Source organism: Toxotes jaculatrix, chromosome 15 (genome assembly GCF_017976425.1).
Source record: "Toxotes jaculatrix isolate fToxJac2 chromosome 15, fToxJac2.pri, whole genome shotgun sequence".
NCBI lineage: Eukaryota > Metazoa > Chordata > Actinopteri > Toxotidae > Toxotes > Toxotes jaculatrix.
Genome location: NC_054408.1, coordinates 2,375,189 through 2,497,084, shown reverse-complemented (window position 1 = coordinate 2,497,084; position 121,896 = coordinate 2,375,189). Strand labels below are relative to the sequence as shown.

The following is a 121,896-nucleotide window of genomic DNA, read 5'->3' as shown; positions in this document are numbered from 1 at the left end:
CCAGAGTTGACAAACATCTATCAAAGGTGAATGGTGGTTTAAAAAAAAAGTGTGTAATGCAAGGATTTGTGCCACTTACAAATTCACCTCTAAACAGTAATTTCATTTCATTTCAATAAAGCAAGCGGCTTTATTTCTAAACACTGAAAATGTCTTTATATAAACTGCTATGATGTGTTTTCTACCCCAACACTGCACAAAAGAACAGGAAACCCACCTGTGCAAAGCCGTCTGGACACTGCTGACCTTTGAGGGGACGGACAGTCCAAAATATATGAAGCTATAGCAGATTATTCACTGTGCTGCACTACTTTTATTTATACGTCTTTGGAATAACCTGTGTCAAGCTAAGTTAATGAGCTAACGAGATTGTGCCAGTGATCCTGTAATTGCCGATGTTCAGGATTGGTCTGTTTCTTCAGTCTCTTTGATCGAGCTGGGATTCACGCTACTAAAACTTCAACATTTCAACAATCTTCCCTTTACTTTAGCTTCTTTTTACCTATTTAACTTCTCTGCTCATGAGCTGATTGTTTCACTAACATCTCACTTGCAGAGAGGAGTCGTGTCCAGGTTGGATGAGCCTTGCACCAATTTGTCATTCATTTTGTGTGTTTTTTCTGAGGCTGGTTTTGTGCTGAACCGAACGTTCCAGCTTTGACTGGAAACAGACTGAACATGTTGCTGAGGCGACGTCTGTCAGACGCGGCGCTGAACGTTGGGCTGTATGAACGATGTTACATTCACTCACTGAAGTGCTTTTGATGCAACCACTTAGCTTTGTAAAAAACAAACAACACAGTCAGTGACTCTTTGAACTGAACTGAATGAAATGAATCCGCAGAGTGAGTCGTGATTTGTGTTTTTATTTTCCCTTTAATCACATATGTGAAGATACACTCACTGAACTCTTTATCAGGGCGGGTAGTTCCTCTCTGGTATCTCTCTAAGCACATCTAGAAGAAGACCAACCACCTGACTGCAAATTTTACGAGTGAGCCTGATTTGTACATTATCAAAACGACCTGCGAGTGCGACAGTCCACCCTGCAGATGTGTCCTTGAGCAAGACACTAAATCCCTGCCAGCTCCAGGGGTGCTGCTGCCTCCCTGACCCTGACCTCTGACCCCTCTGGAAGGGGCCCAAGAGAGAAAAGGCAATTCTGCCACAGCGATGAATAATGGATCACACTTTTATTATACCTCCACACTGCCTACCAATCTCTACTGGTCGGCCTGTCACTCTGAACCAGCTCCTACTGGACAATAATAAAAGGTCAGAGGTCAGCTGTGCACCTCAGATGTCTACATTCACACGCATCCTGGGGATAGAAAGACAGTCTCACAACAAAGAGGACAATTTGGCTTTGTGGTATTTCCTTGAAAAGTTTGGTGCTTGGTGCATTTTGAATGATTGCTGCACATTGAATGTACTTTTGCTCTTGTTCGCCAATCTTTAGTCAGTGTTATGTTTTATAGTTTAGATTTCATGCGAAAAAAAATCTTTGTTCATCTGATTTCATGGATGTGAGTGTGTTTTTCTCACCAGATGACACAGTTTTTGTGTAAACATTTTATCAGCATTAGTGAGACAGTGTGGGTGGTTTTTTCTATATTAGAATTATTTTATTTTTATTATTTCAATGACAGATTATTTTAGTTTGCTCTAGATAACATCAGAAAATAGTCACAAATATCATAATAATTCAGTTTACTTTCAGTTTTGGGAATGAGATGCATCAACCATCGAAAACATGATCAACTAATCATCAAAATAGTTGTCTATTAATTTTCTGTCCTTTAACTTATTGATTAATCGACCAACTGAGCATAAACACAGCAAAAATGACTTTGGACTGGCCCGGGTAATAAACAGAATCGTGTCCATTCAGTGTCCACACTCCCTGAGATTTACTCTTCTAACCCACCCCCGGAGCTCCCACCGCCTGGTCTGTGGTCCTTAAAAAGTAATAGGTAGGCTCTATCGGTACCTGGACTCGACACTCCACCTATCAGAGGCTCCGGCTGCTTCCAAATCTCCCAGCGGCCAAGCGCATTGGCCGCTCTGCGCGTCAATCATGATTTCGGGCAGCGTGTGGGAGGAGCTGGGTGGAAGAGATGAAGGGAGGGTGGCGGGTTAGAGGCGGTGCGCCTGTCAATTGTGTTCCTTGTTCTCGTCAAAACTCGGCTGTTGTTGCTCTGGGTACTACAAGGGCGACCGTGGTAGCCGTGTTTAGTCCGAGCATCGCGCTCCGCGGTGACAGAGGAGCGGATCTCCTGTTCACCTGACGCCAGACGCAGCGTAAGTTCGCTCCTGTCTGCACTTTGACATCGATGTGTTTTGGGGAGAGGGAGGAAGGAGTGTAGGGTTTCGGGTAGCCCTGAAGTCAACGCTGGATTTTTTTTCCCCCAAACATTTTCTTTCCACCAGCACCACCTCGCCTTCATCGTTTCTCCTCACGCACTCAGACTATAAGCGGTTCTTTTTTTTTTTATTGATGTCTTGACCGCCTCGAAAACGAGCAGAACCGGGAACGCTGAGGACTTGTTGCGCGTCTCCGGGGAGCGCACCAGTCCAGTCGACACTGTACCTGCGTGCGATGCTTTGATTTGAACAGCGAGCCGTCTGAGCGGAGCCGGAATGGACTGTGGAGATCAGCTCAGACTAACAGCCTGAAGTCAGCGCGGCCCGGTGCTCGCTGACTATGAGAATCTGACCGTAATTAACCAAATTGGGCTGATTAGGTTCCTTCAGGGCGCCAGAGCTGCTGCTGCTCGGCTGATGCTTTAGGAACCGGTTTCTCCTTTAAATGGGACCCACGCACAGCCAAGGCAAACTTTATTCGGGTCAGATCCGACGACTTCATTAATTTTCTTTTTACATTTTTGTTGTTGTTGTTTGCAAATCGAGCTCCGCTTCTCATCGACATGTCTGAGCGTGATGGATATGGAGACGGGCTGTGCAGCGACGGAGCGCCGGACTGCATCCCGCCGAGAGCGTCCCGCGGCCGGCGGAGCGGTGTCATCCTCCCCGGTGGCGGCCAGGACACCGACACCATCCTGCTGGAGTCGGTGAAGGCAGCGCCTCGTCGGAGCAGCATCATAAAGGTAAAGAAATCCCAACCTGCCTCGCTGCTGCTGCTGCTGCTGTTGTTGTTGTTGTTGTTTGCTTGTTGTTTTAGCTGACCTCCCCCCACCCCCCACCCCTCCGCCCCTCTCCGGGGAATATAACCCTGTGGAGAGAGAACTAAAAAGCTTACTGGAACCATTTTGTGTGATATGGTCCAATACTGGTGTAAAACTGTACCTTTGGAGACGTACTGCCAAAATATTCACGCTAACGTTGTTGGCGAGTGTTTCAACAAGTGAAGCATCTCTAAGGGAAAATCGCAAATAAGTGAAGCCGGAGTAAAAAGTAAAGAAATAATCAGAAATGTTCGCCTTTCTTTGCGCTGACCCGCAACACGTCTGCTCTCATGTTGATGTTGCCTGGTTGTCAGAGCAGTCTGCACCTGCCCTGCGTGCTCCAGCACCACACGGTGCAGATGCATGACAGCAGCGCGCCTGGTGCCACCTCAGCTGATCACCCCTCATTCTTAGCGCAGCTCATGTGCGTAGTTTCAAATGCCACAGCCTCCGTCTGTGTCCTTTGACAGGGTTTTAACTCAGCCATACCACATTCTCAGACGACAGGACACAGCTGAGCAAGGTGGAAGAAAGTTTAGTTTTTTTCCGAGCCACTGCTTCTGTGTGACAGTAAACGCTGCTGCATGTTGAGTCACACAGTACAAACATGCAAAGGATGAGTTTCCCTTATAAGAATGAACATCATGGAAATAAAGTCTCTATACTTTAACATTTACAACATAACTAGGTTGGGTTTAGGCAGGACAGACCCCTCACCTACTGACCCACCAGCCAACGTCATGGTGACATCATGCTTTTCCACCGTCACCTGTGCTCAGGTTGCAGGTCACTGGAACCTGGTCCATGAGGGAGCGGGGTGGGGAAGCGAGGAGGATCAGGTTTTGGGATCATTGCCTTTCATGTCTAAGATATCCGCTCAGCAGGAGCCTCTCCACCTCAGGTGATGTGTCACCTTTCCTGCCAGCGCTGGTGGAATGTAGCTCAGTGCATTCACTGCAGTGATGTGATGAAGTACAAAATCAAAGTGCTCGTACTTTACTCGAGTGTTTTCATATCACGCTACTTTATACTGACACTCCTCTACAGTTCAGAGCAAACCGCTGTACTTTTTACTGCACTATATTTCACAGCTTTAGTTAATTTTCAGATTAAACTTTGAACTTAAAAAACATAATAAGCTTATAAAATACAGCACAATGTTTACAATGTACAAAATATTTATCAGAAAATCAAAGATTAGAGGAAAATCTAAGAACTGGAAACAGATTTGTGCATCAGAACGATGTTTCTTCCTCTGTTCTCTCCCATTAGTCATCTGGGTACGACCGTGGTAGCCGTGTCCTGGTCTCAGTTATCCTGAGACCATTTGGAGGGGTGCGACCCCTAGGTTGTGAACCACTGGACTAAATAACGTAGCTGTAGTAGTTCTGCAACTAATGAAGATGTTTAATTTGATTAATCTGCTGGTTATTTTCTTCACTGATCAGTTATTTGTCAGAAAATAGTGAAAAATGCATAAGGTGACGTCTGCACATTTCTTCCTTTGTCCGATCAACAGTCCAAAACCCAAAGGTATTAAATTTACTTCGAGAAGCTGCAACAATCAAATGTTGGCATTTTGGCTTATAAATTACTCTGTTGACCGATTAGTTTAGAGATGAATCGACTAATCGTTGTTGCACTAAACTGCATATAAAGTAGTTGAAAGTAGTTGCACCTTGAACTACAGCAGAAAACTTAAACATAAGTACTTTTATGTTTTAAGTACATTTTGCTGATAGAAGCTTCTGTACTTTTATTTAAGAAGAATTGAACTTTTATTTTTAGCACTTTTACTTCGTCGCCCACTGAGGTTCATTCGATTTCTGTGATGTTAAAGCAGTCGAAGGAGGAGCAGCCTGACGCTTTAGTTGCCGCTCAGGTTTATTATCTTCTCAGCTCGTTTCACATCTGAGGCTCAATATCAAGCTCCAGATTTCGTGTCAGTGGTCAGGTCACGGGGGAGGGGGTGATTTTTGCCAGTGTCCCCTTTACTGTATGCCCCGTACCGGGGGCCTGGAGTCGGCCCCAGCGAGCCCCATCTGGAGGACCCAGCTGAACAGAGAGTCCTTTGACTGCTGCCGGGGAGGAAGTGGATGAAAGGATGGACAGATGAGAGGAGTGATGTCGGTGACAGGCACGGTCAGCTGTGACAGCCAGGCCTCGGTATCAAACCTTCACACCTAAATGTGCCAGAGTGTGGATGACTGCAGCTCTGTGATCACTGAATGAATAATCAACGTTTTTAAGACATTTTGTGGATCAAACATTTAAACAATGATCAAACAATGATCGGCAGATTAATCAATAATGAAAATTAATTAAAGTCAAACTGAAATTTGAATTCTTTTGAGTGTAAATAACTGTTCTGATAATGCAGCCATTGTGCATAAATTTCTATATTTCAATACAAGGGGGCCAGTATACTGCACCTGATCTGCATGTCGGATGGTTGGATAGCTTCAGATTTTCAAACAAGGCCTACGAATGCTGGACATGTAGAGAGATTCGGAGCTGCGCCTCCCCCTCGTTAGATCAAGAGCAGAAGGATAATGGTTAAATAAATAAATTAGTCCTTAACCACATTCTTTGAAAACGTAAACAAAGTTTTTTCAACTTTCTGGTTTAATCTCCGCTGCAAGTTCCTGTTGTCACAGACATGTCCGAGGTAGCATCTAGGGCTTATGGGTAATGGTGTTTGTTAAAGGCCGTTAATAAACAACAAATAACCACGTTTATGTGAACGTATGAAGTGAGCCACACGACACACTGCTGAGAAAGCCTGTGGTCCGAGGCTGGAATTTTAGTTATTAGAGTTGTGACAAATGCGAGTGAGATTTTCTGACTTCTGGCGTCGTCCACTGAAACTGAAGTTAAAAACAATCTTTTTGTGTGTGTGTGTGTGTCTGTGCACATACAGATATTGCACCGGTCAAATTAAAAACTGAAATTAATTTTCAGTCAGAAGCAAAAATTCACACCCCTAGGAGAAAACTAATGTCTGGGCGGGGGTTTGCTATCACAGCAGAAAAATAAATAAAACTTCAATTTCTTGCCTCCGGTAAATTAAAATATTCTTAATTTCACTTTCACTTTATAAAATCCAAACCCTGGTAACAGTGTGGAAGCACACACACACACACACACCTACTCATTTTAGGGGAGTTTCTGTGAGGTTACAAGTTGAAATGAAGGGAAAGGGCGACGTTGACTACAGCTCATGTTACTACAACAACACGCTCTCACACGTGCCTTTGACATTACCTTCTGCACGCACACACACACACACACACACACACACACACACCCCTATTTGTACACCTCACCCCAACAAAACGCACACACATGCAGGCAATTAAGACAGTGCTTGTTCAGTCTGCAGGCTCTGACCTGTTGCATGGAGGCAATAATTGCACATTTAGCAAGAGCCTGTACGTACAGGAGGTACTGGTACTTCACATCCTGTGCTTCATCACCACCATCATCATCATCATTGATGATTAGGGGGCGGGTGGGGGGGTTCAGACTGAAGGCAGTGTTTCAAATGACTATTGACATTTGGAAAGTTGATCAAGCAACTACAAAGATGCAAAACGACCACAGAGAGATACCACGCCACGTCAGTTGTTGTTGTTTTGTGTCTGTTTCAGTCTCTGGGTCTTGTGCTTTTGTGGCAGTGGTTGGGGGTCTGTTACATGTCTGTTACATGTCTGTTACATGTCTGTGCCGAAGGGCCCATTGTCTCATAATCTGATGTGTGTTGAAATACCAACAACAGCAGCAGATAACATTTTACTGACAGCGCTGAATGGAATGTGGAACAGTTTCGCACAGTCACCAGAACCTGACGACACACACACACAGACACATGCAGACACAGACAGACACACACAGACACACACAGACACACACAGACACATGCAGACACAGACAGACACACACAGACGCACACAGACACACACAGACACATGCAGACACAGACAGACACACACAGACGCACACAGACACACACAGACACATGCAGACACAGACAGACACACACTGACACAGACAGACACACACAGACACACACAGACACACACAGACACATGCAGACACATGCAGACACACGTAGACACACACAGACACACACAGGCAGTACTGGACATGATACAGAAAGTTAACCAGCAAATATTCTGATAACTGATCATTTTTTTCAGTCATTTTTAAGAATTAAAGTTTCTCTGGCTGCAGCTTCTCAAATGTGACTTTTTGTTTTTTTGGTTTATTTTATGATTATTTCATGTAGAAGAAGCCAGACAGAGCTGTGGTTAACTGGAACATAAAACTGACCCAGGATCTGACTGACTTATAAACCACTGAGTGCATTAACAGGGCTTTGTACCGCAGTGATCCTTTGCAGTCGTGGTTAACTTTATTACACGACCTTGTATCTGAATCTGAAATTAAATAAGTTTCAGTGCATTTGGACATTTTTTTTGTACTGAGGATTCATCTGGGAGAGTTTCATGTCCATCCAAGCCTTGAAAATGCTCCAGCAGCCAGTCACCTCTTGACCCTTTATGCCAGAAATAACTCTTCCTACTTCTCTAGTTTAATAAGAAAACAATTATATGTGCTTTCACTCTAGAGTGAAAAGGCCTTCTGGTGATCCTTAAGGACACCGGGGCACATAGAAAAGTCGAGCCACAGCAGAGAAAAGCAAGGCATTAAAATGCAAAGGCTGCCCTATCATAACTTTAAACTTTCATTTTCTCTGTAGCTATTAAAAATTAAGTTGTGAAATTGGGTGAAACCCATAGTATCTTTCTAATAGAGTATTGTATTTGCTGTTGTAGACTTTCTCCCGTTTTAATGCAGTAACTCCCAGAAATACACCAAAACTAAATTAAAAATCTGTAACTGTTTCCTCCCCCTTCGTTCAGGATCGTTTCACTCATTCATGCATTGTTATTCAGGCCGTAGCCGCTTCTGTATGGATGAGCTGGAGCGGCTGCCAGAGCGCTGCTTCATCATGTATTAAGAGTGAGTTAAAGGGACGTTAATCTCAATCAAGTTAAACACATTAGGCTCAGGCTGTTATATTAATTTTCCCCCAGCAAACCATCAGCAATTAGCTTACAGCATTACTGCGTAACAGGCCAGAAGGCAAACACGCCGCCTCACCGTAGACATGCCAGTCAGGCCCGGGAGAGTGGTGTGGGATTAACAGTCGAGTCCGCACACGTGAATGAAAACACACACACACACACGGACAGACACACAGGTTTCCAGGATGAAGCTCAGGGGAATGGCTGGACGTCTCTCTGACAGGCCTGTGCGTTGCCTGACTGCTCTCTGTTCGAGTGCTGAAGGACACTGTCTCTCTCTCTCTCTCTCTCTCTCGCTGTTGCGTTTGGAGCGTGGAGCCTTGATGTCTCAGTGTTGGACCGCCAGACGTGTTTAGGACAACTGCGGGGTTTCCACTGGTCGTTCAGGTTGTTGGATACTAAAGATCTTTGTCAAGTGAAGAGGGAATCAATGCGTCATCTGGTGTTATCTAAATCCTTTTCATCAGCCGCCTGACAGAAATATAGTAGCTAGGACTAAGCAGGAATCTAGACCTAAAGCAGCATTGTGTTAAAACAATGCACTGAAATTCGATCCAGAAAGTTGGATTAACAGATGAGCGTGTTTAAAGGCTGATCAGGCACCAAAACATGGCAGCAACTATTTTATCTTTCATCGCAGTGATCGTAGAAACACAGCTTTCATGTTGTGAGTCTGCAGGAACGTGAGCTTGCACTTATTTGTCCAATGCAGAGACAGAAGTTTCCTTTGTCTCAGATATTTATTAATCATCATCATTTTTAATGATCAGTATAAATGTATTTATATTTGTTTATCATTTTGTATTAAGAGTCAAATACAACTTAAATAACACTGTTAACATAACTATATGTGTCTCCCCAAAGACACAACACATGTCCAGTGATTACAATACAAACAGCAACAAACAAGCTCAACTTTAAATGCACAAAACATCAACACCAAGAACTCAGAATAACTCCGCTCCCTCACTGGAAGCAGTTCTTTGTGGCTTGCTTCTCTAAAGCCATTGAAAAAGTCAGTAAAAAGTCAGGGGATCGCCACAGTCTTCATGGCAGTTCATCCAGTATTTGCTGAGATGTTTCAATCTGGGCCGACTGTGCTGGAAGCCTGGATAAAAAGTATTTTACAGCTGCGGGTGGTTTTCAGCTGTGTAGTAAAACATCACCACGAGCTGAGAATCAGCTTAACAAACCACAGAGGTTTCAAAATTAAACGTGCCTCCATTCTGTTATTGAAAGTCATGGAATTTCATAACAAGGCCACAGTAGGAGCCCTGTTTATGTTTGATATGAGTGGCTGGGTTTATTTTTGTCCCCTCTCAGACACAGAGCCGTGTGGGTTTCTTATCGCCCTCTGCCTCCTTCTCCTCTCCCATCTTCTTGCTCTGCGTCTGAAACTCTGCATTGTGTTTTCTTCTGTCTTTCTCTTTTCCACTCTGTTTTCCTGCTTTTCTGTCATTCAGCTCCACTTCGACGTTTTCCAATCGGTGTTCCTCCACATTATTGTTCTCACTTTGTTCCATTCGCTCTAATTCTCCGTCCCCCTCTTGCTGAGCCCAGAAGTGAACAATGATTTGTTTACAGCATCCTCGTGGAAACCGTTCAAGAGTAATGACAATGTGTCCCCTGTCATTTCGTGTTTGTGGTTGTGTGTTTGCAGTGCACAGCAATAAGGGCCACTGAGGGCCCTCTGTCTCCCAGTATCATTCTGCTACTGGTGCCACATCTCCCCGGGAGCACACACCACCTCATCACAGCTGCTGGTCAGGGGCGTATGTGTGTGACTGCGCAGGAGACAAAGCACGCGTACGTTTGTTAGTCTAATAATTTTTCAGCAGGTTAGTCTCTTGGCCTGGAAGAGCTTCGTTAATAGAGGTAAACAGGAGACACCTGACAATATAATAAAATCCTGCAGGCTGGAAAATGACTGAAGCACTGACATATCAACACTTTCCAGACGACACAGCAGCACGGGAGGCTTTACAAGGGGAGCATTCATTGGGGGCTGTGCAGTGCATTGCATCAGTGTCCGCAGCACACAGAGTGAGCCCCTCTCAGACGTGTGCCTCATTACGTAAATGTGCTGGAGGTTTGACATGTTGCTCTCATGTTTGAGTCACTTTTCCATTAAAGCTGCAGTGACTTTCGTACTAGACTGGATCCATTGTAAAGCCTTAACACGTTTCACAGCACTGATCCGTGCTGTGGGTAAGAGCACAGAAAGGGTTTATTGATCCACTGCCTCTCGCGCAAAATAAAATTGATAATCGACTGTTATTCGTAATAGAAAATGTGGCCTTTTATCTATATATTCAAAAAGTTCACAGCAGGGTCTGAAAACTGCAGCTTCGCCCTGCATGTGTGAAACAAACTACCTCAAACTGCTCGTTCAGTGCTTTACGTTTTCCCGTCATGAACGTATTTCTGAGTGGACTACCAGTAACGACCAGTAACTACCAGTAATACGTACACACAAACTACAGTCTTAGGTGTCTCAGGTTTTAGGTGTCTAAAACCTGAGACACATTTCACACTGTTGATACAGATTTTTTTTTTTTCAAAAGAGTTCAGGACAGATGATATTTTTTATTTTATTTTTATTTTTGGAAATTAGGTTTGAAAAGGTTGGAGGGGGTCACCTTATATTCAAGGACAAGACAATAATGTGTTGACAACATCAGATGCTTTTTACGTTTCTACAGAGAATGTTGTAATTTACGAAGCAGTCCTGTATCATTTTTTCAATTTTAGTTGGACTTTACCGGTTTTACCAGATGAGAACAAGGTCATCTGTCACCATGTAGAAAAGCTAGAAATAAAGAGAGACACTCACTTAATACGTGTGAGAGTGTCCGTTATTAGAGTTAATGCGAATGATGTGGGATTTAAACTGTGACCTTCACTCCAGAAGGCAGCAAGGTCTCCAGAGCTGGAATTAAAACACCAGAGAATAAAGAGGATTTTAGATTTGAATGACTGCAAACACAAACCAGTTTAAAGTTGAGTGGCTGCCCGGCCGACTGTGGCAAGGACGGGGCAGAGAACGAGAGTCGTTGATATCTGCAGATCACTTCCTGTTGTAACCCCTCTTCCTCCCTCTCACCCGGAGCACACACACTTTAAACACATCTCTCAGTTGCACAGCTGTCGCTCCTCTTTATCGCTTCAGTCCATTTTGGTTTCCTCTCTGAAAAAGTGAGAGATTTGATGACATTTCTGCAAGGAGAGTGGGTAGCATCTCTAGAGCAGAGGGTGAACGCTGAACGTGTTTCGACAGGTCGGAGAAAGTGAAGCGCGGGCGACTAAACGTGAGAGGAAGCACCGATAAAAGGAGGCGGGAGAAGGAAAACAGAGAGAGTCAGGCAGGCAGATGCAGTGTTTGTGTGTAAGCTCAGCCGTGCATGGCTTCAACCTCAGGGTGGATAGATCGGGGAAAACTCTAGAGACTGCACGTCAGGTTGTTTTGCTCTTTTGGGCTGCAGCCTGGAGAGCAACACACACACACACACACACACACACACACACACACACACACACACACACACACACACACACACACACACAGATCCTGAATGATTTAACAGAGGCTGTTTTCACACAGGTTTTGCTTGTTTGAATCCCCCTCCTCATAACCCTGGTGGTCTGCTTTCACACCTCTGTGGTATGTTTTTGTATGAAGAGCTGAAATGAAACCAGAACTTTCAGGTTCTTGGTCCTGGAGTAAGAAACCCTCATTCAAAATCCCACTGATGTTTCTGACTTTGCTAAAAATCCAGCCTTGGAACAGAGACTCTCTTGATGTTGTGTGACTTGCTTTATATGTTTAGATAAGTACGGTAGTTTTATGAAAAAGATCTGTTACAGTTTTTTCAGTATTTATGTTTTGAAGCCTTTAACGAACATATGTCCCATAAGCCCCAGATGCTGGCGGACTAATGTTGGAGGGAACGTAACGATCCCATGTTTACAGCTTGCGATGGTTCACGTCACTGTCAGTTTTCTTGTTCTGCAGCTTCTCTGTCATTATTGGAGATTCCAGCTGTTTTCATCAGTAAACACTGACAAAACAAAGCAGAAAGACACAAACATCACAGATACATTTCATCAAAGAACGTTGTGCCGCAGAGCAAACAAATCTGTAATTAAAGGTTCATCTGCACGTCCTTCCAAAGTAGGTGGTGCTGGAGACTGGAGGACTGGTTGCCAGTTAGCCAGCTAGTTGCTAGTCAGTCAAAGTAGCTCAGTTTCTTTCTGTTTTCTGTGCTGTGCTGATAATTCCTCCTCTTCCTCAGGGTCCTTCATCATTTCATTCAAGTAAAGGATAAAACCTGAGAAGCTGCACTTTCCATGATCGTACTAGATTATTCCTCATTTCAGATTCATACAAATGTCAGACGCGTTGGGAACTGAGAAGCTGTTTATTCTTATTTTTGGTTTAATGGCGGCGGTCACATAAAATAACACTAGCTCCAAGCTATTTAGCTCGAGGCTCAGCTGTTGCTGTCTTCCCCTGCAATTTAATGCTGTCGCATTCATTTACAATGGCAAATAAACACGTACGTCACAGGTGCCTGGTTACTAAATGTTAATCCACCAATCAGAGTCAAGACCTTTCAGTGGCCATCATGTAATGAAAACTTATTGAAAAGGAAAGCTACAGCTTTCTGCCTGTCAGTTCTCAGTTTATTCAAAAATCTATTTGTACCATCGACTCTTGTCTCATTGTCTGCAAACCTCTTCTCTCTTTGGTGGAGCAGTTTATGCTCAGACAGAGGAAATTAAATAAAAGTGGATGGTGCAACACAGCTAATAAGGTACGGCAGCTTCTTATATTTTAGACTTTTGGACCAAACATCAGAACCTCAGCTCTGTTAAGACGATTTGCTATAACTGATCAGTTGTTTTGTCTATAAAACAGTGAAAAATACCCATCACATTTTCCTGGAGCCTTTGGTGATGTTGTTTAATGTGTTGTTTTGTCTGCGCAACAGTCAAAACCCAAATATATCCGATTTACTAGGATGTAAGTCCAAAACAGGCAGTGAATTCTCACATTTCAGAACCTGGAACCAATATTTGGCATTTTTGCTTGAAAAATGACTTAATCATTTGATTATCAGAGTAGTTGCAGGTTAATTTTCCGTCGTTGGACTGATCATTGCAGTTTTAGAATGGAATAAAATCATTTGCTCTTGTTGTGAAATTTAACCGGTGGGCCTTTGTGTGACTGTGGCTGGTTGAAGTGAGAAGTTAGTGTGTCTTCTATGATCCCACTGGAGACAAAAATGTTGTGTGTTATCACACTGGGCGGTGAGGCATTTTATCTCTCCTGTTTTATTCTGCCAGCAGAGCATGAATGTCACTAATGATGTTATCATGACGTGCAGTCGGGAATTTTCTTCTTACGGACTAAAGTTCAGCAAGTCTGATCTCAGACCAGCTCTTTCCAGTGGACTCAGGTGAACCACGACTGGATTCAGACTAAACTACCAAGTTTCAAAAACATCCAAGTTTTTCCTGAAGCTCCTTCTTGCTCTTATCTTTGTTTCCTGCAGCAGCGCTACATCATGACACAGTTATGAGTGGGTCCACTCCAGCTGACATGTTGCTGTATAAAGCCACTGGGTGTGTCCTCATTTACCAGAAAGTTGAGCCTGGGTGTGTGTGTGTGTGTCTGTGCGTGTGTGTGTGTGTATCTGTACCTACTGTGTTTACTTGTGTTTGTTGTTACAGTCAACGAGAATAAACAGACTAAAGGTAGTGACGAGCTTGTGCGTGTCTGTGTGTGTGCGTGAGTTTGAGTGGGGTTCTTCATGTTGTCAGTGAGTCACTAAACATGTGCGTAAGTGTTTCTAAGTGTGTGTTTGTTAGACAGTGAGTGTGTGTGTGTCTGTGTGTGTGCGCGCGAAGGGCATGTTTCAGCTCTTTTAGACAGCAGGAATGCTGTGCGGCTGCCAGAGTCCGCTGCTGTGACTTCACCGGGACCAGCGGAGATCCCTGGCACCGCACGCACACCTGTTGCTATGACAACCACATACAGGACCCACCGTCACACCCCACCCACCCCCACCTCCGCCCGCAATTCAAACCCATAATGAGAAAGGCTGCTGCACAAGAATTATGAAAAATAGAAAAATTACTTTTAGAAAATACCTATGAAATTGAATGTTATACTGCAGTACGGTTAAAAAAATACAAATAATATTTGCCTTTGTGGAGAAGAAACACAAATTAAAATTCTTAATGACTTATTCTTAACTACTGCTCACGTCCAATCCAATGTTTGTACAACCAAGAATCAGTTTTGATTGCAGAAAGTCCTCACTTTCCCAAAATGTCCTCACTCTGTAAGGTCTATAACTGCAGGTGGTCCTCACAAAGATAGAGGTACATACACACACATGCACAGCCAGGTGAGAAGCGTGTTGAGTGTTTGGTTGTCATCCTTAGAAGCAGCCGTCAGTGGTCGCTAACAGGATTACTGCACTAATCATCTTTCTCTATGTCCTCTAGGGACAAATCGCTTTCTCGTCCATCCAGCGTCCGCCCCTCCTCTGTCTGCTTTTGTCTTCAACACAAAGCCTCTTTAAGTTCACTCATTTACTGGCAGGTTTACAGCAGATCACCAGCCTTTTTACCTCTGTTTATTTCTGGTTAACATTCAGTCTTAAAGGCGTCCTGTCGAGTTTTCAGTGTTACTCATCAAAACTCAGTGTGTGAAGCCGAGAGGTCTAACACACGTGATAAACACGTTTCCTTCCTCATTAAACATCTCAGAGTTGATTTTTTTCAACAGTTTGAAAGCTGCGTTGTTTAGATTCATGTTAGATCAAGTCATGGATTAAGATGTTTCCTGACTTGTAAATAATAAAGGAATTTATTGGAGGTTACCTGTGTGGAAAGGGTGATCACAGTGAACTGATCTGACTTAGGTTTTTTTCTGTTGTTTTTTTTAAAGCATCCTCATTTAGCTTTTGGAGCCTAAAATTTTTGCACAGTGCTGTAGATGAGGAATAAAAGGTAAAATGAAAGCAATACGCTGACTTAAAATACAAAGTGTTTGCTTTGAAACAGAAACTGTTCTGTTTGCTGCTCTAGTCAACTGGAAAAAAACCCCACCAAAATCACTTTACTGCTCATTATGATAAAGATTAGATGTTGCTTTGTCTATACGTAATGTCTACATCTTTGCTGACTTTTCAGGAAACAGATATACAGCATATTATTCTCCTTCTTATTACTTATAATTACTTATAATCTATTGAAATGCATTAGTTCTAAAAATACAGCAGCAGTTACTCAGATCAGTTTCTGTACCAGTGGATAAAGACGCCCTCAAAACCACAGAGCCTTCCTGAAGACATCAGTCAGTATATTCTGACAGAAAATACCGTTGTGGACGTTTCCATCTCTTCCTGTGGGTGGCAGGTGATGTGAAAACATTTGGCTCCAAACTGTGAAGTAACAGTAGAACAAGAAGTTTTACCAAAACAAGTGAAGACTTCATATCTGCTGTGATGGATTACTTATTATGTGGAAGTTGCATAATGTGGGTGGCAGTAAAACAAGACCTGATATCTTCACGTGAGCATATAGAGACAATGGTGAAATAAATTTGCATTTCTGTTGCATGAGGAAGACACACACTCTCTCTCTCTCTCTCTCTCTCTCTCTATATATATATATATATATATATAGATAGATAGATAGATAGATAGATAGATAAGATTCTTCACAGTTCATTAACATCTCAAGCAAATTTTTCAACATTTTATCCCTGAAAATCTGACATTTGTTCTTGGTTGTGGTTTTACTTTTCAGTTTCTGATACATTTCATTTGACATTTTGTAGAAATCAGCTCTCTCTCTCTCACTCTCTTTCTCTCTCTCTCTTTCTCTCTCTGGCTCACTCTCTCTCACGCTCTTTCTCTTTCAGTCTTTCTCTTATTTCATCCGTGTGGTCCGTCTCTCCGTCAGCGGCTTTATCCAGTCTTGCAGAACGAATTGTTGGAGAGCGACAGAAGAGAGGAACAATGATAATGACATGGAGGGTGGTGGATTCAGAGTGTGCGAGACACAAGTGGAGAAGGACAGTCAGGTGCTTTTGAAGGCACAAATTGCTGTGAATCATCATGTGGAGGTAGCAAATATAAAAAGGCAAGAGCAGAAAAAATGGAGAAAAAGGTAGACTGGAAATAGACAAACAAAAGAAGCAATACAGCACTTGTGCATCCTCCCACAGCAATATATTGACACTATATTGCTGTCTTCCAGTATTTAATAACATTGTGCACCTTGTTCGTGGCTGTTTTTAACTTAAATAACATTTTCTTTTTGCTATCTTTCTTTTTTTCCAGTGTTTCTGTTTTCCAGATTTGATTCACCTTGTTTTTCTCCATCTGAAGTCCATTAAACAGCTTATAAACTCCTCATCCCTCGTGTTATTATAGTTTCAAGCTGTGCCTGTAATCATTTCCTAGTTGCTACCTGGTGTACTGTATTTACTTTCAGTCTCATTTGAATCTCCACATTATGCACTATAAATTGCACTCTGTCTACAGTGGGAAATAGTAGTAACGTACTGCTAACAAATAATTCTTCACCTTTGTGAGAATGTGTGAAATTTACAGAAATGACAGAAAATAATGATGAATCATAATTTTCTGAAATCTTAATTTACCGAAAGTTTGATTGACAGCTTTAACACAAGCCCAAACAAAACACACCAACTGGGTAAATACACCAGAGTTTGTTTTAACCGAACCAAACAGGTTTGGTGCGACAGCGCCCTGAACCTCTAATTGGTCCTCACAAAGATGGAGTTAGACAATATTACCCGACACACTGATTTTTATCACGCGAAAAGCCATTGTATTGACGTCCCTGAAGGTTGCGCGGCTCAACTCCAGCCTTAGCTTCACGGTAACCGAAGCCTGATTAACCCTCAACGAAAAACAAGACTTCAATGCCACTAATGACAATCTGAAAAATACAGATCAGCCTCGTCCCCGAAGCCTCAAGTGAAGTCTTAACCCTGTGGGAACCAGCTTTTTGTCCCCAGATGGGAGCTGAGTCCTCACATTGTGACTGTGAACAGATATTAGAAGATATTAGAATTCAGTACCTATTTATTTATCTGATATGGTGACACGTGACATAGGACCAAAAGAACTGGAGGTCAGCCCTCAGCCTAGTGAGGCTGTGGGACGTTCTGCTGTTCTCTGTCTGCCTTCATCCACCTCTTATGACATCCCGTACAAGGATTCGCCATTTCCGCCCAAGCTTATGTTGCATGATTTATAATTTCTATATAAAACCTCCAACCAAAACCTCCACTGAATTCCTTATGAAAGCTTTCCACATGTTATGCAGCTGGGTGACATCACATACAGTATGTGGAAAATTCACACACAGCCAAGATCTTTTTATTTTTTCATTTGTTTTAGAACAGTATGGAGAGAGCTGCAACAGAGGGGAGAGTATCACAAACAAGTCAAAGTTCATTTTACATACAAGTTTTACCCAGAATGCTTCAGTGTCGGGGGTCATGTGAACAGATGTAATATTAGTTTTTCTTTACCTAATGAAATTCCTGAGATTTTTCCTTTGTGAAAGTTTAAACAACATCAGTGAGAGTAGCTGGTCAGACGCTCTTTGGAGGTCTGATCCATTTAGTGTCTGATTTCTGAGTGCGAAAGATTAAAGTTATCCTGATGGACTCAGGCAGTAAGAAGGAAAGAGAGTAAATATCCGTTCCCCTGGAGGACGAGATGAATGAATGTGTTTAAAAATAGCAGAGAAAACACAGAAGTTCCACCTGCTTCTTTTCCTCAACAATAACAAGAGCTGTGTCCTGTCAATGAAGCGTTATATTGGATAGTTTCCAGTAGTGAGAGGAGGGTCAGAGGTCAGTTTACACAAATCACAAAAGGCAAGGCAAACTTTTTTTTCACACATAAGGCAGTTTCCTAGTTCTTTACACACACTTTAACCTGCAGTAACTTGATTTTTGGCCACGTGGGGGGAACAGAAACACCACATTTTCCTGTTGTCACTTTCTAAGTTGCATATTTCCACATCCAGCAACAACATTATCATTCATTAGTCATGTTTGTGTCCATCTGATGAATGAAGTCCAGTGTTCCCTCTCTTTTAGCTCTGTTTTTGGTCTCCACCAGCTCCTCAGGGAAATATCAGTCTCTTTAGCTGCTAAATGCTCCTCTATGTTCACCAGCCAGTTTCTAACTGAGACCAGTGAGAGTGAACCAGAACAGCTGTTATAAGTTTTGATCCAGACAGATCAACAATGATCACGAATCAGCTGATGATTCTCTGTAGCTTCGTCACGATGAGCGACTCCTGTCATGTTGTCATTTGATACAAACAAAAAATATATTTATCACAGCAGCTTTAAACCTTGAGAATAATTAAGAACAGAAAAATGGGGTTTGTAAGTGTGCTGGTCAGAGTTTGGGCGCTCCACGCCATGGAAATATTCTTTTTCTTCAAAATGTTTGGGATTCTCTGTGAAATCAGCCGCCGCCTCAGCTCATTTGAAAAACTCGAGAGCAACATCTCTTTTTAAAAAGAATGCCTCAGTTGTCCTGGACAATCCACACATCTCGCTCTGAAGACTTTTAATTAGGACTGTTTCTCTGGTGGAAGATAGTCTTAATGAGGACAGTGCACACTGAGGGAACCATGGGATATTGTTTGTGAAGGAGGACTTTGGTGTTGAGTTTTTCAGATCTTATCTTTGATGCCACACATTTCCAGTTATCTTTGTAAAGCTGCAACTAACGATTAATGTCATGATTGATTAGTTGATTATTCTCCTGATTAATTGTTCAGTCTGTGAAAAAAAGACCATCAGATATGTCTCGAAGTCCAAGTTCACATCTTTAAATGCCTTATTTTGCTGAGCCAAGTGTAGGAAACCCAAAGAGATTCAGTTTATAAAGATGTAAACAGAGAAAAGAAGGAATTCCTCACGTTGTAGAAGCTGAAATAATTAAATTCATGGACAGATAATGAGAAAATGGGGCCCTGTGCAGGTAAAAGGCCCCTCTGTCCCTCTGAAAGACATGGGTTGTGGTCATTTTGCATCTTAGACTCTGGACCAGATGTTCCCTGACCTCTTGGTCCCCAGAGCCTGTCCCCAGTAGGCCTGTTGGGTAAATCATCCATGAGTAAATATTTGGCCATTTTTTGCTTGTTAAATAACTCGATTAACAATTAATAAATGATCAGAATTATTGCAGATTAACTTTCTGTTCGCTGAAGACCTTCGTTTATTCATAGCAGAAGTTTCAGTGACAGAACTTCAGCACATAAAATGAAAACTATGCACATTTATTATTTTTTTTAATCTGTGCATGATCTGGGTAAACTGACCTTTTACCAGCTGAGTCGAGTCTGATCTGGATCCAAAAACAGGATTAAAGAGACTTATTAGGGCACTTTGTCTGAACAGTATGACTGGTTCAGTCCAGTCGCAGCGTTCAGGCCCGTGTCCTCACTGCTGCACATATCGTTCTGTGAATTTAGATGGTGAGGTCATTTTGCCCCCACACACGCTGGGTGGAGTGGACACATATCACAGAAGCCATAAAAGCCTCCTCATTAAGACCATCCAGACACTCCTCTTCGTCTCTGCCACACTCTGTTGTATCACTTGAGCTTAAATGGTAAAGTCAAACCTCTCTCTCTCCATCAGCGTCTCTCTCCTCTAGCAGCCATTTCCTGAACGTCACCCGTGACCTGTAACCTTGAATGAGGACATCTTTGGTTGGTTTCCTTGGCTACAGAGAAGGAAAAAAAAAAAAATCCTGGCTTCTCTGACTTCTCCATCTGGCTCTCTTTTTCATACACACACCCATTTTTAAACTCTTGGCAGATTTTTGGAGGGTCTCAGCTGAGCATACAGCTCTCAGGGTGTAAGCTGTTGGATGCAGGAAGCTGAGGATTGCAATGCACCATAAGTGCGCTGCCATCTTCCTGTTTTCATGCTCATTTTCTTCTTGTGCATAAAAAACACTGGAAATTTTTAGTCGGAAAAATTGGTGAATCGATAAAAGCAAAAGTAATGAAAACAAAGTAAAAATGTTTTTTGCTAAATTGAAGTGACAGAGATGAAAGCGTCAGATCTGTGTGAAGCGATGAGGAAACTTTAACGATAAGTGGCTTCAGCCTGACCTGAAATGGAAGAACTTTGTCTTTGGAATAATGCAGCCGGAGTTAACGGAACATGCATGGATGTGTTGGAGGCTGTAACAGTCCTGACTTTAAAAGCACATTTACTTTTTTTTTTGCAATCTGGAAATTTTAAAATGACTTAAGCATTTGAATAGAAGCTCGACTTGTGTAGCGGTACAAGCTAAAACTGCTGATCCATAACCACAAAGAGCGGCTCAAGGCTCCTGCTGCCCCTACAGATATAATTTTCTTGCCTCTTTATCACTGAGATAGACTTGAGACATTTTTGCAGTGATGGACAGAGCCGCCGTTAAGCCGGCGTGTTTGTTAATGAGCAGGGAACCCGGCTGGTGCACAGACAGCCAGGGGTAAACAGATCTTTGCAAAGCAGTGATTCCACTTGAGGATACGAAGACACATGGGACACGTCCATAGCTGGCACACGCTGACATGCACACACACACACACACACACAAACACACACACACACACACAAATGTGAGGATCCCACGTCTGTGCAGCAAACGCCGGCTTTCGGCCTCTATTCACATTTAAACAAGGGCTAATTAAAATAATTACCACTTTTATAGCATGAAAAGATGTTCTCTCCCTCTCTCTGCTGTTTTTGTGTAACTGCTGCAGGAATAGAGGCGTCATTAAGAGTCTTTTCGCTCCTGAAACAGTACGAACATCTTTTCCTTTCTTCCTCTCTTCTTCATCTGCCAGCTTTTCATTTCTCCCATTAAGTCATAATTGCTAACATCGCCTGTGTGGCCACATCTTTCTCTTTTGTCATACAAATTGTCTGTCATTATTTTTTCACAGTTAGAACTAGATTTGCAGTATACTCTATATATATATATATATAGTATACTGTATACTGTAGAAAAATACACTTTAATTGTACACACACATCAATTCATCTGTAGTTTTAGTTAAAGCTGGAGGATCCAGGACTGGTTGTAGCTGTCACACACACACACACACACACACACACACACACACACACACACACACACACACACACACACACAGACACACACACACACAGCCTCCAGGCTTCGTACCAGGCAGCAGATCCAGTGTGTTTGACGGCGTGCAGAATGTATTTCCTGTGCATTTCATCTTGCCTCCAGTCTCCTCATCACTCTGTGTGTGTTGTTCAGCTCACATGGTTATTGATGACTGTTGGAGACGGCAACTAAACCAACAATGCGCAGAAAGATGGAACACTGCTGTTACAGCTCACTGTACTGTAGGCAGTGCATGTGTGTGTCTGTGTGACAGATTGATAGACGTAGGGATTCATCCATCAGTGAAATCCACCTGACAACGAGTCAGACACAGCTGGAAATGCTGCTCTGGGAACATGGAATGATTTCAGATACAAACTGTTCTCGCCACACACCACTTCATTGTAATGGGCTCTGTCATTAGAGCTTCTATATTAGTGAGCCTTCATGCTATGTTGGTCCTTTGGTGTGACAGAAGGCTAAACAAGGCAGCAGCCCGTGACTTTTCAATCCTATTAGTCTCCTTTCTGCTCTGACACTTTGACCTGAGGAGTACTAAGCACTTTATTTATGATTTGTCATGGTACTGCAGAGAAAATGTGCTGCAACTAACTCTGACAGGATTACGTCCAGACCGGGTTAAGTTGTCCATTCAATTCGTATACCTGCTTATTCCAATGGGAATCGTTTCTATTTGGGGAATACACCGGGCAGCTAAGACATGCTGTGGGTAAAGCATGGTTATCATTCCACCAAAAAACACCCAGAGTTTTCAAACAGCACGTTTCAGCAGACTGTCACCTGGATTTTCTTTTGTTGCCACATGTGAAAGAATCTATTTCTACACATTAACGAGATGCTCTCGCTGCAAGCACAGCCCAGAAAACACCTCTGGTTATAGAAAATAAAGAGATGATGGAGAGAGAGAGAGAGAGAGAGAGAGAGAGAGAGAGAGCACACAAGGCAGGCAGCTGTTAAACACCAGAGCACCTCCAAGTAATTAATTTTTAAATATCAGATTTTAATTTTAATAATTTTCTTATCAACACACATAAACTGTGAGGCAGTGCTGGAGGGTGCGTGAGGATAAAGGGACAGGCGCATGCCAATGCTGTGAAAACAGCTGGAGGTTAGTTTAGTTAGTTAAACTTCAGCCTGTTGATTTAACCCACTCACAGTCAGCCAGCGTCAGCTGTGGCACACACCGAATGGAGGCAGTGAGTTATGGTACATGGTGTTTGAAATTCATAATCCTTATCAGGAATCATAGCTTGGTTAAATCTGAACACACAGTATATGTGTGACACGAGACACTAACTGGGATAAATTTAAGCATTGATGACACACAGAGTTAAGGTCAGAATTCATAGATTAAACACAACTGCTCGTGACACACTGTCACCAATTAGTAGTAATTAGCTGACTCGTGCGTGACCGTTGCACCTTCGCGCTTAAGGGCAGTGCACTCAGGCTGCATCACCTTCTGTCATGTGTCACCTGCGGTGCAGCACACACCTGATGCAGCAGAGGCCGGGAGTGAGTGTGAACGTGGCCTTCATGTGTCAGTGATGGGAAAAGTGCAAACTGACCATCAGCTAAAAAAAAAATACCTTAGCTGATGTTGCTGCTCTTGGAGGACTTGTCTCAGTGTCTCTGTCTCTTCATGATGCTGAGACCAGGTCTCTGTGGGGGTCAGTAAAAGTAAAAAATGAAATGAAAGTGATTTTTTTTTTTCTGTGACAGTTGTCGGTTCCAGACAGTTTGATTGGGCCACTTTTTGTCAGTCAAGTCCAACGACACTGATTATAGCTGATAATTCACTGACACAGCTTAAAGGCTCCATGTGCTGCCTGTGTTCCTGTACAGTTTTTCAGGGGTCACAGGTCGGCGTCACATCGTGGATGACGTCTCAGAGCGGTTGTGTGGGCTCACATAGAAAATGACAGGTGTGGATTTTTAAATGAGCGCCTTTTAGACTCAGACGAACCCGTAACTCATCCTGTTCTTTTGTCTGCCTTACCCATTAAAGGTCCACCTACAACCTATTCTTTCTCTCTTTCTTTCTTTTTCTCTCCGTCAGACGACAGGCAGCCGGGCTTCCCCTCGCTCTCTCCCTCCCTGTCTCTCCAGCCTATCGTAAACATTTCGGTCACAGTTAGTTGCCGCGCTGGCTGATTTATTTAGTGCAGCTCGTTGTCTGCCTGCACACAAATCTGTCCCCTCCATCTCTGTCTCTGCCTGTCACTTAAAGCGCCGTCCAGCACAATTGTACACACACACACACACACACACACACACACACTTCACTGTCTCTTGTCTTCCATTTTCTCTCCATCTCTCTTCCTGTCCCACTGCCATTGTGTCCCACCTTTGTCTTTTAGCCCTGGTGCTTTATCTTATCAGGAGCCTCTGTTTGATTCCACCTCTCTCTGTTCTCCCTCCTGTTCTCATGTCCATCATACTTTCCTCTCAGCCGTTTGCACTCAGAGTGATGAATGGTTTGATTTTACAATGTGTTTGATATTCATACGTGTTTGATTTTCTGCCTGTTTCCAATGATAAATCAGTGGTGTTTGCGATGAAGTTGCAGAGTGGGAGGAGTTAATTCAAGCTTCCAGGGTTGTAAAGGTGAAAGTTCAAAAGGGACGTGCTGTAGGTTCAGAAGTTCGGAAGTAAGACGCCTGCAGTTTGCCATTTTTTATTATCATTTTTACCAGCGGTTTGGTTTAAAAGAGATAATCCACCTCGTCCATGGTGACCACAGCTCCTCTCTTCTCTAAAAGAAATACTAACTTCTGCCAACTACGCCACGAAAATGACCAGAACTGTATTTAACAAACAGCCAATCAAACAAAAGACAGTCAGCTCCACCCGGCATCATATTCGGTGACACCAGAGTTGGGTTCTGATTGCTGGTTCCAATTTGGATCTGGTTCCTGCTCAGCAAATTCCCCAGATAAGCTCTGATGCTAATGATTCTGTTATTTATCTCTTATTATTTATCAGCAGAGACCAAGCTTCAGGTTTCTCCGGTTGAAATTAGCCACGTCAGCGGCCGTAGGTTATATCAGCTGTAGATAATGAATGCTGATGGTGTAAGGTGTTCTCTGAAACTTCAGTCGGTTGGTTGATGTTCTCTCTCCAAGCTGCTGATTGGACTCTGCCAAAGATCGTTTGTGACTGAAAAGACACATCACTCTGTAGCATCTCTCCGCGACCGCCAGTGAACTGTGCTGTTGTAGTTCAGCAGAGTGGAGACTCTTCTGATGATCGCAGCTCATTAAACACAAGTTCAGCTTTTTATGCAGATCAGATCAATATTAGTAGCTCGTTAAGCACAGAGTCGTGAATCAGGAGCTCCGGTGTTTGGGTCAAGTGGTGAATGAGGTGTAAAGGTCGGAAAGTTCGAGGCTGTTATTTCACAAAAATCAATATCAACCAATAATCAACATTTCATAGCTTCTGCTGCTCAGCTCAGGTTGGAGCTATGGGTTGTGAGAATGAATTAGGCTACCTTCATTAACCTTGATATTAATTAATTCAGTAGTTAAAGGCTGTGGTGTTTCTGGCTTCCTGTCCATCAACAGACGATCACAGATCTGAATCTTTGACCTGTAGCAGTTTGTACCTTTGGTTACCTGCAAATGATGAAAAAGAGGGTCGACATTCAGCAAGTCTGCAAGTTCGACGTCTCTTCTCGCGGCTGCGCTGCTTTTTTTGAAAGCAGAAATGATCAAATTGTTTACCTTGGTGACGTGTTAAACTGAGGTGCACGTCAGATGCACTGCATCAGGTGCCTGCCAGCCGCTCTGTTTTGTCACACCAGCTCAGAGAAGCTCTCCAGCCTGCAAAGCACAAAAAGCACCGAAATTTCCCCCAGTACAGAGCCGTTTTTAGAAGTCGGCCACTAATGCTGGCGACAAAGGAAGCTGTGGCTGCTTTGAAATTTAAATCTTCACTGTGAAGCAGTGACAAGCAAGAGTGGATGAGAAAACGGTGAGACAGGAGAGCGACTGTCTCCACGTCCTTTGCCTTGTCTAACATCTCATTCTTCGCTGTCTGTCTCTCCGTCACTGTGCGTCCCCCTCCTTGCTTCAGGATATCTTGTCTAGACGTCTTATTAAAGTCAATAACATGGAGCGACCAAGAGAGACTGTGTAACAGAGATGGCTCCAGGCGACTGTTCCCTCTATGAGTCTGTTACCTTGCTGCCGTTTGTGCCTCTGCGCATGGAAATGTGTGGGTTTTTGTGCATGCTTGTGCTTATTTATAAATATATATGTGCATGTGTGTTTATTTTATTTTATCTTTTGTCATTTGTTTTGAGAAACTACCTTTCCTTACTGAGAGAAGTCGGGTCTTATCTGAGTTTGTATTAGGAGCTACTTTGGTCTTGAGCATGTCAGTGAAGCGTGAAACTGGGGTGAATGCAAATATTCTTATTGCACACCTGACAGCCACATGAGGCCGATAGAGTGTGTGTGTGTGTGTGTTTGTGCTTGAATGTGTTCTCGCCCCATGTAATTGAAATTCGTGACGGCATGACCCACAGCATTGTCGTACTAAACCATTAGCTGTGCAGCAGTGCTCATCAGCCTCATATTCTCTTCACCAGCTGCAGTTTACCTCTGCCATGTTGAAACTCCGGCTTTCAATAAACCACAAGAAAAACGTCTGTCAGTGTTTTTATTTTTTACTTTCTTCTCCTAACTGGAGAGGCAACCTGAGAAGGCATCACAGCAGCTGAGTTTATCTAACGGGTGTACAAACTGCTCCACAGCAGAGACATGGCTTGTAATTAATTGTAATACAGGTTCAAATACTGTGAGTGTCTGGAATAAACTTTATTTGTTGGGTTAGCGACCCAGCTGGGTGAGCTACCAGTTAGTCGAAGCCTCCTATTTAAGGAATGCATGGGAGAGTAGGCGATGATGATGTGATAATGAGGATGATCAGTGATGATGATGATTATTTCATGTCTATTTTTCGTGTTTCATTTTCTTTCTTTTCACCTGGAAGTTGGATCCTTACAGGAAGGAAACCAGTGTATCGTTAATATTTGAAACGTTCCCCACGAGAGCACGACGCTTAAAATTCAATTCATTCGACTCACGCCCTGTTTTCTGGCGTGAGCGTGGACTGTACCATTGTCCACAGTCTGCAAGACTTTATACCATCATCATGCTGACGTCTGTGACTGTGTGGACACATTCATTTGAACACAACACAACACATAGTAACATCACACTTATACCACAGGTACACCATATGGAGTGGATGATCTGATTACATTTTGGTTGCTTTGCTGCATAACTTTGCATATTATTGAGGTAAAACTGTTTTTTTTTTTAACTGCTGTTAGCTTTCTTAATGACAAACTGTAAGTGCTGTGAGCATATGTGTTCTTCTGTTGTGGAGAACATGGTGGGGCATAAAGAGTCCATGTACCTGTTGTTTTGGGCATGTTGGCAGTGGAAGGATGGCAGGAAGTGGGGAAAAGAAAGAGACTGTTAAGAACATGCAACAAAGGTCATTTGCTGGACTCAAGCATTTGTTTGTCACTCTCTAAGATGCTTAGACATTGACGTGTTCCTGGGGGTCGAAGCTGCTCCTGTGGAGGAGTGTGGTGACAAACTGTTCAGACTAAAGATTTTTCAGAATGAATGCATTTGGTGGCTGAGGAGTCAAGAGCACCACATCTGTGTGTCTGTGTGTCACCACAGTGGTACTTATTTCCATGGTTACAGTGATTCAGGATGGCCTATGAAAGTGTGCCTCCTGCAGACATCGTTGTGTGCTCTCATTACTTCCCTATGTGTGTCCTCTCCAGCTGCGAGAGGAGGAAAGAGGGACATCGAGAGCGAGACGACAGTGCAGAGCTTGTGGGTGAAGAGACGCATGTATGGGAGTGAAAATACAGCGAAAAGTGGAGCACGAGGGAGCGAAGAAAGCGGGAGAGATGGAAAGATTGCTGTAGGGCCTCCCATTAGAGACACTCAACATGACAATGGAGACACTGATGAAACTACAGCAGGGACACAGACTGATGCTGGGAGATGAAGAAAGACAAAATGTAACAGGGGACAGCTGAGCTATGATACTGAGGAGGGATGGGAAAAGACTACGCTTTTTTGATTTTTAATGGGTCAATCTGAAATCATTTTAGTGATTTCTCAATATTTTTTTCACAGCCACATGATTCAGACCGACATTGTCAGAGATGCTCAGAATCTCAGGGCTGGAAATCGTTGAGAATTTTATGATTTTTGGATCATTAAAAAAAACCTCACTTCTCTCTGCTTTGTTACTGTTTCAGTAACAGACTGTGTGTTGGATCAAGATCACTTGCAGCTGTTTCATAATGCAGTGGGCTAAAAACATCTGTATCCTTGCTGTTATTAGCGCTCATCACGCTGAAGTAGGAGCCGGAGAATAACGCTGCTAAAAGCTGCATATTATTATATCCTGGGAGATTATTAAATCCTACATGCACCCAAACCATTGCCTCCAACGAAGATCTGGTCTGGTTGAATCCGTTTTTCCTCTTCGGTGGCACTGAAATTAGCAGCTGCACATGACTGCACTGTGTGCTCACGGCTACCACCATTCTGCTTGATTGTCATGGTGTATGTCCTGAGGATTTTATCATGTTATTCACTCATTCATTCATATTCATTAGACTCTGTGGTCATCAGTGCCAGACATTCAGAAACATTATTCATCCTCTCACCTGTTTAAAACTGTTGTTAACAGTAGTTATTGTTAACAGGTGAGTCCTAAGTATTTCCACACACTTCCTCTCAGGTGCTTTGGTGTCATGATTATCCAAACAGCACAGCTTTGCTCACTAATGTCCTCCACCTCCATCTTTATTTAGTATCTCATTTACTTGCAGTAGGTGGAGCTCACGTGTGCGCTGCGCTTGTTAAACTGTAAATTCTGAATTCAAATAGGTCACCTCAGTTCAGATATTCTTCGTCAAACACATAATGTGGAAGAAAGTTGCATCCAGATTATTCTCACTTTCGGTTTCATCTGTTCGCCTTCAGAATCTGGTTCGACGAATCGTCGAGGCTCAGACGTCGACATTTGAACGTGCAAACTAAAAATATTGACTCTTGAATCATTATGGTGATATGAAAACTGTCAAACAGAGACTGGTGGTCTCCATGGACAGAGTTATGTGAACACTTCTAACCCCCTGACACACACACACACACACACACACACACTCTGAAAGATGCATGCTGTTAGATAATGACACCTGGCTACGTTCCTGACATTAAGTCAGCTTATTACAGAGGCTGTTCCTCTGTGTGTGTGTGTGAGTGTGTGTGTGTGTGAGTGTGAGTGTGTGTGTGTGCGCGCTTATATGACAAATATGTATTCAACACATTCTGAGCGTGTGGAGGAGGCCATATAGGATTTCCTGTGAGACTGGGCTGTGTTAAAGGAGCTGGAATATTATGGTCTATAAATAGCATTATCTGTGACTGTGTGTGTCTGTTTGTGTGTGTTGGCGTGTCTGTGTGTGTGTGTGTGTGTGTCTGTGTGTGTGTGAGAAAGAGCAGAATGTCAGTACAGAAAGTATGTGTTGCATATGGATGGATGTGTGTGTGTGAGAGACAAAATATGTGATACTTGCTGCTAATGAGTTTGAGGCTGACAGCAGGTCGTTGCAGTGACAAATAGCACTGATGGCTTAAATGTAGGACGCTGTGTGTGTGTGTGTGTGTGTGCGTGTTTGGTTTCACATGTTTGTGTTGTGTTACTGAACTGTTATCAGCTGTAATAGGACCCTAGTTTGAGAGAGCAGGAAGTTCTGGAAATTTGTCTCAGCTTTAAATTGTTCAGCCTCTATCTGTGAAGTGTGTGTCGTGTGGCATTGTGGGTATTGTGGTCTTTTTTTTCTAGTTTCTCTGTGGAAGTGAATTGAAAACGATGGTGGTGCAGACAAGTATCAGATCTCCAGACCGAAAGTCAGTGAGGAAACCAAGTCGCCTGTTTTTGTTGTTCTTTTGTGCCTCTTGTGTGTCTTTGTGATAATGTTGTTCCTCTTTGCACTTGTGTCTTTGTGCGATTTTATTTCTTTGTTTCTTTGTTTTTGTGCCTGTTTGTAGTTGTTCTGCATCAGTTTGTTCTGTTTGTCTAGTCTTTGGTAGCCTGTGGTAAGTTTTTTTTGGGGGGGGTCGCCCTCTGCGACCTCTGCGACCTCTGTGCCCGGTTCGATAATCCATCCATGCTGCAATCTGCAAATAAAGACTTGAGAGTGTTAGAGGAGGAAGTTGTGAGATTTTTTTTGCGGCCTCAGGGGATCGTGCCACCAGATTTGAGTGATCACAAGTTCTTTCTTTGCTTTCTGTTTTCAAATTTCCCTTGCATGCAAACTGAAGTAAATCAGAGTGAAGTCAATTGGATTTGACACAGAGGCAAAGCGTGATTCTGTTACTTCTTAGTGTGGTTTGTTGGCTTTTCCCTTATTTATTTGTTGGCATGACGATATTCAATTCATGCTCCATCTCTGAATCATCAGAAGTTTCTTTCATCTGTTTCTCAACAGCAGAACCTTTTTTTTTTAACATTTTCAGAGACAAAGAAAATAATCTTCAGGTTTTTTTTTAAAATCTTGGATAATGATGTGAAGAGCTGTCAGTGCTGCTCCTCCTCCTTTAGCTTAGAATATGGACAGAAAAATCCCAGTTTCATGGAGGATCACAGCTCAAACATCCTTGTATCCAACATAATTAAATACAGTCGGACAAAAAAAACTGAAACCGATACTAAAATAATGGGAATAATATTTTCTTCATATTTAGAATAGTTTGTTTTGTAAAGTCCAGTGACATTAACACTTTATAAAACCTGGAACAGGCTTGTTGCTGGTTTTTCAGGCCTGTTCGGTCACACTTTTCAAGTGTGAAACACAAATTCAAACAAAAAACAAATCTGCGAAGAATTACGTTTATAAATCACTAAGTTGTTCTCCCAATTTCATCGTGCTGACAAATAAAATCTCTGGATCATGTTCAGTGGCAACATTAAATGAAGTGGTACATGTATTAATGGCTGCGGGCTCAGCCGGAGGAGATCGGACAAACTAAACTAGTCAGTGTGAACTCAGTGTGAGCAGGATCTTTACCTACATAACCATAAAACACTGTAATAATACTTATTGTTCTGTAAGACTAGATGATCTGATAGAAAACAAACACATCATCTGTGAACATTTTAACACACATGATACGACATTAGTTTATTTTTCCTCATGATAATAGAAGTGTAGTGAGGTTAGCAGTGTGTTTCTGTCAAAATGTGTTTGCTCTTGCAAATTAGTTGCATATAAATGTCATTTCTTGGAGACAGGGTTGCAGAGAAAACAGTGGAGGGTAAACTCAGAGCGCAGGACTGTTTTCAGGTGCAGCTGTAGCCACACAGAGATGAGATTTAGGCTTCGCTGGTATTTTCAAACATGTTTTACTTTGTTTAAATGCTTCAAGGATGAGGACGAACTGACGTATGCATCAGTTTAACCTTTCAGCTTCCAATAAAGAGCAGCACTCAGCTGCTTCCCTAAGCTTTTCAATGGGAGGTATCTGCTGTTGCCTTCCACACTGATGATAAGAAAGTCCCAGAGAGGGTTCATGGATCAGAGGCGAGCGAGGACTCGCTACGCTGTAAATATGAACATGACCTTTGTTTTGATGTGTCCTCTTGAGACATTTGAGCCTGAAATTGTTTGTCTCATGTTGTCGATTCCTCAGAATCCTTCATGATTTGTTACTGAGCATCTTCAGAATCAAGGTTTGCTCTCAGAAACAGTTCTGCTGTAACGAACCTGTCGACATCATGCAGACGGATTTTCATTTAACCTTACGCTCATTAACTACTCGTGTTATTAATTAACTTCCATTGTCTGTGTGTGGGAATTAGACTAACCAAACAGCATTCCCATGTTGCTCTCCAAAGCACACACACACACACACACACACACACACAGACATCCGGTGGGCTGAGGCTGAACTGATGGGGTCACATGTGTGTGTCTGTACAGTATGTGCAGTGTGTGTGTGTGTGTGTGTGTGTGTGTGTTTCTTGCTGTATTGTGGAAACTACTTAAATGAATGAAGTGGATGTTTAGGGATGATGTTTACACAGCAGCTGTTTATTTTTAATGTTCCTGCGTTTTGCTCCCTGTGTTTATGTGTTAGTGCACGTTTGTGTGTTTGTGTGTTTACATCTGCTTTACACGGGTCCGACCTTGTATCCTGCATTTGTCTCTCATGTGTATTTGTTCTAACAATTGTGTGTCTGTGTGTGCGTATGTGTAGTGACTTCAGTCTGTTACATAAGAAGATTGTATTATGTAATGTGTTTTTTTTTTTCAAGGAGACCCAACAAACAGTAACGTTTCATATTGTGTGTGTGTGTGTGTGTGTGTGTGTGTGTGTGTGTGTGTGTGTGTGTGTGTGTGTGTGTGTGTGCGTGCGTGCGTGCGTGTGCGTGTGTGTGTGTGTGTGCGTGCGTGCGTGTGCGTGTGTGTGAGTATAGCATTGACTGTAGCTGGCAAGCCCCTGGCATTCACCTACAACCCCTGGGTGTTTTTTCCATTGCTTCCGTATCCCAGTTTGCTCCCAAGCTCACACGGTCGTACCTACACACACACACACACACACACACACACACACACACACACACACACACACACACACACACACACACACACACTTCATCCTGCAGTTAGCACACACTGTGAGCAGGGTGAGGCTCTCACAGCTGGACACTACTTCTGTGTTTCTCTGCTCTTCTCACTCTTACTTTCACTCTTTTCTTTCCGTAAATTTTCGGTGAACTGTGTGGGTTTACGAAGCTGTTTGTCAAGCTCAACCGCTCAGAGTGACTGATGGAAATGTGCCGCACACACACACAATAAGAAGTCACCAGACGTACTAGTTCCTCTTTTCATTCATATTTGCATCCTGACTCACTGAAAACTATTTTTAACTGTTGACCAGGTTTCACTAAATGTCCAACGTCTGCAGCAACAGATGCAAAGTTTTCATCAGTGTCATTTCACCAAATTTTGTTTGTATTCTTAATACATTTTTTTGCAAACAATAATAAACCAATGTTCCACAGCGAGCATACTTATTATGATTATTGTTATTACTATTATAAAGCTGCAGCTTCTGCTTAAATATCAGATAGCATTTTCCTTTTCTTCAGCCTTTTCTTTATTGTCTATGTTTTTGTTTTTGTTTCCAGCTTCTTAAATGTTAAGATTTTATGTTTTTATTTCTCAATGCTCTTATGATACGACGGTAAATTGAAAATCCCTTGGGTTTTTGAATGATGACCAATGTAACAAGACATTTGAAGATGTCACCCTTGGGTTGGGTAGATTAGGGTAAAGAGGGCATTTTGTAGACAAAATGATCCATTGACTAATCAAGAAAATAATCATCACATTAATCGATAATGAACATAATTGTTAGTTGCAGCCTCGTTTCCACCCAACATGAGGCTCCAACACAGACAATGGTAAATTCTGTCCTCAGCCGTTACAAATCCACATTAATTCATCATCATCTTTACTACAAAACAGATATCGAGAGCATTACATTCTCAGGATTATAGTTATAATGTCTTTAAATGTCAGAGAAGCTGATGGGGCTGCTGAGGTTATAGGGGACGATCTGTTTATTAACTTCTTTCAGTCAGTTTGAGATAATTTTATCACACATCCCATTTTCTGTTTGGTGACGTTGAGAAACCTGAGTACGAGTTATAAGGTCACTCTTGTTTGCAGTAGCTCCATGTCAGAGTGAAGGTAACGTAGTCTGTAATTATGATTTGCTGACATAAAAACCCTTCCTGTGGCCCCTGCAGTCGCGCAGTAATGAATCCGTTTAATGTGACACCGCAGATTACCTGCTGAGACGACACGACCTGCCGCGGCCGCCGCTGACCGGCCTGTCCGCATCACTCGGTTACGACGGCATCTCTGGCCTGAGTGTGTGTCTGTGTGTCACTGTGTGTGTGTTTCAGGATTTCATGACACACTTCCAAACCCACCGCTCCACTAACCTCCAGCCCATCTCCTCTCGCCTCAGCCACTCTGCTTCCCTCAGTCTTTTTCTGTCGCCACCCCCCTCCCCCGTCCCTCCCGCCCTGCTGTCCTAAATTCTATTCAGGCAATAATAGACTGACATTTATCATAATCTGTTTCTTGCTGGCTGTATCGCTCCCTTCCGCTCTCTTGTCTCAGTTTTACCACCACCTCCTCCCTCCTCACTCTTCTCTGTCCCCTTTCTCATCCCACGGTCCATCCGTCCATCCGTCCCTCCTCATGTTGCTGTGACTCCTCACTTGTCAGATGCTGTGGTGGTTTGAGGTGCGGATCCCTGCAGCTTCTATCTGGGGAGATTAACTGAAAAGATGATTAACTCAGATCTGCTTGATTAGCATTGCCTCCCTTTAATGAAATCCAGTCGAGCACAAATTGCACTGTCATGCTTTAAGTCCTAAGAGGGAAGGCCTCCGCGGTGTTATAACTCAAACCAAACCCTTCTGGGTTAGGTTGTTAAAAACTGTAAAACTCAGTTAACTTTTTGTACCTTAATGCTTCATGTTCCAGCTGCACTTGTTTGTGTTATATTCGAAGGCTTGATTTCTGTTTCAGTACACTGTGGATAAATGACCTTCACCTGAAGAATGTACCTGCATTTCACTTAAAACCTGAAAACATTTCAGGGGAATGCTGTAGCTTTTCAGATGAACTGAAACCTCAGTAAGGCTCTAATGAAGAAGCCAGACCGAGCACCTCCACATAAAACCTACATTCATCAGTATTTTTTTTAGCGAAATGACTCATTAATGTGTGATATCAGAGAGAATTCACATCCAACTCTGCAGCTCTGCTGAGTTTTCTTTTTTTCCATTGTTTTGGTTTTGTTGCTGGCTCAGTCTCATCTGCTCTTATTTTCTGCAAACCAGCTCTGATCCACTGTACTTTAGCACCAAATGCAGAAAGTTGTTATTTCTGGCAGAAGTTGGAGACCAAAGCTTGGATCAGTAGGAGACGGTCTGCACGCGTCTTTACACAGCATGCAGCTCAGCCCAACAGATAATCACATCCAAAATGCACCAAAGCAACCAAAACACTGGAACCACATCCCAGGATCAAGTCTGGTACCAGAACATCAACGACATTTGTCTCCCAACAGTAAAACTCACTGACAGAAAACACACTAACAACAGGCAGCTTTACAATATGGATCTCTATTACAGCTTTTATTTTTGTAAACATTCATTATACACACATGTATCTGCAGATACAACAGCACTAGTCAAACCTGTCTTCCACATTTGGCCTCATATTCTCATCCACATCTCACCTCATTTCCTCTCTTCAGTTCACCTGGATAAAATCTTTTTTGCGTCTCTGATCTGTCCCAATCTGTCCCGATCTGTCCTGGCTGTTCAGACATCCAGCTTTCAAAGGAAGAGACTTCTGATCACAAACTTTCCACCTTCATGAGGAGAAGAATTCCTCTGTGGGGCTGAGGACTGTGTTTGTCTGGGCCCGTGTTTACTCAGAGAAACCTATATGGCATGAAATTGAAAAACACCATCACCTGTGTAGGAGCTCTTCTAAAATGGGAACCAGCTGTGGCTGGTCTTCTCTGTTTTTGTCTCTTTTTAGATGTGTCTGACTCTGTGAAGAGTTCAGAAGACGTGGACTCAGGGCTGCATGATTCAGCAAGAGCTGGTTCTTGCTGACGCTGAGTTCTTCTGCTGTAAATTGCACTTTTATTTGATTAATTTCCAATGAAGCAAAGCTGCTGAATCCTTCTCACTTCTCTGTGGTGTTTGTGTGGGTTACATTCACAGTCATACTGGTGAAACCTTTTGAGAAGAGATCCGAGCTCCGGTCCAGGCTGTAATTTGCCTGTGGCTCATTGTGTTCTCTAATGTTTTCCAAGCATGAGCAAAGACTTCAACATCTGACTTCTCGTACCCATAAAACCTGGTGTTTTACTGTATGGTCCGGTCCTGTCCTGTCCTGTCCTGTTCGTGCGTGGTTCTGATCACCTTCTTCTTGTTATTAACCACAGAGAAGTTTTCTTGCAACAAGAACAAAGTCTACAGTTTCAGGCATTTCTGTGTGGTTATTAGATGCTGCCTGGCAGTGATTAAAGGAAAAGACAGAACAAATCATGGGTCTCAGAGTTCAGAAAAAACGGCTGCAAACATGCTCAGCGTCAGGCTGCTCTTACAGTTCATCAGCAGAGAAATCTGAGCAGATTAATCTCTGAACAGAAAAACTGCACACAGCAACAGCTCGGTGAATTTTTAATCATTAAGTTGTAAAATGTTTATTAAAGAAACATAATCTGAGTTAAAACAAATCAAACCAAGAAATAAAGAGAAATAAATTACAGTTATATTTATTTCTTTTTTTCTGAATGTATTGACTGATTTATTTAGCTGAAGAGAACAGAATTAATTGGGTTTTCTTTGTGTTTCCCTGCTGTCCAGTTCAAATAAATCTTCCATGATTTTATTGTGCGTTTACTTTCACAACGGTACATGTCGCTTGTTCTGGTTATTTTACAAACTGTACTAATTATATTTTTTTTTCTTGTCAAGTGTTAGGAGCGTAGGAGTGTGACTGAGCGTAGGAGTGTGATTTTCAGATTCACAATCAAGGCTTGAGCTTTTGTTGACAGCTGGCAGATACGACCTTATGAATCATTATGAATGTACAATGCAATGACAATGGCTTCTGTCTCTGCTTAGGTAACAACCTGACACTTCAGCCAATCACAGCACACACACTTCAAGTCCTTTCATTCCTAAACAAAACAAAAAAAAATTAAAAAAACAAACACCTGTAATTTTTAGCATCACAAATCACTGAAAGTCATTTTTCCTTCACTTCAGGCGTCTCAGCTTCAAACTCACACACGTTTTAAGAATGAAATATGGGTTTGGTTTGACTGTGTTTCCTCCTCAGGCCTTAATCCCAGCCCTTACTGCTGTTACTCTTATTTATCTGTCCAGCTGCTCCCTGTTCTATCTCAAGGCCATTTCCGTTTTTCCCCTTCTATCTCTGTAATAGTAATGGTCATCGTCCCCTCTCCTCACCCTCCCATGCTTTTTCTCACTTGTGTTTTTGTGGTGATAATTCAGTTGCAGTGTTAAACAGCAAAAACAAACTTTGGGTTGGGAATTTGTTGTTTAAACACGATTTTGGTCCTAGAAGTTGGGCTTTTGAAGATGTTTCAGTAGTAATCATTTTTAAAGTGATGTTCTCCGTCTCTGTATTTTCTTCTCGTCCTCACAGATGTTGTGCAGTCCTGTCATTTAACGTCAGCTTTACTGACTCCATACATCGTTTCTGTCTCTTTCCATCTGTCTCACTCGGGCACTGACATAAAGAGTAAAAACTTTTTCACAGTTGTCTCCTTTGCAATAAAAAAAACCCCATGACACTCTTGACTTGTGGGATTCATGAAGTTTTATTTGAATCTTGATCCTAAACTCAACAAAAGTCAGCCTGTATTGGCTGTAAATACCTGAAGCACGTGCTGTAGGATGCAGCTGCATCAGGCACTGTACAGAGGGCAGCTGGCTCGGTGTGTGACCTTGTGGATTCATGTGACCATAAATCCCTGAGCTGTTTGTGTCAGTGCCCTGCTGAACCACGCTCTGCACACCTGGCACCATGATTAGCGCGGCTCTGCGATTTCAGTGAGATGTTGTTTTGGTGTTTGTGTTCAGATTTTCGTGCCATTTACTTTTACTTCTGGTTGTGATTCACCCACACGGAGTCAGACCACTACTGATGATCATTTTCTCCATTGATTGATCTGCTGATTATTTTCCACATTAATCGTCTGATCTATAAAATGTTGCTTCCGTGAAGCGTGTGTACAGTTGTCTTTAGGCCTGTTCACACCAGTGTATTAAACGACAAAATCTTTTTTTGTGTTCAACTTCAGGAAAATGTCACGCAAATTTATACTGTTGAACAAGATCAGTTGATAGTTTGAGGAAATGGAAAGTCAGAGTCCAAAATGGAGGAAGCACTTTCATTTAACCCTCCTGGTTTGTTTTCAGTTATTTGCGGTAACCAATGGTACAAACATGTCTTAGGAATAAACCGTGTAGTGGCAAAGATAAGGAGCTTTCATCCATCTCTAAATAACATGACAGTAAACCCTGAGAATAAGATGCCAGGACAGGAGAGAGACTGGTCCTGACAGAGCAGCGTCTCCGAGCTGCTAACAAAACATATTTCAGTAAAATACGAATGTCACTGTGACACTTTCAGTCTCACGTCTTTAGTCTCACGTCTTTAGAAAAGTTTCACATCCAAAAAGTACCGTAGTTTAGTGTATTAAATCACATGTAATAAAGTAATATTCCTTATATGAGGAACTCACACAGCTGAGCTCCACTGTAATGCGCCTAAGTCAAAAGCCATGCTCAGATTTCATACACATAAATGCAAGTGTTCAGACATAAACAAGGCAGGTTTGTACTACAGAGGTTTGAACTACAGGCTCGTGGGAATATTTTGTCTGATCCTGTGTGTTTTTAAATGAAATGCACACACAGCTGCACGTAGCCATGACTTTCCAAACTCCGGGAACCCACGTGAAAATGACGTGAGAGCAGAGGTGGACACGCAGATGTGACGAGGAGATTTCGGGCAGCGGGAGTGAAGCGCTGTGTCCTGACAGGGTCTCTGCTGCAGCATCCGAGCTCTGACTGTTTTTACACAAATTATCAGAGCTCAGATACACGTTTGTTTGCGGAAACCCTTTCAGGCTCAAGCGCTCACACAGGAAATGGGTGTGACGCTGGGTTGTACAGAGACAGACACACACTCATTTACAGTGGCACGCACACGCAAATGAGTTTTTTTTCTTTTAATCTCTGTTTACTCTCCTTTCCTCTCCTTTCCTTTCCTTTCCTTTCCTTTCCTCTCCTGTCCTTTCCTATCCTTACCTCTCCTTTCCTTTCCTTTCCTTACCTCTCCTTTCCTTTCCTTTCCTTACCTCTCCTTTCTTTCCTTTCCTTTCCTCTCCTTTCTTTCCTTTCCTTTCCTTACCTCTCCTTTCCTTTCCTTTCCTTACCTCTCCTTTCTTTCCTTTCCTTTCCTCTCCTTTCTTTCCTTTCCTTTCCTTACCTCTCCTTTCCTTTCCTTTCCTCTCCTTTCCTTTCCTTACCTCTCCTTTCTTTCCTTTCCTTTCCTCTCCTTTCTTTCCTTTCTTTTCCTTTCCTTTCCTCTCCTTTCTTTCCTTTCCTTTCCTTTCCTCTCCTTACCTTTCCTCTCCTTTCTTTCCTTTCTTTTCCTTACCTCTCCTTTCCTTTCCTTTCCTTACATCTCCTTTTATTTTCTTGTCTTTTTCTTCTCTCTCTGTTTGTTGAGGATAAAAAAAGACAGTTGAGACTATTACATTTTCATTATCCCATCTAGTGTCCTTCACCTGTGGTTGCTAGGCAGCGGCAGAAATCGTATTGAAAGTAGAAGCATGAGATCAACAGTGTGCATGTAGACCACTTGCATGTGTGTGTGTGTGTGTGTGTGTGTACTTGTATGGCTGTACAGTGTGAGGACCGGTTTGAATTTTAACCTACTGAAGTGAGGACATTTTGACCGGTGTTCACTCACCTTAAAATGACTGTTTGAGAGTTAAGACTCGGGTTTAGGACTCGGGGTTAGAGGCTAGGGACATCTATCTAGTGTCCTCACCAAGATAGATGTACAAACGTGTGTGTGTGGATACAGTGGCTTCAGACAGCCGTCCCTTCATTTTTCTGTTTCCTGTGTTGTAGATCGAATTGTAAATGGCTGATAATTAATCTAAACTTAATATCCTATAATGAAAATGAAAATGAAAACGTGTTTTAAGATTTTTTTGCAAATTCATTAAAAATCAAAAACTGAAATCTCTCATTTACTAAAGTGTTCAGACTTCAGACTGTGGTCTGAACCTGATCTGAGTCCACCTGTGGAAAACTGAACTGATTGGACATCATTTAATGAAGGTGGTGGCAACGTGACGCTGTTTCAGAAACAGCCAAGACCACACTGGAGTGGCTTCAGGACAAGTCTCTGTCTGTCCTGAGTGACACAGCTAAAGTCCAGACGTAAACCCACATAAGGTCTGTGGAGAGACCTGAAGATGACAGTTCACAGATGCTTCCCATCCAGTCTGACAGAGGCTGAGAGGATCTGTCAGGAAGGATGGGATAAACTGCCCAAATCCAGGTGAGCAAAGCTTGTAGAGTCTTAGCCGGGAAGAATGGAAGCTGTAACTGCTGCCAAAGGGGCTTCAGCAAAGTCCTGGACTACAGCTCTGAACACTTTTGTAAATGAGAGATTTGAGTCTTTTATCTTTAGTAAATTTGCCAAAAAAATTGTACTAAAAACTCATCAAATCAAATCTACAACACAGTGAAGTGTGTGAAGCGAAGGAGTCTGAATAATTTCAGAAGCTGCCGTGTGCTGGTTGCATAACTGCCGTCTCAGCCGGTGCTGGGTTTGTCTGACAGACTCACTGTTTCACACACACACACACACACACACACACACACACACACACACACACACACACACACACACACACACACTCTGACACTGTTACTGTACATTTCTCCATTCATCATACGTGACCCACATGTGTTGTTGAAATGCATTATGCATCAAGATAAACCACATGAGATGCACTGTCTTGGTTTAATAGCCTTTATAGTCAATTATTCAAAATAAGCTTTTTCCTCCTCCTTCTCCTCCTCTTCATCATTCTCCTCCTCCTCCTCCTCCTCCTCCTCTTCATCATTCTCCTCCTCCTGCTGCTCCCTCTTCATCCCTGAAAGATTCATCAAGCCATTTACTAAACATCTCCTTTTCAGAGCTGCCATCCAACTGTCTCCTCTGCCCTCCCTCCCGTCCTCATCTTTGTTTTCATGTCTCCTTCCCTCACTGAGAGCACGAATAGAGCACTCAGATGTCAGGCCTGTTTTATTTATTTATTTATTGTCTTTGTCTCTGTGTCTGTGAGATACCTACCTGACCTCCTCTCTGCTCCTGCTCTTGCTTTTCTCCCTCCGTTCATTTATTTTATTTTTTCCCCCTTAAGGCTCGGCTCAGGTTTCTCCACCACTGCTTTTTTCGTTCTCTCTCTTCCTTTCTCCTCTTCTTCCATCTTCTCTCTTCTCCATCCCTGCCTGTCTCCTCATCTCCCTCTGCCTTCTCCTTTCTTAATCTCTTGTCACTTTGTCCTCTTTCTCTCCCCCCTCCCTTTCTTTTTCCTTCTGTCGCTTCTCCCACTTTCTCTCCCTCCTCTTGATCTCAGTTCAAGCTTAATCTTCCCTCCCTCCTCTCTCTCTCTCTGTCTGAGAGTGTGTGTGTGTGTGTCTGTTTGTATTTATCTGTGCATGTGTGTAGATATCAGTCGAGTCAGAGGCCCACCAGAGAAGCCGGGAAGCTTTAAGCTGTTACATAACAAATGTCCTCTTGACTTGGAAGTGTGTCATTGCTTTGGATAAAGGCCCCTTGTGGCCACCGCCTAAAGACCCCTCCAGGCCTCCCCTGATAGCACAAATGCTAGGACGGAGCAATGGAGGACGAGAAGAGGAGGGTGAAGATGAAGGACAGACAATAAAGGGGAATGGGAGAGAAGGAAAAGAACAAGAAAAAACGAGAGAGGAAGGAAAAGAGAGGAGGTGATCAACAAGAAGAGGCAGACAGAAGTCGGAGAGGAAGCAGAGGAGGGGATGTGCCTCGTTTAGTGGGTCAGAGGGGACGATGAGCGGAGGGATTCAGGAGGAATAAAGAGAAATGGAAAGAAGGGAGACGGAGCAGCACAGACAGGAGGAGAGAAAAGGCTGAGGCAGATTTAGAGGTTAAAGAGGTGAAAGAGGGAAATTGTCTGGACATGAAGAAGAGGACTGTCCTCTGTCTGAGTGGGTTTGGTTTGTCCTCTGGTGTCACAGTAGTTTAATTTACGTGCAGTGTTTTGCAGGAGGCAGCGCACATTCTCGGCTTCTGTACAGACAATCGAATGTTCAGACACAGGCTGCTGGACGGCAGGGAAAACAATGCATCTGCTTACACAGCCTCTGTCAGACGTGCACCTTTTTATGGAAATCTGAGGACAGTTCCACATGTTGGCATCACGTCTGAAAAGAGCCGGAATCACCAGCTCGGTTTCCAAATGTGGCACAAGGTTTAACAAAATCTCTTCTTTGTGTAAATGTCATGTCTGACTGAAGCCGTAAAGCTGAGCATGCACTTTTTACACCTACAAGTTCTAAGCAGTTATAAACACGTTAGATACTAATATCATGTGTGAAATCAGACTGTGGATCTGATCAGACTGACCACCTGATCGTCCGAGAGCCAGAACACGACGTTATGTCGTTCAGCTGTTTGAGCACCTCACATCTTATTTTAACCAGTGGTATTGTTTTTTAAGTTGTGTGTGTGTGCGTGCGTGTGTGTGTGTGTGTGTGTGCGTGCGTGCGTGCGTGTGTGTGTGTGTGTGTGTGTGTGTGCGTGCGTGTGCGTGTGTGTGCAGGGAATCAGCCAAGGTGAAGCAGAAAGCCCTGTTGAAATCCATCAGAGACTCTCTTCATTATTTGAGGGCAGACGGGCAGAAAGCCAGAGAGGAGCCAGACCCTGTTAATGGTGTGTGTGTGTGTGTGCCTGTGTGTGTGTGTGTGTGTGTGTGTGTGTGTGTGTGTGTGTGTGTGTGTGTGTGTGTGTGTGTGTGTGTGTGTGTGCGCGCGCGCAGTGCTGTGGTGCAAAAGGCCTTTGATTGAAATGTCCCCATCAGCTCTCCTGTCCTTCACAATCACCTGTGCAGCGTGAGGCCAAAGCTTCACCGACACCCAAGACTCAGAGCAGCAACAGAACATCAGCATCATACCTTTTTTTTCTTTGAATACACAGAGACATAAAGTGGTTACAGGCCTCCGTGTTCTGACTTTATTGGAGCTGTTGTGATTCTAATTGGTTTGAGATAATCATTGATCGTTTATATTGATAAGAACTGAACTGACTCTGTCGGCAGAATCCAAACTATGCAGGAAGCAGCAACCGTACCACACAGAGCTGCTGCAGGAATCAGAGCTAACACACACACACACACACACACACACACACACACACACACACACACACACACACAGGCACTTCTGGTCATGATATCAATTAATCATTCTGGTTGTCCTCAAAATGTTTATTCGATTTTTATCCTTTCTGCTTCCTGACACTGACTCCGCTTCTTGCTCTGCACACTCTGTCTCATCTTTCACTAAGTTCCAGCAGTGCACAGTGTCTGTGTGCAGTTTAGCATAAGAGAAGGTAAATCAGGCTTAAAGACACACACACACACACACACACACTGGCAAAAGGTCTGCACTGTCCTCTGACTGTCCTGATGGACTGTTTTCAGCATTTGGAAGTCAGAGCCTGTTTTTTATCAAAGTGCTGAAAGTGAAAATTTCGATTTACTGTCTGTGACAGATCAAAGGAAAAACTCAGTCCTACTCACAAAAAAACAAATTATTTAACTTCTTTTGACTTAAAGATGTTCTTAAATGTCAGAGAGTTGGCAACGAAACAAACGAACAAGAACAGAATCTAAACGTCTTGATGTTCTGCTCAGTGTGGAAATAAATTCTCCTTATTACATTATTTCACTGGTGTAACTCGTCCACCAACAGCACAAGCCAAAATAAAAAGGTGACTGTCCTTCAACCCTTTTGTTCAGAGAAACTCCGTAAATCAGAATGAGTCGAGGAGATGCTGAACCAAAGGTGGTAGAAATGTAAGGTGTCTGAACCAGTTCTGTGTCTACAGCTGTTATCGTGATATGGATCCTAAAATATTTGCACAAATAGAATCAGGAGACTTAGAGCTTTCAGACGTACAACACATCTAAAGTAAAACTTGTATTTTAAAAGGTTTTTCTTCTGTTACTCACTGAGATTTAAAGATTTCACACAAATAAAATGAACTTACTGAACAACACAGTAAAAACTGTACAAAATTATACAAAACCGACCAAAGGTGAAAACAGTCACCGGACAGGTCAACACTATAACTGCATACGATACATAAATAAAATACATAAATAATCCTCTGAGTTGAATAATTAAAGTGAAGTGTAAATGTCAGCCATCTGTGTGTGTGTGTGTGTGTGTGTGTGTGCTGTCATGCTGACCGTGATACACAGCAGCCCGTCCTTTGCGGTGGATTAGTGGCTGTAAGACTGTGGATGCCGACAGCAGCACAGTAATCTATTGTGGTAATCTACTGCCAATGTGCCGCGGGATCATTAGCCAGATCATGGGATCGGATTGGGACTGGATTTATGCAACTGCCAGGTGTTGGTCTGTGTGTGTTCAGCAGTCTGTGTGTGTGTGTGTCTGTGTGTGTGTGTGTGTGTGTGAGAGAGAGAGAGAGAGAGAGAGAGAGAGAGAGAGAGAGAGAGCGTTACACACAAGGTTAACAGGTTGTACTAACAAGTCGGTCAATGGATGGAAACACTGAGGCAGGGAGCAGGCGCAGTGTGGGAGCGATGAATGAGCAGATGTGGGTTTGACCTGTGTCGCAGTTGTAAATAGATTTTTACATTAATGTTCCATTGACTCTTTGAGTTAATTTAAGTTTAGCCATGTGTGTTACAGCCGTTGAAGGTCACTGTGCAGCACAGGGGGTCGGAGTAAAGCCTCCTGTCTGTTGTTAATGGTTTGCAGGACATGCATACCCACATGAAAATGCTGATCTCCGGGGTTGAATGCAACCAGTTTGTGTGTTTTAGTTTTAAAAGGACCCTGAGTGTTGTGGGATTGGACCTCACTAATGCTCTTGTGGCTGAATGAGAGCAAATCCCTGCAGCCAGGATCCAAAATCTTGTGGAAAGCTTTCCCAAAAGAGCGCAGGCTGTTATCGCAGCAGATTAATACCCGCGGTTTGTCGGCATTTTGGAGGCGGATGTGGCAATAAAACCTCACTAAACTAAATTCAGATTTGTGCTGTCTGATGACGATGTAAATGAAATACTGATGAATCTAAATTTTTGAGCCATTTTCATATCGAGCGTGAAAAATGCTTAATCAAGCCTTAATCAGAGCTTGCCAGTTCGTTCTCAAGAAACGTCTTTAAGGCCAGAGACGACGGAGGGAAAACAGCCTGCAATCATATCATATTCATTCAGGTCGTAATTCATCCGTGTCCAGATTTAGTCCTGGTCATGTCGTTCTTCTTCTCCTCAGCCGCTGAAGTGTTTTCCAGAAACTTTTCTCTTGAGTTTGTCCTGAACTCAGCCTCAACACCTGGGCTCTGGTTTGTCCAGCTCAAACAGCTGCAGGCCGTCGAGCCTGACGGTGAGACGGCTGAGTCTGGACTCGGTTTGTGCCAAATAGACTCGGAACCAGCGCCACCTCTTTGTTAGCCTCTCAGCCCCTGATACCGCTGCTGCGTCTGGGCTTTTGTGTCACTGCGCTGACCAACATCGACCAGCATCTGGCCACAAAACCTTTTCCACTAAGCTTCTGAACAGGGTCTGTTCTTTGTTCTGTATATATATATTTTCCTGTCTGTCTCATGCAAACACATACCTCTGGTTGTTCTAGATCACAGTAATATAGAGCACAGTAATGAAGAATCACAGATGCTTGATTGTGGAGTCTATTGTGTTCACCACTCCACTGTTCTATGGTCGGGTGTGGACGGACAGATGTGGTACCTCCAGCTGTGGAGGTTCTCTTGACCGTCTCAGCGAGGCCAAGGCAGCTGAGGCGACTGTGTGAGATTCCCTCATCGTTCCTGAAGTCTCTCGTGCTGTTGTCCCACTCAGAGCTCGCGTCCCCTGAGGTAGCTTTGTTATTCCCGTGCTCTGGTTCTGCTTTTAAACAACCCGGTTCATGAATGAAGCTGAATTCTCATCGTCAGTGGCCTCAGGTACATCGACGCTGCTCCGCACTAAACCTGACAACTGTGACAATATAAACAGACATATTCATCATTGTGTCTGTACTTTTTCATAGTTACAGTGAAGTAACAGCGCCATCACAAGGTCAGACTGACATTACCCACAATCATTTGCCCCCAGCACACAGGGAGTGAAACACTCCTACATACCCTGGGTCTGTAATGACCTGACAACTAAACACTAAACCAAAAACATTAGAAAAACACTGTTGAAGACAAATAGTAAATGAAAATAACTGTAAATGAAATAACTGACTGAATCAGACATGTTGTACTACTCTCTGTGCAGGTTATACAAATAAAAGCCTGCCTTTCTCTGTGGTCATACATGTAACGGTGAACTTCTGCTGTATTGTTTGTCGCTCTTACGTCTCTGTGTGACAGGCTGAATGGTTTATACTGAGTGAAGAGCCAGCTGCTGTGACCACTTCATCTGCTGCCCATGCCTGTTCAGCACAATGACTTATTGTTCTGCATCCATTTATTCGACTGTTGCTCCTTTCTCCTCCTGCGCTCTGTGTCCCCACTTGTTGCATCTCAGTCCTTTTTTTAATCTCCCATCTCTCATCTGTTCTTTCATTCAATTTGCCCCCGTGCACTGTATTCTTTCTGTTTTTTCCCCATCTCCACTGAAGGCCATCCTTTCATTTTTAACCCATTCTCTTAATTTGTTTGTCTGACCTTTGTTGCATCTCCTCTCTTTTCCCTCCAGCTTTTTGTCCCATGTCTCTTTACCATCTCTCCATCTGTGCTGAGATTTTTTTTTTCTGCCCTGGCAGCAACTCAGTGATGTAGAGAATGATCAAATCTGAGCTAAAGAGAGCGTAGACGTGAAACAAACCAGAGAGAGGGAGATGGAGCTTAATGCAGGCTGTGGATTATAACTGATAGATTCACTTTTAGGCCAAACAGCGCGCTGCATTAAAGGCTTTACGAGGATGTGGCCATAGTTTCCTGGATGGCATCGTGTGTCATGCACCAAGATGTCGGAGTGACAGAGGAAAAATAATCACATGCACACACTGGAACCGTGACGACAGCCGCAACGACACAGCAGCATCACTAACGCAGCCAGAGAGACACACACGGGTCCATGAGTCCATGCCTGCCCCTGCCCCCGCCCCAACCCCCGCCTCTGTCCACCTAAATACCCGCTGACCTGCTTTCTCTAAGCTCGTCTGACCGGCGTCCTCGCTGACCAACTTAATAAAAAAGACATTTTGTGGGACAGTTACGTGAATAAAGGGAAACAAGCAAACAGGCCTTATGGGAAGCTCTGACCTCGTTGCCTCCCTGTGTGTTTTCGTGTGCTGGGAGGTGTGGGAATACTGGAATTGGAAATCAATATGTTTGTGTAGTGAATGGGACGAGGCAACGATTTTCAGTTCTCTGTTTCTCTCTCTCTCTCTCCATCTCATCCCATCCCTCGTCACTTTCTCAGGTGATCGTTGTGTTGTGTGTTTTGTCGACAAGATTTAAGAACAGATGGGTTTAGACTTATTTCCAAACACAAGGTTTTCTGAGGTTTTCACAACAGCAGTGGAAGAAGTAACTCAGATTCAATACCACAATGTAAAGTAAAAGCCAGGAGTTTTAAATTGTACTTAACTAAAAGTACAGTGGTTTCACTGTGTGAATATAAAGTTTAAACAGTGGACATATGGTCAAGGTGCAAACTTCATACTTGACCTTATAAAAACTCAAAATCAATACATGAATTTCTATCATGTTTTCTACATTTTTTACTGTTTGAGGTTTGACTGGATTTTTAAATTACGTCCTGTTGTGTCCACGTCTTCTGCCACAGTTTAATTAATTTGACTGTTGGACAGACAGTGTTGAGAGACTACACAGGCCCCTTAACTGTTCTAGAAAGCAAAGATGAGTGATGTTGTCCTTCCATGAGTCGTTTTAATGACAAACAACCTTTTGTATCTTATCGATAACTTCAAAGCAGCACCTTCAACTTTCCTTTCCTCCAAGACAAGTGAATCCTCTTTCCCACTTCATGTTTACAGAATCTCTCCTCAGGCTCCAGACCTGCCAGAGTTTCATGGGCTGCCTCAGGTGCCCCCTCAAATCCTCACCTGCAGCCAGATCTGTGAGAGCCTCAGAGTCAGGAAGCAGAGCTGAGGCCTGTAAGGCTTCAAATCCACCCTGCATGTTTACAGGACTCTGTGACAACAGTTACAGGCCTGGAAGTTAGTTCCCTTATAATCTGTAAATCATTGGAGTGTGTGTGTGTGTGTGTTCCAGTGAACACTCGGTGCTTTGGTTCCTAGGAACTTAACGAAGTCCTGTATAACATACAGTCACACACAGGGTGTGTTGACAGTTTAGATGTTTACTTGTTCACATTTCAGTGATGTGTTGAACAGTGTGTGCGTGGTTGTTGTCAGAGTGCGTAGGAAGTAAATTTGTCAGATTTGATCACAGGACAGAGTCGACCTTGTTAATTCATATTCTGTGGACAATAGATGGGAGCGACAGCAGGTTTTCACACAGATCTCCTGGGAGCCAGCAGGCTGCCGCCGCTCGTTCGGGCTGTGAGTCACTGTGTACATATCGCTGTCACATGAAAACAATATTAACAATAGATAAAATGTTCAGAGTGTAAACACGTTGTTGATTGTTGGTCATGAAGCTGAGTGAGAGAGGCAGTGAAACAGATCCACTGAGAGTCTGTAAACCTGGATCACCCGTCGAAGCTCAGGCTGCCCTCGATGATGATGATGATGATGATGATGATGATGATATCAGGTTACTGATAGAAAACTGTGGCCATAAAGGGAAGAACATGGGCAGCAACAAACCTTGAAACATGTTTTTGACGCCAAGTTCTGAACCTGCCATCTGCAGCCTCAGCAGAAACCCAGATTCATCAGATCCGACTGTGTTTTTCCAGTCTTCATCTGTCCAGTTTTGGTGAACCTGTGTCCACTGCAGCCTCAGCTCTCTGGTCTCTGACAGGACTGGAACCTGGCGTGGTCTCTGCAGTTGTAGTCCATCCACCTCAGGTTTGGACGTGTTGTTCATCCTGAGAAGCTTTTCTGATCAGCGCAGTTGCAGACTGATTATCTGAGCTACCAACATCACTGTTGTATGTCTGCCACGTGATTGGCTGACTGTATGAATAAGCAGGTGCACAGGTGTTCCTGATGAATGCTCAGTGAGCGTGTAACAGTCTGTGTTCGGGAGAAAGTGACAAAAAATGACATCGGATGTGTTTTTACTATGATGCACAATAAAGTGTTCTGGGTATTAAGCTGAAAAAACACAGATGTTCAAAAATCTGGACACGTTTTCATCGCTCAGCGGCTCAGTCTGTCCGTCTGTGGTTGGTGGTGGAGATTTAACATGTGCAGAGCCTCTTTGTACTTCACAGGATGTGAGTGGTTCTGAAACCTGCAGTCACAGAGAAGCAGAATACAAGTATGTAGGTGAATAATCCTGTTTTTTTTTCTGTCTGGCGTCCTGGAGACCCGCAGGCCTCTTTATGAGGCTTACTCGTTGTTGTTTCATCAGCTTGGCACTGAACAGCTTTCCCTAATTTTAGAATTTCTTGTAAACTTTGAGCTGATGATGTTTTAGATGTTCCTGCAAAACGTGATTAAATACAATGGATTTCCTACATCTGACTGATGCTGACAGTAGTTTTTAATGCTACATCATTCTTCCCCAGTGTTTCCGGCTTCTCAGATGTGAACATTCACCGTTTCTAATCCTTCAACCGTGCACTCAGTATCTTTGGGTTTCTGACTGTTGCTTAGACAAAGAAAGTCATTAACGCATGTCAGCTCTGGGTCTGAGGAAACTGTGAGGAGAATTTTCTGACAAATTATACAGACTAAACAATTAACTGGGAAAATAATGGTCGAATATAATAATAGGTAGAGCCTGACTGATACAGGACTGGTAATAAACTTGAATAGTTTTCTTGTGCTTTATCGGTCGTTACAAACGGATACTGATGCATCTGGTCAGGTTAAATCAGCCGATCAAATCCCGACCAGTCCCTGTCACTGTGCTGTATTTTATCTCATCTTACACTGTACACACACACACAGATTTACAGTACACAGCTGTTTGGTTACCCAGCTAAGATCTCTGCTTCCTGCCTCTGGCTATCTCCATCTAGTCTCAGATTGATTGGCAGCTTCATCTCTGCTCGGTGAGCAAATGTCAATGTTAGGTTCGCTTTCATTAGCGCTGCTGCATGGGATTTTCACCGAAGGCCCCAATCATAGCTCATCACTGATTTGTAATGAGCTGTGATGGTCTGAGCTGAAATGACAGAAGTAATTACATGTGGCGCTGAGTGCAGAGTTGGCCACGTCTCCTGCGAACAGGCCTTTCCCCGGATACCTCGATCAGCCCGCAGTGTTGGGTTTGCACTGATATACTGTACTGATAAACTCACTGAGGAGTATTTGCAGTAAAGGCTGTTTCCCTTCAATTTTCTGAAATGGCTTCGGAGTTAAATGGACTCGAACGTGGAAGAAAAAACACTGAAGATAAAGTGGAGGTGATAAAAACACCTACATATCACAGAATACCAACCAGCCACAGACATCCACTCACTGCTCTTTCTCGTCTTTCATACATGTTGTGAGCGCTGGAATAAAACAGGATGCTGTTAACATTTAGCTTTTTCAAATTTCCTGATTTAACTGCCACTGACTCCACTGCTGTATGTGTAAGACAATGATGATGATTGTTAATGTACCCGGTTTTTTTCGAACCTTTCTCTTTGTCACAAACTGAGCTGCACATTCGATGAAAGTGACAAATACAGAAATGACTGTAAAGCCTTGTTAATGTACCAAATTAGGAAATATTTCATGTTATTTGGAAAATGCTTGAGCAAATACTCAACTTAAAACATTCTTAAATGCTAAATTTGAAGCTTTGAGGTTCGCACTTTTCTTTTTAGAGAAATAAATGTGATTTAACAATATATATTCAAATAATAAAAATTCTTAGCCTCTGTTCTTCTCACAGAGCTTCCATCCCCACTTTTGAAAACCCTTCCTGCAAGTGTTCCAACTCACAAGGCTAAATAAGGATGTGATGATCAGGAAGACTGAGAGAAAATAAAAGCAATTCTGTCCAAATTTAGAGAAGGAGATTACACAGTGGATCGGCTCCTCTGTGCTAAAAAAGCCAAAGAGAAAGAAAAAAGCTATGAAAACACCTAAAAGCCCCAAAAATATCCAAATCCAAGCCAGAACTTAATGATTACTTATTATGAGTTTTAACCCTCAGGACCAAGAATGTTAAGGATGTGATATTAAAAACATTTGCACAGTTTGCTGCAATGATCCTTTTGTTGTACATTTAAAGAACAACACAAAGGCAGCCTCCAGTGTGGAGAGAAACTTCCAGTATACCAGCAATGTCAAGACTGTGAATCGTCCTGACTCTGATGAAAGCGGACACCTGTTTGTGAACATTTTTTCACTTTCACTTTCTCTATTTCTCTTACAATCAGTACGACTCATAGAGACCAAAGGAATGTTGAGTGTGTTGTAAAACACCTGTTCTTCTCATTTTTACCTCTCGGTCATCTGTCTTTGTCTTTGCTCAGGATCCCTCCGTACAGAAGGTGGGTGGAGGCAGGAAGAAGACTGTGTCCTTCAGCAGCATGCCCTCTGAGAAGAAGGTATATTGGAAATACCTGATTAAAAAAAATCAATGAACCTACTGCTGTAACTGAATATAGATGGTAAAGTTCTTTCTGGTTTTGCTTCCCAGGTGAGCAGCGCAGCAGACTGCCTGGCGTTCATGCAGGGCGGGTGTGAACTGAAGAAGATCCGGCCCAACTCCAGGGTTTACTGTCGTTTCTACACCCTGGACCCAGACCTGAGCTGCTTACGCTGGGAGCCGTCTAAGAAGGACGGGGACCGGGCTCGGCTGGACGTCTCCAGCATCCGGGAGGTCCGCACCGGGAAGAGCACCGAGACCTTCCTCCATAACGGGCCTCTCTCTGAGCACCTGGCTGAGGAGGCGGCCTTCTCTATCATACATGGGGATGATTATCAGGTAAGAGGGGGAGAAGCAGAAATAGGTGAATGTAATAAAGTTATTGTCGTGTTTGGATGATCTTTCTGTTCATCCATTCATCAGTAATGCTAACCTTCTATTCCTCCCCACAGTCCCTGGACCTGGTTGCGCTGTCAGCAGATGTGGCCAACATCTGGGTGACAGGCATTCGCTACCTGTTGGCCCACCCCTCTGTGATTGGTGGGGCTGGGGGAGGTGGTGTAGGAGGTGGGGGGCTCGGTGAAGGAGGGGGTGTGGCGGTAGAAGGCAGCCTGGGGAGCAAGATGAGGAGTGAGTGGCTGGCGGCGGAGTTTGCCCAGGTGGATGAAGACGGCTACGGCATCGTGTCGGAGGATGTGGCCGTCGCCACCATCTGTAAACTGTGCCCCGGCATCAAGGAAGCCAAGGTGAGGGGGCGGGGTTTAAAGTTTCACACCTTTATGCTTCATGCAGACATTAATGCTGCGTGGGGGCAAAATGATGTAACTGTGGCCAAAATTTCTGCGTAATGCTTTTTCATTTGTCATATTTAAAGCAGCTAAAATCAATATTTTTGTATCAACAATGGATCGTGTGACGGCCTGGATGTCAGAGTGGTTGCTCGTGGTGATGAACCCACACAGAATATCCCCCGACTCTGCCGCTTTCCTCTGCTTTACGGGTTTTCGTAGCATCTTTACCGTGTTGACTCGCTCTCACTGCTCTTATAAAGCAGCGTTCGGCTGTAACACTGTAATTTGTCATATTTAAGGCTCATGTGTTTAGAGGGGACAGCTCGTATCGGTGCGAACCTTGATATTCACCTGGACATTGGGAGTCTTGCTGCAGGAAAATGCTGATTTCAGCAATTCACAGTAAGGGCAAAATTCTCCCAGTAAGATATTGAAGAGCAAATTGGGCATTACATGCAAATGAGCTGCTGATTATTCACCATACACCTGCTGTGTGACACACAAAGTCAAACCCAGCTGTCAACAGTGATCAGAAATTCACCATATTCTGTCCAAAAGAAAAGAAATGTACTGAAATAACATCTTTGTTAGCATGACTGTGTGTCAGAGCTGCAGGTGACCCCGGCCTCAGCAGGAGAGGTGTGCTGCCTGGTACAGAGGTTTTATTTGGAGCAGCTGAACATTTAATCCTTCATGAAAAGAGAGTTGTTGCTTCTCTGCTTTTGTTAGTTCAGATGTTCAGTCTCCTCCTGTATCACCTGCTGCCTGAGCAACACAGACAGACACAAAGAGACAGAATTAGACGTCTGGACGGGCTCAGACAGGTGAGGTGACTGCTGACAGCCGGCGAGAACTCAGACACATTTTTACCAAGATGATGCCAGAGGCAGAAGATTTTCGCAGGCTTGGCCTGAGCAGTGGGGATAAGACTTTATGTTTAATCATGTTAATCTGATCATGTTAAAAACACAATTAGGGACCAATTAATAATCAACTATTAAACCTAAACCATGGACATCACAAATTGCTGATGTTTTGCACAGTGCACCTGAGGGACAACGCTGCCCTGCCACAGGTCAAAGAATCACAAGTTCTTACTTTAACATGTTGGATGATTGATGTTTAAGCAAAGGACTTGTCATAACTCCTTCATCATGAGCTCCTTCCTGTGTGCAAACATTGCATTTTGCAGTTATTTCGCTGACATTTAAGAAGGTCCACCATGTTTGTTGTTAACAACAGCATCACAAAGTAATCGCACATTTATATTTTTTTCTTTGCTGATGCTTGAAGGAGCATCAGCAAAAGAGACGAACTAAACAGGGAACCTGAATAAAAGATTTGGTAAGGATTTTTTCTGTCCGTGGAGCTTAACGACTTTTTGCAAAAAATGGCTGTCAGCTGTCAGAACCTGTCCCTACAGAGCGCAGATAAAAGAACAGAGGGAAAAAGAGGAAGCAGAACAAGAGAAAAAGAAGAGAAAAGAGATGGAGAGAGGACAAACATCAGGGCAGAAATTATTTCTACATTGTGGTGTTTAATGTGGGTCACTTTAATATCCTTATTGAAACAAGATAACTGTAGTTTAATCAAATTTGCTCCATTCACTGAATGAATGAAACTTAATGCTGGCTGATTAATTCACTTCATCCCTCGCTCAGTAAACTGTTCTCCTTTCATCCTACCTGACTTCCCTCTTTTTCTTCCACCTTCTCTTTTCTCTTTCTGCAGGTGCGTCTGCGTTTTAAGGAGATCCAGCGTAGCAAGGAGAAGCTGACCTCCCATGTGACGCGTGAGGAGTTTCAGGAGGCCTACTGCGAGCTTTGCACCCGGCCCGATGTCTACTTCTTACTGGTGCAACTGTCCAAGGACCGGGAGTGTCTGGACCCTCAGGACCTTCGTCTCTTCCTGGAGACGGAGCAGGGTTTGTCACTGGCGACGACCGAGGGCTGCTGGGAGCTCCTGAGACGATATGAGCCGTCTGTCCAGGGCAGGGAGAGGGGGCTGCTGGGTCTGGACGGATTCGCTCGCTACCTGCAGTCCCCCGAGTGCCAGCTGCTCGACCCGGAGCACCAAGGGGTTTGTCAGGACATGAACCTGCCTCTGTCCCACTACTACATCAGGTGTGTTTGGTTGTTTAGTCTAATTAGAGCAACAATTCACTTCAAAGTAAAATTCTGGATTCAGTATGATCCAGTTACAACCAACCAAGTAATGTTTATTGTTTCCTCAGCACTTCGTATCGCTCATACCTGCTGGATGACCAGGTCCACGGCAGAGCAGACCTGGGAGGGCTGATCAAGGCCCTGCAGTCCGGCTGTCGGTGCCTCGAGCTGGGAGTGACCGACGGCCCAGACGGGGAGCCTCTCCTCGGAGTCGACTACGGTCCAGACATCCCCCACCACCATCATCACCACCACCATCACCACCACCATGCAGCTGTCACCATCCGCTCTGCTCTGGAGGTGGTCAATAAGTATGCCTTCCTCACCTCTCAGTACCCGCTCTTGGTGTACCTGTGTCAGCGCTGCTCTCCTGCCCAGCAGCGCACAATGGCTCAGCACCTGAAGAAAGTGTTTGGCTCCCGCCTCTACACTCCAGAGGCCCTTCCTGTCAGCCTGGGAGGGCGAGCAACAACCTTACCCTCCCCCGAGCAGCTGAAAGGCCGCATCCTAATAGTGGGGAAGAAGCTCCCTCCGGAGCAGCAAGGCTCCGATGGGGAGGTATCTGAGGAGGATGAGGAGATAGGGGGAGGAGGGCCTTTGGCAGGACGGCGAATGACCATTCCTGGTGAGGAGGAACTGGGCGTGGTCTTAGTGGTGCCTCCACCCTCTCAACCCAGGAAGCTCTGTCTCCATAAAGAGCTGTCGGACCTGGTGGCAATCGCTCGGACTGGCAGCCGCAGCTTCTACGCCCAGAGAGCCAGTCACAAACAGGCTCAGCAGCTGTCACCCCCCAGCAGTCCCTCCTCTCCCGGCACGCCGATCCCTCCTGAGGCGCCTTATTGGACACTGTGCTCCCTGGGTGAGGGAGAGGCAGGGCGGCTGACCAGCGAGAGCCCGGAGGACCTCGTCATGTTCACCAAGCGCACTCTGACCAGGGTACGACCCAGCTCAGTCCGTCTGGACTCCAGCAACCCTAATCCACAAGGATACTGGAAAGGAGGGGTCCAGCTCGTGGCCTTGAACCAGCAGACCAGCGGCGCCATGCTGGACCTTCACCGAGGTCGCTTCTCACAGAACGGAGGGTGTGGTTACGTCCTCCGACCTGCTGTGATGAGGGATGAGGTGTCGTATTTCAGTGCCCACACGCAGGGATGCGTGCCAGGAGTGCCGCCTCAGACTCTACGCATTAAGGTGTAGATGTTATTTCTGTTGTGAATTTATTCTCTTTACCTCCAGAATGAATAGGAGGTTAATTTAGACTAAACTATTTGATTTCAATTGAATTATTTCCCTGGATAATGTTGTGAGAATTTTATTTTTCTCTCAAATACCAACTAAGTAATGAATGTACGATCGGTTGCTTTGCGTTTTACTGTGCAGGTTATCAGTGCCCATAACCTGCCCAAGCCTCAGGGGTCGGGGGCTAAGGGAGAGGTCATCGACCCGTATGTGGTTCTGGAGCTGCATGGTGTACCAGCTGACTGTGCTGAACAGAGGACACGCACTGCTGCTCAGAACCAGGATGACCCACTGTTCGATGAGACCTTTGAGTTTCAAGTAAGGCATCTTCCTCCTCTGCTCACATCACGACAGGTGTCGGTGTGTGACGGCTGAGCTGTTTCAAACATGCATGTGATTTAGTAAGATGCATTCACCTCATGAATCAGGACATATTTTTCTCCCTTACTCATCAACACATTAGCTACTCTTAACAATGAGGAGTCTCAATATCTGTATTGATGTCTGTGATTCTGGTTCTGGTATTACTTGGTGTCAGATAAAAACCCAAAATACAGCTGCTTCTCTAAATAATAATATAAACAACAGAACCTGAAATACAGAAATACATCAGTCTAAATAAACTTAAAAATAAAAACAAGCCCCTTTTTTAACTATGTTAATGTTATGTGAGGCACAGAGATCCTGCAAAATAAAAGGTTGTGTTCACTTGGCTAAATTTGGGTATGTTTACATGCTCATATAGCAAATACTGCGTGAAGCAGTAGCCTGTTTAAGCCATTTGCATAACTGCATGACAGTTCCTCATAATAATCCTGTTTACAGACTGAAAATATTATTTTAATTTTCTTTTTTAATCTAAATTATTTGGTGTTTTCCTTAAAGAAGTCCTTAGAACCCAGGACACGCTCTGAGGCCCCCTCAATATCTCTGATAATTTCACTGAAAAAAAAAAAAAAACAGTAGATGATGCACTTATTTTCTTTTTATATCCTGGTGTCGTCTCTGAAACGTGTTTTTGGATGACGTTATTGTTAAGAATCATCCATTACTCTGCCTCCAGCGCAGACTCTGCTTTGTATTGCATAAAATTGTATTTTAATGTGCATTTAAAAGTGTACTAGATTAAACATTTATATAAAAACGAAAGAGGAAAATATCAACAACATAAAAGAGGCTTGTGTGATTCTGGAGCAGTCTCTGTGTACGACTGTGCTTCTGTCAGCTTTTCACCTGCGTGGAAATAGAGCCCAGAGTGAAGGGGGAAGGGGGAGACCATCAAAATCTTAAGATGTTAAACTAGGTGCTCCCATGAATAGACTTACATATGCAGTGAATTTATTAAATGAGACGGGATCTGATGACTGCCGTGTTGCTGATTTGGCTTTTTTACCCCTCGCTGACAGAGTCCTGTATCAGTGTGGCTGAGCCGTAATGACAAGCTGTCACAACTGATATGTTCTTTGTGGCCACATCACATTGTGTGTGTGTTTGTGTGTGTGTGTGTGTGTGTGTGTGTGTGTGTGTGTGTGACATGATGTACCTTCACAAACATTGCAAAAGACTTGTGTAATACTTGTAATGAAAAGAATAATCGCCTGTAATTACACTGGCTCTTTGCAGGGGACAGACAAATCTGAATGCATCATTAGACTGTCTGACACAAATACTTGTGAATCATAACCACTGCTAATGTGCAATAAGTGAGTCACTGATGTAACTAATTAATGTTTTATAGAATAACTCAGTCCCAGTCTTCAGTTTGGGTGTTGGTATTTTAATTTTCCTGATTCAGGCCAAAGAAGAAAAGTCACCTAGTTTTTATATACAGTTCAAACTACTGACTTTAAAGAGACCGTGAACATAACATACAAAATGTTCTGGTCCTAAAGTTACACGGACCGACAGGTAACGCGTTTGTTTCAAAGCTCATTCCAGTGACTGACAGGAAATCATGCTGCACATCACTGCTCCTAATGGCTTTTCTTCTCTGGTGCTCACAATGAGCTCATGAAGAAATAGTGAGTGTATCAACATCTGTAACGTCTGCTGGACCTCATCTATCATCAGTGTGGACTGACAGCTTGGAACAGTGGACAGAACATTGACATAAGAGGGAGAAATAGGGTTCTATTCACCTTTAAGTTTTTTCTCATGAAAATGGAGTAAATCCATGTAGAGTAGCTGAATTCAGATCGGTGTCAGAGTCTTGCCGGTCCCCTGGGTTTTCTTACCACTTTAGTCCAGAGTTTTAGCCCAGGCCCATTTTCTGACAGATTGGTTGTCGTCTGACCTGCAGTTTGAGGTGGGTCACGACGTCTGATTAATCAGACTCTGGCAGGTCAGAAATTCTGCTCGACTGTCTGCAGTTTGAGCAGTTCCACGGTCTGATTTTCACCGTGACTTCTGTCCAAAGCGCTATAAAACTATACTGAGCTTGTTGTGAAATTATTGGGGTTGTATTTTACATGGTGCGGTTAATTGTCGTCTTGACTGAGACTGTGCTGCGACACAAAACTGAACTTCGCCGCAGAACAGACACCATATTGTCGGCATCTTGCAGCCATCTGTGGTTCCATATTTTTCTTTTTTTTTTCTTCCTTCTTTCCTTTCATAGAAGAGTTTCACAAAATAATTCTGCCTTTCTCTCTTGATGACACCATTGTTGAGGACACAGTCATCTTGTCTGGAAAAACTTAGTTGACAAAACTGTTTGGGGGTTTTGTGCTTCAGTGCAGTGCGAGCGTAATAGCTGCAGGTTGTGGCCTTGCACTGTAGAAAAACTGATTAAAACATGTAGTGTGAGGCAACACAACATACAAGATTAATAAAAACACGCAGTGTCTGCCCACTGGGAGGACGTCTTAGGCTCTGCTTGTCTCATTAGCCTTGTGGATTTTTACCCAAGGCCGAGTGGGGCAGTGGAGGGCAGTGTGCCATGTCACACACGCACAAAAGGAAACACATACGTAAGAAACCCCACACACGCAGTAACACACAGACATTCACGTCAGAAAAGTGGCGCACAGTCAGATACACGGGCACAGTCGAGGTCGTGCTGTTTGGTTAGCTGTGCGTATCTGTCTGTTGAGGCATGAGTTCGTATGTCTTAATCATTTGTCCTCCAGGCTCTGACACAGTGGCCAAGCTCAAACACTGGGCAGCCACATCAGCACACACTTCCTCAACACACACACACACACACACACACACACACACACACACACTGTTTCAGCTGTCTGTGCTCATGAAACACATATTACGTGTGTTTACAGTAATACGGGTGTGACAGTATATTGTTGTGCAATATTTTCAGATACTGTGGCTCATGATGGATGAAGTCTTTCTCTTCTCTGTTGTTTTGGTTTATGTACAGAACAGTAAAGAGGAACTGCGCCCGTTTTATACATCAGAGTCTGTTTACAGGTACCGGGGGGCACTGCTGCATATGTTAAAAAACATGAAACGTCTTCTGAGGCTCCAGACGGAGCCGTGTGAAGTCAGAGCGTCGGTCGGGTCTGAAAGCTACAAGTCTGAAAGTCTGGAGAAAAAAGTCTGAGGGTGTGGAGTTAGAAAGAAGCCCGCTCCCCATCCAGGCTACATTAGCTGCTGCTAGGATAACACACTTAAAATATGGGCTCTTGGGTCAAGTTGCATTGTGGGTAATGTAGGTACCAGGTAATGACAGAGAAGAAGAATGTGTGGAATAAAAAAGACAATATCAGTAGTTAGCAGCAGTAGCAGTTAAATAATTATTTTATAGTCCGCTGAGATTTTGGTAAAATGGCACCTAAGCCCAGTCCAGTCATCCTCTCTTTTATCTGTCACACTGAACCATGACCCGACTGTAACATAACAATTCCAGATGTGAGGATGTGAAAATAGAGATCCAGTCTGAGATGGTGTCCTGTGCCTCATTGTTTGTCTTGTCAGAACATTTTGGTTTGAAACTGATTGAATCAACTGTCACAGAGCTGAGCTGCTCTGCTCAGACACAGGGTTGGAGCAGAAAAAATGAAAAAGAGAGCTGAGAGAGAGCAGAGTGAACAGGACACACACACACACACACACACACACACACACACACACACACACACACACACACACACACAGAGTCTGCTAGATCTGTCTGTCTGGCTTGCCCATGCATGAAACTTCAGCTCTTCTCTCCACCACTCAGCCCTTACTCACAGCTTATGGGAGTGGAGACACATTAACACACAGACACACACAAGCACACAGACACACACAGGGTATATATTCTTTATAATAGTGCAGTCCACGCCTAAGGGGTCAGCCCAGCCTTGTTCAGTCAGTGTGACATGTTCCCTGCGCCTCCATCCATCACCAGCCACGGGAATACACTCACATATTTGTAAAACACTGACGTTAACATGGCCCTGAATGACAATGGAGGTGTGTGTGTGTGTGTGTGTGTGTGTGTGTGTGTGTGTGTGTGTGTGTGTGTGTGTGTGTGTGTGTGTGTGTGTGTGTGTGTGTGTGCATGTGCATGTAGAGACGTTTCAGCTTTCACATTTGGAACTCTAGTGTGTATTTAAGCCATGTTAATTGTAATAAAGCAACATGTCACATCAATGAGCCATAGTGTGGTTTTCATAGTTAACAGATGAATCCACTGTCAGGCTTCAGCTGTAACAGACAGCACGTTATTAGGATATTTTTTGTCATTGTGTGTTTTGTTGATAAAATGAAAATGAAATATCACCATTCTCCTGCTTCAACATGTCTGCACAGTGGTACGTTCGTACTTCATGTGGACAAGATTTTTTTTTTTTTTGTGTCTGTGTTAATTATATTTCTTTCTCCTCAAATGCCATTTCTACCTCAGCATCAGACCTTCAGTCCCTCTGGCTGTGTCCCAATTCAGGAGCTGCCGTCTTTGAAGTTTGCACTTCACGACCAAGTACCTCTTTGCAGGTCGACTAGGCCTGTTCCATTCCAAAGATTCCCGTGAAAACACTGCTGAGAAATGCAGCCACGCTTAGCCTAAATCTCTGAGGATGAACTGGAGGTATTCTTTGCTGCCCTGAGTATGACTGGTCAGTCATATAATGGTGCTTTAGGAACAATGGTGAAAAAGGAGTATTTATGTCCTTTACTTTAGGAAAACCAGTTATATAATAACCTGCAGAATGATCCATTACAAGAGAAAGTTCTGCATTCAAGACTGTACTTTAATATAGAAGTACTGTCAGAGAACGTGCTTAAAGTATCAGAACTGTTCATTATGCAGCTAAATGGATCCTATTGTCAGATATAATATTATTGGATTCCTATTACTGATGCATTAGTGTGTGAACTGCATGTTGATTTCTGTCTCATTCTTCTCATACTTGTTTTTAGTTGTGCTCAGATCAGAAGACAGCGTGAGCTGTGAAGTGCATATAAAATAAAATGCCAGTGTTGGTGTTTGCTCTTTGGGTTTTCTGTTTCAGGCTGAGTCTGTGTTCTGGTCCCTGATCTGGCTCTATGTTTTTTTTTAAGTTAAAGCAATAAACAGCCTGTTTGTGCAGACATGAGCGCTGTAATAGTAACTGTTAGGTTATGAGTTCTGCTCTGCACCTGTATGAATATGATTGGATGTTATTAGTCAGGTGGTAGCTGCTAATGAGCTGATGTATCAGTGAGCCACTGATTCTGAAGCATTAATGAAACTGTTAGGCAGTAAACCTCTGCCTGTTCTCTGCCTGAGCTAACGTAATGCTGCTGGGTTTAGCTTTTCTGAGTCTAGACAGTCTCATTTTAAGAGAAGGATGAGGCTGTGTCCTCTGAAGGCTGCATCTCTGTTGGACACGTCCTTCGAAGGCACTGGCCCCTGAGCTGGGACACAGCTACTGAGTTTGGTGAATATAAATCCTGAACTAAATGAAAACCTGTCCTCCTGTTTTTGTTGTACAATTCAGAAACTGAGCTTTTACCACAGGGTGGAACAAAAGAGTTTCTTTACTGCCGCGCTCCCCTCGTTTCCTTCAGCACAGTCACAACAACCGACTTTTAAATGAAACAGATGTGAAAGAACTGACGCACAGACACAAATTCAGACACATGCAAACTATAATCTCAATATTCGTGAGGGAATCAACGTCTCGGCTGTGCTGCTCAAGTTTATTTCCTTCTTTATATGGTTTTATTGTTGTGGATGGGCACACACACACACACACACACACACACACACACAGCTCGGGGCGAGTTTATTTTCATTTTCTGTTCGAAATGATAGATTGGTGTTGCTTTTTGCTATAAACACGACACCAATATCCATCTGTTGTGTGTGTATGTGCATCTATATGTGTATATCTGTGCGTGTGTGTGTCTGTACCAGGCCTCGTGTGGACAAAAACAGAGACATTAGCTGATAACGTTTCATTGTGAAATTTGTTTACCCTCTGTTCATCTGCACAGAATGAATATGCACAAACACACACACACACACACACACACACACACACACACTCCCAGCTTCATTTGGCCTCCCACTAACCTCCTGCATTTGTGTGTGTGCATGTTTTGTGTATGTGTGACTGTCCGTGCTCACGTGTACAGGTGTTTATGGCCTTATTAGCTGGGGGTGTGGGGTGTGTGTGTGTGTGTGGGGGGGGGGGGTAAAGCCCTCTGAGGGTGTGATCTGAAATGGAATATTTCAAGCAGCACGTCCTCTCTGTAGCAGCTCCAGGATGCTGCTTTCATTGTACTGTGTAATTAACATTAATGCTGTGCCTGAATTGCTCCATGAGTGACACTTAATAACAGAAAATGGTGTTTGAACTTCTCAGCTGAATATTGTGACTAATTGATCATCTTTCGCTGTTGTAAACATTTAATCAGGTGGATCTTTTCCTCCTAATAAGAACCGACTTAATGATTCTAAATCAAGAGCAGATGAATAATGCACAGATGCATTTAAACGCCATCTGAGCTTCAGCACCTCCTCAGGTGACAAAACATTAAACTTTTAAAAGCTTGGATAATCCGCTGGAGAGGTTTGTTCTGGTGAATGCAGTTTAGCACTGTGCTTTCTGAGATGTAAATAACAGGTTTGATTTTCTAAGAAATAAGCAATTAAGGTGGAGAGCGGGTTGTTTTTAGCACAGTATTGTGCTGCTGAGCTGAAACAAATTGGTGTATTATGTGCAGATAATTGAAGTGTTAACACAGAGAGAATTTAAATTACACCAATCTATATTCCATGTTAAAAACAAATTACTTCCCCTCAGCTCTACAGAGAGTTTAGCATCTTTTAGCTCATTGTTTTGGTTTTAGCCCACAACTTAACTCTTTTGATTCACTCTAATTTGCAAGTTTTCAGCTAAAAAAAGCTCTGATAAACCCACTGTACGCTGCCTGGACACCAAACAGCAAACAGACACTGTTAGTGACCAACTGGTGAACACTGTGGAGCCAGATATTTTTCTCAGGAGCTGGCTGAGACCAAACTAGAGTTAAAAGTAGAATGGCTGAGGTGAGCAGTGTAGATGTTGGTCAGAACTCTGTGAAATGTTTGTTGGGCATGGTTTTATTTTTAACATCACATCAGCACGAGTAGATTTCAACTCATCTCCACTGTTCATTTCCAGGTAAACATGCCGGAGCTGGCCTTGCTGCGCTTTGTGGTTCTAGACGACGACTACATCGGAGACGATTTCATTGGCCAGTACAGCGTCACCTTTGAGTGCCTTCAACCCGGCTACCGTAATGTGCCCCTGCTGGGCCTGGCGGGGGACCCCTTACCCCACACCAGCCTGTTTGTCCATGTGGCGATCACCAACCGGAGAGGAGGCGGGAAGGCCCAGCGACGAGGTCTGTCGGTGAGGAGGGTGGGAAGGCGGGGGCGGGAGTACGTCACGCTGAGGCACACTGGCATCAAGGTGGTGGATGAGACTTTCAAACCAGCTAGTGCCCCTCTCAAGGAGGCGACAGACCTGCGGGAGGATGCTCAGGTGAGATGGGAAATGCGATGCAATTGTTATTGTTAAAATAAGTTGTTTGACAGGAGGGAACACATTAAAGGTCAATTTGTCCAAGTCAACACACAAAGTAACTCCAAGTCGTATCTAGCTGAGCATATTACATATTGTCTCTTTAAGTACATTTGCTCCACCATGCTGGATACACTAGATAATCCACCGACCACATTCTCAACAGTTTTCATTTGTAATGTTTTTTTGAAGAAATGAAGTGAAAATGAAAACTGTTTAGAGAAAGGATTGTGGATTATCCAGAGTAACCAGGACATTGTTCCGGGAAAGAGATGTTTAAAGAGTTTTTTATTTTTCATTGTCAGTGCTTGAGCAGCAAAAACACATTTCCATTCACCTTTTTGTTCCCGGGAGAGGGGTAGAAATCTCAGAGTCACATATGTCAATGCCTGGGCGTATACAACCAAAACTGTCCGCACTGCATGCCCAGTGAGATGAGTCAGAATGTGTTTTTCGGTTATTTTGGTGAGCGGATCCTTTAAGATTTACCAAAGGAAAACCTAACACTTTCTCGGGCACTTTGTGTTTAATTGGCTTATGTGGCACAACCCCTGCCAGGCAGGTTAAAGGAAATGCTAACAGCTGAGTCACATCGGATCAGGTGTTACTCAGCTTTTGTATTTTTAGGTTGTGGTGATAAGATGTCTGGTTATGAGGGTTGAACTGGAGTAGCTTACATGACAGTGCTGAAATCAGACTCTACCTAAGACTTCTCGGTAGGATGAATAACAGAGAGAGAGAGAGAGAGGAGGAGGAGAGGCGCTGACAAAAGAACAGTCAGTAGGAAGAGTGGAGGAGGATTATAAAGCATCTATAAATACCAGCAAAAACAGAACCTGGTCGCACAGCACCCACCGGCTTATGACTGAATACAAACATCTATGGGTGGGCGAAGTGAATAGAATCCTCTTTCGTGGTATATCTGTTTTTAGAGATATACTGTATATCAGGATATTAATATACACCATGTAGCCAAAAGTATGTGGACAAACCTGCTTTTTTCCTGTTTCAAGAGGACAATGCCACTGTGCACAATGTCTTGTCCATAAAGAACATCTAACGCTCATCGAGACAGCGATGAACTCTGTATTAGAGTTCATACACAAAAACAGTTGGGAACCACCAGATGAAATAACCAAAAGGTGAATTCAATTAGTGGCAAAATCAAAGTATTCCATGACGCTGATGCAAAAGGTCCTGCAATTCCACATTTGCTCAGATATACTCGGGCTCATGCATCTGCAAAATAGCCTCCTCAGTATAAACCATACAGCAAAATCTGTGTCAGAAGATAAATCCCTGTCGTCTCATGTATCAACCAACCCTGAATCAATCCCTCCCAATCACTCTGTGAGACACACACACACACAGTCCTACACAGAAACACTGTTCGCTCATTCACAAATGGCTTTTAATCTGCCTGCCTCAATTTCATTGTCCTTTCTCTCCGACATGAACTCTCCTTCTCTCGCTCTCTCTGCCATGAGTCCAGCTGTGGGCTCAGTCAGTTATTATTCATCATGTCTCTATTGCTGTATGTCTGTCACACACGCACACTCACACTTCCACACAGGTGGGGCGTGATAATCGCTCGTCCAGTTGGGACTCTGCCAGGTGGTAAACAGCATTCAGTTAGACAGCAGAGGTTTTCTATTCTAGTGCTTGTATGTGCAAAAATAAATTTTTTTCCCTTCATTATGAAGTGACCCAAAATGGCATCTCAGCAGATAAACACACGGCTTTTATTTTTTTGTCCCTGTCAGATCTGCTAACCAACCCAGTTTTGCATCTTGACACACCTGCTGCATGAAAAACACCCTAAATGCTATAATTTTCCGTTCCAGATTTATGCCATATTGTCTTCTCTTTTGCCAAATGCGCTTAAGCTAAGGCTGATTTCACTGGATTAAAAGCGGCAATGACTGCCATATTGATTTAAATCACTAGGGAGACAGCAGATGACAGGGGAAAGGAGGGGAAGTGTGTGTGTGTGTGTGTGTTTTTAAAGGTGTGTGTGTTTAAAGGGGTGTGTCACCCTCTCTGACCTTTCCCAGCCTAGTTTTATAGCCGGAACTGTACATCTGATCTAATTCTATTTTCCCTCATCTCTTCTTTCTCCTCATCTCTCCCTCTCTGTGTCTTTTGCTTTCACACCCTTTCCAGAGCACCACCACCAGTTTCAAAGAGCAGTGTGGGCTCCCCACGGTGGCCAAACTGAAGCAGTGCATCCAGAGCCTGGCCACAAGGCTGCAGAGCCCTGAGGGCACCATGGGGGCCACCATGGTGCTGAAGGAGGGATACCCATGTCTGGAGCCCCTGGTCAACCTGTCAGAGCCGACACGCAAACTGCTCACTGCCTACGACACGGTCAGTAAGACGAATGAGGATGGTGGCGTCCTCAATCCTACCACAGCCTCTTTTTTCTCACCTTTTTGCTTGAGTAATTTGAGGGGACAGCCCTTATTTTCTTACATGTTTCTGAAGTTATGAGTTTTGGCTTTGACATTTTGAGAGATGAGCATTTTCTACAGATCAAAACAGGCACCATCATTACACAGTCTGGTGTTTCTAGATGTATTCATTCTGGCCTTGCGCTTATCATTAATTGAAGAGCAGTTAATGACAGTGCAGTTAATCCTACGAACAGGATGTCATTCCTCTGAGCCATGGAGCTTCACTGTTGTCCAAAAGTGTTAAAAATACATAAATGAATACAAGCACAATTTTGAGGCACTAGTATTTTACCAGAATATTTCCATTTTATGTTATTATGTGCACCACATGTCAAAGGGAAATACTGTAAGTTTTACTGCTCTACCTTTAAAACAGTTATAGTTGCTAGTTACTTTACAGACTGATCAGATTCTACATCACAAAAAACACAACCAACTTATAAAATATGATGTATTATTATAAACTCCCCAACAGGACACAAAGTTCTTACAATAAACTCCACCAACTTTTTGTTTCTAATACTTCTGTCCTTTTACTTAAGTACAGTTATGGATGCAGGACAGTCACTTGTAATGGGGTGTTTTTATGGATATTTCTGCTTTTACCTAAACAAATGATTTGAATACATCTTGTTTAAGTGTTCATTAGTTTACTTATAAGCTGGATTCCTTTCCTTGAGTTTTTGATTGCATCAAAGTTTTGAATTTTGTTTCCTGATACCTAATACTGCCTTACTGAGTGTGCAGGCACACACACCCACCCACACATACCCACATGCAATTACAGTGTCCTGAGGCATTAAATATGCAGAAAGACACTCTGAGGTGACACGCATGAAACAGTCACCCACACTCCTCCTCAAGCACAAATGCACGCACACAAACGCACACCCTGACTGCCAGCTGCGTCTCCTCCTACTCCATCTCCTCTTGCATCAGATCAGGATGAATCTCTCCCACCTGTTTCAGCGCTCAGCTATTACACCTACACACACCTCAGTACAGAGAGTGCTTTTTCCCCCTCCAACCATCACTTTGTGTTTCTGCACGTCAGTGGAGTTGATGATGTTTGAGTGTGAACCCTGCAAATGTGAGCCCAGCAGGTCAGTGTCATGTCACAGTTGGTGTGATGCCCAGTCGTACATCACAACTCTTCAGGCTTTCTGGGCACACACACAAACACACAAGGCTTAGTCATCACACTCTCATCCTCCTCTCTGCTGCCCGGTGGACAGTATTCTATCCTTCTCTATCTTCATGCCTTTATTTTCCACAGATTTAAGACAAACTTTGTGCTTTGTGTTTCTTTCTAACTCGGAGCATCCAAATCAATCCCACTTGTCCTTTTGATTTCACTTAAAGGACTAGAGTGTAGGATTTAGTGACATCTAGTGGTGAGGTTGCAGACTGCAACCAGCTGAATACCCCTCCCCTCACCCAGCTCTGATGTATCTGATGCATGCACCATTATGTGGAAAAAGTCATTCTACACACATCTCCCTCAGTTTCAGCCTGTCATATATTTGGAAACTGCAGCTCTCCTCGTACCATTTGAAGTAAAGTCCTGTGAGTCTGAGCAGTGCTTGGATTCGCAGCACTGTCATGCAGTGAGCTGTGTGAGTTAAACACAAATGTTCTTCCTGTCTGTTCAGATGATTGCCGCCCAGAAACAGCTGATCGAGAACGCAGATGCTGTTCAGGAGAGGATCGCCCAGGTGCAGAGAGAAGGTACAGTGCACAGGGCGGTGAGAGACGGATGAATGGCTGCACGCTTGCTGACATGAACTGAGTGAAAACAGTGCTGATCAGCGCTCATGAATAAAACAACTGCAGTACAGGATCTGTCCAAATCCAGCAAATTCACCAAATGAGCAAATCCAACGTGAACATCAAACAGCTCAACTTAACGAGTGTGACTCAGAGAATGAGTCTGTCAGGAAACAACTGGTGATTTTGACTCTCCCAGATGTTTGTTAGTATGGATTTCTGATTAGAAAAAAAACAAAGGCACTCTCATTTCTGTGCTTTTTGAAATGAGGCACACATTTTCAAAAAATCTCCACCATGTAGATCTGCTTGAAATGTTGCTCTGCCCTCGGAACACACTGCAGTTCTGTCTTACATTAATAATTTGGATTTTCTAAATTGCCTCTTGTGAATGCACCAGCATTTACAGGGAAAAAAACTTGGCTTCTACGCAACCATGCCAGTGTATTTTTAGGCCTTCTCAGTGCCTTAGATAATTCCTGACCTTTAACTGACAATGCAAATGTCATTAGGGATGGGACTTTGCTTTTGTGTAAATATGTAAATCCCGTATCTGACAACATACCCATCAAAGCATGTTGCTGACACCTGCCCCTAGACATGTTGTGTTATTCAAGCAAGTCAGCCTTACACTTGACAGTTATATTTTGCATGAATTTAAATTATTGATGCCCTCACAGGACTGTAAACCGATGCACCTGTTTGTGTTTTGCAGGCATGGACTTCCACGAGGATCTGTCTCGGCTTGGGGAGAAGGAGGGACTGAAGGGGCGCAAGCTGAGTAAAGCTGTGGAGAGTTTCACCTGGAACATCACTGTCCTCAAGGTAGTGGAAAGCACCTGCAAGGCTTCTAACATGTTCAGTCTGGATCCATGCACAAGCTGACACCAAAGCATGTTAAGAGAAACATTTCTATTTGATTGTTTTTTCTCTTAAATTCAGTTTTCTGAAATGTTCCAAAGAAAAATTTAAAGCTGCTATAATTAATAGTTTTTATATTAACCATGGATAAAATTACTGTATTTTCTCTGTGATTAATGTATTTCCCGGTGTGCTGCAGGGTCAGAGCGATCTGTTACGCGGAGCTAAGATGGATTCCCTGGATGCCCTGAGGCAGTTGGCTCTGGCCTGTGAAGCCTGTGGATTCACCTCCTCTTCCTCTTCCACCAACTCCTCATCCTCCACCTTCTCCGCAGCCGAGCTGCACTACTCGTCCCACCCCCTGTCTGTCCGCCGCAGCAGCACGCACGGCAATGGACGTATTTGACATCCTGTCCCTCCCCCCTGGGTCCAGCACGCTGCCAAAGATGAAAAGGGAGTGGACAGAGTAATTACAGAGGATAACAGAGATGAGCAGATATGAGAGTGAGAAAGACCGAATAAAAAAAAGAAAAGTGCTGGGTTTACAAGGCACCAGAGAAGGCAGAGGATTCTCTTTCTGGCAGAGTGTATCCCTTTATACAGTGCAGTAAGTGTCTAGACTAGCCTAGACCAGAGCAGCATGTCTGTTGAAGCCTTATGGTGAGTTCATCAGTTTATCACTGAAGGTCCAGCCTGCAGAGAAGCTTTTCATGAATGTTGTAACTCCATGGTGGAAAAGCAAAGAATGACACTCCACATGGGTCCTTAAACTTTCGACAGCTCCTGCTTACTTTTCCGAAAGAAATGTGTGTAACTCAACGTTGTAACTCAGCAGGTTTCCCTCAACAGAGAGGAAATCACAGACACCTGAATAATTTGTGGTAATGGGGCTGTCGTGGAGCCCATGTTTACAGTTGTTGTTGTTTGCAGACTGAATGCAGAATGGAGGGGCTGGAGAGCTGATAGGACAATTATTTTTCTGTCTCAGTATTTCAGCTCGTCCCTTGGGAAGATAACAAGACCTGTGTGTGTGTGTGTGTGTGTGTGTGTGTGTGTGTGTGTGTGTGTGTGTGTGTGTGTTTGTGTTTCAAATGGTGGAAAAGAGAAATATGCTATAAGAGATTGATTCACAGAATATGACCCACGCAGACAGAAATTAACCAATTCCAGTAGCCTAGATTTGTAGTATAATACTACTTTTTAAAAACTCACTAAAACACAGAATCTTTGCTGTAGCTTAATGTAAAGAAGCACAGTCTAATTTATTTAATTAACTGTATTAGTTCTCATGGTGTATATTTCCAGTTTTCAATTTAATAACAAAAGCCAAACTCCCAAGCCGTTTTCTGGTTGTACCCTTGAATAACTCATTGCTAAAAAACACAAGGATGCCTCACACACATGTCCTCATTCGGCCTCTATATTCATGTATTCTATATTCAGCAGAAACACACACACACACACACACACACACCGGTCCTTGTTATCTCCCCTCTGATGGCCTTTGAGCCGGTCATGTTCACTTGTAGAGGGGACGGCTGAAACACGAGGAATGAGGCGTCGTGGAGTAGGGACACAGTAATTGGAGAAGTGGATTTGTGTTGATACTGTAGTACTACACGTGTGCTGTAGTACATGTGTGGATCACATAACCTCCTCACTGTACCGACATGTGGGGTAATGAACGCTCAGAGTGTGTACCTGTGTGTGTGTGTGTTTGTGTGTAGAAGGATTCTTGCAGTGTTGTTGATGAAGTACACTGTATTGATGTAGCAATAATAATAATAATGGTAAGTTACAAGAAAGTCAGTCAGGCTGTTTAACTCAATGTGTTCTCACTGAAGGATTGAAAACAACTTAACTAACTTTATAACTCAGTGATGCTTATAAACGTATTTGAAAACAACTAAAAAATGGTGTCCAGCAGGTGCTACTGATCACGGCTCATAGTTGTGCTTACCTGTCAGTGATGGTTCTTCTAAGCCTTTGAGTGTAACTGTGTGTTTCTTTTTAACGCAGGAATCTGACACCTGTTCTTTTAACTGAGCTTTTGTACTCGTTTTCTTGTATCTTGAAATGCTGCGTTTGAACCAAACTTGACAAACGTAATGCTAAACAACACACAGGACTAAGCTAATCAGACTAGAAATACCTCCTTGAATATTGTCACGTCACTATTCTCCAGTGAACAAAGTTATATCTCTATCTCTAATCTCGATCTATTGTGTTGGTGATTTTCATGTTTTAGTTGAAGGATTTCATCTTTTGGAAAATACCAAAAACATTTTGGACATACAAGGTTTGATGTCATTAAAAAAAGACCAAGTGAGGCAGGTGTGTTTGAAAATGATCGGTTGCTAATCTAGTAATCTAGTGCTCCACATGATTTATTTCCACTTAATCTGCTGCAGGTGACAATGCAAAGTGTTTGAACAAAGCAAGTCAGGCAACGCGAGGGAACTTTATGAAATGAAGACATTTTGAATGTTTGTTCTGGCCTTTCAGGGGGGCAGGAGGGCGGACTGCTCAGAGACGAGGATCACAGCTAAACTTTTTAACAGCTCATCAGTGCTTCAGTCCAGCTGGTGGCATTTTGCGGTAGACAGCATGTAATGAGAAATGTTGAAACACAGGGGTTTGACACACACTGAGGTTTAATTAGTTGTTTAGCCCCTCTGAAGTGCTGGTGCAGGGCTACTGTTTGCTCCGAGTGACATCCCATATTTTTATACACTCTTTCATTCATCTACACGTTCCTTTCCTTTTGCAATACCTTTAACCTCCTTCATACCTTCACTTTTTCTCTCTCCTGTTGTTCCTGCTGCTCTTCTGGAGGCTCCAGGTGGGAAGTGACAGAGCTGATGCACTGAGTCACAGCCACAGGAGGAGGTTGACCTAATAACATTTCCATGTGAGTGTTTTTTTTCCGTGTGTGTGTGTGTTTGTGTGTCTGAGAGCAGGCATACGCTTCTAAAAGTAGACAACATATATTGGAGAGAGAGCAAAGGTTGAAGGATAGAGGGAGAAGGGACTGATACTGGCTTAACTTTTGGTTGCATGTGCGGTTGGGTGAGCACACCTGCAGTGCTTCATAATTGCCTGTGAGCAATAGACAGAGTGACAGCACCTGCTGTTTTGGTCTATTAATAACATTCTGACTCACTGGAGGCTTTTGGATGTGTGTATATGCTGGTGTGCTTATGTCTGTCATGATACCATGGTGCCCTAATTCCTGGCCTGATGATGCAAACTGGTTCTCCTGCTCACACAGTCATTGCCAAACTAGATGCTATATCTCCTCTTAGATGCACTGAAGCAGACAGCAGCTTCAGGCGCTCTTCGGAAGAGCTCCACTGCCCCCGAGAGGCACTCTCAAGTATCTAAAAACTACAGATTTCATGGGATCATAAGATCTGTTTACCTGTAGGGAGGATCTCTCTGCGTTAATGATGCATCAGCTCCAGTAAAACAAACCACAGTATTAGCTTTCTGTGTTCCAGTTTACATGCCTGCTGACATGGGAGATACAACCGGGTCAAAGAGCGAACAGGCGATGGGATTTACTTTACCTGAGGAGATGTGCAAAGACAGAGGTCACAGAGTTTACCTTTGTAGGTGAACAGAGGGAAGAGGGGTCAGGTTTCAGTAATTTAGCCTTTGCTAGTTAAGTTAAACCTAATTCTCAGAACAACTCATCAGGCATATACTGTACTTAAAAGATCTATGGTAGACAGTGATGAGTGTGCTGCTGCATAAAAGCAAGGCAACAGGCAACTGAGAAAAATGGCAGCTTGTTATTTCAGTGGAGACCAACCTGTGCAGTGTGTCAGGAAGATCCAATTTTTAGCCGGATGATCCAAAAGGACCATACCTGTGTTTTTGCCTGATTTAACCCACTTACTTCGACTCATTTACTGTATACTTGCAATAGCAAAACATACCATTATTTTTGAAATGTATAGATTGAATGTGCTTTTATATCTTCCAGGCAGCTATTGGTTTCAGTTAATGTCAGTGTGTTATGGAAGCCAGCTTGGAGAGACTTGCTTGAGGTAAATTCATTTCAGTGAACATCCTGTGTGGGTTTATTTTTGGTCAGGAAGTTACAATATCATATTGTGGTGATGCAAATGAAGACGCTGATGGATCTGCAGCTGAATTTTTGTGATAAACAGTTCCCTTTTAAAGCCTTTTTAATGCAAGAAGCTACCAAACTGACATTATCCTTCTCACTGTGTACGTTTTTGCTTATTATTTATTGTCTGTTTTTGAATTTCAGACATTAGAGCTCATCAGTCCAGCATTGTAAAGTAACCAGCTCTGTCTGAGTTTCTCAACAGGTCATGATTTCCACACAGGAACAGATTTTTCCAACTGATCCATGTTTTGCATTTCATTAGCGTAATGATGTTCACAATGGATCACCTATCTCAAGCAAGTTTCAGGTCCCTAAATGTTGAAAAGTTTTGGAAAACAGTCAGCAGTGATTTGTAGTAAATGAACTAAACTTGCAGAAACACCAGTATGATCCTTTATTCATATGAAAACAGGGTTTTAGGCATAAAGCATTTTTTTATCCTCTCCACGCTTCGGCCACACTCTGCTTCATAAGTCACTGCACTTTGCTATTTCAAGACACTTTACCTGATGATATGTTCATGTTGCAGTATTGAAAAATGAGTGTTTACCTCTGCAAAAGGCACTGCAGTCAGCCACTCACTACAGTGCTTTACTATGATCTTCAGTATATTGTATCTCATTTGTAACCCAGTGTTGCACCCTGGTCCCTGAAGTGTGGACTTAGCTACTTAACTTTATGCTATTTAAAGTGGAACAGATCTATGCCAAGCTCTGTCTCTCACTGTAATTGCATTTTAGGTTTGGAGTTTGAAGGATGAGATTGGCAGACTGATCCATTCTTAAGAGCAGGGTGCTGCATTGGGGTGTATTGTATCTCTGTTACCCACATGTCTTAACCTAGACCTATATCTCTCTGTGCTCTTCAGTGTGTGATGCTACTTATCTTTGCAGACCAGTGATCAAATAGCGCTTAACATTCATTTGAATAATTGGAGAGTTGTTTATACCTGCCATAGTGATGTGGACAAAGTTGTTTCTTGGAAATGTGTAAAGGTATTTTAGGTTCTATATTACCCGCGGCATCTGCAGTGTCTGTGTTGGCCTGTGTCTACACCGCTGACCTTTAATCCAGTGTTGTTTCCTCAACTGTTCTGACAGTCACTGTATGTTTTTGTAAAATAGAAAAGAAAAAAAAAGACCGGAAGAAGAAAATATTTATTGAAGTGTGTTTTAAAAAACCATAAATAAATATAATTAATTAAATGGACCTTGCTTTTATTTTGAAAAGCTACTGTGTTTTCTATCTTACAAGTAGTCAAATATAACAAGAGTATGTATCCCAGACTAAATAAAGTTATCTTTTCCTGACCAAATCCTCATGTTGCCTCTACTTTATCTTACACTGACTCTTTATCCTGATCTATCTATCTATCTATCGAATCTATCGAATCTAATAAAATTACTCTTAAGAGCATTTTTGCAGTTAGTGCTGATTTTACACAAGTAAACCATCAGAGTAATTTAATTTACCTGAGAGAATCTCGCGAGATGACATATTTTTTTTCTGTAAAAGAATTGCTGCTCTGTTTTTATTGTTGAACTACAAAAATTCACGATCCACTCGCGGTCCTCCGGTGATGTTACGGAGTGATGTTTCCTTCGCTCCATAAACGATCTCTGGCTTTGCACAGGTGCAAACGCGGGCCCACGGGACGTACACGAACACATAACCGCTATAAAGAGTTAACGTTATTTAGCATTATATATTATCTACTACCGGTGACGTTTGTTATTTTAATCGGCGAATGTGTTGTATATGTGTTTCTTTATTATATAAAAAAAAGAGCGAGGACAGAAAAGATTATAAATATAGGAGATTTGTTATCGTCGGAGCTTCATCCGGGTCCTTTGCCAAGCGGGAACCAAGGATTCAAAATGGACGAGCGGTTGGAAGACGCTCCGTGTCTTCAAACCACAGGTTAGTCAAGATTATTTCGCTAGAAAACAAAGGCGAGCGGTAAGATCATTGTCCAAGTTGTCCATTGTAAATGTTAATCGCAGTTGACAGATTTCATGGTTCAAACTTGACCTACCTGCCTGATCAGTAACATTAGGCTAGCATTGAATTGTTTGCGAGCAATCAGAAGGAGAAAGCTGGGTTTAGTTTTCTTAGAAAACCTCTTATTTTGGATTTAGCCAGTTAGCTTGCTTAATACAATTGACAAACAAGAAAAATAAAGATAGATGTAAGTTAAACACTTTGTAAACCTCGACATCTAAAACAGTACCAACTTATTAGCCTACAGTGCACTTTTGTGAACATCAAACCCACAGCTCATGTTATCAGTAAAATTGAATACTAGAATGGGACTTCACATTAAGATATCTAATATAATGTTACTGTTCAGAATCACTTTTGGACTCTGAGGAACTGTATCTTTTGGGCTTAGCAAGATTAGTACAGTAAAAACAAATTTATACTGTAACAGCTTTCCTGTGTGAGGAGACCCTATTGTGTACTGTTTTTCAGGTGAGCTAGCTTTCTGTTTGACCTCCACATAATGTGGTTTGTATAATCTGGTTAAACTGTTGGCTTGTTAACAACCTGTCTCATTATCTGACTGATAGCGTCTGACTGTTGTAATGGTTAGAAATGATTTGTAATAAGCCACTTTTTCCTTTTATACTATCAGTGATTAGTGATTTTTTTTCTACTCTGCCTGTGCTGGTCATGTGCGATCTCTGCTCTGAAGTTGCTGTGGCTTTTATATTAATTTAGCAGTAAGCTTACCCGCCAACAGTTCAAATAAATATGGTTTCAGTTAGCTTTAGTAAGATCCTGTTTGTGCCACCTTCCCCACTGCTGCGGTTTCTCTGACTTCTGTTGGTTTTCATATAAGCTGTGGGCAAGATTTTGCAGCTTGGGACTTGAGAAACATAAGGGTTTTCTAAGGGTAATATCAGGAAAGTATGGTAAGTATCATATTACTTAACTCATGTTTCTGGTTGATTAGTTTGTTGTTGATCTGCTTATGCTTTGTTCATCTTGGCTTGCGCTGGCTCATGTCTCTACCCCACTTGCGGTTGTCATCTACCTCTTCTATGTGGTACCATGGGTATACATTGCATAAAGGTTTTGAATTAATTTATAATGGTACTGGTTTTCCCAACAGCATCTTGCTTTCTTGTTGTGGCTGAGCTTACTTTCTCTTGGTTGTCTGGATTTTTTATTATGATGCCTAAATGCTACTTTTAGTATTGTAAGTTTTGGGCTGAACTGATGTTGCACAAATTTCCTTCTAGGTTTTTGTCATTGCTTTGGGGTATTCCTGCTGACTCACTGTAACCAGGGCTCTGTTCTTCAAATATGATTTAACTAACTTAGGCTAACACGATGCTATCAGGATAAAATAATCCTGTTCTCATCTCATCTAGTTGATTTTCTTGTTTAAGTACAGTGAGGATTGATTTAAGCTTGAATGAAGTTATCCTGAATAACTCTTATTAAGTAGACTGAGTAAACTGAGTAGAGAGTTGAAGCCATGATAAGCAGTGCAGTTAATTGAGGTAGAAAGAGCAATAGGTTCAAACGAAACCATTATGTTGAGAGGTCACAGCACCTGTTTTTCAGGCCCAGGTCTGACGAGGTTCATATACTGTACATATTTCTCATTTGTTCCAGGAGATGGAGCCAAACTTCAAGCTATTTGGGTCAGACTCAAAACAGTCTCATACTGCAGGTCAGGTCAGTCAGGTAGTCCAGTGCAGGTAATATATTATCATCAATATCTTTGATGTTAAGTGCTAATCTAGTTGATTAATGTTCATTCTATAGCAACATATTCAGCTTGCTTTGTATGGCACCTCTGAATCTCATAATTGACTCATTGTTCATTATTTCCATGTCTTGCTGAGAATGTTCTGAAACCAGGAACCTGAAAAACACATTTGAAGTCATTTTGCCATTTATTTTTTAATTTTTTTTCCTAATTTTTAAATTTGTTCAAACGTTATGTTTTTTTAATATCAAGTTTTAAAAGCCTGTTTCTTCAGTCTTTCACATGAAAGAAGTTGCTTGTCTTTGTTTATAATCTGCCAAATTATTTTTTGCATTAGCTGATAAGTCTGTTGCATTTCAGAAAATTGTGAACAAGCTTATAAGTTCCCAGTGTCAAAGCTGATGTTTGCAAAATGCTTGTCTTATTGGAACAATGGTTCAGATATTCACAAATATATTGAATTTACTATTTTATCATACAAAGAAAAGATGAAAGCAGCATATATTTTGCATTTGTGCTTAAAAATGGCTGAAATAATTGAATATCAATGTAGTTGCTTTTTCATTTTTTTGTCAAACAACTAATTTATTAATCAAATAATCATTTCAGTTTTTGATTATACTATGACTCGTGAGCTGAATGGCTTTATGTTTTTTGGGCATGTAATGTTATGTGTAATCTTTGTGTTTTCTTCAGAGTCACTATCCTAACTACTGTTGTACTGGATCTCTGCCTGTAGATGGAGGTATTTCATTAACAGTGGCAGAAAATAACTGAGCAGATTTGCTCAAGTACTGTGCTTATGTTTATTTTTTATCCATGTTTTCTGCTACTACTTCACTACAGTTCAGAGGCAGATATTAGACTTTATACTCCACTATATTTATTTGAAAAGTATAGTTACTAGTTACTTTGCAGATTGAGATTACTGGTAAGAAATACGATCAACACAGACATTACAGTGTTTTATTAAGACTTTATTGAACCTTGGGGGTATATCCACAAGCTACCGAACAGTATATAAAGTAGTTAAAACTAGCTTCACCTTTACCAGCTGTTACATTATAATCAATCATACAATTAATAATAAAATCCCAATAATCAATAATATACATTATTCTGAAATGGGTCATTCTGCATAGTGACATTTACTTTCAGTACTTTTCAGTCCTATTTTATGCTAAAATGTTTGTACTATTACTTAAATAAATAATCTGATTGCTCCTCCTACTGCTGTCAATATCAAATGGGTTGTAATGAATGTGTACACATATCTGTCAGTGTCTCTTATCTGGTATGAAGCAGTTACAGTCACTGTATTTGCCAAGCCCCCCACCCCCCCTCCCCAAGAGGTGTTGGGCAGCAGATGGGAGGTGATGGAACTGTGTGGTAGTGTAGGCGGTGACATGACAAGCTGTCAGGCCCTAATGCAGGCTAACATCTGGAGGTTGTTGGCCACGTCACTTCATGCCCGCCGGCAGGGTCCTCTAGCCTGGGGCCAGAAGCCACCCTGAGGGACTTGCACCCAGGGCCAAACCTGGGCCACTGAGACAGTAAGCAGCGGCAATAATGGTGTACGTACGGCAGGAGTCACTTTGCCTTCTACCATGAAGTGAAAGAAATGAAAATCAAGCTAGTCTTGGGTGTAATACTGAGTGAGCTACAGTACATAGTGTCAGAAAAGAAACTGGTCTAAGTGGGTCATCAGTGCGCAAAGACTGTGTAGAGCTCAAAAACTAAAGGTAAATAAATTTAGATTGAAAATAACTACTTGGGTGTGTAGATTTGGAAGACATCATGTACCACCTTTCTCAGTGAATTTATCACAGTAAACAGCTGCAACAAACTACAAATAGACCATCGCACGACATCCACTGTGAGTGGGTGCTGTAGACGCAACTACATGCACAGCAGGATAATACTTGGCCTGTTAAAACTGTTAGCGCCATTGAGGCACTATGCTATTAGCGCTTCATGCTCGCCTTGAGCATCCAAGAAGCAAGTGCCTCTTCTATTTTAATGACAGCCCTCACCCAGCGGTAATTTCACCGTGATTAAGGCAGGGGAAAAAAAATCATCTCTTAAAAGTCTCTAAATTGCATCTTATTTATCCACCTTTTAACTAACTACAAAAGGCAGACAGACAATGGCGCTGCATGTTTCTACCTCTCCTGGTGAATAATTACACTTAAGAAATTATCTGGTCCATCGTTATATGGGTATTAAATATGGCACTCAGGAAATGACACAGAGTGAATCTTTGATGGAAAAGTTTAGATGTAAAAAGATTTTTTAAAAACTGTATTTATTATTTTTTTCAGTGACCACCTTTGACCTGCTTGATGCAAATAGGTCTTTTAGTTTAGTTTTTATGCTTTTGGGCAAAACATTTTTACACATGCTTTATATCAAACGCAGGGCTTTTCTCCATTGTCACCCTAAAACATGAATTAATTCAGTTGGGTTTAGCTGGGCTGTTGGTGTGGCTCTAGGGGTGGCAGTGTTGGTTTGTGAAATATCTCAGACAATGAATCCTGATGGCTTTAATCCACTGACTTTTCCTCCAGGGCCACACATTTTCACCGAACCTGTATCTCAACATCTACTGAATAGATATTAATTTTATTTAGATGATGAATCCTAATGACTTTGGTGATCTCCTGGCTTTTCCAGCTTTTAGTGTCACCATGAGGTTTGTACTGTAGTTTTGAGTGAAATATCAAAAACTGCAATTAAATTTGGTTCAGACACTCATGTTCTCCTGAGGATAAACTGACTAAACTTTTTATCTTGTACCATCATCAGTTTTAATTTTCACTTTGTGCAGTGTTTTGTTTTATGACCAAATACCTGTAAATCTGATGTCTCCATCAGTCTCAGCTGTAGTTTTGTGTATTTGTATTTATTGTTGCTACTATTAGTTAATTAAATAGTTATCAGAAAATTAATCAGCGTCCATTGTTTTGTTCATTTTTCAAGTGAAAATACCAAACATTCTTCGGTTTCAGCCTCTCAAATGTGAAGATTTGGTTGTTTTCTGTCATGACTAAGCAGGTTCCTTAAAGACATCACTGAGGGCTTGGGGAAATTGCAAATGGCATTTTCTGCTTTTTTAAAAACCATTTATAGACTAAACAACTGATTGATTAATCAAAGTTAAATAAAAATAGCTGCAGCTCAATTTGCATTAGGAAATGTTAGCATTCTAACATGCTAGACTAAGATGGTAAGCATGGTTAACATTACATCTTAGCTTAAAGCACTGCTGTGTCTAAGCACAGCCTCAAAGAGCTGCTAATTTGCTTATAGACTTGTGTTTTAGTTCTTTTTAGAATAGAATAGAATATACTTTATTGATCCCTTTGGGAGGTCCCTTGGGGAAATTTGGGTACCAGCAGCAGTACAACATTTATATATTTCCTCTGGTGGGTTCAGCTCTTCTCATCTTCTATTTTTGAAAGATGGAGGTTGAATGCATTGCAGTTCTGTCTCATTTAACAAATGCTTAATAAGTATTACAACTAAAACTCTCAATCCATTCTCTTGTGCTAAATTCAGAATGCAGAGCCAGTGGAAAGTTCTTATTGGTTGAATTCCAAAAATCAGTTTCATGAACCTGGGATGTAAGGAGCAAGGTCCCATCAAGACGACTTGTCTGTATTAAATCACACTCTATTGTGTGAGGTGGAGTGGCGTTGGAGAGAATCATACATGGATAATTGCACTCACCAGAATTGCTGTTGCACCTCTGTGAGCCCTCCCGTTCCTGAAGACCTGAGAAGTCCCACACCCCTACCTGAGCAATCACACGCCGTCTTCAGAGATATTGTATTATAATCATAGCCATTCACAACTTGCTAAAGTTTGGATTTACCTCTCTTTATTACCTCTGTCCTCCCCAATCATCCCTCCCACTCTGTTCTTTTCGTTTGTTTTCTCACTTGATTGCACGCTCATGGACTCATCAGTCAACAGTCAGTCAGTGAGTTTGTCACAGTCACTCCTTCAGTCAGTCACTGCTTTGCAAATGACTGAAACACTTGTATATTGAATTGCAGTGCCTCCTTTTTCTACACACACACACACACACACACACCCATACACACACTCCTCTGGCTAATGTTGCTAATGTTAATAGCCTGTGCCGCTTTAACTGGTTCCTAAACGCTGTAAGCAGGGTTCCCACTGTGTGTTTAATGAACAGGTAGCACTCCATGATTACAGCAATCTCAACCCACCACCCTGCTGCTACAGACTCCCTTCACACGCACATGAACAGACACCGCACACACTGTCCCCAGTCATGTACGCAAATGGACAAAGGCAATTTGAGAGGCTCCTGTGCACTGCAGGATGCTGGGTAAATTAGAGACTAGGACGAGAGGGAGAGAGGGACCAGGCGAGGGAGACAACAAAAGAAAATGAGGGGAGATGAGCGCGAAAAATGATTACTGGTTTATGAAGGGAAGAAGAGGTGGAATCATTTCATAGCACATGGCCTTGTGTGAACAGTAGGTGATTTGCACCTGTGCGAGCCTGAATGTGTGTGTGCAGAGACAAAGTTTTGCTGATTATAAAATGTGTGTCTTCTTTGTCTTGTTTTGTTGTAATTGTGTGTGGTATCCATAGAGCATCCTTGTGTTCTTTTATTTTTTCCCTTGATTTTTCACTGCGATTCATCAGATTAGTCAGTTTTCAAGAGTCACTTGAGAGACAAACTTATCTTTGACTCCATTCCAATGCTTCTCTTTTCTCCTCTCCTTTCCTGTCTTTCCTTTTTAGTTTTCTCTCCTTTTGTTTTTCTCTCCTCTCCTCTTGTTTCCTTTCCTTGTCTCTCGTCTCCTCTCTTCGCTCCTCTCCATCTGTGAGACCTTGTCTGTCCTGCGGCAGAGAGTCAGAAGCTCCTATTCTCAGTCGTCTGATGAAAATGTGAGATGACAGCCACCTCTGTTTTTTCAGCAGAGCCTCTCACACAGAATGAATAGAAACAGAGGTGGGTCTCGTTGGAGGCCTGTATATATGTATGGCTGGGTGGCAAACCTCATGTTGTATACATATTTGTTCAAACATGTGCAAGTTGCTTAGTAATCCTCCCCGCTCAGTTCCCCCTCCCACACATGTATATAAACAGGCAGGCCTCTGCCCATTTCAGCTAACATGGGGGAGATGGGATGGGTGAGGTTAGTGAGAAGGGGAAGGGGGTAAGGAAAAGGAGCATGCACAGCCTCAGCCAGATGCCCTTTGTAAACATGCCGGGAGCCCTTAGAGGGTCACTGTCGGGCGATCTGCCTCACCCGTCCCGAAGGACGCAATCACGGTGTCCCCCGCTACCTTGTGTAAGGGGTAAGGAGGGGTGAGGAAAGGAGAGGGTCTGGTCTGTATGTGCCTGGTGCTGACACAGAGGAGCTGTGGGTCTAATTCATTAAACCAGCCTTCTAATATAAACAGCCATTCATTTCGCTGCCTGACACCGGGCCGTCTGGACAATGTGAAGAGCCCCAATAGAACTGCCATACACTGCTGTTTGTGTGTGTGTGTGTGTGTGTGTGTTAGTGAGAGCACGCTGGAGCCTGGCTGTTTGTGTGTATGAAGTCTCAGAGAGCCTGTTGGTCTCAGGCAGGTACAGTGAGGATAACCAGAGGCTTTCATGAGCCTCGACATGGTTCACAGAGCAACTGAAATGCACAACTTATTTTTCGACAATTCCAGATAAATTCAAATCCAGTTAAATAATGTTTTGTCTGTATTTTATAACGAACGGAGGACATTAAGATGTTGCTGACTTGTGTCAGAAGAACTAGGAGCGATTTGCAGCCGGCAACTCTCCAGCTGGTGAGAGTGAATACCTACATTTAAGGACAACTTGAGCACAGACGGCCTCACAAAAACTTAGAAATATTAGAATGTAGATCGAGTACAAAGAAAATAAAAAACATGAATGAATTATTCATATAATATTAGTTATAATAAAGCAGAGAAAGAGTGAACATCAGTTCAATACCTTAAAGAACAGTAGGGCGTGAGATAATATTTTAATTTTAACAGGGATGCAAGTTAACAAAAACACAAAAACAAGGCTTCAGAAAATATGTTTTATATTTAAACGATGAGAAATTATTAGTTGTTACTTTTTACTTCAAGTTGAAAAAAATTATGATTGATGCAAACAAATACAGAGCATCGGCTGCAAGTTCAGATTTTGTGGATATCTGATGCAAAGTAATCAGATTACATAACTGCACTTCACTAAGAAAGTTCCAGATCAAGACTTTCAACAAGCAGTAAATATAATTTGTTTAGGAACAGGTTGGATTCATAAATTTCAAATTGCCTTTTGCAAAAATAAAGGACAGACAGCAGTGATGAAAAGAATTTCTCTCATCTCTGTTCTTTATCTGTGGTTAACTTAAAATAAAAAAAATAACGCACACACACGTAGCCACATGCACACACACACATAGAAACACACATTGCTTTCCAGCCTCCTGCAGGGCCAAATCGTTCAGATCAGACCCCCCGTTGCACACTCTTAGCTCCATGTCCTCTGTTCTTTTGCGATAAAGTGAAGTGTTCTCCCTTATTATATCCGAGAGAAAAGAATGATAGAAGAAGCCTAAAAAGACCCAGACTGCTGAAAGCGACTAGACACTTAAAAAACAGGACAGTGGACGAATATATTTAGAGGTACTGACATACAATGGTGAGTAATCATGAAGCATAAGATGCTTTTTCTTCTGGACTTTATCGTCTTGGAAAAGTGCTGAATTTTTGATACGATTTTCATTGAAAGAAAGTGAGTTTTAAATCACCCACGTCATCACTGCTTTACTAAAACGGAGTTTGTTAGTTTTAAATAAACAAAATTTTGAACCTGAAACATCTGATGTGTCAGATTATTTGACCACATAATGTTTTCGCTTCATATTGGTGGCAGATAGATTTCCACTGACCAACAGTCTGGCCAGCTGTTATTTAGGGACACGTTGACAGTATACAGTCGTCAACAACCGACAGACAGACAGACAGGCAGTACACACCCACTGACACTGATACTGAATGTGGAATGTGGGTTTTATGGGCTTACAAATGCACACACACACACACTATGCACTCATGTATGTGCATGCACGCACACACACACATGCCCATCCCCTCAAGCATGCAAGCATCCACCCACACATGCGAGCACACACAAACACACATGCACCTAGGTATCTGTGACCACTAATTGTGTCTGGCCAGTGCCGTCCCCAGCAGCCAGGGTCATGAGAGTGCTGCGGTGCAGGACAGGGTAGCCATTGCGGTAGTCTCTTAAACATAGCTTATCCTTAGTCCTGTTATTACCCTGAGAAACTATCATCCTTTTCTCCTCAAAACTGTCCCGCTCAGTCAATTTAATGAAGCAGGCATTCCAACGGAGGGAAACGAGCAACAGCTCCCACAGTCCCACGCAGCACCAGCAATTAATGGTTCTAGACAACAACCTCTGGGAAGGAGACAGGGATTTTCTCACAGCAAATAGGTTTATCCTAACAATGCTATTATCACTTTGTCTCTCTGTTGTTTGTCTCTGTTCAGCCTTTGTTGGTCTTTTCATTTCTTCTTCTTGGAGATGCTCCAATGTGGCTGTGATCTGCACTGAAAAGGTCAGAGCACTGTTGCTTTTTTTCTGTCCTGTAGAAAAAAGTGACTCTTAATGTGCCATGTTATCAGGTGGGTGATCAGGACTGATCTCTGATGTGTCATGACAGAGTTTGGCTCACTTCATTCCTCTTATTTTGTTCAGGAACAGAAACTCCCTGACTGTTGAACAGTCTCCAGGCTTCAACATTTTAATCTTTAGACAGAAAAAATATCTTGCAACAGAGCTGCAATGAGAGAGGATTTTTGTCCAGACATCAGGCTTTATGAACCCTCAAATCTGGTCATTAAACAAATATATTTATTTAAATATATTATTTGTGACAAATATATTTACTGAGGCTGAATATTTTTCAGGGAAACAATAAACTTTACTATGAAAAACAACAATTACAGCAACAGCAGCTATGTAAAACTTGTACGGTAAGCATGAGAGGAATCATTCAGAAGAGAAAGAAAAACAAAAAATACAACAACACCCTCTACTTTCAGATTATTGTAAATTTTAGAAACTTAAAAATAAATAACATTCAGAATTCATGGGCTAGATGATAATTGCAAAAATAATTGGCACATTCGTTGATAATGAAAATAATTGTCAGTTGCAGCCCTACTGATAAAACAATATTGGTTTGCTGATTCATTGGTCACCAAAGCGATCATACAGCACTGTCCCAGGTTTGTGCAGTGTAAAATATTGTGTAAATATTATTAGACTGCTTTGACTCTTTGGGATATTTTTTTTTTTTTTTTTTTCAAATATTATGTGACTTCTAGAAATACAGAGAATTCAGAAATGGCAGACGTACAAAAAACAGCCGTAATTCTTTATGCTCCCTCTGTTTATGATGGTTTCTATTTCATATTTGTCCTGTTGGGATGAATTTCCTGTTTCACTTTCAGTTTAATATCAGTTGTTTAAAGTGGGCAGAGCTGCTAGCTGAGTGACAGCACAGCATTTAACTTTTTTTTTCTTTTCCCAAGAACTCCCCTTCAGCTGTTGACTTGAATTAGTCTCCTGCTGCCTTTATTAGTAGCAGCGGTGGAATCAGAGAAGGCTGTCTGCGTGGATCATGGAGGAAGGAAGGGGGGGGGGGGGGGGGCGGCGACCGCTAAGTGCTTCACTTCTGATCTCTGATGGGGGTCATGAGGTCGCCGCTCAGCCTCACCCTGATGACTTCTGACACCGCTTGAGCAACCAAAACCACACGCGAGCGTGCACACACACGCACACACACACACACACACGACTTGAATTCAAGAACACAGAAAGCCACATCCTTAGAGATGGTTGGATCACTGATACAATTAACTCAAGTGCAACTACTCTTGCACAAGTATCACTCAAATATTTATTCAGAGTAAAAGAGCAGCTTTTAAACAAACTCGTGTACTCACTTCATGTTCTCACATTCTGAACTAAACCCTGAAAAGTTCTGTGAACATTTCAACACGATGTCAGCTGATAAGAAACAGCTTGTGAATAGCTGTTGCAAACAATTAATGGGTCAACATCAGACTTATGGTTGACGTTTACGGGAAGGTTGCTCTCTAATCATGTCACCAAATTAGCAGTAATTTGGGGTTCAGAATAAGACGGGTCTCATTTTACTCACTAGTTATCTCTAAACGTACCAGTCTCAGACAAGTTGTAATTAAAAATGAAATGTAATCACCTATAAACAGTACTCCAGACTTGTTGAGTGGCAAACAAAATAAGTGAAGTAGTTACAGTTGCTTTCCAGCATCATGTTAAAAGGTTTGGACAAAGTTGCTCAACTGACCAAAGAACTGATTTCTGAGGAGCGACAATGTGAGTTTTAAAGGCTTGGTAGATAAGAACCTGTATGAAGTTGACTTCTACAAATCATAACACAACTTAAAATCCAGCTTTTCCCTTTTATTTCCTTGTTGTAGCGTTAGCATGTGGAAAATGATCTTGTTCTATATCAGTTTGTTCCAACTCTTCACTGAAGCTGTGTGATGTTTACCAGATTAACAGATGAATTCTTAAATGTGCACCAGACACCGTGCAATATGAGCATTTGTGTTTCTGGACAATTATAGTATTCTCTCTCTTTTAGCTCTGATTTTGGTCTCTACCAACTCCCAGATGCCCTGTTGTGTTCATCAGCCGGTCTCTGACTGTCTGTCTGCTGTTTGCTGCTGAGTGGGGGCAGTGGGTGTTGTGGGTGTAGTGTATAAGGGTTGTATTTTTTTTCCTGCCACAGGCAGTTGATAGAGTGGTGAAGTGAACCAAAGCAGGAAGGTTCCAGACTGTCCAACCAAAACAGCTAGAAAGACGCTAAAATGCTGCTGAGGGGAACTGGAGAGCTGGAGATGATTCTCTGTGCATTTGTCACTATGAGCAGCCGCTTTCACGTTACACTCAGTCATTTTATTATTACTGATAGATGTATGAATATTCAGGGTTGATAATAAAAACAGGCTAAGCCTCCCGCGTCTCTACGCGTACTGATTTGGATTCCCTCCAAATATTACTCAACATACAGTCTGTATGGACTAAATTAGAGCGGATTAATTGGTCGATTAATCAAGAGCTTGACTGACAGAAAATTAATCAGCAACTGTTTCAAAAATTGATTAATTGTTTAGCAATCCCTCGATCCAACCCCTTGATTGTAGAGGATTTGCTGTCTTTGACTTACGTGATAGTAAATCAATAATTCATGGGTTTTTGGACTGTTACTGACTTAACTTGGCCTTTAGTGAGTATTCTTTACTGTTTTCTGATGTTTTATAGCCCAAACAATTAATCGGTTGATCAATAAAATAATCTGCAGATTAACTGATCACGGCCCGGGACTAAATTTTTAAATGTTGGAAATTGCAGCGGTGTTTTCTCCCGTTAATGCCGTCTTCAGTTCTGTACCTTCACACCTTTCCTTTCTCAGCTCCTCACTGCTGCTTATTTATTGCTGGAACAAAGTGGATGATAAAAGCTCAAATCCCCTCTCTCCTTTCCACCTCCCTCTCTCCTTCCCTCCCCCCTTCTGCCCAGACTGTCTCCTGTGTGTTTATCTTCTCATCAGAGCCCTTTATTGGTAAATAAGGGTGGCCCGCCCTGCCTGGCCCCCTTCTTTCTCTCCTTTTTCTCTCACTGCTTATGGTCTTACATCTCTCCTTTACTTCATCCACCCATCCCTTCTCCCCCTCCTCTGCAGTGCCTCCCTCCTCGTCTGTGTGTGTGGAGTCTAAGTGCTGCTGATATGTGTGTGTGTCTGTGTGTGAGTGTAACTATAGCGGCCAGTGTTTAGGCTATTAGAGCCGTCTATTTACAATCTGGAGTTTCCTATTGATTATGTCTGCCTTCTCTCTCTGTTTACATGGGGGAAATAAATAACACATGTCACCGACTTGCTCTGACTCAACATCTTCTTTCTCCTCCAGCTCTACTTTTCCTTCTTTCTCGCTCTCTTACTCTCTCCCTCCCTCTCCTTTCTTTTTTTTTTTTTTTTTTGAAACTGTCAATTTCAAATGCGTCTCTCTTTCCCTTTGATGGTTTTCTCACAACTTCCGGCTGTTAATGTGGCTTTGACTTCAAATGCAGATTTTAGCTGAGTCTTAGCAACTTGTAAACGGAGACACAAAAAGCAAGTGACACACAAACAAGGGACATACATTCTTGGACGCCCTGAGGCTGTAATATATCAATCAAGACAGTCAGAGTCAGACACACACATCACATGTATGCATGAACATATGGTGCATGCAAACAGGCACTCAGAGTGTCAGCCACAAACCAAAAAGAGACACAGACGAGAAGTGGTGGAAGAAGTTCTCAGATCCTAACTGAGGAGATCCTCGATGGTGGATTCATCCACACACAGCTTATACTCCCATGCTGCCTCCTGCAACCACCATTGTGCTTTTTCTTCATGCTTCTCTCATTGGTAACAGGAGCTGGGTGTCTGGGCTTCAGACCAGGCGGTGTGTCATACCTTCCATCCCAACCCCCCGCCCCCCTCCCTCCCTCTTCTCCTGGGCACGCAGCTCTCAGATAGCCCCCTCTGATAAGACTGGAGCTCCATGTGAACAACATGGCAGGAGCGAAATCACACTCTGAAGTTGACTCGCTGAAAAATCTCTCATTCAAGTAAAGTACAAGAGTTAACAGCTGAATGTACATGAATGAAAAGTTAGCAGAACGGTTCCTGTATGATGTTAAAGATCCACTTTTATAGGTGAACATAAGGATTTTTGATTTACAAACGATCAAACTACATATACAATATATGTAGAATAATTAATATTAGCCCCACATTTTACCAAGCTACGACATTACCGTGTTGTAAACATTAACACATCAGTGATTATAATCCAGTAATGTAATACGTGACTCTGAAATGGGTCATTCTGCATAATGAGTACTTTTACTTCCTTCACTTTAACTACATTTAGCTGACTATGCTTCAGTCAGATTTTGAATGCAGGGCGACTTCTTGGAACAGCGTGTTTCTACACTGTGGTGCTTCGTTTGCCACTGTTCTAAAGTCAGACGGCTGTACCATGCTTTCTCCGGCTTCACTGAAAAGTCTGATCTCATTGTACGTGCTCAGGAGTTTTTCATGTTTCCAAATCACATTTGTGTAAGTTGTATACTGAGCCGTGATTGGCTTCTAAACCACAGTGGTTAGGCGTCTTAAACTCAGTTTTCAGGTGAGTGCATAGAAACTTTCCCGCGTCAGTAAGTGAATGTGAAAACAGCCTTCATATCTAGTGCAGTAACAAATAGCAAGACACCTTTTTGACTGAAGGGGACTTTAAATTGTGATATGTTTTATATTATTGTCATCAAGGAAGAGATGGGAGATGAAAGATTTTAACTAACTGATCATAAAGTCTTAAATTGCAAAATAACAATAGTAAATATGGATAAATAAAACTGAAACGTAGTGGAGTTGAAGTGAAAGTAATATACAATAAATACTCAAGTAACGTATGAGAACCTGAAGACAGTATTTAGCAAAGTAAATGTAGTAAAATATAATGTTGAAATACTATTTTGTAGTACTAAGTGCAAAATGTACTTAAATCGTAAAAGTAAAAAACACATTATGCAGAGTGTTATATAGATGCACATACATGTAACTGATCATATCTAATGCAGTAGCAGTGGTTCACTGTATCTGCTTCATGTATTTTTGGATAGTTTCATCTATGACTGCATCATAAGAGGATCATAGATTTTATATGTAACATCTTAATGTGCAAAGTTAGTCTTAACTAAAGCTGCTAAAAGTGGCAGTGGAGTACTGTTTATAGGTACTGTTGCATAAGATGGAACAATCTGAGTAAACTTCAAGAATCTGGAAATTGTATTTAAGTAAATGTGCTTGATTAATTGTCAGCACTGACCCGTCTCTCTTTCTGATGGGATTTTCCCACCAACCTTTCCTCAAACATTCTCCCGAGGAAATTAATTGGACATTGTTCTTGAATCAAGTGTAATTTTTTTGGGGAAGTTCTCTTGGGTTGGTCTTGTAGAAGAAACCATATGCTCTCTGTTTCCACTTTCAAAAAAAAAAAAAAAAAAATTTACTTGAGACTAAAAATCTTGCAAAGAGGCTGGACACACATGGACACACAGACATGCTAACATCACAGCTTTTCAGAGTGGATACTCGGGTTTGTGTGTTTCTGCCCTTATTCCCATTGCTTGTATTTGTGCTGGGCCATGTTTGCAATTGTATATATTTGTGTAGTGCTCCTCACAAAGAGGAGTAACTGACTCTCACTGCATCTGTGTGTGTGTGAGTGTGTGTGTGTGAGTGAGTGTTGGGGGGGGGGGGGTCTCTCAGAGCGCCTCTCCACAACAATCAGAGGGACGATGAGATGAAAGACAGCAAAGCCAGAGAGACGCTGTGTGTTTACAGGAGAGAAACTTGAATAACAGGTTGCGGCGGTCAGTGGCTGTAACTCTAGCTGCTTGTGTGGATGCGTACGCAGTGTTATGCTGCGCCCTGTAATGCAGGAGGGTTACAGGCTTTGTTATCCCACAGTGACACCACATATTTTGACCAGCAATCAAATAAACTCTGTCTCGGGTTCTGGGGGGCCTTTGAAGCAAAAGCGTCGCAGGTTTTGAGTGAGAAGGCATTTGAGTAGGGATACACATCAGTACTGTACATAAGAGTATAAACACTTAAAAAACCAGAGAGTACACAGATGAAGACTTGAGTGAGAGATGTGAGGTGGTAGGTTTCCTCTGTGGCCAACAGGGAGCAGTAGAGGCCTTGGTAAAGCCTGTGGGTCTAACAGCACGAGTCCAGCTGTTCTCTTTTAATACTGACCCAACGCTCCACATGAAACTCTCTCCTCGTTTCTGCTGGCGTCCGCTTTTGGCCCAGACTCTCACCCTGCCTCCCCCTGCCTCCCCAGCACCCTCCAATCAGGCCGGGGTGTGTGGAGCGGGAGAAAGTGGTCCTGTGAAATATCTCTCAACAGGACTGCATATACAGTTCCGGCCTGAAACAAATGTGACTGATGGATGTGTGTGTGTGTGTGTGTGTGTGTGTGTGTGTGTGTGTGTGTGTGTGTGTGTGTGTGTGTGTGTGTGTGTGTGTGTGTGTGTGTGTGTGTGTGTGTGTGACAGAGTGACAGTGAGCATGTCTGAATCTGTGCATGCATGTTGTTTTTCTGTTGTTTTCCATGTGAACTGTATCTGGTGGCCTTGTGGCCGCCGCAGACATCCCTCCAAATGACAGTCTAATCAGAATACATGTCCATGTAAAACGGCACCAGTCATTACTCTGCTAAGTATAGGATCGCCGCTCTGCTCTGCCAAATGTTTTATGATAACCAGTGTGTGTTAAAATATGTGTCCTGTGGGAATTTATCTGCCGAGGAGCGAGCGTGAGTAGATGTCACGGTGGCCTGCATGGCATGCCAAAGTTTCAGACACATTCCTGACTTTTTTTTTTTTTTTTAATTTTCAGTGTGTAATGCTCTTTGTGGTGATCACTTAAACCAGCAATCAGTTTAATGATTTATTAGAGACATATATTAGAATAAAAGATAATTTGAGTCCAAAATCATGATCTGATACGCTGATCATGATGTTCAAAGTATTATTCAATTGGTAGAACACTGACAAAAATGCAATAATAAATTAATCATTTATAATTATTTAATCAATAAATAATGTCAAACATTCTCTAGCACTGTAAACCTAATATTTTGGATCTAAAGGTAAAACATTTATAGTTTCAGCCCCTCATATTGCGTTAGTTTTACTAAAATCAGTTGTCCAAACCAATATCACCAAGAAAACTGTTAAAAATGATAAAAGACATATTTGAAGTCTTTGTATAACAAGTGCAGAGTTGTGTCTCATGTAGTTCAGAGAACTTTATTTGTCCCCAGGGGACAATTTAAGGCACATTGAGCTGCATGAGGTGGAAAAAGTTCACTGCATCACTTCTTTATTATTTTTATATGAAATTTTGCCTTTGTGGTACTCGTCACGGCACAGTACATACTGATCACAGTTAAATATTCCTGTTTGTATCATGATCACACTGCACAGCCTCAGCTTGTGAGTGAAGCCACGCTCACTTCACTCACTGTGTGTGGTGCTGTTGGGATGGGCAGGCTGCCAGTTGGAGTAGGAAGTTTATGCTCCAGAGAGAAAAACTGTCTATGTACCTGCAAGTTGACTGAAAACAGGGCTTTGACTTCTTACCCCTGAAGCCCACATTACACTGCCCTCACCTTCCATTTGTCTGCCTTTACCGGCTAAGTCAACAGCCTACCTGTTACTCTCCACACCTCTCACACCATCCTGTCCTGCTGGATGTTGCCCCATCAGCTCTGTTTAGGTGGTGACCAGCGAGGAGTTTTGTTTCCCGGCTTTAGTCTGACAGGCTCCGGTCACTGTGTGCTGCAGCTGAGACCAGACTGGCCTGGGCAGGGCTTTAGCCTGTGGTCAAGATGATGAAAGGGGAGGGGGGGTTGCAGGACCCAGAGCTGACCCACAAAGGCGCCTTTAGTCCGGGCCAATCGAAGGCCGTTTCTGGCCCGCTGCAGCCCACAGACCGTAAACACGCTGGACAACAAGAGAGAGAGAGACAGAGAGGGGGGCTAACCACAGCGCTGTTTGGCATCTGCTCACACCCAGACAGAAACGAGCTGCGAGCGTCCACCACTACACAACACACCAATGTGCCGTGAAAACCTCAGTGCTTCAACCTTGATCATTTTCATATTTTAACCTCAGCTTTAACGTTATGTGTCCTCTCTGAGCTGAGGAAAATTCCCCAGCCACTTGGACTTTCAGATCCTGTTGGGAACAACTCTGAAACAGATGGAGGTCACACTGAGAGCTGTTTTATTTCCACTTCCTCAAAAGCTGATATTTACACAATACAGAGTGTTTACTGGAAAGCAATGATATGCTCCAACACACAAATTCATTACTATCATTTAATCAGGCAGCACGAGAAGACAAATGATCAGACAGTAATCCTGGCACACTGTGTTCAATGTTATGAACAATTACTTTTAATTAATCAGTGATTTAATCTGCCAAAGTTAAAAAGGTGCTCACTTAAATAAAAATGAATAAAAATCCGAAAACATTTTGGAACCAGACCTAAATTTTAATGGCCACATCAAAACAATTAGCCAGACAAACTCAGGCTACAGTTACTTTAAAATATAGTGAGACTTTAGATTTTTGATTTCGATGCACTGTAGTCTGCCCAACTCCTTTAAACCAAACCTTAAATCTTTTATGTCTTTTTTAGAATTAAGTTTGGGGCTGTAATATTAATTCTTTTATCCGTTGTTCTTTTCTATTACGTTTATTTTCATTCAGTGTTTTAAATGGACAATGCAAAGCACTTTGAATTGCTGTATATTTAAACGGTGCTACGCATAATAAAGGAAGGACAGTTAAGCTTACAAAGATGGGAAATTCTCTTCCCTGACAGCAACAGGCACTCGAGTGAGAAGATGAATGACTGACTGAATGAATGAATGAATGAATGTATAAATCACTGAAAGATCTGCTGTAAAAAATCACTGTCAAAGTAAAAAAGTACAATATCTTCAGTTTAAAGTTGAGTTAGGTCAGTTCTGTTTTAAATGTTATTTGCTTGTCTTTGCTGAATCTGCTTCGCTTTCCATCCATCTCTCATTTCTAATGAATAACTGTCGATCAGAAAAAAAGTAGTTAATGATAGACATTCGTAATCATCTATTGGTTTTCTACATTTTAAATGAATATGAATTAAATAATAGTGATTAATGCATTCACTTTGAATTTGACTTTTGATCATTGATGCTTGTCATTAATTCATGCAGATGTGGAGCCATTTATTTACTATGGTTATTTAAATACTGTATGTTCTTTGTAAAATATACATACTGGCATTAATGGAAGCATTAGTGGTTCCTTCATTCCTTTTGAAATCACTCGCTCAGCCACTGGAGTTATTGACATGCTCTTCTCTCTCTGGTACAATAGCACAGATCAAAAAGCTCAGTTTCCCTGTTAGGCACCTGTAAAATGGACAGCACAGCGCTAATGTGGCAAGAAACGTTTGCATGCTGCCCACATTCAGATCAAAGAGCTCAGTGAGTCTCACCCAAAGCCCACTTTATGAAAATTAAAAATACGAATACGGGAAAATTCATTAGAAACTCACCAGATTTTATTCCGTTAAAGCTCAAATAGTGTAGTCAGTGGGTGATTAATGAAGATATCGATTAGGGAAAGACACGAGGAGATTATAGTTTTGAGTTTGTGCTCACTTTCAGACAAGTGTGTTTGAAAAAACACCATTTTAAACCGTAGTCGCAGGTGCCCCAGGTCGCATCAGGTCGAGACGTAGCGTGAGAATCAGTCCCTTTATTATATCTATAACTACCAAATTCTCCATAAAGACGACCCCCATAAAATACCCATAAAATACCTCTTCATCTCTATCATTACCCACTGCCTGAAAACAATAATGCTGTAAAACACTTTTATTTTTACTGGAGTTGTAAAAAAAAAAAAAAGTACCTGCTGTACTGCTGAACATGTATTTCATTTTAATGGAGATGCTGCTTTATAGAGGGTGGTCATATGAGAGCCATCAATAGGATAAGGTGAGAGTTCACAGGGAATGGATGTGCAAACACACACACACACACACACACACCATGCACATCACTGAGGATTGATGGGGGCCAGTACACACAGAGAACAGACCTCTGTGTTTGGAACATGACCCAATAGATTCATATTGCCTTGCTTGCTGCTTAACCTGCTGCAATTAGCAGACAGGAAAAGGTCTGGTCACTGAAAATGTAATCACGAAATTAGCTGTGTGATACATCAACTGAACATACGTCTATTAAGTCCAGGTTATGGATGCAGCATTTGTTCATATCAGCGTTGAGGATGGCAGATAATTGGGCACACTAATCCGGTAATGCTTACAAATGGTCAAATTACATTGAGCAATGTTGATTAAGGTGCAGCGTTGAACATTATGGGCACACATGCACAGCGATGCTTGCAGCCAGTGGTTCACACACACACACACACATGCACACAAATTCACCACTATTTGTGTCACACCCTCAGGGGTCAAAGTGTGGGTTTGGTTACACACTGCATTGACAAGTGACACTCATAAAACAGCGCCGTCATTAACTACAACGTCGTTTGCCAATACATCACACTCAGCTGTCATAAACACATGGAAAACACATTGCCGCAGTGGTTGTTATACACTTTAAACCTTGACCAGCCTATAAAAATGGATGAAATTACAAGAAGAGTATCAGCCCGGTAATTTTTTATGAGAATTTTTTTTTTTTAACCTGCCTTCACTAATAAAATTGACAATCCTCTGCTGACCATCGCTTCTTTACAGCAAGTCCAAATCAGTTGTAAATGTTATAATCACACTTACATATCTTGCTTGTGAACTGTAGAGATACGATAGCACGGTTATTTTCACCATTGATAAATCATTGAATCTATGAAATGTAAAAATCGTGAAAAAATTATTTTCACAATTCCAAACAAGCCACGATGGCACCTTTAATTTTCCTTTTCAGGCCGACCAACTGTGCAGAGACCAAAGATATTCAGTTGATTGTTCCCTGACAAGAAAAACGCATCTGAAACCAAAGAATGCTCAGAAGTTTTCTTTGGAAAATGACTGAAACAATAATCAAAATGAGAGGAACTGAAAATATATCTCCAAGTGCATTTATTCTAAAAATGGCTCCACTCCCCTGCTTCCTGCACTGCATCAACCACACTGTGCTTTTAATAAGAACCCAAACACACACACACACACACACGGCCACTGCAACACACCAGTCTAATAAAACATGGCAGATCAATTTATGACTGAATAAGAAATGTCTCATGCACATGACCTTGTGGCTGCATATTTAACCTAATATAACTAATATGAGCCCCATATATCACTTATTACTGATATGGAATCAATACTGGATTCAATTAGCTAATGATGCTGAAAGGTACTTCCTGGATCCATTCGGATTACAGAGCTTTGTTGGTCCACACACCTTTGATTGAATGTTGCTTTGAACGTTTAATCCCACTTATTTTTTTCTTGTTATTATTCACAGAGTTTGATGTTTCCAGGCTCAAATCTTGCATCCAGCCACAATCTGTCCCTTAAAATCATCTTTTCTACCTAAAGGAACTTGTGGAGGAGGTGTAGTGAGAGAACATGAAGCTTCCTCCGCTGCAAACTGATTTAGAACAGCAGGTAAACTTAAGATGGCTGCTGTGTACCAAACCACTCTCTGTTTACTGTGTCTGTGTAACTAAAGCTAATGCAGTATAATTCAACAGTCCTGACATAAATTCTACTTTCAAGGAGGCTGTAACATTTAGTTTTTGTTGAAGCTGCTTTAGAGAGACCTTCATTTGACTTTATGCAGGATGGCTGTTTGCAGTGGTGTTGAACTGTGTTAGTAGTGTCCACGGCATGTTTACTTCCTACCAACAATCCCACAATGCAATGTTTTGTATTTTATAGATGCAAAAATCAAATCAAATTTTAAAAATCAAAGTCGTTCATCTACTTCTACAACAAATTTTGATCTGAGACCTACATACTGTTACTGCTTTTACTTACAGTTTAATATTGGTGCATTAATTGAGACACGTGATTTCACGCCACAGTGTCGAAGCTGCTGTGCCTCAGACTTTATTTAATAATACCTTCTAACTTTGACCTGGTCATAAAACGTAGTGACTGATCTACTCTGGTGCGCAGTGCACAATGCACTGAAACAGCTTCTTCACATGACGTTTGCAGAGCTGAGGCTTGTGACTAAAACCTCTCAGACACAAGCATTAGAAGCAGTCGGTGGAAGGTTTTCATTCGATCGTGGCCAGAAGTCTGGATATCATCAAGCCTGCTCCACGCTCTGTAAACAGAGTGGGCATTGAATACATTAGACCCTGCATCGATTTGAACCTTTTCTTCCAAACACTGCCTCCCCGCCTTTACTCTGTTTCTCAATTTAACTTCCCCTCTTTTTCCTGCGTGTTCCTTTTTCATCCTCCGGTTTTTCTTTCCACCGTCAATCTTTCTCACTCCTTTTCTTTCTGTCTCTTCTCTTCTCCCTGCATTTGAAATATTGTACTTATAGAGGTAATGATGCTCACCACATGACTTTAACTGCAGTTCGTGGGAAGCAAATTCCTGTAAATTTAATCAAAAGAAGGTGTGTGTTAGATGAGCTGACCTTCATGTAAGGAGGCGCTGCCACCTGGGGGTCCTAGCTGTTTGATGGTGTCCTTGCTGACTGCCTGCTTGGCCTAATTGCAGTAATCTTTGTGTCAGTAGTGCGCGCACAGACACAGACTGTGTTTATGCCACCAAAAGGCCTGATGACAATGTGGTGACAGTCCACCAACAGATAATTTTTCTTTTTCTTTGTTTTTTCATTTCAACAAACGCAAATAACAAAAAAAAAATTAAAAAAGACAAAAGAAGAGTAAGAACTGCAAATGGACAAAACAGTCTCAGTGTAAATGTCCTGCAGCAGTTTCTGATGCTCACGCTCACCTTCTTCACTGACACTGTTTGGTTGTTAGGAATTCGAAGCGTCTTTGTTCTTAGTTTATGGAAGAAAATATCGTCTGGTTTCCACCCAACTATCATCTCCAGACACAGAGCCAGCCGCTCGAGAAGAGTCGTGTAACCTGAAACAAAAACCAAGACAGACTGTAGGTCTGTTCATTTATTTATGTATTACTGTAAAGCTGTGTTGATTTGTTACTGGGGCTCAGCTTGTGTGTCTGTGTGTGTGTGTTTCGTATTTATCCATATGTGAGGGTCTGTCAATTTATGTGACGATTTAAGTGCCTGTTTCCATGTGTGTGCGTCCGTGTGTGTGTGTGTGTGTGTGCGTGTGCGTGTGTGGATGGGGGTGGGGCGGGGCCAGGCCAGTGGTTGGTTGTTGGCAGGCTGTCCTGTCGCCTCAGCTCTGGTCTGATCAGTACCAACAGACCCGGTTAGCGCTGAGCTGAGAGTGCAAAAGCATGTCAAGCAACACACAGCTGTTTACACACCAGGCCGCAAACACTCCACACCGACACGCCTCGCTCCTAATGAATAATACACACACCACCAGACGGCCACTGCTGCATGCATCTGTGTGTGTGTGTGTGTGTGTGTGTGTGTGTTTATAATGGCAATTTTGATGGGAAATATGAGACATGGGACATTTTTAGTTGTTTATGTTTGATGTATAGTAGTTGTAAGTCTGAGTATTGTGATGTATTGAGTAGGACATTGATTGAAATGTGTCCCCTAGATCAGTGGTCTCCAACATCAGGTGCCAGGACCCTCAAAGGGTCCCAGAATATATCTGAGGGGCCATGAGGTGTAACATGATGGGATATCTGAAAATATATGTTTCTGATACACAAATAAGATTAATGTTTTGAGACTTTTATTAATATTTACTTTTTTTGATAAATTATTTTTGTTGTTTCAGGCCTTAGGTGCAGGTGTGTACTCCGCTTTAAAGGAATAGTTTGAATAGTTTTTTAATAAATATATAGTTAGTTAATAGTTTGTTTTCTTGCCCTGAGCTATATGAGAATATTGATAAGCCTCTAATATCTGTCTGTTAAATATGAAACCAGGAGAAGGTTCAGTTTAGCACCAGGACTGGAGACATGGAAGCAGCTGTCCTGGCTCTGTCCAAAGGTAACACAGCATCCACCTATCAGCACATCTAAAGCTCATTAACACGTCTTGTTTGTTTAATTTGTTTCATGTTTAACAGACAGATATGTTGTGATATGTGAAGTGTATTTTCCCAAAGTGTTGAACTATTCCTTCCAGGTCTCATAAAGAATCAGCTCCCACATATATAGCTTTAATTATTGACTTGTGTCAAATAGCCAATATTTAAACTATTCACCAGTAGCTGTGTGGACTTACCGCTTAATAATTTGTTCAGCAAGTCCTGCTTTATTAAAATCAAGTGTATAAGTCTTCAAAACATCATTGGTCTGTGACCAAATCAACCAACCAGCCGAGCTGAGGCATCTGGACAAGAGCGGAGCTGCGGCACAGAAGGAGTTAAAATGCAGTGAGGGGGAAGAAGGGTCGGCTCAGGAAAAAAAAAATGCTGTGATCTCCTTTATTGTTGAGTTTAATTAAATTTTCAGCTCTAATTACAATTAAGCCACTTAGTATGTATAATAATGTTTGCATCACAGAGCAGCACAGATGCAGTCCATCAACGCAATTAAATATTAAAATGGCTGTGGCTGTATTAATAGCAATGTGGTGTGCCAGTCTGTGTGTGTGTGTGTGTCTGTGTGCGTGTGTGTGTCTGTGTGCGTGTATACACAAGCCAAGCCAAGCCAATGCAGAGGGGACTCCCTTGGTACCGGTGCCGTCGCCTGGAGACCCGCAGCGCCATCCTTAGTGCCACCAGTGAGCCCAGTGCGTATATGACCTATATTCACCGCGGCGCTCTCGGTGCCAGGAAAGCATCAGTAAATGGGAAAAACACCGTGTGGTGGATAGAAAAATCCCCACGAGTGTATGAATATTCCTGAGCTGCCGAATCAGTGTACTGTAAGTCTAATGCAAAATTAGTGTTTTGGTACAAAATTATTCATGACTGCACATAATGAGTGCGTTTTTAAGTCAAAGTGATGATTTGCTTGATTCACCTCTGCTCTCACTCCTCCCTCTTTGATTTTCTCTTTTTTTTTTGTCTCTCTTTGCTCAGTTTTTATCTTCATCTTACCACGAGCACACACATGCAAACCCGGATTTGGGTGAACACATACATATGCAAACATACACACACGTGAACTTACCTACACATTCAGAGAAACTCACCTTCACACAAATGCAGAAAATTGCATTCACACACACACACACACACACACACCGTCATTCCCTCACTTCCCACTCATCCTGCATTATTTAAAGAATCAGCGCTTGAAAACATGGTAAACAGGAGAGTGTTGGGTTGTGTGAAGCGATATGAGGCAGGGCACTGAAGCCATGCAGTAACACAGCCGCTCTTTAGCAACCAAAACTGTTGTGAGATCAAACGTCACCTTGATAACTAACCATTTTACACATATGTACGTAGTTTATGTTCAGAATTCACCTTCTGTAAACAAACACAAGCGCAGAGTCAAACAATAGTGAAAGAAGTATTCAGTTATAAATAATGACAAAGTGAAGGTAGCGTTACCGTCATGGATGGATGACTGAATTCATGGGGTCGGAGGGCCTGGACCAGAGCCCCTGTGTGAAGTGACTGGTAATATTTCTTATTGGAAGGTCAGTCATACGACAAAGAGATGCAAAATAAGTAAAAACAGACGCACAACAGACACAAAGGGATGCAAAACCACTGCAAGGAGATGCAAAACAAGTGCAAAGACACACAAAATGGCCACAGATACAGGTTTAGCGTGACCAGACACAAAATGACTACAGACAAGCAAAATGACAACATGGACAAAAAAAAGCCAAGTAAAAACAGATGCAAAAATACCACAAAGAAACGCAAAAGACCAAAACAACCATAAAGTGACACAAAACTACAAAAAGACACAGAAAGTGACTAAAAACAAACGCAAAATGCCCCAGAACAATTAAAGAGACATACAATATCTAAACATATACACAAAACAACCACAAAGAATCGGCCAGGTGCCTTTTACGTCTGTCCGTGATTACAATACGTAAAAATTCCTTTAACCTCCAGAATTTTAATTTAGTAGGTGCACAGAGGTGTCAGCAGGTGTTGTGTACATCATGTGTTCTTCATGAGTGATACCTGTCCACGAGTTAAACATTAGTGATTTATTGTTCATTCTTTACAGGGAGTGTCCAGTGGTTTGGGCGAATTTCCACCAAGCTGTCACAGTCAAATGCTGTGAACTGCTGCGAATGGATTTATGCTGCAGCAGTTATGCTTTTTATTGACTAGGTGAAAGATGGATGGTCTAATATTGACTGTATGATTCTATATGCAGCCGAGGATGTAGTGATTGTTGACTCTGTTGTAGCTAAAGCGCACTGAAGATGACTGGACAGGTGGTAGCGTCTGATGTTTTGGCCTCCACGATTGCTCGGTGTTTGCAAAGCGGAGATTTTTATTTGTGGTTTGTGATGTTTTCAGTAACATTTGCTTTTTGATAGAATCCAGAAGTTTTGAGTTTGATGAGGGCTGTACTGGGGTCAGTACAGCGTACACAGAAGTCCTCATAATGCATAATGGCCTGCTCTGAGTGTAAGCTGTAATCTGATGGTGTCTACATTATAGTAGCACTACTTCATCCTTTCTAAGTGCTTTAACCTGTAACCTACATTATCACATTATCAGAGTTTATTTACTTTGAATTTAACATCTGACACATACTCACTCACAAAATGGAAATACTCAAGTTAAGTTCCTCAAAGCTGCAGTGGAATAAAACTATGAATAAATGTAACTTTCCACATGTGCAGTGACACAAACATTGATTTGTGGAATTGGTGTTCGTCTTCGGGCCAGTTTTAGACGTGTATCGTGATGGCTGTTGGAATGTGTGGCGAGAAGCTCAGCAGTAAAGTGGAGCGACTGGGCCTGCGTCTGGCCCCGGCTAGGCATGCGCTGATAAATATAGCTGCCGCTGAGGCAAGTCTAAATACAAGGCTCTTCTTTGCTGTAATAGATGGGTGTCGCTAACCTATGGTGCAATCACGCTAGATTCCACAGAAATATTTCTGCACAGTGGCAAACAAACAAAGCAAAAAACAAAAGCATGGAGCAGGCAATGCTAATCATGAGGCATGGCTAGGCGTCTGTGGCCAGGGCGGTGGAGATGGTGTGTGTGTGTGTGTGTGTGTGTTTTGTGATTCTTTGTGAGCAGCAACAACTGTGACAACCACCACTGACCCTTATGGACAACAGGACCTCTCCACAGTAGGACAAAAACCACTGACTGTGTGTCTGTGTGTGTGTGCGCTTACTTTATAGTATACTAGTGCATGGATGTGTGTACGTGCAGAGTGAATCGGGTGATATTTATGACCAGGGATTATCCTGAGGACACTCTGTGGAGTCCAAAGGTTGCTCTGCTGTCTGTCTCTCTGTCTTTCTGAGCGCATCATTAACCAACATTTAACTGCTGGCTTATGAGTACAGTTTAACAACCTGGGCCATTCTCTTGTGTATAAGTCACACAACACACCCATCCAGTACTGTCGCTTCCCTCCAATATCCGGACTGTTAAACCTTTATTTATCAACCAATGAAATGGCAGTAATCCTCCGATAGAGGTGCACTTGGTCACCTTGGTCAAATAAAAAGCACATGTGTCACATGAATCCCTATACCTTTGTTAAAAGTGGATCTGCTCTTTTCTTCTCTGTCTCACACACACACACACACACACACACACACACACACACACACTCACACTCACACTCACAAGTCATCAGCTGCCACAGCCTGTGGTGATTTGCAGGGCAGCTGTTGTAATAGAGTGGGTTGATGTGAAACAGTTTACACACACAATTACTATTAATACCAAAGACACATGCGCCTCCGCTATTTATCCAGCTCACAGTGTGTGCCATCTTTTGGACGTGAAGCGCGACTGATTAGGCTGCTGTGTGTGTGTGTGTGTGTGTGTGTGCGAGTGTGCAGTGTGTGTTGAGAGAGAAAGACCGAGCAAAGAGGCAGGAGGCAGTGTAGCGTGAGGGACACACCTGTGAGGGACGCACAGAAGAACAGGCATAAGACTCGAACATCCACGAACTCAGAGCATCTCACAGACAAGGTTATCACACAGTATTTATTGACCCTGCAAGCGAGCGCGAGTGTGAAGTGACGATAAGGATGATTAAAGGGTCAGACTTGCTTTGGTTTAGTCTCTGTGTGGGGAAAAAAACCAAACCAGTGTGACAAGCCTGTCCTCAGGGTTGTAAAGTCTGTTTTTGAGTTGTTGGATGTATTGATCGTTATATGAACATGTTCACACCGTTTTACTGACAGTTGGTGAAAGGCTGTGTTGTGAAAGATTATTTTAAACCCTCAACTTTAAGGTTGGAAAAATCATCTCATTCCATCCTCTCTCTGTGTTTTAATGACTTCAATCAAACAAGTTAAACAACGCCACCTTGATGGACGGAGCTTTTTCCTGGGAGGGCGGTTGTCAGCCTCTGTTGTCCAGACATGGCTGCGATAACAGCAGGACCCAGAGGGATAAATGGCATCTCAGACAGCAGAAATTACATCGGAAAAGAGCTTTTTTTTTTAAAGACATGAAACCTCGGGAGCGTGTTTCACAGGTTCAGAAGAGAGAAACCCTGAATGAGAGGCGCCATTGTTTTAGAGCAGGTGGTGAAACTGGCATCAGGCCCTTGGATCATTTTGACTTTTTAAAGTAGGAAAACCATAGGTGTGACTAATAACTTTATTAACAATGGCTCTGTTCTGTTCAAGTGTCCCAGAGAGTTGTGACAGTGACTCAACATGAACAGCACCAGGACCTTCACACTGAACCCATCATAAACCATCATTCAGCCATCATAAATGTTATTATTCTCAGCTGTGCTTTTCCTGCAGTGACATGTCAAAGTATCCTCTGTGAAAAAGGACAGTTGGCTCCTTGTAACCAATAAACATACGATAAACCTGCTGACAAAACATTTTAGTGGCTTCATGTAAAATTGTCAGAGAATTTCTCTTCAGCAAAGATTAACACCATTGAAACAACAGAGTAAGATTTTTACTTTTCCCTTTGTCACAACAGAAGTTACAGAAAAACATTCAAGTGACAAATATAAAAACAGAAATTCTGTGTTAACTCTGCTGAGCATTAACCCAACTCGGTTTGTTTTTTTGAGAGACAATGTTGTATTTACATCTTTACTGCAAGGAATTTTACTGCTTTCTACTTGATTTATGTGTTTATTAACTTTAACTAAAAAATACAGAATAAGTTATAGTTTATTATCCAAAAATCGCAGAAGGAAGTAGAAGTCTTTTTCAGCCCTGGATAGTGTCTGCAGTTATTCCTTTCAGGCTGGATACAGCTCCAACAACCCCACCAACAACGTAGGACAGCCTATGTGTGTGTGTGTAATTGTGATGTAGTTGATACTGAATGTATCAGTCAGATATTCACAGACAGAACCTGGGAAAACGGGTTAGTTGTATATGAAGGTGATTTCCTGGAGTCAGGGTTGATGCAGCAGGTGTTTCAGACCTTGTTCAGCAATGACAGCTCATAAAAACTGGTGCAAAGGATCAGATCGTATAAGTCATACCTCACCAACAAAAACACAATACTGTTTATTTGTGACAGTTGAGTCATTGGTCCAGTAACCGGTCACTTCTGCTGATTTGACCACGTTAGTGTCTCCACAGTGAACACTGTGTTATTCAGTCTGTCCTAATATCTTCCTCCTGTCTTTTTCAACATCGGCCCTTCATGTCCTTTTCCAAATCGCCATTGTTTCCTCTTGTAGTGCCATTTCCTCTCACTCTTGTCCTCCGTCTCTCTCTAATTTTCTCTCTCTGCTGCTGTCTCTTCCTTCTTCCTTTCTGTTCCCTTGTTCCCTGGATGCCAGAGTGGACCAGATGCCAGTTCAAGGGACCCTCAGATCCCCCTAGTACTCAAGACACACACACGCACACATACACTGTAACATATTGGTTCATAATTAATGAAATTAGCTGCTTTATCTGCTATGAAGAACCCTGCGTCTGTCTGTGCCAGAGTGGAGAGAGACAGATAGGGTGGGGAGGAGGGGGGTGAGACAGAGACGAGGAGGGAGAGATTGATGGGAAAGACACAACAGATTAACAGGAGTGGCAGTAATGAGTAGAGAGAGAGTGCCTGCATATGAACCTGCAACTGAGTGACAGAGAGGATGATGGGTGAAAAGTTTGTGACGATAAAAAGTGTAACACTGTGAACAGAAGAATTGTGTATCCTTCAATATTAAAACCTAAACATTTTCAGATGAGCCGTTTTGATGGTCTGTCAACCTGACAGTCGTGTTAGTGGTCGAGTATTGAAAAGTGCAGATCAATGACTTCCGGTGCAAAAGCGGTTGTGCACAGTCTCGGCGGCTGTGAGTGAGAGCAGGGTTGCCAGATATTTGATTAACCCCATTAGCATGAGCAGTGTTTGCCCCCAGAGGAGCCTTCGTGATGACAGTGAGTGTCTGATTGGTGTCCGTCACTGAGTCACAGCGAAAAGCTTCAGCCCTGCACGGTCACATCTCACGAACTGAGTTTTAACATAAATGAGGTTAACAGATATTTGCTGTTTCAGCTCTGTAATAATCAGCGCGTGGTATTAATCTCTATCTTCAGCACGCTGAGGAATATTTACACCAGCTCTGCTACCAGTCCTCTGGGTGTCTTTAGTCAGCCTGCGTGGTTCCTGTCCCACCCAGCCTCTGTGTTAACGCACACACACAGACACACACGTACACACATATCAACTGCGGTTTAGACTAGGTGAGTAAATTGTTTTTTATTCTTGAGGTATTTATCAACCGCGGTGCCGCCCGTTGAACCAGCGGCTTCCGTAATGGATCTGATTAATGGCAGCTTATTAACAAAAGCTCTGTTGTTCAGACCCTGAGGGCTCTGTGTAATTCTAGAGCTCAGTGCTGATATAATGGCCTATTTTAGGAGCTCCGTGATTAAGCACCATTAAGCGGCAAGCAAAGCCAGGCTTTGGACAACTTCAATGGCAGCAAACGTAAACGCAACCGTGTCCCCAGAGCCCCTCCATCCCTCTCTGTCTGTCTCTCTCCGTCTCTCTCTCTGTCTGTCTGCCTCTGTTATTGAAATAGAGAGCTCTATTTATATTGGGTTTGGAGAAGGATTCTCAGGAGGGCAGGTTTTGTTCAAACAGTAAAGACATATCACGTCACTAGCCATTGGCAAAATGGGAAATCCATGTTGTGGAGGGAAAGCCTGCTCCCGCTCTGTGAAATTATGAGACCGAATTAATCTGTCCATGCATCTGTGAGTCTGTGCAGTGTTCGTCGTTATGTACAGTACGTTAGTGTGAAGAGGGAGAGTTGGGAACGAGTCTGGCTGTCGGCCAAGCTGCATCCCCAGACAGAGACTGCAATATCTGAGGACCCCCGGCCATCAGCATGCTAATGGCTAACCTGGTTCCATTTTCTCCTTACCTGCATGCTAACCTGGTTAGCACGCAGCCAGCTCCAGCAGGAAACCAGTTTCACGTTTGTCAGGACACATCCCTCTTCGTCACTGCTGGCTTTGCTTAGCACATATATGCAGGTTCGCACCGCGATGGCTCCTTGATTTCAGACGGATCATGATCTGACATCTGTTGCTAGATGAATGATGGTAGCTAGCTACTCAGAAAAGCTAGTGTTATAAATGGATTGAAAATGTTGTCTCTGGCTCGCTGGTTACAAGACGTTTCAGTTTAACTCATTTTAAAAATTATCCCTTTGTGCAGCAGCTGCTTCGGGCCTGTCTCCACCTGATTTGACACACCTCGATTTAATGCTTAATACTTTCTCATGCAAACGTCACAGAACCATGGTTAATGGCTTAAAATGAAGAAGACACTTGTGCCAGTGTATGAGTATACATTACGTAGCTTATCTATCTGAAAATATACATATCCAATTTCCTCTTGTACTGTAAGTGGACCAAATTTTGGATTGAAATGTAAAAGTATTAAAATTTTACCGGGCATACATGAGCAGTATACTCAGACATTCTTTTGTGTGCCAAACGTGTCCCAGATCCCTCCAAAATGGCTCCAACATTTCAAGATTTCAAAGATAATCTCCCGGAGCTAATGTCACCACGTTATGAGGGAACTTCAGCAGAGAAAATGGAGGGGCGTATGTGAATGTGTCCAAAAACCTATGGGAACCTGTTCATTAAAGTGCAGTGCTAGTTAATCATGGTATTGTGAGTAAAAATGTGAGATCTGTTTGGCTGCATACCTTGGACAAGCATGACTGAGGTTATATGCTTTATTTTTGAGATTTTGCAAGTTTGACTTTCAGTATTACAGAGCAGAGGGTTTTTAAGATGAGGTCTAACCAGTGTGTTTGTGAATATAATCTTGCCTTGGTTCAGGTTATCCACAAATCCAAGAGCATTACAGAGCGACTAACGTTAGCTCCCACTCTGACATAGTAGGATGGAATAGTTGAAATCTGACTGAATCTGTTATCCCTCAAAATAACGGTCGGTCACATGCTTTGCCTCCATTTCTGTTCTTCACTGGTTCCTCTCTGCTTCTTATACTTTCACTTTGAAGTTGAAAGCAAACCCAGCAAACTTGCATCATAATGCCCATTCAGGTCCGTAAGGAAATGACAGTAATTGTGGCTGTTTGCGTCACTTGCATAGACAATGCGTCATTATGACGTTTCTTTTAAAACGGGATGTTTGTCAAAAAAAAAAAGCAGCGACCTCCTTTGCTTTTGTGACACATTTTTGTGTCTCTTATGAATCTGCTCCTCACTTCCATTCCTCCCTTGTTTGTCTTCTCGTCCATCTGTCTTTCTCAACAGGAAGACTCTTCACCCTTCCTGCTGTTTTCACTGTGTACCCCCCTCCCCCTTTCTATCCCACCCTTCATCTCTCCCCAGACCTCGGCGTTCTCCCCGGCTCCTCTGGGGAGGGCGGTAATAATTATTATGTAAATAAATACGCCTGCTGTAATCACATTCGTGCCACTGATCCAATTAGAGAGCTGATAGCAGGCGGCTGATTGCGTGGACTGGCGGCTGGTGGTCAGGGCCTGTGTGTCTGTCTGACTGACTGGCCGGCCAAGGTAGCTGAGGGAACAAGCATTAGCGGGCCAGCAGACCGGCGTAATGAAAGCCGTTTGGTGCCGCGCTGCATGCAGTCATGTACTCTAAATAATGCTCTTTGACCAGGACCCTGCATGTCTGCCAGCCTCACAGTCTGCTCGCTGGGTTGTCTGTCACTGAGTCGTACTCTGTGTGTGTGTGTGTGTGTGTGTGTGTTGGTCTGTATTTCTGCTATCATGATCCCTGGCTCTGGATCACTTTCACCATGCATCAGCTTATCACCAATTACTGCCTTGTTGTGATTCTCATCAGCTTAATGATGCTCCACTGAGACCATCATCGTCAGGGCTCTATCAGCCTCACCCTTCACCCTCCATCTATACTCAGCCCACAGTCCGCTCGTCTGCTTACGACTGACATGACATGCTTTTAATGACTTCTTTTTTTGTGCTCCTTTACTTATCATAAATGTAATGAGTGGGATTTAAGAACCGTTGTTGTTCTTTGGGTTTTAGAGTCGGGGTCCAATATTCATCATCTTTCCAATGATCTGAATCGTTGTTTTGTCTGAACTTATTGCAGATTAAATAAATGAATAAAAAATGTGCTCTCTGATGCAGCCGCCTCTCTCTGGAAGGCTACTGCCTGTAGTCAGGCTCGATGTTCTGCTTGCAGTATTATCTGATCGTTACCACCGCTCAAGTAAGCAGCGGGTCAACACCACACTCTGTATCTGTGGGAGAGACATGGGAAAGAGGAACGCAGAAAGTGAGAGACTGTTTTTTCAAATTTATGACAAACATCACAGTCACTATGATAAGTTTCTGGGGTTTTTTTTGTAGGCTAATGTTATGCTAGTTATGTCACTGTAGAAGATAGAATTTTCTCATCTGACATGCCTTTACTGTATATTTCTAATTTTGGATTTGCTTCGAGGTTTTTCTTTTTTGGGCAAAGGCACGAACTCTTGACTGGTCGCACCATTTTAAACGCAGGGGAAAAGTGGTCTGAATATGATAACTCTTTACATTAATAGATACCACAATCCGGGAGCGTCTGTGTGAAATATGTCAATTTCGTGGTGGTATCATTGCACTGCCAACTGTAGCCCATACTTTCCAAGGGTGTGGGCACAGGCGAGTGGTTAAAAGAGGGGGGGCATTAGTTCTTACCTCTCCGTTTGCCTGGGGCCATACTCCCACCACCATGTGTCGGCTGAGTAGACTACTGTTAATGTTGGGAAGTAATGTATGGGTCCCAGTGCTAACTCCCTGCCTTTTACATCTCAATCAGGTCACTCTAGTTTATTTATATATTGTCAGGGGGCAGGAGGGAGGGAGCACGGGGGCTAAGAGATGAATGTGGCAGTTTTTTTCTCTCCCACTCTCTATTTAGTTAGCAAAAAGCTTTTATAATGAATTTGAAAGGCGGCACAGATCCAAGCGTTTGAAATTCCCAGAGCACTGCTAAGTGAAAGAAAGGAGGAGGAGTGGGGGGGAGCCGAAAAAATAAAGTGCATTAACTCACAAAACGTGAAAACTGAAAGGATTTTTTAAAAAAAAATCTAAATTAATACATCTTCATTTTCCCATGTTGTTTTCTTTCCTCATTTCTTCATTAGTATTTTCCTTTTCTGTCTCTTTCTCCCTCCTCCGCCTGCTGCCCTTTACATTTTGCTCTTACCCAGTTGGTCGCACGCTATTAAACAAACAGTCCTAATATTTTGAGCTGGCTGGCAGTTTGAATTTCATCTCGCCAACGCATCTTGTTTCTCTCAAGCCCTGACTGTTTTGACATGCGCCCCGATTAAATTATAAACAAGCAGGCCTCCTGATGGTGATGCTGGAGCCACTAATTTCCCTAATTGTTTGCAGTTGTCTGGAAGGCGAGGCTAGGAGGCCCGGGCCTGATCCCACTGACTGGCACGGCCTAGTTAAAGGAAAGAGAGGGAGGGAAGGAGAAAGGCAGGGAGAGGGGAGGGAGGAGAGGAAAAAAAAGAGAAGTGAATAGATGGATGCAGGTAAAGGAGAGTGGGATGAGGGAAAGGAAAAGAGGTGGTCTCATTATGACTTCCTCAGTTGGTTTACTCACCAGCCTTCAAACACACCCATTAGTGACTAAAATGGCTGACCTACAGTGGCCTGGTGGAAAAGTAAGAGTCCTGCAGTAAAATTAGATATTAGGCTGTTAATTCTGCATAAGCAGAAGTTTGCTGTTGTAGCTGGTGGAGGTGTAACTAGTTTTAAACCTGCACTGACTGAGTTTTTTTTGGCTGCTTAGGGGCCAAGGTATGTGCATATCACCGCCTTATAAGCTGATAAGGTTATTTTCACATACAGCAAAATCCAATTACAGAGCAAAACGATCATTCATCTGGAGTGGTCTCTGGTCTCTCCACCTGAGGACTCTCAGTCCAGTGTTCCCTCTCTTTTAGCTCTGTTTTGGTCTCCACCAGCTCCTGAGGGAAATATCAGCCTCTTCAGCTGCTAAATGCTCCTCTATGTTCACCAGCTGCTCCCTGACTGAGCCTGTCTGCTGTTTGCTGCTGAGCAGGTAGAGAACAGTGGCAAAAACTACACTATGAAGCATGAAGACAGATAAAAAATGAGCTGAAACTCAGTGTGAAGCAGCTTTAACTACACAGAGTGTGTTAGTTCAGTTCAGCTGTTTCCAACCCAGGGGTCGGGCCCTTCCAGAGGCTCACCAGGTAAATCTGGAGGCTTGTGAAATGAGTAAAATAAAAAAAAATTAAATCTACGACACAAATTCATATTCTTTTTTTTCTTTTTTTGTAGTTATTTTAGCAAACTGTATAATAAGGCCAAGAAAAATTTGGAAATAATAAAAATGTATTTCTCATCTGCTTTTCTTCCTCAGTCCTCTTTTTTTCTCCCTCTTTGCCCTTCTCACCTTCAGCTCATATCCAATGTCACATGTGGCCGAGTTCCAGCAGTCACTGATCACAACACGCCACTCCAGCCCATGATATCATCTGGTTTTCCAGTTGGCAGTGTTTCCTAGATCCCCAGTAGGGCCGCCCACTCAAACAAGCCTACTATGTGACACAATGACTCACTCACTCACTCACATTCTGATAAAAAGTAAGGAACAAAAACAGGAGCATTATTGCAAATATGCAGCCTTTGGAAACTTCTCAGTTCCCTCTGTGAAGCTGCACCGGTGAGATCTTTTTTATTTCTCGGTCTGTATCGTCTGAGTCATCCTGGTAATGAGAGATAAAGGTTAACACTGGAAAACACACAAACACAGTGAGGGGAAATCTGTTAATTGTGTGTGTGTGTGTGCGTGTGTGCGTGTGTGTGTGTGTGTGTGTGTGTGTGTGGGGTGTTCCAGATGGGAATGGCTGAAAGGCCTCTGAGCGGAGCTGTGAATGTTATCCACGCTGGCATCAACAGACAGGCATTGTTACCTGGCAGACAGGAGTGCAGTCATATCACTTCTGTCATCACCCAATCACTGGTATCGTCTGTGTGTGTGTGTGTGTGTGTGTGTGTGTGTGTGTGTGTGTGTGTACGTTTATGTGTGTACGTGCCCAATAAAGGCTAATTTAGCGTGACCGTGGAGATGGCTGGTATTGTTGCAGAGCAGGTGAGCTAATACACCTTTTTTACGCGGAAGTGAGACCTGAGGTGGAACACGTACACAAACACCAAACTTCTCCAGCTTCTGCTGTGGATAATTTTCAATGTATATATATTTAAAACCATTTATGAGGAAGAAACACATTCAACATGTTTGATGACTTTTGGATTGAATCACATGAAACTTGCCACAGATTTTCAGACTCCCCAGAGGATAAATTCTGATGAGTCATTGGTGATCCTCTGACTCATTCAGAGAAGTATCTCAGTATCTACTTGATGAGCCAGATCTTGTGCAGGTATTCATGTTTCCCTCACAGTGAATCCCAATGACTGATCCTAATGATCCTCTGATTTTATATTAAACTGTTGCATTTGATTACCTTGACATTTGGTACAGACGTTCATGGTCCCGTGAGGATGAATAGCAAAAAATACCTGCAAAACTCATGACGTTCCCAGCAGCCTCAGCTGCACTTTGTGTTTAGTGCTCAGTAGCGCGTGTTAGCATGCTAACAGCTGCTGGCCTGGCTGCGGACTCTTCGTCTTGTTTAATCAGGACATGCTTCTTCTCTCCTGTGTTTTCTTCTCTTCTTTTGTATCTTGGTCTTTTCTCATTTTGTCATTTACCCCATTGCAGAGGAGTTGTTTATCTATGTGTGTGTGTGTGTGTGTGTGTGAGAGTGTGTGTGTGTGAGAGTGTGTGTGAGAGAGAGATCTACTGCTCTGTCAGCTGTTTAACTATTTCAACGGAAGGAGCCCATTATGTGACAGCTTGTGGTGATGAATATTGAATACACTGTGTGCCCATGCTAATGTCTGCAAGTGTGCGTGTTTGTGTGCTTGTGTGTGCGTGTGTGCGTGAGTGTGTTTCTTCTGTAAAATATGTGATAAGATCTGAATGATAATTTCTCGGGGAGGAAGATGCGTACAATGTAGAAGCTGCGTGCTCGTCTTGATTTTAGTTTATTAACATGCACAGGCAAACACAAACACACATTCACTACACACTGTCACACACGGCTACATTAATACACACACTGTGTTCATTACTTATTTTCACAGTAGTAAATATTTGAATGATCCTTGTTTATCTTTGTTCTGAATGAATAGCTGGAAAGCAGAGGTGGAAGGACGCTGACGTTCTGCCAATCTACAGAATGATCGTTTGGATGCATTAAGATAAACAGACAGAGAGAATAAGTGACAGGTGTCCATTCAACCAGGACGTGCTGCTCAGTAGGCTACTGATGCAGTTAATGCCTAATGAGAAGTCCCCGTCTACGTTCACACGTGCTGAAGAGGCCAGTTACTGACTGACAGACACTAAATGTAAAGACGTGAAATTATAAGAACAGGTATGAGCAACATCAAGATGATTAACAGTGAAGTCTAATGTGCATAAATCTGAGTCAGGGGCTTGATATGACACTTAAAGTCAGCAGAGTTTGCTTAAGTGAAGCATGACGTAGTTTACACTGGGGATGTGAAGACATGTCCCACTCACTTTTATTGTTTCGGTTAGATTCACTTAAATCTCTCTAAACAATATCTTCCCACTGCCCAGATGTCAAAATCCAGACGAGAGGAAAAACAGGTGGAAAAATGTTGATATGTCGGAGTCGCAGTTACTCACATTTTGCCAGATCTGACGCAGATTTTACATGCTGTCTAACACAACACAACACAAAGTCAAAAGAAAGTCTCACACAGCACTTTGATGTGGGCATATTTACTCTAAAGAAAAGGGTCTGGGCGGGTGGAGAGAGGGTGCGGGAGCAACATTAGCATTTGAAATCATTTTGAGGTCATGTTCACCAGCTGCTCTCTCACAGCGTGTGCCTGCTGTTTGCTGCTGAGCAGGTCGTGGCCAGTAGGTTTTCAGAGCTTCTTTTGAAGAGCTGTGTGTGTTGTTGCCTGAAACAAGAAGAGTGAGCCACAACGGTAAAGCTGTGGGCCGTAAAAACAGAAAGGAATCAGCTGAAAGGTGCAGTAAAGCTGTGCAGACATGAGGGGAACGGCAGGGTCAGGTGATAATTCTCTGTTCCACCTTTCACATACAGGCAGCCACATGTTGTAGGAGCATCGCTGCATGTGCACTCAGCAGTTAGTCTATCAGATGGACCTTTAGTTAAACTTATTCTGCCTTACTGCTGTTAACAAAATCAAGAATGAACTTTCACACCCAGTCACTGCTCCTTCTATCACTGTTTGTGTTATTTATTTTAAACACACATTTAAAGTATTTCTGTGAGACTGCAGTTACCACAACATTGTGTTACTCTACACACAAACTGCCATTCTGCCGACTCAGGGCACTGACTTGTGTTTGAGGTTTGTTCGTTAGCAGCAGTCTCTCCTCACCACGTCTGCTTTGCTATTCTCATCTCTGCCTCGTCCCAGCAGTTGTTGCAGCTTCTCTGTCAGGAAGCATCAGCGCTCGGTGGTGAGGCGGAGGCCGGCACTCAGGGACGGCCCCAGGCTGCTCTGTCCTACACACACCTGCCCTGCCCCACCTCTGCTCAGCCAGCGCCTCAGACCCTCTGCCCACCCTCCATCACAGCCTGAGGGGGCATGGGCTGTGCCCGGGGGCAGAGGTGAAGGGTGACAGGGAACTGAAGGCTGATCTCATGGCCCCTCATGTTTCCCGCTCGATCCCCTGCCTGAACAGAGCAGTCAGCTCTGATCACTGCTGCTTTGTGACACCTCAGACCTCAGATCAGCTCAGGCTCACTGAGACCAGTCAGCAACACGATGCCTTTTTATTCCAAGTTTCATCAAAATCAGATCAGTGACAGTGATTAATTGATTGACAGAAAATTAATCATCAACAATTAATATAAAATCAAATAATAATATTTTTTTTAGACAAAAATGCAAAAACATTTGGCATTTGACGATGTCACTTTGGCATTTTATAAATTCAACAATTAATCAGTTAATTGAAAAGATAATCAGCAGATGAATTGATCACTGATAATCATTAGTAGCTGCATTATGATGAACACAGTCCAGTCATTAGCTGATTTGTTTCTTTCAGGAACTTTCATATTAAAATGTTTAGGAAATCGAGATAAAATTCCCGTTTTTGGTTTAATGAATGAAAAATGGAGTTGAGTTATCACCGTAGACCAAACCAAATGTAATCTCTGATCCACTCTGATGGGTTTATTTAAGCTGTTAAAGACCTAACAGCCTCAGATTAAAAGCTGAGTGACTTCTTCCCCAGGTGACTCTTTAAACTAATATTATCTTCGTCGTTGCTTGGATGCTGCAGTGGTGGAACAATCCTCTCTCTCAGTGTGTATCCAAGACAAGACTTTGGTTTAAAGTGTTTAAGTAGATCCTTTGATGGATGAAATCATTACATTTGCCCTCATGTATATTTCACGTCCCAGTCCAGATTAGTTATTCCAGGGTTTAGAGAAATGCTGAGTGCGATTTATTTTTAATCACAACAGCTGTTTGCCTTCTCATATTGAAGATCTCGCCTGACAAAGACCCAGATTGGATGAGACAAATCTGACCGTGTGCGACCTGTGCCATTTTTAATTCACACAGCGTTCAGCATTTTACAGATGAAACAGTTTCAGTTTTCGGTAGACTCAGGCCGTGCTTCATACCAAATTAATTCACTCTCTCAAACACACATGTCCAATCAAACAAACACAACTGCGGTTTCCATAGTCGCTCCGTCTCCCAGAGCAACATCTGAAAGTATTCTGATCGGCTCGAAATGTCACAAGACATATTCGCAGAGGATTCGATGAAAGGCTTAGTTCTGACAAGCAGTTGTTAATCTCGCTGTAACATTTGGCTAATTGAATGTCTGCTGTTGTTTACTGTTTGTTTCCATGTTGCCCCTCGAGTGGCTACCACCGCTGCCTTCTGTTTCTTCGGTGCATTAGCGTTGACGCACAGTGTTGCCACGCCACAAGCCCACCAGCTGCCCCGCCGCTCAGTGGCTCCATGGCGAAGCTCCCATGAGAGATTGCTCCATGAAAAGTCACATCTCTTCCCTTTAGTGTCCTCACATCTGCACTTCCTGCTTCCTCCCTCACATGTTCCAGCTAACAGGACATTATTGGGTTACGTGTGGTGAACTCTGGTATGGATGAAATGCACAATGGCAAAATATTTTACAGGGAACATAAGAGGAAAAAGGAATATTACCCCAAGAGAATCCTTGTCTGTGATTCTGAGGTTTGTCATAGTATGTACATATACGTGTGTGTGTGTGTGTTCATGCTTTGTTTGTGCTTGAATATCAGGTAATTAGTATGTTCTTGACCCACAAAGACTGATAGTGCATCTGCACATATCTCCTGAATACAGCGGGAGGCCACAGGTGTGTGAGCCCCCGCCACAGAGAGCTTCCCCTCTGATGCTGCATTGTGGGTAATAATAGTTAGCAGCAACAGCTGTGCCCCCTCTCCCCCCTTCACCTCTAATGTTCTCTAATCATCCCTCTATCAGGCCTAATACCCTGCAGTGGTGCCCTCACAGCTGTCTGAGGGGCCCTGGGTATCGAGACACCTGTCAATCTCTCTCTCCCTCGTTCACAGACAAACAGAGGCACAAGACCAAAAAACAAAAAAAACAAAAACACAGATTTTATTACACTCTTAGAGAAGAGAGACACACTTTAGATTCTTCTCCATCATCAGCACCATCAGGGAGTCTGATCGGCTGATCGGCTGAGCCCTGATCTTCTTGGAGTCAGTCTGGGATCACATTTAGAGACAGAGACACTGAGACAGACTAAATCCACAGAAGGACGGCAGCAAGTTCTCCAAAATGCTGAGGTGAGCTGGTGCTGTTTTAAGGTAAAAGGTTTGAAGGTGATTTAGGTTTTTCTGTTTACTGCAGTTTGTATTGAACGAACTGATAAATAAAAAGTAGCCATGGTATTATTTTTGAAAGCATCCTCCTTTTACTTTGAGCTCCTAAGACTTTTGCACAGAACTGTAGATGAGAAATATATCAGCTGTAAACATGAGCTTCATTTGCCTTCAAGATAAAAAAAATAAGAAACATAAAAGTCCTTTCAAACAGAGGTCAAATTAGCGTCCCCGGTTTCCCCAGAGACTTCCCAGAAGCCATCACCCAGGCTGATGCTCAGCACACACAGATGCAGCTAGCATCTCTGAGAACCACAGACCTCTGGGTGGTCTTGCCGCATGCATTACTGTCTGTCTGTCTGTCTGTCTGCATGTCTGTCCCAACCAAGCAGACCTGACTCCCATCCAACTTCTGACGAACACGCTGTTTAACACTGGGAGGCTGATATGTATTTAACTGCAGCGACACCCCGCAGGCTCTTCAGGCACTTTATGACACTGTGTGTGTGTGTGTGTGTGTCACGGGCCTGCTACCCCCTGCTCCGCTCCGTCACAAATCCTGTCTGCTAATGACTACCAGCTCTATAGGACCTGAGGCAGGAGGGGTTAAAGCCCACCAATTGAGCGAATAATGAGTTGAATTAGGAGATTTAGGGATGAGGTGGAAGGAAAATGGGATGGGTGGTACTGAATGAAAACCAGAGGTGCTTACCACAAAGCTGCGGAGCAGAGGGGCTGTGTGTTGGAGTGTAATGGGGGGGGGTGTAGCAGGGTGGTGGTGAGAAAGCCGGGTGAAAGGAGTGCCATGAGAGAAAGCGCTCTGATATTCCCGTAATGCGCTCTCAAACACATTTATATGTGTAATATGCATTTTAGTCATGAGAAGGAGTCCAGAGAAGGAAGAGGCAGCGAGCGGCCCACAAATGTTATTACTGGAACAAATGTCATCACTGTGAGGAAATAACTTCTTAATCAGAACATTCAGTCCTGTTAGCAGGCAAAAGATTATGTGGGTGAGAAAAGCATTTCCATTCAGATTAAGTTGTTGTCGCATAATATTTGTTGGTGGGTTTTAGGCTGATGAGTTTGGACCATTAAAAGGAAAATGTGCGTCTCAGCGTTTATCAGTTTTGAGGAGGCCCGGCGATGGTCGGATGAAGTTTACTTTTTAATTTCCCGGAACATCCACGGAGGTCTCCTTAGTAATTCAATTTCAGATCCAGTTTGCTTGCAGAAGAATTGGCAGGTTTGAATATCATTATCGCTCAGATCGAGTTGTTGGCCACTTATTAGCTTTATCTTGCATAATATTCTCCTCTCACTAAGTTTGAGGCTGATTCGTTTGGGCCATTTAAATGAAAACTCAGCAGTTTGAATGTTGCAAGTTGGCCAAGCAGTGCATTGTCAAAGTTTATTATTTAATTTCCTGGAACATCCATAGCATGTTTCTTTAGTAATATTGCTTTTAAAAGTGTTTTCTTTTACTATATAAACATAGGAAGTTGCATTGTCATCCACAATTTCCAGTAAATTCCACCCAAAACAGTCTCTTGGGTTATATTTTTTTTCCATTCCTGGTTTTCTTTGATTGCATACATGTACAAATGAAGCAATATTTGGTTCCTGTGGCCACGTAGTTGACTCGGCCCAGCCTGCCCCCCCCCCCCCCCCCCAACCCGTTCCCTCAAGCCAACCCCTGTTCAAGTTTATACACAATGCACAACATTGTTCAAAAGACAAGGCGATCTGAAATAGTCTGGAAGCCTTTGAACATCATGAAACAAGTCATTCCAAGGTTAACTTGGACGGCAAAACATAAACTCTGAGAGAAGAATGATTCATGCTGAGAAGAAGAAATAGATGATGGGTTTCTGCTCACTGGATCCTGAAAATATCCACTGCACCAGAGAAATGAGTGCTGAGGAGAACCCGATCACCTGCTCCGTTTCAAGAAGCGCAGATAAATTATTTTCATTTTTCTTTCATTCTCGTGGAAGCCTGGTCGGCTCAGTTTCTAGCCTTGTTAGCCTCCAGAAGCATAGGAGGCAGGCAGGCAGGCTATTCTGGGGGAAGGCATGGAGAAACATCGGTGTGTCTCAGCAGGGATAATTATCCCACAGAGGCAGAGTCGCAGCGTGAGCTGATTGTCTTCAGGCAGCGAAGACAAGCTGAGTGGAAACGCTTCTGCAGGAAGACCTCGACCCTCCAGCTCATCACCGACACTTAGGCTCTATTGTTTACTGAAGGAGTCCAACAGACTCACACACACTCACACACACACACACACACACACACACACACACACACACACACACACACACACACACACACACACACACACACACACACACACGCACTCTCTCAGAATGCTTGACCCAACCCCTAGTGGCAGGTTAAACATCAAGATTGTTCTGCCCTGCCACACCTCATCAGAGGTGAAACTCATTATGAAGACAGTTGAAGTATGTGCGTGTGTGCGTGCGTGCGTGCGTGCGTGCGTGCGTGCGTGTGTGTATGCGTTCTTTGTGTAGGTGATTGTCCTGAGGTAGTCTGTCAGATGAGATATTTTATTTCACTCGTTTACTCAGGCTGATTTTGGGGATCCCACATGGTTTCTTATTGGTGAGGCCATCTCAGATCCTCTCTCTCAGTCTCTTTTTTTTTTTTTTAACCCAAGAGCTGCAACAGAGGAGCCACATTCTCCTCCGGAGCCAAAGACGCTGTATGTTGAGTGGTCTCAGGATCCAGACCAAAAACAGCCGAGCATTAAAACAGTGCAGGGGGTTGCGTTGGTGGGAGCGTTTTTAAGGACCAGCGAGATGTGAAATATAATACAGGAAGGTCCGTTTGGACCAACAGATTTATGGCTTATCAGACACCAAATCACTGCACCAGGGTTTGCAATTATTTAATGTTTCGTTGCAACAGTCACGAGGACAACAGTCGAAACAGTGTTCACATTACAAAGTAGGTGGAGTAGGAATGTGTGCTCACATATGTTTGATTGGCCAACAGAACCTTGCACGATGACGCTGTGATGTGTTGCAGCAAAAAGCTGAGCTGGGTTCAGTTTTATTTTTATTTTTTTTTTGCCGGACGACCCCTGTGTTGTTACACCGGAGCCTCTGTGTCACCCTGCTGTCCTAATGAATGACAGGGCTGCGACTTTTCACTGGTTTGCTTTATAATATGAGTCAGACGGTCACAAACATGTGCTGACTTTGGATTTTATACCTGATATAACTGTAATTCCAGGGCATCTCTGAACTAAGAGTTGTGTAACAAAAAGAAATAAAACTCGCTGCCAACTGAGGAGAAAGAATGAAGTGAGCAACAAGAGGGGAAATACTACAGTTACATGTACCAAGAAATCTGCTGCATCAGTCTTTGGTCGGTTGGTTAAAAATAGTTATTATTTACCCAGAATGCACAGCAAATTATCAAATAGTCAAACTCTTTATTCACAAAATACAATGTGTTAGACCAGAGTCTCGCTTTTCTTAGTCTACTGCTGCTTAGATAGTGTTCAGCTAGAGCAGATTAGTCACCATACTCCTCATACGCTCCGAGCTGATAGCTGTGTTTCATTAATGACCAATAGTGACAAAGGACAGGAAACAAAAAGCCACGAGAAGACAAAGAGTTGTCACAGGACTTAAGGAACCCACTGAATTTTCTTTTTCTGCTTGTTCTTCTCTCGTCACAGAAACAAAACCCTTTTACATTTTTAGCATTTTAGCACCGACCCACCCCAGCTCCTCGGGCGCCTCACTAGGCAGCCCTCTGCCCCAGCGTCTCTAGTGCATGTGCATGCTTTGTGTGTGTGTGTGTGTGTGTGTGTGTGTCTCGTGCACTTGGTGTGGGTCATTTCCCCAGTTGAGGGATAATAAAGGAATAAACTTTAAACTTAATAAACTTAGAACTTAAACTTCAGTTTTTAAAAAGTAATAACATGATGTATAATGTGTCTGTCACAGGTCACGTTTCAGTTCTGATACTTTAAATGTAGTGATAATAATTCTGTACACCATCTTTTTACATAAGCAGGATTTTGAATGCAGTGTTTTTACTTGTGGTGTATTTTTGTTGTGTTGGTGCTTTTACTTAAGTAAAGGATCTGAGTACTTCTTACACCACTGCCACTGCTCATTAGGGCCATTTTCTACATTGTGTTTTCGTGTACTGTCATCTGAAACAATGAAGAAAGTAAACATTAGCAACAGTGGGACTCATTCTCAGGACAGGCTCATTGTTTTCCATGTCTGCTGGGTAAAGTGGGACTCTGCAGCTTCCAGTAGCTCTAATCTTGTGGGACAGGAGAGAGAGAGCGCTGGCTGCGTTTCTGTGTGAATTACTGTCACTCCCCACGCACTATTAGAAACCCCAGCCCCTGCGGCTTTACACAGACCTTTAATTGATTGGCTTGGAGGATGACTTGGCACAGCTACAAAATGTATGTGTGTGTGTGTGTGTGTGTGTGTGTGTGTGTGTGTGTGTGTGTGTGTGTGTGTGTGTGTGTCCATAAAAGTGAAATAAAAACACGATTTTTGAATTCACAAATTTTTAATTCACTTCAACACTGGATGAATTGAGATTTCATTGGAAATGCATTTGAGTCTGACCCTGATTCCTGTCATACAGAAAAAGCACAACGTTATCATATGGAGTGATTGAAGTAATAAGTAAAAGGCAAGTCATCTGTTTTGAGTGTAGCAGCCGAGCAGGATAGTCAAACAACACGCTATCCATTCTCAGATATACTTAAACACAACTGCACCAGACATAGAAAAAAAAAAAGCAGTTTGAAATTTTTTTTAAATACTCTTGTGATTCATTTTGCCTGGCACAATGAAATGAACTGATTTCACTGAGTTGAGTGGGAAAAAAAAACAGCACTCTTCTGGCTCAAAGACTTAAACTTACTCAGCAAAATGAAAAATAAAAGCATACCAGTAATAATTAATCCCACGCTGGGTATTTACAGACGTTAAAAGTGAGGAACAAACCTGCCACGTTTCTTTAATGGCTCAAAAAAGTCGATTGTCATCAACTGCAGCAAAAAAGCACAGTTTCGCTTTGATATTTAACTATTTCTCTTTTCAACAAGTCTTATTTACTATTTCTGGGGAACAGAACTATAAAAAAATGGCATAATACAACATGACAGGACTTTTTTTTTTTTTTTTTTTACCCAATAACACTCAGTAACTGCTTCCTTTTTGTGTTTTTTTTTTCTCTCTCTGCTCCTTTTCGTCCTCGTCTCTCAGGGCAGAGTGCTCTTAATGTCTCTTGTTAACCAAACAACCGCCCAGTTCTGAAAACCAATATTTAAAACCATGGAAATAAAAACTAAAAATAGCACACGATGACAGCAATTCTAACCATAATAACAACAATAATAACAATAATGATAATAATAATCATGGATAAAGATAGCAATAAATAGGGTTGGTGAAGTTTAAGTGCGGGTAGGTGTGGTGAAACACAAGACTGTGGGCACCAATTAGAGAGAGGAAAAGGAGGAGAGAGTGAGATGGAGAGAGGAGGGAGGAAGAGTGGAAGGGGTGGACTACCGCACATAAAGTGACTGATTGTTTGGTTGCTGAATCTCCGCTCTGTCCTTCCTTTCTTGACATTTTTTCTGTCCACACGTACGCGGGTGGTGCCAGGAAGGGTTCAGAGTCGTGGGTACGCAGGCCCGAGTGTCCCTCCACGCCACATCCTCTTGATGTCGGTCCACTGTCCTCCTGCCAGACTGTCCGCCGTGCTCCTCTCTCGAGTTGCTTTAAAACCTCACAGTCTGTGCGAGCCTTCGGGAGGAGAGATGGACGGACGGACAGATAGACGGAGGGAGGGAGGCAGGAGGTCATCACATCCACAGTATGTCAGTGTCTTTGTGAACAGTAAGTGCTAGATAGGACTGGTAGTGATTCCGGAGTGTGATGGTGAGGTGAGGACGGGACGTCAGGTGGTCGTTTCCTTTTTCCACTGTGAAGTGAAGCTCGTAGACGAACAGCAAGTCCGGTCTTTCCACGTTCTCAGGCAGGCAACAGCATTAGCAACATCAGTGTGTGTCCTGAGGATTTATAGGATTGTTGAGGTCTCAGAAGGCCCCAGGATCCAGTCTATAAATGTCTGTAAGCGGGGTAAATTCAACCCACCATGT

General features: G+C 42.7%; 2 protein-coding genes across 4 annotated transcripts in view; one reads left to right on the top strand and one right to left on the bottom strand.

Moving 5' to 3' along the window:
- Positions 1 to 2,217: 2,217 nt before the first annotated feature.
- plcl1 (phospholipase C like 1) lies at positions 2,218 to 73,919 on the top strand. The gene is made up of 12 exons (XM_041057407.1): positions 2,218 to 3,107; positions 51,087 to 51,161; positions 51,254 to 51,541; positions 51,655 to 51,948; positions 53,725 to 54,116; positions 54,227 to 55,349; positions 55,539 to 55,715; positions 62,993 to 63,355; positions 65,558 to 65,761; positions 67,500 to 67,575; positions 68,330 to 68,439; positions 68,675 to 73,919. Exons 1-12 carry the CDS (start codon positions 2,928 to 2,930, stop codon positions 68,879 to 68,881), a joined length of 3,489 nt encoding a protein of 1,162 aa, XP_040913341.1. The 5' UTR covers positions 2,218 to 2,927; the 3' UTR covers positions 68,882 to 73,919.
- Positions 73,920 to 120,821: 46,902 nt separating this feature from the next.
- The window catches only part of satb2 (SATB homeobox 2), a 46,645-nt gene continuing 45,570 nt past the window's right edge, over positions 120,822 to 121,896 (bottom strand). For all 3 annotated transcript variants that reach the window (XM_041057024.1, XM_041057021.1, XM_041057022.1), the window contains exon 14: positions 120,822 to 121,896. This exon is cut by the window's right edge and continues 1,034 nt beyond it. The gene's annotated coding sequence lies outside the window, so the exon portion shown is untranslated.

What these genes read in the sequence shown, in the direction of transcription:
- plcl1 (XM_041057407.1), top strand. Translation starts at nt 2,928, where the DNA reads ATGTCTGAGCGTGATGGATATGGAGACGGGCTGTGCAGCGACGGAGCG. An exon ending in CTCAGACTCTACGCATTAAG is followed by an intron (nt 55,350 to 55,538) that starts GTGTAGATGTTA and finishes TTTACTGTGCAG; the next exon opens with GTTATCAGTGCCCATAACCT. An exon ending in TGCTCACTGCCTACGACACG is followed by an intron (nt 65,762 to 67,499) that starts GTCAGTAAGACG and finishes CTGTCTGTTCAG; the next exon opens with ATGATTGCCGCCCAGAAACA.